Raw genomic sequence first — 108,190 nt, 5'->3', positions numbered from 1 at the left:
CATCTCCCATAATAAATACTGAATTTTCAAAATGGAATAAAGATTTAACCCCCATTGCTTTTGTTCAGAAAAAAATTACAGAACTTAATTCAATTACCTATAAAAATCACTTCCAAATGTTTGTTGATGGGTCAAAAATGAATGAGAAGGTTGCAAGTGGTGTTTTCCTTCCTCACCTGAAAATTGCAATGGGCGAGATATTATTTAATAATTTATCTATAATGTCTGCTGAGTTAAATGCCATAATCATGGCATTAGAACACCTTAAGCAAAACCAATCTTTGATTGAAAAATTGAATAATATTATCATCTATTCCGACTCTTTATCAAGCCTTGAGTTGCTGGCCTCAGCTCCTCAATATAAGTTGGACATTGACACTTATCATTGTCTCAGTATTATTGATAATCTTGCTTCAAGTGGCATAAACACTTACTTTCAGTACATTCCTAGCCACTATGGCATAAGTGGTAATCATCAGGTTGATGAAATAGCAAAAAATGCTATAAATATTGACTAGCCAAGTGGGACACCAATCCCGATTAGAGATATTTACCGATGGAGGCTATCAGATATTAATTTTAATAAGATTAATCCTATCCTTTCCCCCTTTCCCAATAAGTATCTTTCTAAAATTTATCATAGAATTCGTTCTGGAACAAATGGACTAAATTTCCTTGCATTCTCATATAAGATTTCTAATTCAAGTGGTTCAATTCCCCTGTCCCCTCTTTGCAGGCATTGTAATATGAATAATGAAACAATTGACCATTGCCTATTTGAATGTAATATGCTGACGTCTGCACAACATACCTTGCTTTCTAAACTGTTAAAATACTTCAAACACCACAAAATCCCACTATCAGTCAAGAGCCTAGCCAACTATACCTGCACACAGAGCATAGAAATCGACATCTATCATCTTATATTTGAACTCCTAGAGTCGAAAGATCTGCTGAAAGATATCTGGATATATCTAATAAATATGAGGCAATCAAGCTAGTAGCTCTGTAGCCCACAGAGTGAAGCAGAAGGAAAAGGGCTAAATAGTTTTACTGAAAAGCCCGCCTGCTGTTAAATAGAGGAAGAAGAAGCTTTCCGGAACCGTGGGTCGAGATACGTAGCCACTGCTATAGGCGTCACTTGCTCAAGTCCCTGAAACCGATCTTTCATGTGGCAGATCAAACGTAAACGTAGCTGTTCGGCTGCGGGAGTATCGCAAGTTTCACTCGAAATGGAGTTTAGATGGCGGATCAAGATCTTCGTCAGCGGCAGGACCTTCGAAATCGATGGGTACTTTTCTGCCGAGACTTCAACTGTGACTTCATCGAAAGGACGAAGCAAGACTATGATAATCCTGAGACTTTCCCAGTCGTCTTCTATAAAAAGAAGCTCAAGCTTTCCAGGCAAGGCAAGCGAACTAGAAACTGCATCCTTCACATCAAGGAAACTTTTGACCATCAGAAGAAGTGAGTTCCACCTAGTGGCAACATCAGCTTTGAGTTTCTTTGAGACGACTTTTCCATTACACAGCTGGTTGCTTCTGAGTTTGTCCGCTGCTATGACACTTCGATGAAAGTAGTTAACGACATCTCGGCATTTCGAAAGTAGCGGATTGAAGCCTGGAGCCTCGTCTATTGCAGCACGCACGACAAGGTTTAGCGTGTGCGCGAAGCACGATACATGCCTCCAGCCGGAAGCAAAAAAATGCTTGTCTTGGTGGACCATTCTCGGTTATAACCAGCCTTTGAAACAGCATTGGGATATGACGGTAAAGGTGCTCCCCATACAGTAAAAATGCAGTGGTGCAGCTCAATACAAGCAGGATGTAAGACAACTTATGCATTAATTAGTCCATTGCACAGCAACTCTTCACCTTTACTGCATGGGTAGCAGTTCTGCATGTTTACTCAACATGATAGACTGAATAATATACAGTTGTTTTGATAATGGTGCAGATTAGCAAAATTAGCTAACCCTATAGTATAGGGTGCCTGATAGAACCAGAATAGACAGTAAAAAATGAGTTGTTTATATCCTGCATCTACTGGGCAGCATCTCTGCAACCTTACAGTACAATTTACTGAATAACATAGATTGAGCAATGAATTGTTTTTTGTTAATTTTGGATATAGGATGATAATGAGATATTTAGAAAATAAACATACCATTTGAGTCAGTGTTTACCATAATGCTGTATTGAAATGTAGCAATCATTTCCAGTGGAAACTCATCCTCTAGATTTTATAAATCAAGCTTTTTGAGGATAAAAAGGGATTCAAGGGTGGGCTGCAGGCTTGTAGGTGAGGTGGCCTTGACCCTGAACTCCAATTAAGCAAAAAAAAAACAAACTGAAAATAGGGTTTTCCTATCCGAGAATCTGGAAATTCCAGACTTTTTTCGATTTCTGGAATTAATTTCCACCATAAATGATTGTTATATTTGGATAGAGGATTGAATTCTAAATTGAATGGTATCTTTGTTTCCTAGCTATTTAATTATGGTCCTACATTACATATTTACAATTTTTATCAGGGGTATCTAACCTGTACCTATATCCAACAGTGTTAGGAGTGGCAAAGACTCATAGGTGTAAGCTCTAGGCTAAATGAGATGCAGCAATAGTCAGTATTACAAGGAAACACAATTAGAGGAGACTTAAGAGAAGGATAAGCACAAAGGTGTCACTCCAAAAACATACAGCTTACCTTTGTACTTTCGTAACACTATCTCGGCAATCAAATTCGTAACAAAACCTACTGATCTTTGCTCCTCGCAACCAACTGACCAACTGAATGAATGAAATTGCAAATGGGAATGGTGTAACTCACCAACTTCCTGTTGGCACATTGCTTTTGATTTGACGCTTGTCTTTCAGTGCCGCGAAAAGTAAAATATCGAAATATCGATAGTTGGTTTCCGATATTCGATAACGATATTTCGGTCGATATATCGATAAATATCGTATCGTATCGAATATCGCCGAACACTACAAATTAGTAACAGTCAGCTGTAAGAATAATTTAAAACATCGAATTTTACGTTGTACATTATCGAATTTTACGTTGTACGTTGTAATTTTACGAGTACGTTGATTGAACGAAGCAATTGTTTTTGACGCCTAGTTTCCGGAGAGAAAGTGACAGCTGATCTTTTCCTTATTCTTTACTTTTGATCTTTGGAGGAGGCCCTCACTGAAGCTATATCTTTCGTATTATTTATTTGTTTATATTTAGTATTACGACAGAGATATAAAAACATATTAACATTTAGATAAAAAGTATCTAATATATACCTTTGTCCATACCTGTTTTACACGTTTTGGCTACCATTACGACATTTGAGGTATTACCAAATCGAGGCTTGGCACCGCAGCTATTCGTTTAATGCTAAAATTTAAAATCATATCAATACTGGAAATGAACCTGGTATTCTCCCTATTAAATTATTTTTGCTATAATTTTAGATTAAAATTATTTTCTTTCTGTAATAGAATAAGCTCATTTGGGTATCAAAGCACAGTTGAGGAGGAAACATGTTAAGAAAACAATTTTTACTTCATAATATGCCAAAAATTTTGTGAAGTTCTACCAAATCATATTATTGAGTTACAAATAAAGTGAATACACCATTTGATGCATTTTTTTATGCTAATTATGAATATAATATTAATTTCTATTGGAAATGAATTTCAGCCCCCCTATATAGGCTACCAATTCAGGGTGAGGTTGTTGAAATATAGCCTATACCCTGAATTGGCATATATAGGGGGGGGCTGAAATTCATTTGTGATAGAAATGATTACTATATTTGTATTCAGCATAAAAAAAGGCATTGAGTGGTGTATTCACTTTATTTGTAACTCAATAATATGATTTGGTAGAACTTTACAAAATTTTATTGTATGGCTGTATTTTAAATTAAAAAAAAATACATTTTAAAATTGAAAATGACAATTTTCAAAATAGCCTATATAGCCAAAGATAATTTTTAATTAAATACATATTGTACTTTGTCTGTATTGAGGATTTAAAAGAGAGAGAGCACAAGGAGCACTACTTTTATTAGTAATAGGGTGTTTAGTCCAAGCATATCTCATTCCTTCCAAGGAGGCTAGCCTGTATTTCTGCAGAACACAAAAAAGCATATGTTATAGTTGTAGTTAGCCATGTGTCTAATACATCTTCTCTTCTGAGCTAAATGCTATAATAATACCCCAAAATTTCTCTTTATCAGATTATTAGTGTTTATTCTAGGCAACGGTGTTCCTATAATTGGTGGTAACAAGGGAAAAATTAATTTCAGCATCCCCTCCTGACTCAAATATAAGCAAACGGCTGAATCCATCTATGCAACCCCCCTCAGCCATGGCAACTGCATCAGCTGCTATAGTTGCCCCCATCTGAATGGCTCTGATATTTTTCTAAATTGTAAATTTTTAAATTATAATTTATAAATTTTTCTAAATTATTTTATTTGAAATTTTCTTTACTATCTTTCTGACATCTGCCAGATTTCTAGCTCTCCTCAAAGATATGGCTTCTGTGTGGTTTTCAATAGTAAACTATGCAAGACCAGTCAGGTTCTGCATGTATTCATTAATGAGAACTAAATTAATGAGCATTAATGAGTATTTTAATTCTCTGACTACTGATGGAATTGTGTATGTTTAGATAAAATTACACAATCAAGCAATCTCTATTGTAGTGGGTGTTGTTTATAGAAGCCCCAGGGCTCCCTGTGTTTTTGACTCTGAATCAAATTTGGCTGCCATGTTGTCAAATGTGATGTCCAATTTTGCCAGCTATGATCTTGTTCTTCTGGGGGACTTTAACCTTCCTGAAATCCAATAGATTGATGGATCTGGTTTTTGTAATAGAGATTATCCTTTTTTATCTGCTGTCTCTGATAGTTCCTTCTGTCAAACACTATCACAACCAAAACTCACAAACTTGTCAACTTGTTTCAGGACAAAACATCCCAACTTGTTTCAGGGACAGTTAAGTCTCCAACACTCTTGATCTGGTTATTCTCAGTAATCCTGACCTTTTTAAGAATGTAATAACCACACCTGTTGGTAATAGTGAACATATAGTAATTATTTTGGAGTTATGTCTGCCTACCAAACCACCTTCTTTTAAGCAACAAAATATGTAAACTACAAACTGTTCTCTGAAAGACTTGCCAATGTCAACTGGAAACAGCTTATAACTGACAATAGCTGGTGAAATGTAAAAACAGAAGCTCTGCATCTTCAAAAGTTGTACACCAGAATTTTTCAGGCAAAACAGGCAAAGAGTTTACCTTGTTTAACCACTAAAGTAAGCAAGCTAATCAACAGAAAACACCAAGCATGCAATTGATATAGAAAAAAAGAAGACCACAGAAAATTATCAAGTCTTCAAATCTTTTTGTAATCAGACAACCAACCAAATAAAAGAGTTGAAGAGAAGATTTGAGGAAAAATTGGCCAAGGATGTTAAGAATAACCCTAAATCTTTCTGGCATTATGTCACTCACAAATGTAACAGCAGATGCACAGTCACTGAAATTTTCAACCAGATGAGAAATTTGAAATTTCTCATCTGTTTTTTCCTCCAATTCCAGTACTGTTTATCCCTCACCTCCTTTATATGATGTATCATAAAAGTTGGAAACAATTCTGATTACTGATACATTGGTTCTAAAGGAACTTAAATCCCTCAAACTGAATAAATCTGCTGGTCCAGACAGCATTCACCCTAATAACCTACATGAATGTTGTACAATTTTGTATCAACCTCTTTCTATGCTGTGCAAGTTATCATTAAATCTTTCCAGACTACCTCTGGACTGGAAAACTGCACATATCATTCCTATATTTGAAGAAGGTAGAAAGGACCCTGCTGAAAATTATTGACCCATTAGCTTGACATCACCAGTTGTTAAGGTTCTTGGAAGAATAATCAATTTTGCAGTTGTTAAACACCATGAAGCAAATAGTGTTTTACACAGTTCAAAACATGGCTTTTGTTCAGGAAGATCTGTTGACTATAATCTGCTTGAATTGTATGATCACATCACCAAGTTGCTTGGTAGGGGGGTGCCTGCTGACATGATTCTGATTGACTTTTCTAAAACATCTGACAAAGTTTGTCACAAGCAACTTACAATTAAATTATGTGTAGTCAAGCTTGAAGAGAAACCCCTGCTCTGGATCCTTGATCTGCAATCTTAATGTGTTCAGTTATTTAATGACACTGGTAACCATAATCTTTCTTCCTCAGCACATATTCTGAGTGCAGTTCCTCAGGGAAGTGTTTGGGATCCTACACTTTTTAATATCTTCATTGATGATGCTCCTTTCATTATCAGCAAGTAAATCAACTCTTTATCCAGAAAACCTGAAGCTTCTTGGACCAACCTTGTCCTGTGAAGATCATGCTCTTCTACAAAATAATCTTCAATTGCTGGGTAAATGGGCTGAGGCTTGGCTTCTTGAACTTAATGTTGCCAAGTGCCATATTATTCAGTTTGGCAAACTGAATCCTTGTTGCTGTTATTTTTTCTTAGGCCACCCACTCTCCTCTGTAAATAATGAGCAGAATCAAGGTGTCACTATTAACAATGAACTAAAATTCAACACTCTTGCTAAAAGGTCTGCTGCTGGGGCTAGTTCAACTATGGGACTGATTAAGCATACTATTTCCACTCATTTCCCTAAATTCATTAGTCTTCTATATAAGGGACTTGTACATCCTAAGCTTGAAGTTGGAATTTCTCTTGCTGCTCTATCATAGACAGCACAATTGCGCTGCCTAAGTAAAGAACAATGTTGGAACACTGTATTATTATTTTTTTTATCTTCCATACCAGGGCACTTTATATTGAAGGAATTGTTGTAGAAACATGGAAAAGGGCTCATTCAATTGGAAATTAGAATGGCTAGTGCCCCTTTTAAGAGTTGAAAGTGATTGGAAGGCAACTAACACCCCTTCCACACCCACCATTTCCCCAAACACATCCAATCAAAATTTTGAGATATCAATTTTGTTCAGCATAGTTGATTTCCTGATAGAAATTATGTTTTTGAGGAGGACACTCCCCTACAGCTCACAGGGTAAGGGTTTTAAGTTATGCCCTGGGGGCATATAAGGTTTTTATAGAAAATGTTCTTGTAGAAACTTTAAAAAAGGCTCATTCGATTGGAAATTTAAAGGGCTAGTGCCCTTTTTAAGAGTCAAAAATGATTGGAGGGCAACTAACCCCCTTCTGACGCTCACCTATACCCCAACCACCTCCAATTTAAATTTTGAGATAGCCATTTTTTTCAACGTTGTTGACAGTTCTGGAAATTATATCTTTGAGGATGACAACCCCCCCCCCCCCCCATATTCCTCAGGGCAAGGTTTGTAAGTTATGCCCTGGGGATATATAGGGTTTTTATAGAAAACGTTGTTGTAGAAATTTCAAAAAGGGCTCATTTGTTTGGGAGTTGGAATGGCCAGTTGCCTATTTAATAGTTAAAAGTGATTGGAAGGTAACTAACCCCCCGTCCACACCCACTATTTCCCCAAACGCATCCAATCAAAATTTTGAGATAGTCATTTTGTTCAATGTAGTTGAAAGCTCTGGAAATTATACCTTTGAGCAGGACACAGTCTTAAGGGCAAGGGTTATAAGTTTTGCCCTGGGGGCATATAATGTTTTCATTGAAAGCTTTGTCATGGAAACTTGAAAAAGGGCTCATTCAATTGGAAATTCAAAGGGCCAGGGCCATTTTTAAAAGTCAAAAGTGATTGGAGGGCAACTAACCCCCCTCTCACACAACTAACTCCCCACAATTTATCCAAATACATCCAATCAAAATTTTGAGATAACCATTTTGTTCAATGTATTTGTAAGTTCTGGAAATTAGGTCTTTGAGGATAACAACCCCTCCCCCTCAGATCCCTCACTGCTAGGGTTACAAGTTATGCCCTCAGGGCATATAAGGTTTTTATTGAAAGCTTTGTCATAGAAACTTGAAAAAGGGTGCATTTGATTGAAAAATCAAAGGGCTAGTGCCCTTTTTAATAGTCGAAAGTGATTGGAGGACAACTAACCCCCCTCTCACACCCACCTTTTCACCAAACACATCCAATCAAATTTTTTTAATAGCCATTTTGTTCAATGTAGTTGAAAGTTTTGGAAATTAGGTCTTTAAGGATGACGACCCACCAACAGCCCTCGGCCCAAGGGTTGCAAGTTATGCCCTGGGGGCATATAAGTATTTTATAGAAATTATTGTTGTAGAAACTTCAAAAAGGGCTTATTCGATTCGAAACTGAAATGGCTAGTGTCCTTTTTAATAGGCAAAAGTAATTGGGGGGCAACTAATCCATCTCTCATGCCCACCATTTCCCCATACACATCCAATCAAAATTATGCATATGATAAGCATATGAGGTGATAAGCATTCAATTTGAAATTGAAACGGGTAAAGGCCCTTTTAATAGTTGAAAGTGATTGAAGAGCAACTAATGCCCCTCTCAGGCCCACCGTTTTCTCAAACATATCCAATCAAAATTTTGAGATATTCATTTTGTTGAACATAGTTAAAAGTTCCTGAAATTAGGTCTTTGAGGAAGACAACCCCCCCCCCCACAACCCTCAGTGCAAAGGTTGTAAGTTATGCCCTGAGGGCATATAAGGTGTTTATAGAAAGTATTGTTGTAAAAACTCAAAAAGTACTCAGTCAATTGGAATTTGAAAGGCCTTGTGCCCTTTTAATTGTAGAAAGTGATTGGAAGGCTTGACAGTTTTATAGTAAAGATTGATCTGGGTGCAATGTATTATTTTTTTTTTTTTTTTTTTTTAGATCAGGGCACTCCGTATTGACCACAAATCAGCATCAATAAAAAAATGGTACCCAAAACGAACAGAAATTATAAAAAATAACCAAGTCAAACTCAAAACGAGCAAAAATTGCAGGTTTAAGCCTGCATAAATAATGTGTAGTTAAAATATTAACTCATGACTCAAAATCACAAAGAGGTTCTTAAATTAGGCAAGATTATTTGTTCTTTAACAGGTGTGTGAAAGCTCAGAGACTTATTGATTTTTGTGCAAGACATTAAGGGATCATTTTTGACAATTCATACAAATATTTTACGCAAATTTCTTGTTGATATAAATTCATACAATTTCTATTTTATAGTTATGGATTTAGAAATAAAAATTGATGAAATTTCCAGGAATCATTATCACTATGCATTATACAACTAGTCCACTATCATTAAATCCTTCCAGGAATTTTGATTATTGTGCTGATTTTCTTTTTTTGTGTGTCAATGTTTTGACAAGTAAAACCCAAACTGTTCAAAATACATATTGTTATCTTGATTAGCCTTGTAATATGATTCTTTTTGTTGTTTTGTTGCTGATATAAGGACAACTAAATATTGCACTGCATGAAAAACAGGTAGTTTTCATTCTATAGCATTTTACCACTATTCATCTACAACAGTATCTGTTATATTTGTGCTTGAAATTGTTGCTCATTTTAATTCCTGTTTGCTCTTGATTTTATTTATCCTCTAACAGTAATTTGTATTTGTTTTATTATATAACTTTATTTGTACTTCTCTTAATTTTCAAAAGGAATCTTCACTTTTCTTTGAAAACTTCATTTGGAAAGCTTAAAAAAAATAACGTTTTGATGGATGAATCTATTCTTTCATTCACCCCCTTTATCACTTTTGTGTAAAGTTTATTTTACTAATTTTGGAAGTTCTATTTGTACATATTTTTAACTGAATTCCCTAAAACAATTTGCCACCTACATCACCCCAAATACACACACACACACACATATATATATATATATATATATATATATATATATATATATATATATATATATATATATATATATATATATATATATATATATATGTTCTGGATATTAACCTTTTAATAAAGTAAGGTTTCAACCTGTGCGATTTCCTACAGAGATTTATAATTGGCTTATTTTAATTACTTGCTATTGACAGAATTACTTGCTATTTGCTGCTTGAATTTAAATTCCCTTGGGATTTAGTGACTTAGTAAGCACTGAGATTCAGAAAAAAAACGATTTAATTACCTTAGAGGATTGTATTATTTGTGCATAGCAGTGATACTGATAACATATATTAGGCAATAAGCAGAAGAGAGGAGGGTTTCTGCCGCAAGCGCCGTATGTACCTGCCGGTATTTAGTTACCCTTAAATTGCGGGGAATTGGTGAGTGGGTCCTGACGCTTCACTTGTTCCTAGTATTGTGTGATTCAGTGGACTTTGACTGTTTTTGTGTGAAAGTAATGATTGAAAAGCTCGTATTCAACCCAGTTCTGAACTTTTTGAGCAGATCACTCACTGAAGGGACGAAATCCGATCAGATTGTGAAAAGCGCAATAAACTATTCCGAACGTGGTACAATCAAACAAGCTATGCAGACCCTTCAAAGCGAGTTGGGACATTCGAAGGCGGATGGTTTCGTATGCCAAAGATGAGGACAACATTACTGATATGTGCAAGTCGCTAGTCTCTGTGGCAAAGCAAAATGTCCCGATCCCAAAATTTGTGATATTTAGTCCGTGTGAAGGAGCTGCCATCGGTGAGGCAGTTCACGCTACAGTGGTGTCCAAAGTAAATGAACTTTCCAAAAAAATGGATGGATTTATGCTAAGTAATAGCCGCTCTACAGTCACCCTGCCAGATAAATCTCAATCGTCTCGAACCGCACCCCCGAGGCAACTTTACTCTGTGATACTCAAAGACACTCCAACAGACTTAAAATGCCCAAGCAAACGCAAAGCATTTATCGACAAACTGTGCCTATGTCCAGACGGCGATATAACCGAGCTGCGGCGCTCTAATACCGAGTGGAAACTCGTGGTTCGTTCTAAGCAAACCGCGAACAAGATAGTGGATGCAGCTAAACGTGCGAAACAATCGCTCAACATCTCTCTCAAGGAACCTGCTTTTTTAGCCGCGATCATGCGAGTGCCGGAGGATCTAGACGAACAGTCTCTTAAACATCTAATCCCCAAGTGCAATGAAACCCTACAGTGTGGCAAGTCTCGAACATTTGAAGTCTACTTTCCGACACGAAATGGCCTCGATACCTTTCTCAAAGTCTCAGTGAAAATCGGATATGAATGCCTCCCAGTCGAAGAGTTCGTGTTCTTGCCTCAGCGCTGCTTTAATTGCCACGCAATCGGTCACCTAGCAGCAGATTGTAAGAATGACTCATTATGTTCCAAATGCGGCTCCGCCGATCACAAATCCACGTCCGATACCCCGTGTCAGAAGGCAGCCTTTTGCATTGGTTGCAAGAAGCAGGGTCATACTTGCTATAGTGTTAAGGGCCCTAAAAACCTTAAACCCTCGAACTAATGACCTTGTCACTAACTCTTTTATTGTGGAATATAAACGGCTCTTTTATTAATAAACTTCCGGTTCTGGAAAGCCTCTGTTCTGAGTTTAGTGATTTTTCTCCAGGAACATTTTGTTACTAAACATGGTCTGAACATACTTGAGCTTGAGGATATGACAACTTATTGTGTACCCGCTAGACAGCCGAACAATAGAGACCGACCCTCGGGTGGACTTATTACGTTTGTGAAATCAGCTCTCCGTTCTAGTATCTTCGAAGCAAATGATTATTATCTAGCTGTGACAGTGGATTGTTCTGTGTGTATTAGTGTGTATCTTCCCACAGACTACAATAATGACCAATCTGAGCGTAAATTTGCGCTGTCTTGTGAAAAACTAGGTTCATGTATAGACAAAATTCGACACTTAGGTTTACCTTGCATTATAGCTGGTGACTTTAATTGTAATCTGTCCGAGCCGAATTCTCAAGCTTCACCACGTACAACATTAGTTAAGGGCTTATTTAGTGATTTCTTGTGTGTTTTAGATAAATCGTCCGATTTTACGTATGTTCACACGTCCTCGCGAACTTCCAACCTGGACCACGTTGTAGTATCGTCAGATTGGCGAGCGGATATAGTAAAGGTTGTGTTTGATTATCAGTTGTCTGATCATCTTCCCATAACTTGCTCTGTCGATATGCCATCTTCTGGCCGCCAAACCGCACCTCTTGCTCCTTCAGCACCTCGACACCGTCGTAACTGTTCGAAAATCGAAAAAGCCCTATTTAACGAGTCGGTAGATTCAGTCCTGAATAAAACCAGCATCCCATTTCATCTCCTTAAAAATTCACTCTAGTTACCTCAAAAAGAGGTTTTGATTTGTCTAGATATATATTGCGCAGAAATCTGCCATGCTCTCAGCTTCGCCGAAAAACAAGCCGTTCCTTTACAGCAAATTTGGAAAGGAATCTTTTCCGGGTGGTCTTCAAATCCAGATCTCGTTATTTCGTGTAGTCAAGCTAAATTTTGGTTTTCAGTTTGGAAAGAGTGTGGACGTCCGAATATGGGTATTGTGAACAGCATGCTGATTTTCACGAAGCGAAAGTTTTCTAAGGCCCTGGCTCGGCATCGGAAAAGCCTAGTCAATCATTATTCTGCCCCTGACAAACAAGACAGAAATATGAACTTAAATTTATTCTCTCGTTCTACAACCACTTCTTCGTCACTATTCCCAACCGGTATTCATGAAGATGAATGATGTATGCCCATTACGAATCGGAGTTCTCAGACCCTGACCCCTCCATCGAACAATCTTACGAGGCTGCCTTAGATCAGTTTCTATCTTCTCATCCCGAAGCCTTTCTTTGGCAGAAAGCCTTTCTTTGGCAGGACACGACATTAGACGTGCATTCGACTCTCTAATCCATGCTGCGATGCTTTTGAAGGCCGGTAAACGTGGTTTGAATCTAGCTGTCATTCGTTCTCTCAGGAATCTGTATTCTAGATTACGAATCCGACTGAAGCTACCTCCTGACAAAGGCTTGGCCCCAATTCCACGCACCCTACTAGTTCCAGTCTAGGAAGGAGTGCGTCAAGGAGCAATCACCTCTCCTGACCTTCTCGTTAACTATGTCCTTGATGCACAAGGTCAATGTCCATTTTCGCTGATTCTGTCATCTGCTAACTTGTCTTGGGCATGTTACGCGGACGACATCCTGAATCTTAGCCGAACCCTTCAGCGTGCAATTGATATCTTCAAAATCCTTGAAGCCGAATATCTTAAATTTGGACTTCAGTTCAACTCTTCAAAATCGGAAATCGTCCTATTCAATTGGAAAACTGATTTTTGTGTTCCTACCATTGCCCTTGGTTCTACCTCAGTCCAGCCAGTGGGTCACATCATTCATCTAGGTTTACTGCTAGGCTCGTCTATCCGTCACACCCTAAAACTTCTCCTCGAACAGCTTAAACTATGAATTTCAGCGTCTTTCGCTTCAATTGTATCGTGCAAACTCCGATTCAACCGGCTGCTTCTAGAAAGCTTGTATAAAGCCATTGCTCTTCCTCACATTTTAAATGCCACGCTCTTCTGGAAACTTCTCACTAAAACTGACCAGAATATAATCAGAGCGATGTTTTTTCGTTTTGCGAAGTATTTGCTTCGTCTACCTCCGTGGTATAGGAATTCGCATGTTGAAAATTTTAAAGTCGCAGACCGTGACGTCGCCGTCGCTAGACGAATAGCGAAGCATAATAGAAAAATGCACCGAAATCTACACGAATGGTCCAATCTGCTCATTCAGTGAATCAGTGATTCGTTTTCTTTATTGGTTCAGTTTGTTATAGTTTGTGTCTTTTTTTTATTTGCTTTTTTCTTTTAAGCGCTCCGTCTTGTTGTATGTTAATTTGACGGGTTTTTCAATAAATAAATAATAAATATATATATATATATATATAAATATATATATATATATATATATATATATATATATATATATATATATATATATATATATATATATATATATATATATATATATATATATATATATATACATATATATATATATATATATATATATATATATATATATATATATATATATATATATATATATATATATATATATATATATATATATATATATATATATATATATATATATATATATATATATATATATATATATATATATATATATATATATATATATATATATATATATATATATATATATATATATATATATATATATATATATATATATATATATATATATATATATATATATATATATATATATATATATATATATATATATATATATATATATATATATATATATATGAATAGTTTCATAAATATGCACAATAGATTTACCTTTTTATTGCTATTTATACTGTTTTTCCTTGTTTACCTCCTTGTTTTGCTGTTGTTAACCAGTTTAATTTTTCTTCAGATTCTATTAATTTTAATTTTTTTTAATCTCTTGACATATTGACTTAGACACCTGTCTTTTTTTTATCGACTGATCTTATCATATTTGTTTTATTGCTGTGTTTGTTTTTAAGTTTGAATCTGAAATGCAAATTCGGTCCATGTGCACTTGTGATAGTCATTTTTGGAAAGAATAATCATCTTACGTTTACAGGGCTTCTCAAATTACCGTTATTTCAATTCTGATAAGCAGAGTTCTAAGATCCAATATTATGTATTGTTTTTTTTGCTTTTGTACAGTACCATATTTAGTAATTAAATGGTGAATAAGTAATATAAAACCAAATTATTATATACAATTGAGAAATAACTTGTCTGCATGTTTAGGCAAGTCAATTATTTATTTGTTTCTTTTTTAATTATATTTGCCAGTGTTTCAGGTGTTCATACTTCTTTTCTTTTTTTTTTTACTTGCTTTCTGCCATGCTTAGAGTATTTTTTATAAGGCACAGCTGTTGTTTAGTGGTCTTTGTTTAAGCATTACAAGGTTTTTCATTCGCTTCTATTCAACACATAAAATAAAAAAAACAACAAGTTGTTCAACTGAAAGTAAGGAGCAACAATAGAACTCAAAACGAACAGAAATTACTCCATACTATGAAGGAGTTGCCCCCTCCTCAATACCTTTCTCTTCACGCTATAGTTTTAGGCACTTTAAAAAGAAAAGCTTGCTATCCTAATTAAACGGCCCTTGTGTTTAAGGAGTCGTTCTTAAAAAATTGGGGCAAACAGTGAAACTTTCCATAAAGAGCAAGGTATTGAGCAGGGCATCTCCTTCTTATACGTAAAGATTTCTGTTCGGTTTGAAATTCAGTTTTGTTCCTTAATTTCAGTTGAAAAAACTTGCTTTCTTATTTAATTTCTGATCGTTTTTCAAATAATGCCCGGTAAATCTGGCTAAACCTCCAAGAAAAATTCCCTCTGCTCACGGGAAACTACTCCCTGAAAAGTTTCTCCGCCGAAAATACACCGCCCACCGTAAAATACAACCCCGTAAAATTCCCACAGGACAATTTCATTCTTGCTGAAAATTTCCCCCCTCCCCGCCCGCGGTAAAATATCTTGCGGACGCTTCAGCCTGACCAATTCTCCTTAGCGTACTTTCATTTGAAAAGAACTTTAATTTCTAATCGTTTTTCAAATTACCCCAGAAACCCCCCCCCCCTTCAGTTGAAATTTTCCCCTGAAATCTAAATCCGCTGAAAAATTTTCCCAGAAAATTCCCCCATAACGCCTGCAGATGCAAAACTGAGTTGGCAAAGAGAAAGCAAGACAAATAAAAAGAATTTCTTATAGGAATTCTGTCAAATCCCCTGGAAAGTTCAACGCCAGAAATTTCCCCTGGACTGTTCACCCCCGGAACTTTCCCTGGAAAGTTCAACTTAGAAATCAACCCACGGAAAATTCTCTCCATGGAAACCCACCCCAAAACATCAAATCCTCCCCCGAAAAAGATCTGTATGTTTCCCTGTAACAAATACCAACGAGCTATGGGGAGGGGGTCATGTTACCCATAAAGGCATAGTTATTAGATTTTTTAACTATGCTGAAAAAGTGGCTATCTGAAAGTCTTGATCGTACAACATTGGGGAAAAAGGGGCGTTGGGGGGGGGTCTAATTGCCTTCCAATCTTTTTGGTCACTTAAAAAGGGCACTAGAACTTTTAATTTCCTTCTGATTGCACCATCTCCCGATCTTTTAGGGCCATTAGTTTCGATACGATCACCCTTTGGAAAAAACAACAACAAGTAAATGCCCATCTATGATCATTCTTCAGGCAAAAAAAGAAAACCAACAAAATTCCGCGTTTTTGTATATAAGAGATTGAAACTTCTACAGTAGGGTTTCTCTGATACTTTGAATCTGATAGGGTGATTTTTATTAAGATTAATTAAAAAAAGACTTTTTCCACAAAATAAGTTTTTCAAAGAAAAGTAAAGAACTAAATTAAACAAAAAATGATCAAAAATAAAATCAAATAATCTACCAATCTCGAAACTAACACAAATCAGCATTGATAAATAAAGGAAACCAAAAATGAATACAAATTACAATAATTACCCGAGTCAAACTCAAAACGGGCAGAAATTAACAGAGGTAGGGCTCGAAACCCCTATGCCTTCCCAAGGCAAAAACATAATTTATACTTTACTGAAAAAAATATAAATGTTTTTACTTTTACAACTTTAATAAATCAAATAATATTAACATTTTGATTTACAAATATCAGTATATGTATATTAAACTGAAGGCATAGGGGTTTTGAGCCCAAATTATGTTAATTTCTGGTCGTTTATGTTCAAACTTTCGGGGCTACTTCTGCTCATAAATTTCAACCGAATCAAAATAGCGTAAGTGTATCCAAGCTATCAAAGAAAGTAAAAAGATTTTTTTTTGCGAATGGTATTAAGTTTTCTATTTCAGGTCAACTAGAGGAGGTATGTAACTTAATTAAACACTACTATTTGTGTCCAGACTTTTAAAAGGGTGTATCTTTTAAAAGGGTGTATTTTAAAAAGCTGAATCTTCGAGTTCCATTGTGAACTGGAGATTCGAATCAAAAAAGTTCAAATGTGCCAAAAAATCTCTTAAAGAGTCTTGTCCACGTTCCCAAACAGAAAGGATATCATCAACGAAACGAAACCAGATAGAGTGTTTTAAGTGGAAACTATTCAAATCAGACTGTTCTATGAAATCCATGTAAAAATTTGCCAAATGAGGAGAGAAGACAGTGCCCAGAGGGCATTTTTCCTCTTCGGATTCTGGGTTTTCACGTTGTCATTGTGCTAAGTTCAACCGATATTTGATATTTTGAGATAGCCTTTTTATTTTCAATTGAAAGAGCCCTCTTCGAAGTTCCTACGACAACTTCGATACGAAGTGCCCTGGTAAAAAAAAAAAACAAAAAAAAAAAAAAAAAAAAAAACAACATTGTACCTATTTCGATCTTTCATAGGCAGCGCGCTAGCGTTGCCTAAGTATAGAACGATGTGGGCACAATGTGTTTTTTTTTTCTTTTCTCCACCCGGGCACTTGGTATCGAAGGAGTTGTTGTAGAAACTTCGAAAAGGGCTCATTCGATTGGAAATTGGAGTGGCTAGTGCCCTTTTTAATAGTCGAAAGTAATTAGAGGGCAACTAGCCCCCCCCCACGCCCATCATTCCCCCAAACCCAACCACTCAAACTTATGAGATAGCCATTTTGTTAAGCGGAGGTGATTTCCAGATAGAAAATAAGTTTTTGAGGAGGACACTCCCTCACAACCCTCGGGGCAAGGGTTCTAAGTTATGCCCTGGAGACATATAAGAACAATGTTGGAACAATGTACTATTTATTTTTTTTTTCTTTAGAGCAGGGCACTTCATATGGAAGGGGTCGTCATAGAAACTTCAAGAGGGGCTTATTCGATTGGAAATTGAGAGTTCTAGTGCCAATTTTAATAGTCGAAAGTGAGTGGAGGGCAACTAACCCCCCCCCCACGCCCATCTTTCCCCCAAATACCTACCCTCAAAATTTTGAGATAGCCATTTTGTTCAGTATAGTTGATTTTAAGATAGAAAATATCTTTTTAAGGAGGACACTCCCCCAAAACCTTCGGGGGAAGGGTGTTAAGTCATGGCCTGAGGGTATGTAAGGTTTATATAGAAGGCGTTGTCGTAGAAACTTCAAAACAGGCTCATTCGATTGGAAATTCTAAGGGCTAGTACCATTTTTAACAGTTGAAAGTGATTGGAGGGCTACTAGCCCCCCCCCCCTCCCCCACGCCCATCATTCCCCCAAACACATCCAATAAAAATTTTGAGATAGTCATTTTGTTAAGCGTAGTTGATTTACAGATATAAAATATGTTTTTGAGTATGAAATTCCCCCAAAACCCTTAGGGCAAGGGCTTTAAGTTATGCCATGGGGGTATATAAGGTTTATATAAAAGGCGTTGTCGTAGAAACTTCAAAATAGGCTCATTTGAATGGAAACTCAAAGGGATAGTATTGAAACAGGCTAATTCGATAGGAAATTCGAAGGGCTAGTACCCTTTTTAATAGTCGAAAGGGATTGGAGGGCAACTAGACCCCCCCCCCCCGATGCCCATCATTCCCCCAAACATCCAATCAAAATTTTGAGATAGCTATTCTGTTCAACGTAGTTTATTTCCAGATAGAGAATATGTTTTTGAGGAGGACACTCCCCCACAACCCTCAGGGCAAGGGTTTTAAGTTATGCCCTGGGGGCATATAAGGTTTTTATAGAAGGTGTTGCGTAGAGACTTCTAAAAAGGCTCATTCGATTAGAAATTCAAAGGGCTAGTGCGTTTTTTGTAGTCAAAAGTTATTGAAGGGCAACTGGCCCCCCGCCCCCACGCCCATCATTTCCCCAAACACATCCAATAAATTTTGAGATAGCCATTCAGCGTAGTTGATTTCCAGATAGAAAATATGTTTTTGAGGAGGACACTCCCCCAAAACCCTTGTGGCAAGGGTTTTAAGTTATGCCCTGAGGGCATATAATAACGATGTTGGCTTAATGTACTATTTATTATTTTTTTCCTTTAGAGCAGGGCACTTCATATGGAAGGGTAGTCTTAGAAACTTCGAAAGGGGCTTATTCGATTGGAAATTGAGAGTTCTAGTGCCCTTTTTAATAGTCGAAAGTGATTGGAGGGCCACTAGCCCCCCCCCCCACCCCCCTCCTTCCCCCAAACACATCCAATCAAAATTTTGAGATAGCCATTTTGTTCAGCTTAGTTGATTTCCAAATAGAAAATATGTTTTTGAGGAGGACAATCCCCCACAACCCTCAGGGCAAGGGTTTTAAGTTATGCCCTGGGGCCATAAAATGTTTTTAAAGAAGGCATTGTCGTAGAAACTTCAAAAAAGGCTCATTCGATTGGAAATTCAAAGGGCTAGTGACCCTTTTAATAGTTGAAAGTGATTGGAGTGCAACTATCCCCCCCCCCCCCACGCCCATCATTCCCCAAACACATCCAATCAAAATTTTGAGATAGCCATTTTGTTCAGCTTAGTTGATTTCCAGATAGAAAATATGTTTTTGAAGAGGGCACTCCTCCACAACCCTCAGGGCAAGGGTGTTAAGTTATGCCCTGGGGGCATAGGCCTAAATGGTTTTTATAGAAGGTGTTGTCGAAGAAACTTCAAAAAGGGCTCATTCGATTGGACCTTAGATTGGCTCGTGCCCTTGTTAATAGTCAAATGTGATTGTAGGGCAACTTGCCCCCCCCCCACGCCCATCAGTCTCCCAAACACATCCAATCAAAATTTTTAGATAGCCATTTTGTTCAGCATAGTTGATTTCCAGATAGAAAATATCTTTTTGAGGAGGACGCTCCCCTAAAACCCTCAGGGCAAGGGTTTTAAGTTATGCCCGGGGGTATATAAGGTTTTTATAGAAGGCATTGTCGTAGAAACTTCAAAACAGGCTCATTCGATTGGAAATTCTAAGGGCTAGTACCCTTTTTAACAGTCGAAAGTAATTGGAGGGCTACTAGCCCCCCCTCCCCCCCCGCCCATCATTCCCCCAAACACATCCCATCAAAATTTTGAGATACCCATTTTGTTCAGCGTAGTTGATTTCCAGATATAAAATATGTTTTTGAGGAGGACACTCCCTCAAAACCCTTAGGGCAAGTGTTTTAAGTTATGCCCTGGGGGCATATAAGGTTTTTATAGAAGGCGTTGTTGTAGAAACTTTAAAAAAGGCTCATTCGATTGGAAATTCAAAGGGCTAGTATTGAAACAGGCTCATTCGATAGGAAATTCGAAGGGCTAGTCCCCTTTTTAATAGTCGAAAGTGATTGGAGGGCAACTAGACCCCCCCCCACGCCCATCATTCCCCCAAACACATCCAATCAAAATGTTGAGATAGCTATTCTGTTCAACGTAGTTTATTTCCAGATAGAAAATATGTTTTTGAGGAGGACACTCCCCCACAACCCTCAGGACAGGGGTTTTAAGTTATGCCCTGGGGGCATATAAGGTTTTTATAGAAGGTGTTGTCGTAGAAACTTCTAAAAAGGCTCGTTCGATTGGAAATTCAAAGGGCTAGTGCGTTTTTTTGTCGTCAAAAGTGATTGGAGGGCAACTGGCCCCCCTTCCCCACGCCCATCATTTCCCCAGACACATCCAATCAAATTTTGAGATAGCCATTCAGCGTAGTTGATTTCCAGATAGAAAATATGTTTTGAGGAGGACACTCCCCCAAAACGTTTGGGGCAAGGGTTTTAAGTTATGCCCTGAGGGCATATAATAACGATGTTGGCTTAATGTACTATTTCTTATTTTTTTCCTTTAGAGCAGGGCACTTCATATGGAAGGGTGGTCTTAGAAACTTCGAAAGCTTATTCGATTGGAAATTGAGAGTTCTAGTGCCCTTTTTAATAGTCGAAAGTGATTGGAGGGCCACTAGCCCCCCCCCCACACGCCCCTCAGTCCCCCAAACACATCCAATCAAAATTTTGAGATAGTCAATTTGTTCAGCGTAGTTGATTTCCAAATAGAAAATATGTTTTGAGGAGGACAATCCCCCACAACCCTCAGGGCAAGGGTTTTAAGTTATGCCCTGGGGCCATATAATGTTTTTAAAGAAGGCGTTGTCGTAGAAACTTCAAAAAAGGCTCATTCGTTTGGAAATTCAAAGGGCTCGTGAACCTTTTAATAGTCGAAAGTGATTGTAGGGCAATTAGACCCCCCCCCACGGCCATCATTTCCCCAAACACATCCAATCAAAATTTTGATATAGCCATTTTGTTCAGTGTAGTTGATTTCCTAATAGAAAATATGTTTTTGAGGAGGACACTCCCCCGCAGCCCTTAGGGCAAGGGTTTTAAGTTATGCCCTGGGGGCATATAAGGTTTTCAAAGAAGGCGTTGTCGTAGAAACTTCAAAAAAAGCTCATTCGATTGGAAATTCAAAGGGCTTGTGCCCTTTTAAATTTTCGAAAGTGATTGGAGGGCAACTGCCCCCCCCCCCTCACGCCCATCATTCCCCGAAACACATCCCATAAAAATTTTGAGATAGCCTTTTTGTTCATGGTAGTTGATTTCCAGATAAAAAATATATTTTTGAGGAGGACATTCCCCCACAACCCTCAGAGCAAGGATTATAAGTTAAGCCCTGGAGGCATATAAGTTTTTATTGAAATCTTTATCGTAGAAACTTGAAAATGGGCTCATTCGATTTGAAATTTAAAGGGATAGTACCCTTTTTAATAGTCGGAAGTGATTTGAGGGCAACTTACCCCCCCCCTCTTACACCCACCTTTTCCCCAAACACATCCAATCAAAATTTTTAGATAGCCATTTTATTCAACGTTGTTGAAAGTTTTGGAAATCAGGTCTTTAAGGATGACAGTCCCTCCCCCCACAGCCTTCAGGGCAAGGGTTGTAAGGCCAGAACATTTTTGTAGGCCAGAACATAATTTGCACTTTACTGAAAAAAATACAAGTGAATATGCATTATCAGTTTAATATACATATACTGATATATAGTAATCAAAATGTTAATATTATTTGATTTATTAAAGTTATAAAAGTAAAAACATTTGTACTTTTTCATTAAAGTTCAAATTTGTTCTGGCCTTGGGAAGGCATATGGTTTTTTTGCCCAACTTATGTTAATTTCTGCTCGTTTTGAGTTTGATTCGGTTAATTATTGTAATTTCTCTCCGTTTTGGGTTTCATTTATTTGTCGATGCTGATTTGTGGTAGTTTCACGCTTGGTAGATTATTTGATTTAATTTTTGCTCATTTTTTGTTTAATGGAGTTTTTTACTTTTCTTTGAAAAACTTATTTTGTGGAAAAAGTTTTTTAAATTAATACTATAAAATGTCAAGCCTTCTAATCACTTTTGACTATTAAAAAGGGCACTAGCCCTTTCAATTTCCAATCGAATGAGCCCTTTTTGAAATTTCTACGACAACGCTTTGTGTAAAAACCTTATATGCCCCAGGATATAACTTACAACCCTTGCCCTGAGTGCTGTAGGGGGAGGGTTTGTCATCCTCAAAGACATAACTTCCGGGCCTTTAAACTACGTTGAACAAAATGGTTATCTCAAAATTTTGATTGAATGTGTATGGGGGGGGAAATGGTGGGCATGAGAGGGGGGGTTACTTGCCCTCCAATCACTTTCAACTATTAAAATAGGCACTAGCCGTTTCAATTTCCAATCAAAAGATTCCTTTTTGAAGTTTCTCAGACAACGCTTTCTATAAAAAAAAGAAACCTTATATGCCCCAGGGCATAATTACAACCATTGCCCTGAAATCCGTGGGGGCAGTGTCATCCTCAAAAACACAATTTCCGGACTTTTTAACAACTTTGAACAAAATGGCTATGTCAAAATTTTGATTGGATGTGTTAGGGGAAATTGTGGATGTGAGAGGGGTGTTAGTTATCCTCCAATCAATTTTGACTATTAAAAAGGGCACAAGCGCTTCTAATTTCCAATTGATCGAACCCTTTTTGAAGCTTCTACAACATCACTATATATAAAAAACCTTATATGCCCCCAGGACATAACTTACAACCCTAGCCCCAAGGGATCTGAGCGGGTTATCATCCTCAAAGACCTGATTTCCAAAACTTTTAACTACGTTGAACAAAATGGATATCTCAAAATTTTGATTGGATTTGTTTTCGGGGAAATGGTGGGCTTGAGAGGGGGGTTACTTGCCCTCCAATCACTTTCGACTATCAAAAAGGACACTAGCCTTTCCAATTACCAATCGAATGAGCCCTTTTTGAATCTTCTATGACAAAGCTTTCTATAAAAAAACCCTTACATGCCCCCAGGGCATAACTTACAACTCTTGCCCTGAGGGCTTTGGGGGGAGTGTCATCCTCAAAAACATAATTTCCGGACTTTTTAACTACGTCGAACACATTGTCTATCTAAAAAATTTTGCTTGGATGTGTTTGGGAAAATGGTGGGCGCGAGAGGGGGATTAGTTGCCCTCCGATCACTTTCGACTATTAAAAAGGGCGTTAGCCCTTTTAATTTCTAATCGAATGAACCCTTTTTGAAGTTTCTACGGCAACGCTTTCTATAAAAACCTTATATGCCCCCAAGGCATAACTTACAACCCTCGCCCTGGGGGCTGTGAGTGGGTTATCATCCTCAAAGACCTAATTTTCAAAGCTTTCAACTACATTGAACAAACTGGCTTTCTCAAATTTCGATTGGATGTTTTTGGGAAAATGATGGGTGTGAGAGGGGGTTTAGTTGCCCTCCAGTCACTTTGGACTATTAAAAAGGTCACTAGCCCTTTCAATTTCCAATTGAATGGGCTCTTTTTGAAGTTTTTATCCCTTTCTATAAAAACCTTGTATGTCCCCAGGGCATAACTTATAACCCTGGCCCTGAGGGCTGTGGGGGACTGTCATCCTCAAAGACATAATTTCTGGACCTTTCAACTACGTTGAACAAAATGGCTATCTCAAAATTTTGATTGGATGTGTTTGGGGAAATGGTGGGTTTGAGAGGGTGTTAGTTATCCTCCAATCACTTTCGACTATTAAAAAGGCCACAAGCCCTTCTAATTTTCAATCAAATGAACCCTTTTTGAAGTTTCTACAACATCGCTATTTATAAAAACCTTCCCAGGGCATAACTTACAACCCTTGCCTTGAGGGCTCTGAGGGGGTTATCATACTCAAAAACCTAATTTCTAAAACTTTTAACTACGTTGAACAAATTGGCTATTTAAAAATTTTGATTAGATATGTTTGGGGAAAAGGTCGGCGTGTGAGCTGGGTTAGTTGCCCTCCTATCTGTTTCGACTATTAAAAAGGGTACTATCCCTTTGAATTCCCAATCGAATGAGCCCCTTTTCAAGTTTCTACGACAAACTTTTCAATAAAACCCATATATGCCCCCAGGGCATAACTTACAACCCTTACCCTGAGGGCTATGGGGGAGTGTCATCCTCAAAGATATAATTTCCGGACCTTTCAACTACTTTGAACAAAATGGCTATCTAAAAAAATTGATTGTATGTGTTTGGATAAATGGCGGGCGTGGAAGGAGTGTTAGTTGCCCTCAAATCACTTTCGACTATTATAAAGGGTACTAGCCATTTCAATTTTCAATCTAATGAGCCCTTTTTGAAGTTTCTTCGACAAAAATTTCTATAAGAACCATATGTGTCCCCAGCGCATAACTTATACCCCTTGTCCTGAGGACTGTGGGGTTTTGTCAACCTAAAAGACCCAATTTCCAGAATTCTCAACTACGTTGAGCAAAATGGCTACCACAAAGTTTTGATTTGATGAGTTAGGGAAAATGATGGGCTTAAAAGGGGGGCTAGTTGACCTCATATTAAAATTGCACTGGCCCTTTGAATTTCCAGTCGAATCAGCCCTTTTTGAAGTTTCTACGACGACTCCTTCGATACGAAGTACCCTGATATGGAAAAAAAATAATATATTGTGCCAAGATCGTTCTTTACTTGACAGCGCTATTGCGCTGCCTATGATCCATTGACTTTTAGGAGGTGTTTCTCCCCTTTTTCGAAAATCTGGCAAAATTTCTCAGAACATAATTTGCACTTTACTGAAAAAAAATGAATGTTTTTACTTTTAAACTTTAATAAATCAAATAATATTAACGTTTCGATTACAAAATATCAGTGTATGTATATTAAACTGATAATGCACATTCATTTGTATTTTTTTTCAGTAAAGTGCAAATTATGTTCTGGCCTTGGGAAGGCATAGAGGTTTCGAGCCCATCTTATGTTTATTTCTTCTCGTTTTGAGTTTGACTTGGTTATTTATTGTGATTTCTGTTCTTTTTGGGTTTCATATATTTATTGATGCTGATTTGTTGTAGTTTCACGCTTGGTAGATTATTATTTTATTTTTGCTCATTTTTTGTTTAACGGAGTTCTTCTCTTTTCTTTGAAAAACTTATTTTGTGGAAACAGTTTTTTAATTAATTTCGGTTCATTTTATATTGACATAGTCTTTTCAGGAAAAAAGAAAATAATACTTTAAATTTTTTCGTTTTTTTAAGAATTATATAGTTTGGCCTGCTATTTGTATGCTGGAGAAATATTTTCAGCAATTTTTCACAACATACACCCTTTTAAAAATCTGGACACAAATAGTAGTTTTTAATTTAGTTTCATACCTCCTCTAGTCGACCTGAAATGGAAAAGTTGATACCATTCGCAAATAATCTGTGTACTTTCTTTGATAGCTTGCTGCCGTCCTAATATGGCCGTCCTAATAGCGGTAATGAAGATGATCGCGTCAAATCTAATATCGTACTTTAAAACTGCGAACTTACACCTTATAAGTTCTCCGATAGCGCCGCTTATAGCGCCATAGATTGTGCCATCGAACCCTGCGCTACAACAATGGGGAGTGAAGTAAATTTATAACAGCGCCACGCTCAATTATTGAGAGAAAATAACATGTGTAGCCATATAATATGACCTCTTCTCTTCGAGCTATCTGAAGATCAATTTCCCTGGGAACGTCCTTGGAGATTTTGCGAACTAATTACCTGCTACTAGGCTAGATGCAGACATGTAAAGTGGAATAAACACGAGTAAAAACAGGCATTTATATTGGTACTTGAATAATTAGGTGCACATCTGTGAGTCACTTCAACTGAAGATAATGGTGACAGAGGTACAGCAATCAAAGAATTGTTACGGTCATACGCAAAGTAATTCTGTCAAAGTGCTTCTGAGCCTCAAATACGAATTCCTTCAAAAAGCACTTTTACCCCACTACCAAACGCAGTTCTTTCGTCCTGCGCTGTAAGGACTGGCTCGCAATTGGTTCACGTGGCTCAAGGATGCGAACCCTCGTCCAATAATATGTCTTAAATATTTTTGATGATTCAAACGTTCACGCGGCTCTTATAGTTTAAACTTCCTCAGAAATATTGTGCGTAGCATTTTTTTGTTACTAATTATCTTAGCGAAATTGGAACCGACTAGCGTCGTTGTTTGACTGAAGCTAGAATGCAATTTCTCTTTTTGCTGATTAAGAATTTAGACTCTTGGAAGCGGTATTTGAACTCAATTAGGGGGCGTTTAATTTCTCTCCTATTCATCTTTAAAAGGAAAAAACATTTGTATTTTAAATATATTGCATTTTTCTCACGGTACATATCACCCGTCACATTATTTAACGAAGTCCCGTCAATATTACTTGCTTGGCTGTGGACTTTTGAAGTGTTTGTAATTTATGAACTATTTCTGTTCCGAAGTCATTGTATATTTATGTAATGGTTTAATCCGTAGTGATAAAAATTTTATCTATTATTTTTATTATTTTATTTTACGTCCCTATCTAAAATTCGTGTACCGGACTAAGATTATTCATGGTTCTAGGCTAACTACTATACTAAAGATTTTTTTTTTTTTTGAATTGACTTTTTAAGATGCTTGTTTTTGCTGTCTATATGGCACACTAATTTATATATACGTTACATTAATTGAATATATATACAACGCTACACATAACTTTATCTGGACATCTAACACTACATATAAAAACAATTTAAGATACACAATATTGTGTTTACCATATTCACTGGTAAAATTAAAACACTTTCACTGGGGATGTTTTGCTACGCAACGTTAATGATGGGATATTGGGATATTTGAGTTGTCAAAGTTATGAAGAAGTAACATATGTAAATTCACATCTATTTCAGTACCTTCGAGTCTTTATAGCGTACTCAATCCTTCGGTTGTAAATTATTTTCCTTTACTGTTTTCGTCTTGGCGAAATTTTTGAAGTGCTTACGTTATGGTTTTTTCATGGGACACTTCAAGCACTACTGCGTTCACACGTCAGGATTTCTCTAATTGCAAGCTGGGAAATAATGAGTCCACCTATAAGTGTTGGAATATGCGATCAGAGTTCATTTTCACATGTTTTTCGATAGTTCATAGGGTGCTATATCTTTTGGGATATTTTGAGGCACATAGAGAATGTATTCTCGTATAAAATTGTTCTTTTGTGTCTCTTATAAACTTGTTAGCTCATGGCTTGCGTATATTAACCTTTGCGGTGATTCCTAGGTTAATCACGGGGGAATTGAAGTTTGGATTTGGACGGGTTGACATCAAACTATAGTGACTCCTTCAACATATTGTCTTTAACTTGTGGGAGGGGCATATTGTCACTGGCTTGATCACTGGGGTTAATTTTGGTTTCTAGGTCCTTTTTTCAGAAGTTATCTCGTACATTTATGGCATTATAGAGATATGAACTTTCCACCCAGAGGGGATAGGATGGATTCTGAGGGATGGTCGAAAGGGATTCGACGCGTGAATCTGCGTTGTCTAAATAATTTTCGGGATCATCAAATATTATCACTATACAGTCAAATGGTTCTGGGGTCCATAATGATTGTCAAAGACGAAATCTATGTATTTATATCTTGTACTGATCGATGGGGTTCTCAGCATTTATGTGATTATATAGTTCGATAAAGCACTGGATACTAAGATTCAAATAAAATGTTACCTGATACGTTATATGATTCGTGGTAGAGGAAACGATCAAAGGTAACTGTTGTTTTTGTAGACAAAGTTGGGATGAAAATTGCCTGGAGTGTATGGTGAGTACTCTTCGTTGGTTGAGGTATGATGAAAATAGATGCTACTAGGTTGTATCTGCACTGGGCAACTCATTGTAATGCTGGATATCCAATGTGTCAATCCACTTCCTGTAATAAAACATCGAGGCAGAATCACACGTTTTTTAAAGTAAATACTTATAGTACAAATAAGTCACGAATTGATCGGGTACATGAATTTTACGCTATAAGACTGAGTTAAATAAATATACTAATATTAGTGCCAAAAACTAAATTTTTATCGTGTTCAACACTTTTTCAAAACTCAGTTAATTTTACATTAGATTTAAGATAATCATTTAAACAGAGTTTATGCTACATAGTTAATTTTTGAGGTCTAATTTTACAACATGTTTCGTGCCAGCATTGTTCACGCACGTCTGTGCTTTTTAAGAAACGCATGTTGCAGCGTCATAACCACACGGTTTTACGTAAACGATACTACAATGAGGGAACAAGACATAGCAAGGACGAGTGGAGACCTCTAGACCCACTCGTTTTCTAATGTCTTCCCTATTTCTTTGCTTAGACGTTCTCATGGGGCTCCGGGTTTAACCTCTACATTTCAGCTGTTTCCCCGTGTTCTTCTCTTGGTCTTCGCTTTCAGAATCTTAGGATTTTTCCGTAATTAAAAGTCAATAGGGTTCTTATGGTCAGGGACGTCGTGAATGCGTAACATAAAGCCAATAGCATTTTCCAACAGAAATTTGTCGATTCTTTGAGTTCATTCGTGTTTCTTTCTATTCTTGTTACTTGTTGAAACAAGGCCTCGAAGGGTTTGGGGTCCAATTTCATAAAGATCTTCCATGCGTCATGGCTCACTAGCAATGAATTTTCATGCTTGAATATTACTCCATGTTTTACAATATCTTGGGCCACTGCGTGAACAACGAGGATTATGATGATATTCTTAAGCCTCATCTTATTTTTTGTTTCTAGAATTAATTTATCATTAATTTTACCGAAAGAGGAGTGTTAGATATTTGGGGATTATTATTGATGAAACTTTAAGTTTTGTAGATCATATTGATTGTGTGTCTATGAAACTTGCACGTAATGTTGGAATTATGCGTAAACTGAAAAATTTTCTCCCAACTAGTATATTAAGATTATTGTATTTTTCAATTGTACATCAATATCTATTATATTGTTCTTCAGTATGGTCGTCTACTTTTGTAACGCATCTTATGCCCCTGCGTGTACTACAAAATTCGGCAATAAGGCTTTTGATTGGTAAGGATAATAGAGGATCATCTGTTCGTAATGAGTTTATGACGCTGAAGATTCTACCGGGATCGGGTCTTTTTAAATTTTATAAAACACAGTTCATGTTTAAGTATCTTTATGGTAGTGTTCCTGTTTGTTTTAAGGGACTGTTTGTGAGTGGGGGTGATGTTCATGAGCATGGAACTAGAAATTTGGAAGAATTTCGAAGACCGATTCCGCAAGCGACAAGATCATTTTTTTCTATCCGTCATGCCGGTCCGAGTGCTTGGAATAGTTTACCAGTGGAACTTAAATGTGTGGATGACCTGCTGCTGTTCCGTAGTTTATTGAGATCGTATTGTTTAGTAATTTATTATTTTTAATTAATTTGCTAAAAAGGGGGGGGGGGTACGTGATTATTGTAAAGTGGCTATGTATAGTATGTTAGTACTTGTTTTTGAGTTGGTGGGCAGAACTTTTATTTGTATTCATATTAACTGAAAAGAGTTATTATTTTGGATCTTATTTTGTTATTATGATTTTTTATGCGTCTAGAAGGGATTACCCCCGCACAAGCTTGCTTCTGGGGGTATTTTGTTTGTTTGTTTTTTATGTTTTTATGTATATTGTAAAATAAATCCCAGTTATAAATTGAAATTGACCCATTTTTTGCAAAATTCGTTTGTTTATTACTTTGTTATTATTATATTTTTTTTTCAAAGGCACTTTAATTTTTACTTAGGTTATTTCTTATTATGTAATCATTTTGTGGCATTGGCCAAAGAATACTGATTTGTGGGCGTAAAACATAATATATATATTATGATTAGATAGGTTGGGAAAGTAAAGTTAGGACTTCCGAGCTTAATTCTGGTCGTGATATACCTCTTTGACTGGTTGAGATATAACTTTAAAGCGTAGCTAATAATCGCTATACAATTTAATTTTGCATTGTATTTCGAGTAAGAAACACATGAATAAGCAAGCGTGCAGCACATAATTACACTGGTATCCTATTTTATGTGTAGGCCTAAAATAATTATAATCTGCACTAAGACGAAATATTTCATATAATTAGACGCTTCTATACTGGTAATTTCTTGTTTTGGATAATATCCATCTTGGTTAGGACATGGGTCGATTTTTTCATAGAAAATCCGAGGGCGATCACGTCAACAACAAATTAAAAGCTGCATGGGCTTTGAGTTCCTCCCCAGGCTTCCCACAAAACGTTGTCCAACACCACTTGTCGTTTTAAGTCGACCACGAGCTTCCTACCGTTGGTTATTTTCTGTTCCCACCATTCTCTCTGATAACCAATGTTTTGACATCACTCGTATTATTATTATTATTTTTTTTTCATTAATATTGACTTGGTTAACTTTACTTGCACACTGTTAAATTTATTATGGTAGATCCGAAGTTGATTTTTCATAAGGGATTTGAAATTTGTCTTTACATTAATTAGGGATATTTCCATCTGTCAGGTTTTTTAACCGTTCTGCCTGACTGTGTCGTTATTTTCTCCTCTGTTTCTTGCGGTTTTTTCTTTTTCGGTTTTTCTAGCGAAATAAGGTCAAACTTTTTGTATTGTTTTTTCAAAAATTCTTGCCCTTTTAATTTTGTTTGTTTCCCGTGTGCGGCTGCTGAGGTCGGTCTTGATTTTCCTATTTCTTTAGCTACTATATGGTCTGATTCGCCGTCAGACTTCGGAACTGGTTTCCGACGAATCCGGATTAGAACTTTTAGAGGAGGCACTTTTTCAGGTATCACCTGCCCTTCCTTCGTAAATTTCTACTCCTCTAGAAGTAGAAGGTTTATTCTCTAAGTCCTCGCTATGAGTTTTCAACTCGGGAGATTTGAAAGATTCTTGAGAGCTCTGGGAGGAATAAATAGTTTTTACGGGGTTCCTCTACTGTTTCAACGCCATGTCCTCAGGGGGGTGGGGCATTTTTTGCACTAGGGTTTCCCTCCATGAAGTCCACTGTTTAGATTTGACCTTGGACACAGTTATATCATAATACTGTCCTTGCTGGTCATCATTGGGAGTTTCATTCTCAGGCAATGTACTTTGAATCATTCCTATCGGGAAATTTCTTAAATCCATAGCTTCTCGGAGGTTGTTCTTAATCAACTCCTTGGGATGAGTTTTCCTTACAATAATACCATGGGTTTCTACAGCTCTATTCAATTCTTCCTATAAAGACAAGGGCCTTTCTATCGGTGTTGCAGGGGAAACCATATCGTCTGGAAATCTTTTGGGGGGACATGGGGTCGAAATTCTATCGGGGAAAAATTGGGTTTTTGGGGATATTGTATAATCTAATTCTCCCGTGCTCTCTGGTGATGAACTTTTTGGTGTTTTTATTCTTACTGGTATTAGGGATTTTTTCTTTGGAATAACTAGATTTTTCATAGCTAAAAATTCTTCAAAATTTTCCTCATCACTGTCATTCTCAAAATAGTCTTCCTTGAGATTCACGTGTTTTAGCTCTGCCAATCTTGACCTAGGGGGCTCATTTTCTGCATCTGACGAATCAGTAGAGGAGGGATGTGATACCCATCTCTCTGGAAACGTGGCTCTTTTTATTCGGCTAACATGCGCCTTGTAAGTTCTTCCACCATCGGGGTTTTCAATTTTAAAGTATATTTGTTATTGCAGTTTTTGATTATTATGTGCGGTCCAGCATACTTGTTTAAAAGTTTTTGCCTTCCATTCTTTTCTCTTTCTTAAGGTAGACACAGTATTCTACTTTGAAATCTATGCTCCCCTTGACTTTGGCTTGGTTTCCTAGCTGTTGTTTTTTTTTACATTTTTCCAACTCTTGCCTAACTATTTATAAGTTTTCCTCATCCTATTTATAAATTCTTGTTTGTAATCTTCCGAGCTATTATAATACTGCCGAGATTCAATAATCTCATTATACGGGATTCTAAAATTCCGACCAAAAAGTATATAAAATGGTTTGTTTTTGGTTCTTTCTGAATAAGGAGTGTTGATTACGTTAGTTAAATAAGGTAAGAATTGATCCCAGTCGTTCCTATTGTCTTTTATATAAATACTTAATACATTCAAGAATATTCTATGCCTGTTTTGTATTTTACCATTAGCTTACGGTTGGCACAGGGCTGTCATTATCTTCTATCTATTAAGAAAACTTACTAAGCCCCTAATTACCTTCGCAATAAAATCGATAACTCTTTCACTCAAATTTTTGTTCGGAACACCAAATTGTAAATATTATTTTTCTAAAGCCATACTAGTAGCGTAAGCACTTTAGTTTTTTAGTGCTTTTGCAAAAGTAAATCCGGAAAAATGGTCTATAACTGAAATAATACAAGTATGGCCTCTGCTAGAAACAGGTAAACCTCCGCTCATTCTGTATAATTCAAATGATATAATTTTGAAGAGGTACGTTGCTACCAGGACCCTTCCCAGTGGAGGATTAGAATGAGTAGTGGGGCTTTTTCTTAAGTTACATTCTTCGAATGTACTTACAAATTCTTTAAGTTTTGTCATTGCCAACGGCAGGTAGAAATATTGTTTCAATTTATGGAACATTTTCATTACTCCTAAATGTCCACCTATATCTGAATGAAAATATTCAAATGCAGGCAATATTAAGCTTTGTGGTAATACAGGTATTATCGAGGCTTGGTTTCTATTTGTCTCAGCAGTCACGATTCTACACAGTATTTCTTCATCAAGATCATAGTAAAAATTATCTATCTCTTTTCTAAGAGTTTTGAATTTATCCGGTAACGCATCGTCATTCACAAAATAATTAACAAACGCCAAACATATTTCGTCCTTTTTTTGCTCTCTTTTTATATTTTCTAACGATAAAGGGACAATAGTTAACCTTATTTTCCTTTACTGTGTCTTTGACTTTGTTTTTCTTACATTTATGTTTGCTCTTAGCATTGATAGCGTTAACTTCATTTTCCTCAGCTTTTGACAGAATATTTTCTAGGTATGTACTTAAAAGGTCGCAAGCTGCGTTTTGTGTTCCCTTTAAATGTTCAAATTCATAATCTAGGTCTTGGATTTTCATAATCCATCTAGCTAGAATGCCTGTGGGGTTTTTAAATGTGCGCAGGTACTGCAAGATTTTATGGTCTGATCGTAGTATAAATTTTCTACCAATTAAATAGTGTCTAAATTTGTCCAAGTGGTGGATTATAGATAATAATTCTAAGTTTGTGGCTGAATAACTACTTTCGCCTTTTGATAAGGTTCTACTCGAATAGTATATAACTTTTGCTAATTTTTTTTATTAGAAGGTCCTTGTAAAGGATCAGGGTTTCCTATGGGAATTATTTTTGAAAGAATAGCCCCAATGCCTTTTGAACTAGCATCGGTTGTAACCACAAATTCTCCGTTTTCGAAATCAGGAAGTGATAAAATTGGTTCAGAAGTGAGCGCTTTTTTTAGATGGTCTAGGGAAGTTTGAGCTTCCTGGGACCAGGTAAAATTCTCGGAGTTCCCTTTAGTTAATTCCGTGAGGGGTTTTTTAATTTGGACGTAATTGCGCACGAACTTTCTAAAGTAGCCAGTAAGACCTAAAATTCCCCTTAATTCTTTCATAGTTCTGGGGGGTTTGAGGTTTTCAACACATTTTATTTTATCAGGGTCTGGGGATATCTCTCCTTGTGTTACTACTACTCCTAAAAATTTAATTTTAGGTTGAAATAAATTTACTTTCTCGGGCCGACATTTTAAATTGCCTTGTCTGAACTTGTCGAACACCTTAACTAGTGTTACTAAGTGTTGTTTAGTGTTTTGTCCCACGCATATAACATCATCAACAAAATGAATTATATTCTTTAATCCTCTTAAGAGGTGCAATAGGGGTCTACATAGCGCGCTTGAACTTGTTTTCAGTCAAATGGTACCCTTAAGTATTCATATGAACCACATTCAGATGCTGAAAATTCAGTTTTATGGACATCCTTTTCGGCTATTTTCACTTGGTGGTAGCCTTGGGTAAGGTCCAAAGAAGTTAAAATTTTGTTTTTGCTTGAAATTGAGTCAAGAATTTCATCTATTCTTGGTAGAGGAAATTTATCGCTAACTACTTGTTTGTTGAGTGCTCTATAATCTACTACGAGTCTAAGATCTCCATTCTTTTTTGTTTCTAAGATCACTGGTGCACTATAAGGACTTATACTTGGGCGTATAATTTCATTTTTTTCTAATTCCTGGAGTTTATTTTTTAAACATTCTTTGTACTTATATGGCACACGATATGGCTGTTTCGCTACAGGATTACCAGTCGTTAAACATGATTGTTCAAAAAACCGTATAAGTCCGATTTAATCTTAATATTCAGAAAAAACAACTTTAAAATTCAAAAAAAATTCGCATAAATTTTTCTTAAGTTACAAGTCCGTAATATTATACATATTAAATTTGTTTAAAAATTGCGATTTAGTTAAAGGATATTTGTTATTTAAAGTTTTAATACCGTTAACTAGGTTTCTTTTAGAATTTTCCCATGTATTTAAATCATTCTCCGTTAAAACCTGGATTTGAACTAAACAAATCCCCTTTTTAACTGTATTTTTATAATTTTCGTGTTTATTGGTTACCCAAATAAAAACTTTTCATTTGTCATAAGATATAGTTTGTTCCTCGCACAGCAGATTTTCGGGAATTTCAGATGGGGTCGCAAACCATATTTCGGATTTGCTAACCACTGGCTCAATCATCTGTGATATTTGATTTTTTTGCATCGTTTTGGGAGGGACTTTTGTTTTCCTTATCGCGAATTCGTAATATTTCTCTTTATTTTCATTGTTTATTAGATTCATACTGGTACTTTGCTGCGTCATTGCGGCATCTTGTGGCGTCACCTTGGGTTTAACTATGTTTTTCCATAATTCAACTATTTTCTTGATTTCGTTTGACCTGTACTGTCGCATATCTCCTATTTTTATTTTTGCAGATTCAATACCCTTATTTTTTAAATTTACTTCATCTCTGCAAGGTCCTTCAGAAAAATTGGACAAGTTTCTGATTATTTCTTTTCCACCTTGCGAGACATGAGTTTCAAAAGATTGCGACATTATACCGTCAGAAATTTTGGTTCTGTTCCGTTGTCTTCGTATCCTCTGTTGCAATTTTTCAAGGCAGAAATTTTTTATCTCATTTTAGCCGGGTAGACAAGTCTTTCATTTGCTACGTCTAATAGTATTCTATTGTACCTTAAGAAATTTGCACCTATTATTGCTTCAAATGGAAAGTTATCGCATATTATAAAATTTGTCTGGAATATCCTATTGTCCCTTTTTACGTTTAGGCAAATTGAACCTTTTGCATCCAATTTATGGCCTGTCACACTAGTTAAATTGGGATTATTGGGGTTCCTCTGTCGCCTAATATGCAGAGGCAACATATTAAATACTCATAAGATTTTGATAATAATCTTTGCACCGGAGTCAATAAAAGCCTTAAAATAAATATATTCTAAAAAAAAATCATTAAATATAGGTAAGTTGTTATTAATATTGCTACAAGACGGCACTATCCTTGTTTTGGACCTATTATATATTACGGGCACCCTCTGGGTCCAATTTATATTTCTGAGGGGCCTGAAACGTTTCCCTGAGGATTTATTTCATGTGTCGGTGCCTGTAATAGATATTCGGGCATATGAGGTTCCGTAGGCATATCTAATTGATTTATATCTGTCTGCGTCGCCATATATTATTATGGTAACTTGGATGTTTTGTGTCAGTGCCGCTTACTAGCGCTGACTGCTAATGCCGTTCGCTTGCAAAATTTTCATTTCCCTTCGGCAAGTTTTCGTGATTTCTATACAGCATTCTCGCATTATATAGGCTTTGTCGATTATTTGGGGCTTCGACTCGGTAATTAATTTGTCTAGTGGGGGGGAGGGTTATACAAATTCGGTTGGTACGTGTTGTAGGGTACTGCTTGGCGCAATCTTCCCTGGTTATAGCCTAGCGCACCAGCGGCGCTAAAATTTGTTCTTCCGAACAAATGGTTGCCATAAGTTTGCATACTACCGTCAACAATTCTTGGGATGCGATTGGGGACATAACGGCACTCTCTCGCGATATGTCCAACACGATTACAAATATAGCATCTTATTATTGCAGGGTTATTTCCGTAATTAGATTGTTTGACAGGCTGAAAACGTACTGGTTTCTGCCTAGCGGGGTCTTGCGTTTTATTTGTTTGTGGTACTGGGGAGTTATTCCTTGAAAAGAAATTGGGGGATGCCTGATCACCCTTGAAGTTTATGTTCGCATTTGAATCGCCTAGGCTATTTATTTTTGCTTTACTATGATTTGCAACCATCGTATCGACTTCGATCAATCGCTCTACCTCCTGAACTGCGAGATCCAACGTCTGAATATTTTGGGATATTACCACTCTATATAGTTTTGGGGGTAGCCCTTGCAAAAAGGTATTTAGTATGACTTTGCATACAGTTGCCCCGAACCACTTCCGTATTTTGCCTCTACAGAAATGCGTATATTATCAAGGTATTCTCTTATATTTTGTGAAAAGTCAAAGCTCACTGTTCCGTGTTTTAATTTATTTATGGAACTGGTTTCTATAAATCTATCTTTAAATGCTTTTAACAATTTATAAACCGTATTTGTTGGCAAGTTGGCGTTATTGTCTATGGTATGTTCAATCTGTTTCAGAAAGGTTAAGGCCTGGCCTTTTAATCGTAGTAGGAGCATGTCTTTTAGTGCTTCTAGCTCTGTTTTTGTTAGTTGCACACACTGGGCCAATTGAATATTAAGGTCGTCGTCGTCTGATAGACCACTTTACTCTGGGAGATGTTTTAGTATTTCCCTATGTTTCGAAACGAACTTCTACAGCATTGGAAAGTTATTACCCTCGTCGACCATTTTTTTGGAATCAATTCAAGATAAAATATTTTTTCACTTTACCTATCTTCGGAGAGGCTATTATCTCCTATGAGATGTCCAAAGGGTTTCCCTGTAGTAGCTTAGCGGCAATAGGCCTAATCACTTTACTTATATGTCTGTATCTCTCCAACAATTAAATTCAAATTATAAAGTTTTATAGCGTAATTAGTTCAAAAATTTTCCTCCAATTTACAACCGTGCCATTTGTACCAATAAATGTTTTTGTGTCGTCCAAATAGCGGTAACGAAGATGATCACGTCAAATGTAATATCGTACCTTAAAGCTGCGAACTTATACTTTATAGGTTCTCCCATAGCGCCGCTTATAGCGCCAAAGATTGTGCCATCGAACCCTGCGCTACAACAATGGGGAGTGAAGTAAATTTATAACAGCGCCACGCTCAATTATTGAGAGAAAATAACATGTGTAGCCATATAATATGACCTCTTCTCTTCGAGCTATCTGAAGATCAATTTCCCTGGGAACGTCCTTGGAGATTTTGCGAACTAATTACCTGCTACTAGGCTAGATGCAGACATGTAAAGTGGAATAAAAACAGGTAAAAAAAACAATAGATTTATTGGGACTTGAATAATTAGGTGAACATCAATGAGTCACTTCAACTGACGACAATGGTGACGGAGGTACAGCAGTAAAAGACTGATTGTGGTCGTACGACAAGTAATTCTGGCAAAGCGCTCCTGATCCTCAAATACGAATCCCCTCAAAAAGCACTTTTACCCCACTACCAAACGCAGTTCTTTCGTCCTGCGCTGTAAGGACTGGCTCGCAATTGGCTCACGTGGCCCAAGGATGCGAACCCTCGCTCAATAATACGTCTTAAATATTTTTGATGATTCAAACGTTCACACGACTCTTATAGTTTAAACTTCCTCAGAAATATTGTGCGTAGCATTTTTTGTTACTAATTATCTTAATTAACTAATTATCTATAATGTTACTAATTGTTACTAATAATATTTCTCTTTTTGCTGATTAAGAATTTAGACTCTTGGAAGCGGTATTTGAACTCAATTAGGGGACGTTTAATTTCTGCCCGAATCATCTTTAGAAGGAAAGAATCTTGTATTTTAAATATATCGCATTTTGCTCACGGTACAGATACACTTACGCTATTTTGATTTGATTAAATTTTAAGAGCAGAAGTAGCCCCGAAAGTTTGAACATAATACCCTCAGTCATTCTTGGGATACTGCTGAGATGCCTTATTGGGAATTAGCATTAACACAGTGCATTTTGATTTAATCTTCAGGCAACATTTAGTTTTTAAACATAAAGGCGATGGGGAGGGGGGGCGGGGTAGGGGGATCAGTTTCCCTTTAATCACTTTCGACTATTAAAAAGGGCATCAGCCCTTTCTTCAATCGAATGAGCTCTTTTCGTAGTTCTCACGACAACTCCATCGATACGAAGTGCCCTGGTCTAAACAACAACAACAAAAATAATACATTATACCCACATCGATGTTTACTATAAAAATGTCAAGCTTTCCAATCACTCTTGACTATTAAAAAGGGCACTAGGCCTTTCGATTTCCAATGGAATGAGCCTTTTTTGAGTTTCGACGACAACGCTTTTTAAAGAGAGGGGCGTCAGTCGCTCTCCAATCACTTTCACCTATTAAAAAAGGCACTAGCCCTTTCATTTTCCAATCAAATGAGCCCTTTGGAAGTTTATACGACAACGTTTTCAATAAAAAAACCTTATATGTGCCCAGGGCATAACTTACAACCCTTAACCTGAGGGCTGGGGGGTTGTCATCCTCAAAGACCTAATTTCCGGAAGTTTCTGCTACGTTGAACAAAATGGCTATCTGAAAATGTTGATTGGATGTTTTTGCGGGAATGGTGGGCATGAGAGGGGGGTTAAATACCCTCAAATCACTTTCGACTAATAAAAAGGGCCAGAGCCCTCTCAATTTCCAATTGAATGAGCCCCTTTTGAAGTTTTTACGACAATTCTATCTATAAAAACCTTACATGCCCCCAGGGCATAACTTACAACCCTTGCCCTGAGGGCTCTGAGGGGTGTGTTATCCTTAAATACATAATTTCCAGAACTTTCGACTACGTTGAACAAAATGGCTATCTCTAAACTTTGATTGAATGTGTTTGGGGAAATGGTGGGTGTGAAAGGGGGGTTAATTACTCTATATATTCAGTTATAATGACATCTAGAGAGGTATTTCCCCTATTTATTGGTATTTTAACTATTTGCTTGACTTTTAGAAAGGAGCAATTTGAGCATCTTCTATCTATCTATAAAAGCCTTACATACCCCCAGGGCATAACTTACAACCCTTGCACTGAGGGCTCTGAGGGGGTTATCATCCTAAAAGACCTAATTTCCAGAATTTTCAACTACATTGAACAAAATGGATATCTCAAAATTTTGATTGGATGTGTTTGGGAAAATAGTGGGCGTGAGAGGGGCTTAAGTTGCTAACCAATAACTTTCAATTATTAAAAAAAGCACTATCCCTTTCAATTTCCTATTGAATGAGCCCTTTTGAAGTTTCTACGACAACTCTTTCAATTAAAACCTTATTTACCCCCAGGGCATAACTTACAACCCTCCTTGAAGACCTAATTTCTAAAACTTTCACCTACGTCGAATAAAATGTATATCTAAAAAATTTGATTGGATGTCTTTGGGGAAAAGGTGGGCTTGAGAGGGGGTTAGTTGCCCTCAAATCACTTTCGACTATTAAAAAGGGCACTAGCCCTTTGAATTTCGAATCGAACGAGCCCTTTTCAAGTTTCTACGACAAAGATTTCGATAAAAACTTATATGCCCCCAGGGCTTAACTTATAACCCTTGTCCTGAACTTTCAACTACTTTGAACAAAATGGCTATCTCAAAATTTTGATTGGATGTTTTTGGATAAATGGTGGGCGTGGAAGGGGTTTTAGTTGCCTTCCAATCACTTTCGACTATTAAAAAGGGCATAAGCCATTTCAATTTCCAATCAAATGAGCCCTTTTTGAAGTTTCTATGACAACGCTATCTATAAAAAACTTTATAGCTTTTAAAACTTAAACGCTATCTATATAAACTTTAGTAATACCCCCCGGGTATTACTTACAACCCCTGTCCTGAGGGCTGTGGGGCGGGGGGGGGGTTGACATCCTCAAAGACCTAATTTCCAGTAATTTGAACTACGTTGAACAAAATGGCTATTTTAAAATTTTTATTGGATGTGTTTGGGGAAAAGGTGGGCGTGAGAGGGGCGTTAGTTGCCGACAAATTACTTTCGACTATTAAAAAGGGCACTAGCCCTTTGAATTTCCAATCGAATGAGCCTTTTTTGAAGTTTCTACGATAACGCTTTCTATAAAAAAAAAACCTTATATGCTCCCAGGGCATCACTTACAGCCCTTGCTCTGACGGCTGTGGGGGATTGTCCTCCGCAAAAACATAATTTCTATCTGGAAACCAACTATCCTGAACAAAATGGCTATCTCAAAATTTTTATTGGATGTGTCTGTGGAAATGGTTGGCGTGGAAGGGGTGTTAGTTGCCTTCCAATTACTTTTGACTTTTAAAAAGGGCACAAGCCACTCCAATTTCCAATCGAATCAGCCCTTTTCGAAGTTTTTACGACAACTCCTTCGATACGAAGTGCCTTGGTCTAAAGGAAACAAAAAAGTAATAAATAATACATTGTGCCAACATCGTTCTTTACTTATGCAGCGCGATTGCGCTGCCTATGATATTCAATAGTCATCTAAAAACCTTGATAAAAGACTAGCAGCAAATCAGGTTCGTACTTGGCGCCGCGAATTTAGGAAAAAATGGCTTTTTATGTTGATTCCAAATATAAAAAACTCATTAGGTTTAATGTTACCCATCAAAAGCTGCGAGCCTCAGAAAATTTGTCTGATTCTCAAGGGAGGGGAGCACCCCGAAAAAAATAAAATCGCACCATCAGATTCAGCGTATAAGGGAACCCCCTTGTAGAGGTTTCAAGCTCCTATCTGCAAAAATGTTTTTTTTTTTTTGCCAGAAGAAAGATCATGGATATGTGTTTATTTATTTTTTTTTGTTCTTTCTTCCCAGGGGCGATCGTACTTAATCAATGGTCCTAGAAGATCAGAATAGGGCTCATTTTATTGGGAGAGGTCTCATTTAAATGACCGAAAATTGGGGGGGGGGCAATTAGCGGCCTCCTGCGCCCTTTCTGCTCCAAAGTCGTCCAATCAAAATTTCGAGATACCCATCTTGTTCAGTATAGTTCAAAGGTTGCAATAACTATTATTTTGGGGATGATATGACCCTCTACAGTCCCAGGAGGAAGGCCTGCCAGTTATGAAACTTGCCCAATGTGTAAATATAATATTTGTTATTGGGAGGTATAAAGACATTTTTCAAAGGAGGGCGGGGATTTTCTGGTAATGGGTCTTCTATGGGGAGAATTCCCATTGGGAGGGAAGTTTCTGGGGATAAACTTTCTTGAAGAAATTGTACAGGGAGAATTTTCCAGACATAAGAAATCCGTTTTATCGTCTTACTTTCTCGTTGACAACTCCATTTTAAATATGGAGAGGCTCTGAGAGAATTTTCTGGGGGAAATTCTCAAAGGGTTTGGGAATTCTTGGAGGATTTTCGCGTTAGGGGTATTTTTCAGGGGACAAATTCTTCATGGGGAATTATCACCAGGAGAAATTCTCCATAGGGAAATTTTCTGCATGAAAAACTTTCCATGAGGGGGGGGGGGTGGATTGCCGGGGACAATTTTTACCATAGGGGGAGGGATTCCGCCCTGACCATGAAAAACGATCAGAATTGAAATAAAAAAAAAAACAAGTGATATGTCTTTTTTCAAACGAAAGTATAGGGTAAGGAATATTTTTTAAGCCGAATTGTCCGCAATAAATTTTCTTGAGGGAATTTGCAGCGAAGATGGAATTGTCCGGGGTAATTTCCCGGGATGAATGATTTTAAATGGGAGGAACTTCACATGGAATAATTTTTTTTCGGGGGGATTATCCATAGAGGGGGAGTAGATTTCCTGAGACTTTGAAAAACGATCAGAATTTAAATAACAAAACAAGTTTTTTGTACTGAAAGTAAGGAGCAACATTAAAACTTGAAACGAACAGAAAATATTCCGTATATGAGGGGTTTCCCTCTCCTCAATGCCCTGCTCTTTAAGCTAATGTGCGACTTTTTTTTTAGAGAGTGCTTTTTTTTTAAGTGCTAAACAACTTTAGCATGAAGAGAGGGGTATTGAGGAGAGGGCAGCCCCCCTCGTATACGGAAAAATTTCTATTCGTTTCAAGTTTGTGTTTCTCCTTACCATCAGTAGAAAAAAACATTTCTTTTAATTCAAGAGGAGAGAGCATTTCATTTTCAAAAACTTCTTGGGAACTCTCATCAAGAAGTTTCGCAAAACTGCCTTGTCTAGATAATTTTATCTATAGAAAACATGTAGGAATAGACAGAAATTGGGGATAATTTACCAAAAATTACGCTTTTTCTAGGTTTAGGTCGACTAAAAAAAAAAAAAAAAAAAAAAAAAAAAAAAAAAAAAAAAAATAAAATCTATGAACACATCTAGAAAAGAAAAGAGGGTTTTGTTCACGATATTTACTTTTTAACCACAAACATAAACTTAAATGATCTTTGTTTTCTTTTAATGAATACCCATAAATTGAAAATATGGCCTATATCTCAGAATTTTCTTTCAGTTACAATACACTGTTTGATGCTTCATAGTCATAATGGATGAGCTGTTTCATTACGAGGCAAAACAAACTAAACACTTAGTCAGAGTTGATGTCACTGACGAGAAAATCACGTTTTTGGCTGTGAATGCCGCCGCCTGGGTTTTTGAAGCTGATATTAAAGACGTTGTAGGGTGTCACCTGATGAAAAATGCTTCTTTAAATGATCCCTATTTGCGAATATTTTACTACCCTTTTGATGACGGAAGAACAAGACGAAGAAAGATTACTATTGATTTGAAACCAGCTGGTGATGACGCATATGACGACTGTCTAAAGACTAAATTAATTATTCTTCGCGCTTCTTGCTGCTTTCCCAGGGATTTGAGTGGTAAGCTGACCTATTTATAGGCCTGGATAGACATAATATTGTCTCCCACCATGTCAAGAGCGTATATGTATAAATGATAAGCTCTTTCATTCTCTGAAAATATAAAATTCTCTCGAAAAATACTTTTTTTTGTAAACTACGGATGATTAAAGAAGAGAATTTATTTGGTGAGGGTAGCAATGAGTATTTTAAGTGATATCGAATAAGCTTAAATCTCTATTGCAGGCATTTCTGCATATCTTGAATAAAATATTCAATTTGGAGTACTTGTGTAATATACCGACCACACTCAAGAAATGAAATTAGGTTGATCATAATGAAATATACCAAAATATGATGAAATACAATACTTTAGTAACAAAATTATGGAATTTACAACAGAGAATTATGGGAATCAGGCTGCCCAGGACGTATTGTATTAAATACCTAACCTAAGCAACTATATATTAAATATTTAACTAAAATATCCCTGCATAGTCGTTTATCTTACTCAGGCTAAGCTGATTATCCCCAATTGCACACAGAGAAACCGGTTTTAAACAGATCAAGAACAACAGTATGGTCGGTATAATACACAAGTATTCAATTTGGTTTCTGTTCGGAACTCTCATGCTCAAGTAAGACATCTTTAAAGTAAAATTTCTAGGTCAAAAACTGGCATAGAATGTGTCTAGTTGATAAATATGGTGTTTTTGCTATGATGCGCAGCGTGCGTTTAATATGGTGCAAATACGTGCATTTCATAGTTCGTTACTAATTTGTTTTACAATGTGTATTTAATAAGGTGTAGAGCGTCTGCCCTCAGTTGCATTTTTTAAATAAAAAATTATTGAAAGATTTAAGAATAAGCATCATTTTCACCATCATAGCACTTCTTACCACCTATTACCACCCTCTCCTTTTTCGTCTGCCTCTGCTCTTAATAAGTACCAGAAAGAGGATAAATGGGTGGGGCTAAAGAAACTTTATTGCCCAAAGTCAAAGAACCTCAAACAAGCAGATAAAGTAACTTTTAGGTGTATATGCACATAGGGTCAATTTCGGCAGAGGTGCCAATTTACAAAAATATAGGGGTCAACAAACTGTATTTTTCAAAATCTAGATGGAGATCAATTTTGTTGTGTCATTTAATTTTGTGACCTTAATCGTCATATTTTCTAAGCCAATTGCATTGTTTCTTAAGCGTATACAAGAGAAAGTTGGCCAGACCATCCTGCGTTTTTTCCCTGTTGCTGTATTTACCTGTCGTTGCCATGTTCAATTTTGAGCGAGTAGAGAGAACACAAAACCTGATTGGCTCTTTTGTAAGAAATTTAGGCCAGTACGAAGAACGAACAGTTTTAGAGTTATAACAATTTTTTCTAAGTTATCTTGGTTTCTCTGTGCTTTAATTATGCCGATTATACTCTCAACAGTTTTTCTCTTGAAGAAGATTATGGTCTTAAGAGCACCGATATCAGAACTCGGTTAAACAGCATTTTTTTCAATAATCTGGATAGTTACTGAATAAGATTAGTATATCCTTTGCGCTGCAATTAAACTTAATTGAGCTGAACACCAATCAACCGCCGCAACATCAACCCGTAAAATTGGACATTGCAAAACTCTACCTGCCGCTGCAAAATTCAACCATAATAATAATAATAATAATAATATAATGCAAAAACGTAGGCCAGAGCCTCTTACAAAACAGGTAAAAGGCAATACAAAAATTTAGATAAATCTTCTAAAGTTACTGAAGTCGTACATACGACTCTCGTATATCCTGTCAAACGAGTTCTTGAAAGAGCTGATGGAAGGTGCCAGAACGGTTTCTTCGGGTAGGGAGTTCCAGGTGTCGACGACTCGGTTTCGAAAGGCCCATTTGCCTACATCTTCGTAGAACCTCTCAATTTTAAGCTCTAAGGGATGGCCACGTAGATGATTTTCGTTAAAGACCAGCAGTGTCTCTCCGGGGATGTTGCCATAGAAGCCATGGCATAGCTTGTACAGCTCGATCATATCAACCCTTAGAAATCTGTATAAGAGTGCTGGTAGGTGAAGCAGACGAAGACGTTGTTCGTATGGGAAGGTCTTTCAGACTTGGGGAGAACTTCGTCATCCGCCTTTGAACTGCTTCCAGTGCATCTATATCCTTGTTCAGGGATGGACGAACTGTGCAATGACCATATTCGAGAATTGGGCAGACTAGCGTCCTGATGAGGGTCGGAAGCATTTCTACATCGAGACACTTGAACGTTCTCCTGATCAGCGCTGATACCCGCGTAGCCTGTGAGTTGGACCTAGTGTAGTTGGACCCTGTGTAGTTGGACCTAGGTCCATAATTGGGCCTAGCAAGACTCAACCCATCCCTGGTAAATTTAATATTCAAAATTAGGTGATATTCCACCCACGCAGGACTCAGCATGAAGGAAATTTGACCTACCAGAATCATACGCATAAGAAATTTAATTTTTACACCCCATGTAGAGAGCTGGGCCTTTACCACAATTGTAATGTAATTCTGCACATTTTTTGCATATAACTATGAAGATGGCTATTGTTATTTTTCTGTTAAATAAACATTGTCCTTGTTGCTGAACATCTTTTTTTCTCCAAATATTGGCCGAGTACTCAGTTTTACAAAACATGGCCATAACAACTTCTGAATCATCTCCAGTTATTTTTTTATTATTGTAGATGATGACGCATTGAAAACAATTGAAAATTTGCAGAAACTGTTATTTCTAATTAACCCAAAAAGTGGAAAAGGTAATGCCAGGAAGACCTTTACGAGCAAGTTAACTAAAATCTTTTTTTTTTGTTCTCTCTCCCTCTTTATCTCTCTCTCTCTCTCCCTCTCTCTCTCTCTCTCTTTCTCTCTCTCTCTCTTTCTCTCTCTCTCTCTTTCTCTCTCTCTCTCTCTCTCTCTCTCTCTCTCTCTCTATCTCTCTCTCTCTCTCTCTCTCTCTCTCTCTCTCTCTCTCTCTCTCTCTCTCTCTCTCTCTCTCTCTCTCTCTCTCTCTCTCTCTCTCTCTCTCTCTCTCTCTCAATTGTCGCTACTGTGACTGAGGAGCGCCAGAGAAGCTAAACAGAGTTGCTTCAATGAGAACACCTAAGCGAGTCGTTTGTTTTCTTCATCATGAGATTTCTCTCTCTCTGTTTTTTTCATGGCTGACCAGTTCCGCTTTAGATTTTTTTTTTCATTAACCTGTATAATTTGAGGCACAAAGTGACCCTTTCACCGGGGGGGGCATGGCCCCTTAAATAACTCCCCTGTCTTTGTTTTAGAAATCAAACAACTCGTGGTAACGAACTGTAAGTAAAGCCACCTGGCTCAATAGTAACCGAAACTCTAAAAAACGGAATTTTGATACAAATAGATCAAAACAAGAAGATTTTTATGCTAATTTTAAATGTATAAGTTTCATCAAGTTTAGTCCAACTCATCAAAAGTTACGAGCCTGAGAAAATTTGCCCTATTTTCGGAAAAAGCGGAAAATACCCCCTAAAAGTCATAGAATCCTAATGAAAATCCCACCATCAGGTTCAGCATATCAGAGAACCCCACTGCAAAGGTTTCAAGCTCCTATCTGCACAAATGTGGAATTTTGTATTTTTGCCAGAAGAAAGATCACGGATGCGTGTTTATTTTCTTATTTTATTTTATCTTTTTTTTTTTTTTTCAGGGGTCATCCTATGGATCCAGTGGTCCTAGAATTCCGTGAGAGGGCTCATTCGAACGGAAATTGAAAGTTCTAAGTGCCCTTTTTAAGTGACCAAAAAATTGGATTGCAACTAGGCCCCCTCCCACGCTCATTTTTTCCCCAAAGGCTCCGGATCAAAATTTTGAGATAGCTATTTTCTTCAGCATAGTTGAAACATCTAATAACTATATCTTTGAGGACGAATTAACCCCCACAGTCCCCAGGGAATGGCTGCAAGTTGTGAACTTTTATGCCCATTGTTTATATATAGTATTGGCTATTGGTAAGTATACAGATGTTTTCAGGGGAGGATTTTTTCTGGGGAGGGGGGGGGTCCAGCATTATTTAAAAAACAATCAGAAATTAAATAAAAAACAAGTTTTTTCAAGTGAAAGTAAGGAGTAACATTAAAACTTAAAACGAATAGAAATTATTACGTATATAAGGGGGTCCGTCACCTCCTCAATGCCTCGCTCTTTACGCTAAAGTATTTTAATAATTTCAAATGAGCTATTTATTCTAATGTAACGGCCTTTGTGATTCAGGGGTCATTCATAAAGAATTGGAACAAAATTTCAACTTTAGCGTAAAGAGCCAGATATTGACGAGGGGTTGAACTCGCATATTACCTATATGAGGAATTTTGCCCCCTCGTCCAATACCTCGCTATTGACGCTAAAGTTTGAATTTTGTTAAATAATGGCCGATGTAAGTTATAATTTGTTTGTGTTATTTTTCGGCTAATCTTAGCATTTAATTTTATTTTAAGAAGCCTCATAACTATGATTTTTATGTGGTAATAAACCAAAGATATTGTATGTCTTTGGCTTCTGGCTTTTATTAAATAAAAAATAAAAAAAAGTTTTTGCAACTGAAAGTAAGGAATAACATTAAAATTTAAAACGAACATAAATTATTACGTATATCTTTTACAGATTTTTTCTTTCATTCATTTCAGTGATTTGAGAAGTGCTCAACTTGTGGCCGTTTCTCAACCTCTTTGGCCGTTTTGTTAATATGCCTTATTAGTTCCGCAAAAAATTAGTTCAGTATTTGCGGAACTTGCAAAATTAGTTCCGCAAATATCGCTAATTTAAGTTACGCGGGAGAATCTTTCCATGGAGATAATTTCTCGTGGGGGAAAGGAATTTTCCATGGAGGGGGATTTGGATTTGCGTACATTATTTAAAAAACGATCAATAATTAAATAAAAAATAAGTTTTTTCACCTGAAAGAGAGAAGCAACATTAAAACTTAACAAGAACAGAAACTATTAGGTATATGAGATGGGTTGCCTCTCCTCAATAGCTCCTCTCCTCAATAGCCCTTACGCTGAAGTTTCTTTTTTACCTTTTATAAAACATAAAATCGCGAAGAAAGGAAGAAAACGAGGACAATTAACAGGCAGTGAAAAAATTGAAAAATTATGCAAATATTTCGATCAAGACCTCCGCTTGAGTAGCTTACGAGTAGCTTACGGGGAGCTTTTGACCAAGTCTGTTCTTAATTATTTTGATTTCTATTTTTATCAGTTTTATTCTGCACTGAGGACGGTCAAGCGGAGGTCTTGACCGAAATATTGGCATAATTTTTAATTTTTTTCACTGGCTGTTAATTGTCTTGGTTTTCTTCCCTTCTTCGCCATTTCATTTTTTATCATGATTAGCCAGTGTGGTCTCAGAAATTATTTTTTACTTTTTAAAAGAGGTTATTATTCTAATTAAACAGCCTTTGCGATTCAGGAGTTATTCTTAAACAACTGGAACAAAAATCAAACTTAGGTTGTTATAAGGTTATTATTAGTTAAAAAAAAAGTAAAATTAATATGCAAATTTCGTATTAATTATTCATGTACCGTGAGCCAAATTCAAAACCTGCATTAATTCAAAAACTGTCAGAAATTAAATAAAAAAACAAGGTTTTTTTAACTGAAAGTAAGGAGCGACGTTAAAACTTAAAACGAACAGAAATTATTCCGTATATGAAAGCGGCTGTTCCCTGCTCAACGCCCCGCCCTTTACGTTAAAGTTTTTTATTGTTTTATAAAGCAGAGCTGTGAGAAAGCGTGAAACTCTGCGTAAAGAGCGGGGCGTTTAACAGGGAACAACCCCTTTCATATACGAAATAATTTCTGTTCGTTTTAAGTTTTAATGTCGCTCCTTGCTTTCAGTTAAAAAAAAACTTTTTCTTTTTTTTTTTTAAATAACAAGATAGATCGAGTTTGTTTGTGTATTCTGGGGAAAAGTAATAAAGCACTAGCTTACAGGCGTGTTGCATTTTTAACGTTAACGACATCAATTAAGTGTCAGGAAATAAAAGAATTAAGTTGGTTTTAAGATTACAAGATATTTTGTGACTGTCCATAATGAAACTGTCATCCGTTTTTGTTTTTTTTTTTAATAAAAAATTTTTTCATACCACATTACAGTTTTGAGGGGTTGACAATTGAAGCTCTCAAAGGAAATATGTCAATTTTCAGGTTGTTCCATTGCTCAGTGAAGCAAATATTGGATGCGACGCAGTTTTTACAACTGGTCCAAACCATGCCAGAAGATTGGTGAAAACTGTGAACCTAACGGTCTATAGAGGCATTGTTGTCGTATCTGGAGATGGATTACTCTTTGAGGTATTTACTGCTTGTATAAGCGTAAAAGGCGTATCTCAATTCCGTTCCTGATTTTTAACAAAACTTTTAGTGATATATATGATTTTCCTTATTTCAAAATTATGAATGATATATATATATATATATATATATATATATATATATATATATATATATATATATATATATATATATATATATATATATATATATATATATATATATATATATATATATATATATATATATATATATATATATATATATATATATATATATATTATCCTGTTTGTTGTAATTTTATTCGTTCTAAGTACTTGAGTATTCATTTGGATTTTTAATCGTTTTAATATTTATTTATTCATCTATATCAGTATTTTATCTTTATGCTTTATGTTGTTATTAATTTTATTTTCTGTTTTTCTTGGGTTTATTTTTTTTTTGTTTAGTAATTCCTGATCTTTTTACTCTGATCGTAATTCCTGATCGTTTTAATGCTGCTGATACGCCTTTTTGACAACCAGCATGAACAGTGTGTGTTTTGGTTTTGTTCATCGCCCTCCGATCACTTTGACTTTTAAAAAGAACACTAAAGCCTCCTCTGAAGTTTATATGACCACGCTTTCTATAAAAACCTTGATGAAACCTTTGAGTAAACTTGACGAAACTTATATATTTGAAATCAGCATAAAGATCCGATTCTTTTGATGTATCTACTGGTATCAAAATTCCATTTTTTAGACTTTAATAATAATAATTTATTTATGACCCACTTTTATACAAAATAAGCGGAGTAAAGTACACTAAAAAGGAAAAAAAATAAAATAAAATACACAGAAACAAAGATAACTTAAACCTTAATCAGTAACAAAAACACACGGATAATATTATGGTTTGGGCCTAGGGACACAATGAGATGTCTAGTTAAATTATTAGCAAGTAACTGAAGCGATTGGACGATATCAATAGTATGATACTTTCTAACATTATGCCTATTGGGATATCAAGTGGGGAGTTACAGCAAATATTTATAATATCTAAAATAAATGATACGGAGCTGGCGCAAATCATTCTTATTCGATAAGGAATACATTCCACTTAAAAACAAGACAGAATGCTCACAATATGTGGAATACATTTTAGCTAAAGCTCGGCGTGAATATTTTCCACGGTCAGGTACAATTTTCGCATATCCGATCTTCAACTTTTCTTTCACATCTCTCAGAACTTGAAGTCGCAAACAAGTCCATTCCTAATGGATCAACAAATGCTAATTCCTAACCACCGTAATTTCGTAACATTGCGAATTACTGAGGATCCACAGGACAAATTATGAGCTGATGATTTGGGGTTGAAAACTAAATATTCATCAACATTCAAAAACAGACCAATATCCCGAAACATAGAAATACGTTGCACCGATAATGCCAAACTAGATTTAGTTTGGCTTAAAACTAGCAGGTCGTCCATATACGCAATATAAGACACATCTGATAAATTATAAAAATACGAAGGCTTGATTCCTAATAACACATTTTGAATGCAAGCATTAAATAGATAAGGTGATAGCACCTCACCCTCTCCTGCTCCAGATTGAACTGGTATACTACCGCAGTACCCTGACCAGATTTTAAACGAAGAAACGAATTACTATACCAAAATTTAAGTACATGTATGACAGAACGGTTCACTCCAAACTCAGACAAAAGTGCCACATTTGTGCATGGCAAATACTATCGAAGGCTTTAGATAAATCCAAAGCGCAAATATGTAATTCATAACCTTTAGACTGGGCATCATAAAGAGTTGAAGCTAAAACCTTATGCGCATGTTGACATCCAATACGAGGTTGAAATCCAAATTGGTTTGAGTCTTTCGCAGTTCGTTCAATAATATATGGGAGCAGAACATATTCAAAAACCTTACTAATATTGCAAGCAACAGTGATGGGCCTATATGAACTGTAATCAAAAGGGTCTCTTGCGCGTTTAAGAATCGAAGTTACTGTTCCGCAAAGGAAGGAATCAGGCACCATTGACGAACATAAACAGAACTGGAAAAGTAACAGGAACTGAGTGACTAGTGCCGGCCAATCACAACGTAAATGATGAGCGGTATCCCATCAAGATCACTCGATTTAGACTTAATTTTAAGCATACAATCAACAATACTTTTAGTTGAGACGGTAATAACATGACGTTGCAAAACTTTGGGTGGCAAAAATTTAGAAACTAAGCACTGAAAATGATAATGAACACTATACTCAATCTTAAAAAAAAGTATTTTTATAATGCCCAAGCCTGGGATAACATCACTGGTCCCTAATGAATCAAATTTAGACGTATTAATGACTTCTTTTCGTTGCACTGCACTCTTAGGGAACTCAGCACCATTATATCGAACCAAACGAAGATACCGTTTAAACTCCGCTTTAGTCTTACTCTTTATATCAAACACTTGGCCTCGCAAGGGCCGCCCACACGCAATCCAGATGCGAAGCTAGAGTTTAGCACGATTTTTGATGGCTTTAAGACCCGGGTCTTCTTTCCAAATTGGACTTCGAGTTTTGAGTTTAAACCTGACAAGGGGGACAGCCACATTCTCAGCTTGTTTCATGCACTTAACTAAGTGAAGGTAATAAACATTCAGTTGCACTCTGGCTTGTGGCGAAAAAACACTGGTGCACAATAGATTAAAAGGGATCTTGACGCAGGACAACAGAGCTGTTAGGGTAGAAATATATAAAGGCCAAATGGCTTTGCTCCACTCTCGTTTTATGCACCATTTTTTATTTGCAGCACAAGGATGATTAGATGGATCAGTGGTTAATGTCACAGTAAAAGAAAGGGGAAGGTGGTCAAAATCACGTTCGTCTTCGTCAACATTAACGACAGAGCAGGGAACATCGGCAGAGCAAATACAATAATCAATATTGGTCACAGTACCACTATTATGAATATAACTGTAATTAAGAGCTGTGGGTACTATGCGGTAACCAATTGGCAACGAACCTAAGACAAAGTTGGCACGAGTAGAGGAGCTATGAACATCACAATTGAAGTTACCTATCATTAGCAAATAATACCCACGTTTTTCAACATTACATAACAGAGTATTAAGGAATAAACAGGCATTAGAAAACTTAGTAAGTGAAGCTAGACGTTTCTAATCGCAGGGAAGATACACATTTATAAATACAAGGTGACCAAGTCGTATTGCCATGATATTATCAGAGGAATGAAATAAGACAGGTGACAAAGCAGTAACAAAGCTAATCGTTTGATAACACATGCAAGGCCCCCGGACGGTCGGCCTTTTGTTTTGCGGGCATTGGTGGTAAAGACAATATGGTGGCTACTTCTTCGTGGAGAGTTAACGGAGATGGCGGGAAGTAAATGTTCTTGCAAGAACAGAATGTCAAAACCATTCATTTTTGATTTAATGAGCCATCTTTATCTTTCGTGCCATTGATATTAAAAGAGCAGATTGAGACGGACAATTCGACAGTCATTTCCGAATCACACGTTTGCTCAGGACATCATGCAGAATACGACATTTTAGGCTATACGATGCGTGATTACCCTCACAATTAGCGCATTTTGGATCAAAAACACAGGGGGAATCACGGGATGATACATGAGAGCCGGCACATCGGCTGCATTTTGTTGGCTTATCGCATTTGGTTTTCATGTGGTTGGGAGATTGACAATTATGACAGCAATGGGGCGGGCGCAGGAATTCAGAAACCCGGAATGATTCATAACCCACCTTCAGCCTGAGTCGTAGGCTATTACTCTGGGCTGCAGCATTAGCAAAGGTAATTTTCACAGCCAGGGATTTTCCCAAACGTTCAGCGTCGATGACACCTTCAGATTCCTTAAAAATCCCTTAAAATCCTCGGTTACTATTGAGCCGGGTTGCTCCTTACTTACAGTTCGTTACCACGAACTGTTTGATGACTCCCAGTATTTCCACTTCAGACACAACAGGAAATGGGACTTCAGGGAGGGGGGTAAATCTCTTTTTAGAGGGTTCAGTCGGAGTATTTTTGACTTTACCTCATTCGTTTATCGCACCTTTTCAAAATATTTTTGTTCTTTTTCTGAGCACGTATGTTTTTTTTTTATTCTTGCCTTTTTACTCCTTTTTTCTACCATTGTAAAAACCTCTTTCTCTTTTAATCAGTATACGTCCTTTTTTTTACTCCCTTTTTTATGCTACTTTGAAAACTCCTTTACGTCTTTTTACTCCTTTTTCCAATCATCGTAAAAATCTCTTTCTCTGTAATTTATTTCACCTGCTTTTCTTCTTTCTCTTTAACTCACTCGTTTAATAACTTATTTCTCTATTGCTCAGTACGTTCACTGTTTTTCTCCTTATTCCTACCATTCTGAAAACTGCTTTCTCTGATAATCCTTTCGTCTGCTATTTTTACCCCCTTTGTTATGCCTTTTCAAAATAGTTTTGTTTTTGGGTACGCGTGTTTTTTTTTATTCCTGCCATTTTTACCCCTTTCTCCTACCGTTGTGAAACCCTCTTTCTCTATTAATAAGTATTCGTTCTTTTTTCTGCTCCCTTTTTATATTCCTTTGAAAATCTCCTTTTCCTCCCTTTTAGTGCTTTTTCCTACCATTTATAAACATCTTTCTCTGCTAATTAGTACACGTTCTTTTTTTACTCCATTTTTTATACTCCTTTGAAAATCTCTTTTCTCGCCATTTTGCTCAATTTTCCTATCACTTTAAAATCCTATTTCCCTTTTAATAATTACTCTTTCTTTTTTTTGCTCCGTTTTTTTATTGATTTGAAAACCTCCTTTTCCTCCCTTTTAGTACTATTGTGAAAACCTCTTTCTCTGCTAATTATTACACGTTCTTTTTAACTCCATTTTTTATACTCCTTTGAAAATATCTTTTTCCGCCCTTTTGCTCCTTTTTCCTATCACTGTAAAAACCTATTTCTCTGTTAATAAGTACTTGTTTTTTTTTATTCCCTTTTTATATTCCTTTGAAAACCCCCTGTTCCCTGTTTTTAATAATTAATTAAAAAAAACTTTTTCCACAAAATAAGTTTTTCAAAGAAAACTAAAGAACTCCATTAAACAAAAAATTAGCAAAAATAAAATCAAATAATCTACCAATCCTGAAACTATCACAAATTAGCATCGATAAATAAATGAAACCCAGAACAAAAAGAAATTACAATAAATAACCAAGTCAAACTCAAAACAAGCAGATATTAACATAAGTTGGGCTCAAAACCCCTATGCCTTCCCAAGACCAGAACAAAATTTCCACTTTACTGAAAAAAAAAATACAAATGAATGTGTATTGTCAGTTTACAATACATTTACTCATATTTAGTAATCAAAATGTTAATATTATTTGATTTATTAAAGTTATAAAAGTAAAAACATTTATTATTTTGGGTACTTGTATGACATACTCCCTACCTAATATTCTTCTTATATGTTTCTCTGACGCTCAATCCTAATTAAATATACCAAAGTAAGATAAAAATATAATACTTTAGAAACAAATTTGGGCTATATATTTGCACATTAGGGGGGTGGGCGAAAGTATAGCGGGTCTTCAGGCCTAATGTGTTATGTATAATTATCTTGCATATTATGTAGTAATAATTGTGTTCTAACTTCACACTGTCCAAATACTTTACAACAACAACCCTCCCCACCCCTAATGTGCAAATATATTGCCCAAATTATATATTTTCCATTTTTCCTGTCACTTCTCTTTGTCTTGTCTCACGCTAAGCTGAAAGAAACTACGGAAAAAAACAATTCTATAGTGCGTCAATGAATGAAATACTTGAGCGGTAGGGTGTTTATCATACAAGTACCGATTTTTGTTTCTTTAATTTTAGATGTTTTCTTTTTTTAAAAGTTGCTATGGTTTGGAGTCTCTTTTTCAATGCTGAGGACGCCTTGTTGCATATAGACGGAATATTTGTTAAATTATTCTTCTGCGTCTTCCTACTGGCGTTAGGCGACTGGCCACTGGCGAAGAAGGGATTTCTTCCCGTTGTTTCAGGTAATCTTGTATAGCTATTCAGTAAGAAATTCTTTTAGATTTATAATGGTGTTTATTTTCTTGAAGGTCATCAACGGACTATTGGAGCGAGAAGACTGGGAGACTGCAATTCAGGTACCATTGGGTATTATACCACAAGGAAGTGGGAATGGAATAGCCAGGACACTTGCAGATGCCCAAAAGTAATTCCTACTAATCTCGCATTAGAGGTAACCGCTTTTGTGTTGAAATGAGGGAACGCCAATACTGTAGCCTCCTCTTTCCTTAGTGAGGGAGAAACTTAGAAAAAGGGTCATGGAAACTGAAGTGTTATAGATTTTGAAATGAAAACAGGGATTTAAAGACTAGTGGTGCTGTGAAATCACAACAATATAGGGGGTGGGGGTAAAATGTATTTTTCAAAATCTGGACTTGTTGTTTTTTTCAATTTTATCATGAGAATTACCAAAAAGGGCATTATTCCATGAAGACCCCCTCCCCAAAAAAGGAAAACTTAAGGGGAAAATTTCCCCCTCCCAATTAGTGGCATCGCAGTTCAATAATGTAAGGTATTTTAAGTACTCAATACTACTGCTTCTTTGATTTCTTTTCTTTTTCCTTTAAAGATTTCTATATCAATAAAATAAAATAGTGGATAATTTCCAACAAGACTTCTCGTCCAAGTGGTATTACGAACATCTTTTTTAATGAATTGCCAGGCTTTCAAAAGTCCTTTTTGGGTTCTTTGTCAATGAATCAAATGTCAAATGGGTCTTTTGTCACATTTACAAAGCCATATTTAACTAATCATTTAGCGGAAATGAAAATACCCAGTGCCCTTTTTGTGTAATGTAATAGATCACCCCACAGCAAGTTGCCGTTTTAGGCCATTTTCTGAAGCAAAACATGGACATTGGCTGGAATAGGGCCTGCTACCACGAATGTTCCTACAACGACTACTTCTTCCATGGATACCTTCTCTACGAATGCTACAATCTGCCGCAATAATTAATTAACATTTATTGCTTATTAATGATAATTTTTACCAACATTACTTCTCTTAATACAAATATAAGCTAATTCAATTGAAAAATAAATTGAAACTAAGTTTATAAAACCAAGTTTTCTACAAAAGCTGAAGAAATATCAAAACTTTAAAAGAAAAAAAATAAGTTAATCAAGAAATCAATGGGCAGAAATTATATCAACAAAGGAAGCTAAACTAAATGAACAGAAATGATTGTAAATAAGGTTCGACGTTACCGCTTCCTCGAGCCCCCTAGAGGCTAGAGCGTCGTTTGCACTTTGCTGAAAACAAAATGTATTTAAAATTATTTTTTTCTGTCTTCACTGTAGTATGTAACCAAACGCAACTCAAACTTTCAGGGGAAAATTTGTTGCTAACTACTGTATATTTTTGAAAATCTATTCTATTAAAAACCAGTGTTTTTATTCCTTTTAAATCTGTTCCCATCTATAGTCTTGACCCCCCCCCCACACACACGCAAAGGCTAGGGAATGTTTTTTTTTTCAATTTACACAATTACTTGCAAAGGGGGAAAACATCTCAAACTTCCAGGGTTTGTCTGCATCTGTGCGTTTTGTGAAAACTATTTTAAATTATTTACTTAATATATTTTAAATTATTTTAATATATTTGCTACTTTAACCTGACAACTATGTTAAATTTTGTCATTAAGGCAAAAGTTTAATTTAACTGTCAGGTTTGTCTAATGTGGCAATATTTTTTTCAATATTTTATTTCTTTGAAATTCATTCCTTTCCAGTGAAAGTCAATTTTTTCATGAAGCGCAATTTACAATATATATCTTTGGGGGATTCGAGTGGGGTAGCAATGCCAAACTGTTCTGTTCATTTTAAGTTTGAAATCAATCGTTTGGTGGAATTTTTGTTGGATTTGAGTTTCATTTCTTCATTGATAGGAGTTTTGGTTTGCTTCTTGTGTTTTAACAATGCTCTTTACTCTTTGTTGAACAGAACTCCCTTCTTCATTCTTTATTAAAAAGTCCTTTTTCGACTCCCATGCTCATGCGGAAATGCTTCTTCTTGCTATTGAAGCTCAATAGATCCACATATTCTTCTGGTACAAGAACATCAATAAGAAGGATCATACCAGCATCTGATGCTCGAAAAGAGAAGCCTTCAGTTTTGGGCGTTTCCAGACCTTCCTTGCTTCTTTCCATAATAATCTGCTTCTTCTCCTGTTCTGTTTCAACTTTGCCCGTCTTCATCTATTTTAAATGACATTAACATCTCTTATGTTTCATATGCTAATATCATAGGCAGCGCAATAGCGCTGCCTAAGTAAAGAACGATATTGGCACAATTTATTATTTTTTTTTCTTTGTCTTAGGTCAGGGCACTTCGTATCAAAGGAGTTGTCGTAGAAACTTCGAAAAGGGCTCATTCGATTGGAAATTGGAGTTGCTAGTGCCCTTTTTAACAGTCGAAAGTGATTGGAGGGAAACTCGCCCCCCCCCACGCCTTATCATTCCCCCAAACACATCTAATCAAAATTTTGAGATAACCATTTTGTTCAGCGTAGTTGATTTCGAGATAGAAAATATGTTTTTGAGGAGGTCACTCCCCCACAACCCTCAGGGCAAGGGTTCATTCTTATATGCCCTGGGGGCATATAAGAATGATATTGGCACAATGTATTATTTATTATTATTTTTTCCTTTAGACCAGGGCACTCCGTATCGAAGAAGTTGTCTTAGAAACTTCGAAAGTGGCTTATTCATTTAGAAATCGGAATGGCGTGTGCGCTTTTTAGTAGTCGAAAGTGATTGGAAGGCAACTAACACCCCTTCCACGCCCCCCCCCCCATTTCCTGAAACATATCCAATCAAAATTTTGAGATAGCCATTTTGTTCAGCGTAGTTGATTTCCGGATAAAAATTATGTTTTTGGGGAGGAAAATCCCCCACAGCCCTCAGGGCAAGGGTTGTAAGTTATGCCCTGGGGGCATATAAAGTTTACTAGAAAGCGTTGTCGTAGAAACTTCAAAAAAGGCTCATTCGATTGGAAATTCAAAGGGCTAGTGCCCTTTTTAATAGTCGAAAGTGATTGGAGGGCAACTAACCCCCCTCTCACGCCCACCTTTTCCCCAAACTCATCCAATCACTATTTTGAGATAGCCATTTTGTTCAGCGTAGTTGATTTCCCGATAAAAGTTATGTTTTTGGGGAGGACACTCCCCCACAGCCCTCAGGGCAGTGGTTGTAAGTTATGCCCTGGGGGCATATAAAGTTTAATAGAAAGCGTTGTCGTAGAAACTTCAAAAAAGGCTCATTCGATTGGAAATTCAAAGCGCTAGTGCCCTTTTTAATAGTCGGATAGTGATTGGAGGGCAACTAACCCCCCTCTATGCCCACCTTTTCCCCAAACAAATCCAATCCAAATTTTAAGATAGACATTTGTTCAACGTAGTTGAAAGTTCTGGAAATTAGGTCTTTGAGGATGACAACCCCCACAGCTCTCAGGGCAAGGGTTCATTCTTATATGCCCTGGGGGCATATAAGAATGATGTTGGCACAATGTATTATTTATTATTATTTTTCCTTTCGACCAGGGCACTCTGTATCGAAGAAGTTGTCTTAGAAACTTCGAAAGGGGCTTATTCATTTGGAAATCGGAATGGCGTGTGCCCTTTTTAATAGTCGAAAGTGATTGGAGGGCAACTAACCCCCCTCTCACGCCCACCTTTTCCCCAAACACATCCAATCAGAATTTTAAGATAGCCATTTGGTTCAACGTAGTTGAAAGTTAGGGAAATTAGGTCCCTGAGGATGACACCCTCCCCCTCCCCACCCTCACAGCTCTCAGGGCAAGGGTTGTAAGTTATGCCCTGGGGGCATATAAGGTTTTTATAGAACGCGTTGTCGTAGAAACTTCAAAAAGGGCTCATTAAATTGGAAATTAAAATGATTAGAGCCCTTTTTAACAGTCGAAAGTGATTGGAAGGCAACTAACACCCTTCCACGCCCACCATTTCCCCAAACTCATCCAATCAAAATTTTGAGATAGCCTTTTTGTTCCACGCAGTTTAAAGTTCAGGAAATTATACCTTTGAGCAGGACAGTCTCCCCACAGTCTTCAAGGCAAGGGTTATAAGTTATGCCCTGGGGGCATATAAGTTTTTATTGAAATCTTTGTCATAGAAACTTCAAAAAGGGCTCATTCGATTGGAAATTGAAAGGTCTAGTGCCCTTTTTATTAGTCGAAAGTGATTTGAGGGCAACTAACCCCATGACAATCTGGCTGTGGGAGGATGACAATCCTCTCACGGCCCTCAAAGCAAGGGTTGTAAGTTGTGTCCTTGGGGCATATAAGGTTTCTATAGAACGCGTTGTCGTAGAAACTTCAAAAAGGCTTCATTCGATTGGAAATTGAAATGGTTATTGCCCTTTTTAATAGTCGAAAGTGAGTGGAAGGCAACTAACACCTCTTTCACGCCCAACATTTCCCCAAAAACATCAAATCGAAATTTTGAGATACCCATTTTTTCCACGTAGTTTAAAGTTCATGAAATTATACCATTGATTAGAACACCCCCCCCCCCACAGTCTTCAGGGCAAGGGTAATAAGTTATGCCCTGAGGGCATATAAGTTTTTATCAAAATCTTTGTCGTAGAAACTTGAAGAAGGGCTCATTCGATTGGAAATTCAAAGGGATAGTGCCCTTTTTAATAGTCTCGAAAGTGATTTGAGGGCAACTAACACTCCTCTCATGCCCACCTTTTCCCCAAACACATCCAATCAAAATTTTAAGATAGCCTTTTGTTCAATAGTTGAAAGTTCTGGAAATTAGGTCTTTGAGTATGACAATCCCCCCACAGCCCTCAAAGCAAAGGTTGTAAGTTATGCCCTTGGGGCATATAAGGTTTCTGTAGAACGCGTTGTCGTAGAGACTTCAAAAAGGGCTCTTTTGATTGGAAATTGAAATGGCTATTGCCCTTTTCATTAGTCGATAGTGATTGGAAGGCAACATACAGCCCTTCCACGCCCACCATTTCCCCAAAAACTTCCAATCGAAATTTTGAGATAACCATTTTTTCCACGTAGTTTAAAGTTCAGGAAATTCTACTTTTGATTAGAACACTCCCCCCAAAGCCTTCAGGGCAAGGGTTATATGCTATGGCTTGGGGGTATATAAGTTATTATTGAAATCTGTGTTGTACAAACTGGGAGAAGGGCTCACTTAATTGGAAATCCAAAGGGCTAGTGCCCTTTTTAATAATCTCGTAAGTGATTTGAGGGTAACTACCCCCCCCCCTCTCTCACCCACCTTTTCCCCAAACACATCCAATTAAAATTTTTAGATAGCCATTTTATTCAACGTATTTGAAATTTTCGGAAATTAGGTCTTTAAGGATGAATACACCTCCACGCCCAAAGCACTCAGGGCAAGTGTTGTAAGTTATGCCCCGGTGGCATATAAGGTTTTTATAGAAAGCGATGTTGTAGAAACTTCAAAAAGGGCTCATTCAATTGGAAATTGAAAGGGCTAGTGCCCTTTTAATAGCCAAAAGTGATCGAAGGACAACTAGCCCCCCTCTCACGCCCACTATTTCTCCAAACACATCCAATCAAAATTTTAAGATATCAATTTTGTTCAACGTAGTCGAAAGTTCTGGAAAGTCCTCAGTGTAATGGTTGTAAGTTATGCCTTGGGGACATATAAGGTTTATATAGAAAGTGTAGAAATTTCAAAAAGGGCTCATTTGATTGGAAATTGAAATTGCCCTTTTTAATAGTCGAAAATGAGTGGAGAGTAATTAACCCCCCTCTCACGCCCACCATTTCCCAAACACATTTAATCAAAGTTTAGAGATTTTGTTCAACGTAGTTGAAATTTCTGGAAATTATTTATTTAAGGATGACAAATCCCCCAGAGCTGCCACGGCAAAGGTTGTAAGTTATTCCCTTGGGGCATATAAGGTTTTTCTAGATAGAGCTGCCGTAAAAATTTCAAAAGGATCTCATTCAATTGTAAATTGAGAGGGCCAGTGCTCTCTTTAATAGTTGAAAGTGATTGGAGGGTAACTAACCCCCTCTCACGCCCACCATTCCCCGAAACAAATCCGATCAAAATTTTCAGATAGCCACTTTGTTCAACATTGCATAAATTTCCGGAAATTAGGTCTTTGAGAACGACAACCCCCCCCCCAGTCCCCAGAGCAAGAGGTTTAATATATGCCACAAGGGCATATAAGGTGTTTATATAAAGTGTAGTTCTACAAACTTCAAAAGGGTTCATTTGATTGGAAATTGAAAGGGCTAGTGCATTTTTCAGTAGTTGAAAGTGATGGAAGAGTGAATAGCGCCCTGCTCACTACCACCATTATCCCATACACATCCACTCAATCTTTTGAGATGGCAATATTGTTTAACACAGTTGAAAGTTCGTGTCATTGGGTCATAGAGGATGACAACCACCCTCAGCGCCCTTAGGGTAATTGGATGGCTTGACATTTTTGTTGTAAAGATCGATGTGGGTATAATGTATTATTTTTTGTTGTTGTTGTTGTTTAGACCAGGGCACTTCGTATCGAAGGAGTTGTCGAAGGACCTTCGAAAAGGGCTCATTCGATTGAAAATAGAAAGGGCTGATGCCCTTTTTAATAGTCGAAAGTGATTGGAGGGAAACTAATCCCCCTCCCACGCCCACCCTCCCATTTGCCTTCATATTTAAAAACTAAATGTTGCCTTAAGATTAAATCAAAAGGCACTGTGTTAATGCTAATTCTCAATAAGGCATCTCAGCAGTATCCCAAGAACGATTGAGGGTACTATGTTCAAACTTTTGGGGATGCTTCTGCTCTTAAAATTTAACCAAATCAAAATAGCGCAAGTGTATTCAAGCTATCAAAGAAAGTAAACAGATTTTTTTGTGAATGGTATCAAGTTTTCTTTTTTAGGTCAACTAGAGGAGGTATGAAACTAAATCAAACACCAGAGTTTGTGTCCAGAGTTTTAAAAGGGTTTATGTTGTTAAAAAATTGCTGAAAATTTTTCTCCAGCATACAAATAGCAGGCCAAACTATAAGTTCTTAAAAAACGAAAAGATTTAAAGTATTATTTTCTTTTTCTCTGAAAAGACCATGTCAATATAAAACGAACAGAAATTAATTAAAAAAAACTTTCACAAAATATGTTTTTCTAAGAAAATTAAAGAATTCCATTAAACAAAAATGAGCAAAAATAAAATCAAATAATCTACCAAGCATGAAACTACCACAAATCAGCATCGATAAATAAATGAAACCCAAAACAAACAGAAATTACAATAAATAACCGAGTCAAACCCAAAACGAGCAGAAATTAACATAAGTTAGGCTCAAAACCCCTATGCCTTCCCAAGGCCATTACATAATTTGCACTTTACTGAAAAAAATACAAATGAATGTGCATTGTCAGCTCAATATACATATACTGATATTTAGTAATAAAAATGTTAACATTATTTTATTTATTAAAGTTATAAAAGCAAAAACATTTATATTTTTTTTCAGTAAAGTGCAAATTATGTTATGGCCTTGGGAAGGCATAGGGGTTTTGAGCCCAGCTTATGTTAATTTCTGCTCGTTTTGGGTTTGACTCAGAAGGTTTTTATGCCTTCTGAGACAAGCTGACGACTGGACTTTGTACAGGAAACTGATCCAGGAACGTGTGAAGGAGATGACCCCAACGCGACCCTTGAGGACGTTCAGGACATAAGTCAAGTCAAGTAAGTCAAAGTCAGTTTGGGTTTGACTCGGTTATTTATTGTAATTTCTGTTTGTTTTGGGTTTCATTTATTTATCGATGCTGATTTGTGGTAGTTTCAAGCTTGGTAGATTATTTGATTTGATTTTTGCTCATTTTTGTTTAATGGAGCTCTTTACTTTTCTTTGAAAAACTTATTTTAAGAAAAAGTTTTTTTTAATTAATTGAACTATTGAACGACGTTCTAAAATCTTCAAAAGTCTCCGCCCAAAGATCATCTACACCTTCCTCGCACATGATCACCGGGCTCAAACAAAACCGATGTCAGCAATTCGTGAGTTCGTAATACTAGAAAAGTGACAATTAGAAAATCTTAGAATTGTTTATTTTTACACTCTAAATATACACGTCAGGAGTCTTTAAGCCATTAGACTCCTTAGACTAAAAAATCTAATGAGCTAGTACCCCGAGATCTCTATCTGAAAAAAGCCCGCCAAGGCATTGTTTCTTCTCGTGTATTCTGTTTGAACTTTTGAACGACATTCTGAACTCTTGAAAGACGTTCTTTAATCTTCATGAAGCTACAAGGCGCTGTTACTTCTCCCGTTCTGTTTGATCTTTGCCCGTCTTCTTCAGTTTAAATTCCATATCTTCAATTTTTTAATTTTTTATCTAAACATCAGTCAAACTATTGAACGACGTTCTGAAATCTTCAAAAGTCTGCAAGATAAATTTTCATCCTGATCTTTGGTCTTATATTTTACACTGGGAAGAGCAGGTTCCTTGTTTTCAGCTGGCGTGAAAGCTTCCCCGTCCTATGTGTGAATATTGATTCCTCTCTGGTTAAGTTGTTGGAAATGAGGTTTGCTTTGTAAGGCCAGAACGCCACTTGCGTTATACTGGAAACGATTCGCACTTCGAGCAGTGTGTTTTTATCTCCTTTAATATCAACAATAACACACGAGAAAATTGTCTCAGGGCTTATCAAGGTTTGTAAGTAAAAGTGGCGCTACCTATCCCCTTCTCATTTTCCCCAAACTTCTAAACGCCTTTAATATCGTATGCAACGAGACTCAGGTTGAGCCTGCAAGATGAATCTTTATCCTGATCCTTGCTTTAAATTTTACAAGTTCCTGTTTTAGGAAAGAAGAAACTTGTATAATAGGAATCCGAATTTACACCCTGATTCCTTGTTTTCAGTTGTAGTTTCAGCAGTCCCGTCCTACCTGAAACCATTGGCTCTTGCATATCTAGGCCTTCCAATCGGTTCAACTCTTGCTCACATGACAACTTCTGGTAAGCCAGATCTTTTATAGAAATACTACTGTATATGCATCTCTAGTCACTATGGAATTGCGCTTCAACTGGCATATTCGTCCATTTCTTCAATTTATTTGCGTTCTCCATATTTTACATATTGCCCACTTTTGGATAATGTTAACAAGTCAGATGAAAAGTTCATTTGACCGAGAACTTTTCACAAATGAAAAGTTCATTTGTGTTCCTTCTGGTTTGCTTTATAAATTTCCTCTCTCCATGAAGAGAAATTCGAGGAAGCTGTAACTTCGTTAAATGAAAAAAAAAACAAAATACAATGATGGTGGACCATCCTAGATACTCGCCTGTGCCTCGTCCATAGTAACGTTTGTATATAGTATAAATATAAAGCAGTTAATATATTTTTATTATATATTTTCTTTATTACATTATATTATCTTTTTATTATATTATATTATATACTATATTTATTATATATATTATTTCTTCTTTTATGAACTCAGTTTTTTTTTTCTGCTAGTACCTCGTGTATAGTTCAAAGTGGAGAGTTTGTATGTAATGTAAATATAAGCTTGCTATTATTTATCTTTTTCACTCTAGCTTCTGTTTGTTTGGTATGAAGTCTGTTTGTTTTCTTGTTCGGTTTCAGATCTTTTCCTTCTTCCTGTTATGTGCAGTATTTATAGTATAATAAATCTTGTAATGAAGAAATTAGTAAAACTAAAATTAAAAAATCTTGAAATTTGTAAATTTAGTAAAATTAGTAAATCTAGTAAAGAAATTAGTAAAATTAAAAATCTTGGTTTTGCTCTCCTGTCAAATTACGAAGTGTTCAGATATGACCTTTGGTTCTGAACACGTAAAGTTGGGATTAAAGTGGATCATTAGCTCCAGGGGAATTGTGATTTTGAGTTGTATGCGCAAAAATGGATATAGATTATCATTTTTTTACGTATTTTCACTTTTTTCTTTATCATGGTTGCATCAGTAGCTGCGACCTAGTAAAGAGCGAATCACGGCCAGAAGCAGTCAAAAATTTCTGGTTTTGAAAAATTTGTTTTTAAAATGTTTCTTTTTAAACTATTTTTAAAATGATAATGTTTATTCAGATTCAAATGAACAGTTTTTAGTAATTAGGAAAAGAAACTTTGGGGAGTTTTGATGAAGATCCTAATATGCTTAAAAAAAAAATACCGCCAAATGAAAATAAAAAGCACACCATTGAAATTGCCATTGTTGAAAGCTCTTAAATGGAGGGTTACCCCCCCCCCACCTTGAACAAAAATGAAAGTTACATTTTTGCCTTGGCAGTTCCTGAATAGCACCTTTTATCCATGGTCGATCACGACGAACCACTGGTCTTAAAATATCGGGAAAGGGCTCGTTGGAACACAAATGAAAACATGTAGATTTTTATTATAATTAAATTTGTATCAACAAGAAATTACTATAAATGAATCAATAAAGCCCGAAAAAGCTTTCCGTAGCGTCAAAATGGGTCTGAAGATTTGTATATGCTCGCCTGACTTTTGTAAGGATTTTTGTGATATTTTGTGATTTTTGTGATATTTTGATATTTTTGTGATATTTTGTGACTTTTGTAAGGATATTCTTGATCTCTGGAGATTTTTGGCACCAATTATGAGCTTGAATGATGAAATTCGTGCATGTCAGCTATATTTGGTCATGAAAATCGAAAATAATTATAAATTTATAGTTGATAAATTTATATAGTATGGTAGAATTTATAGTCGATATACTTGAAATTAAGCACGTAGGTATGAAGTTTTTCCGGCGTGGTTTGGATAATGTAAATGTTTTTGGGAGACCAATAATAATCCTAAAAAACTATTTGTAGCGTTTAATAAGAAGTGGAGGTTCTTAAGAAGGGGAGGTTCGGGGCCAGGACCCTGAACCTCCCCTCCTTGCGAAAGTCCCTGCTTGGAATATAGGCTTAAAATGTAAAATTTTTCATTTTTTCTGAGTAAGATTGATTTTGCTTGAACTTTCGACGAAGTTGCTGAGTAACTTGATCAAAACAGTAAAAATTCAAATGGAGCTCGAATTTCTCTGCCAAAACCTCACAGAAGCGATAATGGAATACATATTTCATTTTGACCAGTCTCGTCGTCGGTCTAACAAAATCTGCAGGGGGGCTGTTGACATGACATGTTGGCCGGAATAGTAGAGTTAAGAAAACTTATTGATTCACTTATAGTGCCTTTGTACGTATTATTACGACTTTCTGAAATCTTAAACGACGTTCTATAATCTTCAAAAATCTAGGCTTCTCCTCTTCTGTTACTTCTCCTGTTTTGTTTGAACTTTGCCCGTCTTCTTCAAATTGCATCAACACCTCTCTCGTTTCATATCCCAACGATATCTAAACATCAGTCAAACTATTGAACGGCGTTCTGAAATCGAACGTATTATTCTGTAGGAAAACTTATTTTTTAATTTAGCCTGAAAAGGAGGAGGGTCTAGCTGTGGGGCAATTCCTGTTAATCAGTGTCGAAGAATGTCTGTTAGAGGAGGGGTATGGTAGCTAAAATATGCAAGATGCATTGCATCCTTTGCAGCTTAATGTGCCCTGTGATTGTCGCTGACTTCCACGTGGCTGTATATGTGTTGCACATAAATTTGTGTACCTTTCTTTCAGTTTATTACTTGGGCGTGGTGGTCTCCATGACCAAAGGCCTTAAGGATAGCAGTTTCTAGAACTTAAATTTTTTAGACATAAAATCAAAGAAAACTTCATTAAATGTAATTAGAAATATAAAATGCAGTTACCAGCATCACAAACGTGGTTTGGACTCTAAATAAAGCTAATTTGACGTATTGTCTGCTAAATTCAAGAAATGTTTTCCCTAGTAAAGTGACCACTAAAAATCCCAAAGAAACAAAAGTACTCCATGGGGTCAATTCATGAAAATATAGGTGGGAGGTGATTTTTTAGATTAGAAAAATGTAGATTAAAAAAAGTTCAAAATCTTGTAGATAAAAAGGGTGGGGGAATTTATGTTTTTTTCTGAAAATACAAAGTCTTAGGGGTCATGTTTTCGATTAAGAAAAAAGAAAATATAAAAAAAACATATTCTTCATAATCTAGGCGGGGCGATTCCCCCCTCCCATGCTCCTTCCAATTGGCGCCTCTGTAACTAATGATAAAAGAAGCCAATGAAGATAGCAAAGGTGAAATGATAACCTGCCGGTGACATTTACATTACCTTACTGCTAAGCTTTTTTTTTAGTGAGCCGTATCACTTAGACCCGGTACTGACGTCGACCTTGAATATAATACGAGCCAGGTCAAAAGAAGTGGATTTGATGAGAGTTCTTCAGAGGTTTCCTGATGAATCTGAAAAGGTAAAATTCCATATTTTAGTTTTTTCTTTTTAGTTTCCATCGTTTGTGTCTTTATTCGTCGTTTTTATATTTCATGATTTAGCCAAACTTACTTACTTTACTTTTGACGGGAACTTACTTTACTTAGACCGCTTCTTCCAGCACATAATTTCACCAATAAAAGTCTTCCATCAGGCACGGTCATGTGCAACGGCTTCGAGACGGCAGAGCCAATTTTGTCCCACAGCTGACCGAAGATATGGAAGCCTCCAACCGGCTCTACGTCTTTTTCTATTGACCACTAATCTTTCTTCTGCCCTCCAGGGCAATGTTTTCAGTTTTCGAGCAGCTGTGCCTTAAAAGTGGACTTCAATATAGTGATTTAGCCAAACTTCTAAGCTGTGTATTAATTGGGTTTAATAGCTATGATTTTTATATTTTTCAATTACTTAATTATTTTGTTTTGCTGTTTTTTATTACTATTTATTAGTTTTGTTGGTGTTTGGTTTTCGATTTTGTTTGTTAGTTCAGTGGGTATATTGCATGTTCAATCATTTATTTATTATCTAACATAATCCCTTGGATAAACTCTTCTTCTTGGTTGAATTTTTAGATTTTGTGTTTCTATTTCGGTTTATAAAGTTTTCCCTCTGTAACCAAAAGAAAAGAACACTTTTAAGGCTATTATTTTCATTTTTATTCTATTTGTTATTTTTCTGTATTAATTGTATTTATATCTTACTTTTATTATATTTAATATATTTATTTATATATTATGTTATGTTTTTCTATTTATTATATTTCAACTTTATTTGGTACTTTTGTAGAAAGCGGTAAGCGCGCGAAAAGTTTCGTTAACGCTAATGAAATAAAACAAACTAGGATGAAAATTTAATAGTTCAGAAACAAATTTGGGCTATATATTTGCACATTAAGGGGGGGGGGTAGCGAATAGCATATATTAAATACGTAACCTAACCTAATCAACCCACCCTAGGTACCTTTTAGCCCCCCTAAACCCCCAAAAACGAAAGTTTAAATATAGTTCCCGGAGTGAGACACCCCTTTTAATGCCTATCTTTATACAGCGTCTCGTATACGTACCGTGTTTTATCCTATCTGATCTTCAATACGATTGTCGCGCGCTTACCGCTTTCTACAAAAGTACCTTTTATTTTTGTTTTTTTTTCAGTTTCTTTCTTCATTAGTTGAAACTATGAATTTTAATAGAATATTTGAAACTGAAATTTAATTTTAAACTGAATATGAATTTGACTTCAGACTAATCTCAACTTTTTATCTTAATATCCCAAAATTTATTATAGTAACAAGGACAGTAACAAGGCCATTTAATTGTTAGAATTGGTTAAGTGGAATTTTACACAATCATATTTATTGTAAAAATGAGAATCGTGTAGAATTCAGTTTTTAATGAAAATAACCTCCAAGTGTAGCTTTGGGTGGTAGATGGCACCACGTTAAGAAATCATTGAGATGTGGGTAAAATCAGCAAAAAAAAAATACAAGACACCGTACAGCTTCAGAAGGTGTAGCTGTTTTTGAAAGTCAGCGGATTGTTAATGTCTGAATTTTTACGAAAGAAAAGCATTTTATAACTTTAATAAATCAAATAATATTATCGTTTTGATTAATAAATATCAGTATATGTGTAGTAAACTGACAATGAACATTAATTTGTATTTTTTTCAGTTAATTACACATTAGGTTCTAGCCTTGGGAAGGAACAGGGGTTTTGAGCCCTACTCATGTTAATTTCTGCTCGTTTTGAGTTTCACTCGGTTATTTATTGTAATTACTCTTCGTTTTGGGTTTCATTTATTTATCGACGCTGATTTGTGGTAGTTTCACGCTTGATAGAGTATTTGATTTTATTTTTGCTCATTTTCTGTTTAATTGAGTTCTTTACTTTTCTTTGAAAAACTTATATCGTGGAAGAAGTTTTTTTCGTTAATTTCTGTTCGTTTTATATTGACATAAAGAAAATAGTACTTTAAACGTTTTCATTTTTTTAAACTTTATAGTTTGGCCTGCTATTTGTATGGTGGAGAAAAATTTTCAGCAATTTTTAACAACATACACCTTTTTAAAAATCGCGACACAAATAGCAGTGTTGAATTTAGTTTCATACCTCCTCTAGTTGACCTGAAATAGAAAACTTGATACCATTCGCAAAAAAATCTGTTAACTTTCTTTGATAGCTTGGATACAATTACGCTATTTTGATTTAGTTAAATTTTAAGAGCAGAAGTAGGCCCGAAAGTTTGAATATAATACCCTCATTCGTTCTTAGGATACTGCTGAAATGCTTTATTGTGAATTATTATTAACACAGTGCATTTTGATTTAATATTAAGCAAACATTTAGTTTTTAAAATTAATGGGCAAATGGAAGGGTGGGAGTGGGGGGACTAGTTGCCCTCCAATCACTTTTGAATATTAAAAAGGGTATTAGCCCTTTCCATTTTCAATCGAATGAGCCCTTTTCGAAGTTCCTAAGACAACTCCTTCGATTCGAAGGGCCCTGGTCTAAACAAAAAAAAAGAAAAAAATAATAATACATCGTACCCACATCCATCTTTGCTATAAAAAGTCCAAGCCTTTCGATCGCTTTCGACTATTAACATGCTCACAAAGCCTTTCGTTTACTAACCGAATGATCCCTTTTTGAGCTTCCACAAAAACATTTTTTATAAAAACCTTATAGGTCCTCTGGGCATAAATTACAACCCTTGCCCTGAGGCCAGTGAGGGGGTTGTCATCCTCAAAGACCTAATTTCCAGAATTTTCAACTACGTTAAACAAAACGGTTATCTAAGAATTTTGATTGGATGTGTTTGGCCAAATTGTGGCCGTGAGAGGGGCGTTATTTGCTCTCCAATCACTTTCAGCTATTAAAGAAGGCACTAGCCCTCTCAATTTCTAATCGAATGAGCCCTTTTGAAGTTTCTACGATAACCCTTTAAAAAAAACATTATATGCCACCTGGGAATAACTTACAACCTTTGCACTTAAGGCTGGGGGGGGTTGTCATCCTCAAAGATCTAATTTGCAGAACTTCCAACTAATTTGAAGAAAATTGCTATCTCAAATTTTGATTGGATGTGTTTGGAGAAATGGTGGGCGGGAGAGGGGGGTTAGTTACCCTCCAATCACTTTCGACTATAAAAAAGGGCACTAGCCCTTTCAATTTCCAATCAAATGAACACTTTTTGAATTTTCCACGACAACGCGTTCTATAAAAACCTTATATGCCCCAGTGCATAACTTACAACCTTTGACCTGAGGGCTGTGAAAGGGCTGTCATCCTCAAAGACATAATTTCCGGACCTTTCAACTACGTTGAAAAAAAAGGCTATCTCAAAATTAGGATTGGATGTGTTTGGGGAAATGGTGGGTGTGAGAAGGGGGTTACTTTCCATCCAATCACTTTCGACTATTAAAAAGGGTACTAGCCGATTCAATTTTTAATCGAATGATTCCTTTGAGAAATGTTGGGTGTGAGAGGGGTGTTAGTATCCAATCATTCCAATCACTTTTGACTATTAAAAAGGGCACAAGCCCTTCTAATTTCCAATCGAATAAGCCCTTTTTGAAGTTTCTACAACATCACTATCTATAAAAAACCTTGTATGTCCCCAGGGCATAACTTACGACCCTTGACCCAAGGGCTCTGAGGGGGTTATCATCCTCAAAGACCTAATTTCTAAAACTTGTAACTAGGCTGAACAAAATGGCTATCTAAAAATTTTGATTGGATGTGTTCGGGGAACTGGTGGGGGTGAGAGGGGGGTTAGTTGCCCTCAAATCACTCAACTTTTAAAAAGGGCACTAGCCCTATGAATTTCCAATCGAATGAGCCCTTTTTCAAGTTTCTACGAAAACACTTTCTATAAAAAACCTTATATGTCCCCTTTGCATAACTTATAAACCTTGCCCTGAGGGCTGTGGGGGGGGGTCATCCTCAAAGACCTAATTTCTAGAACTTTCAACTACGTTGAACAAAATGGCTATCTCAAAATTTGGATTGGATGTATTTGGGGAAAAGGTGGGCGTGAGAGGGGGTTAGTTGCCCTCCAATCACTTTCGACTATTAAAAAGGGCGGTAGCCCTTTGAATTTCCAATCGAACGAGCCTTTTCTGAAGTTTTTACGACAACGCTTTCTATAAAAACTTTATATGCCCCTAGGGTATAGCTTACAACCCTTGCCCTGAAGGCTGTGGGGCAGTGTCCTCCTCAAAAACATAATCTCTACCTGGAACTCAACTACGCTGAACAAAATGGCTATCTAAAAATTTTGATTGGTTGTGTTTGGGGAAATGGTGGGCGTGGAAGGGGTGTTAGTGGCTTTCCAATCACTTACGACCATTAAAAAGGGCACAAGCCACTCCAATTTCCAATCGAATGAGCCCTTTTCGAAGTTTCTACGACAACTCCTTCGGTATGGAGTGTCCTAGTATGGAACCCCCCCCCCAAAAAAAAAAATAAAATAGATCGTTCCAACATCGTTCTTTACTTAGGCAGCGCTATTGCGCTGCCAGAAAAAATAGTCTTTAGACTTACAGAGAAAATAGTCTTTAGACTTTAGGAGACTTCCAAGTGACAAGTGAAGCGTATCTTTTTAGGTTTTGTACGGATATTAACATGTGCGCAATTCAGGCCAAGAGAGGTGTTATCAACCAACAATTTACTCAATTCTCCTCCTTATCAATGGGGGATGAGCCAAATTAGAGAGGTCTACAAAATAGTGTATCCATCTCACGCAATGACGGAATGAAATAGCGCCAGTTTAAATAGTATGTTAGAAATGAGGCTCTGATTATGTCTAAATTAAGAAATAAAAAAATGCCGTCGAAAAGTTTCAATTTCAACGATCACAGCTCGTAGTGTTTTTTTTTTTTTTTTTTATTACTATTATTATTATTATTAAATGAGAAGGATCATAACAAAGTTTAAATTTCATTGTCAATTGGTATTTTCATAGCAAAGGATCATTGTCAAAAACAAAGTTTAAAATTTTAGGTAAAACAAAATTCAAGCGATATACTTAACCGTTTTTCATCAGAATCATCACTTCAGTTTACCTTAAAAGCTTAAGGTAAAAGATTATTTCGAAAACCTTTTATTGTTAGCCAAATGTTATTGCTTCTTGTCTCCTTTAATTGAACTCTAAGGTTTTGAATGAATGTCATTTAAATTTGTTGAAATATCACCTGGAAGAAAACGAAAGCTAATATTTTTAATAACATTTATGAACTTTAGAAATATTAATTACCTTTAAAGGGTTTAATTTATCGTTAATGATTAATAATCCTTAACGATAAATCCAGCCATTTAATAATGATTGATTATTAAATTTGTTTTATTAGTATCAATATTTTGGCTATTCGTTTGAGGCTAAACGAAAAGCATGTCTTCATCGAGTGATGCGAAAAGAGGTCATAAGAAAGAATTGAAATAAAATTTGAAATGCGTGGGAGGGGGGCAAAGAATGAAGCTTTGGATACACTAGGGTGTGAAGGAGCTTGCGCAGCTATGTTGGTTTCGGACAGCTTGCGCTGCAGTGAGTTATTGGTAGAACTGGTGTTGCAAACGTGTATTATTTTCATGTTTATGCTATATAATCTAATATATGTTCTTTATGGCCTGAGATACTATTGCATAGGTTACTACCATATCCTTTTTGATACTAAGTTCATCTGAGAATAGAATTTCTAAGATGTCCTTAATCGTTCCTGCAAACAGAGGGGAGAGCATCGCCGTGGTATTGATCTGAAGGGCGTATCGGTCAGTTTCCTCTTCAACTGAATTTACTCTGATGCAACTGCTCTGGTGCCGTGGCGTTAACACTTCAATCCTGAATGACTAATTGGTCAGTTTCTTTTTCAACTGAATTTCACAAAGAGCTTAAAACAGTTAAAAGATCTCCTGATTTTCAAACAGTTCTACTCTGATGCCATTAACACTGTGATCCTGAAGGATTGATTGCAGTTCCCTCTTCTGCATAATTCCTCTGATGCAACTGCTCTGATATAGTTAACATTTCAATCCTGAAGGACTGGTTCGTCAGTTTCCTCTTCTACTGAATTTGCTCTGATGCAAATTCTCTGACGCCGTTAGCATTTCAATCCTGAAAGACTGATTGAGCAGCTTTCTCTTTAACTGAATTTACTTTGATGTCACTAACATTTCAATCCTGAAGTACCGCTTAGTCAGTTTTCTCTTCTACTGAATTTATTCTGATGCAAATTCTCTTATACCGTTAGCATTTCAATCCTGAAAGACTGATTGAGCAGCTTTCTCTTTAGCTGAATTCACTTTGATGTCACTAACATTTCAATCCTGAAGGACCGCTTAGTCAGTTTCCTCTTCTACTGAATTTGCTCTGATGCAAATTCTCTGACAACGTTAGTATTTCAATCCTGAAAGACTGATTGAGCAGCTTTCTCTTTAACTGAATTTACTTTGATGTCACTAACATTCCAATCCTGAAGGACCGCTTAGTCAGTTTCCTCTTCTACTGAATTTACTCTGATGCAAATTATCTTATACCGTTAGCGTTTCAATCCTGAAAGACTGATAGAGCAGCTTTCTCTTTCTCGGATTGAACGGTAGTCATTTGACAGTATACTCTTGGTCCCAGTAATTATCTTTTTTATTTTATTTTTAAATAAATACGAACTAAAAGAAGCTTCATTCGGAATAACCTCCGCTGGGATGTCAGTCAAAATGGTGACAGTACGTCGATCAGAACTCTCTTTTAGTTAAGGAATTTCCTGCAATTGATTTCCTCTTTCAAGTAATTTCCTGTTGTGTGTAGTCCTGAGGAGGGAAAAGAACGCAAGTGTACCTGATCAACTTACCTCTGCCTAGTATGGAGCTCGATCCAGGGGTGTCTTAAGGACTGGCTGCACGGTGTCAATAAGGTTGATAGAGTAGTTCATGATGAACACAAAGCACAACTTCAGGCACTAATTTAAACTATAGATTGAGTACCAAGAGTTTCTTTAATACTATCAAAACAAGTTTTCGAGTTAGTGAAAAATTAAATCAGATTTTGTAAAAATAAACAAAATTTTGCGGCATGTAACATGGTTTTGTAAGCATATGTTATGTTTATTCTACTGGGTAACCTTAGAGTTTACTCGAGATTTTTGAATTTTAAGAACAAATTCCGCTCGTGCGAGTTTCAAGTTTTTAAATTAGATTTTAAATTTCAGTCTTAGAGTGCTCGTCGAATTTTCCATAACGCCATCTGCTTTCTGCCATTCGGTTTCTGTCAAATTTGAATAAAAACTGTACCCCTTTAAAATTGACAACTTTATCTAGACCTTTTCTAAGAAAATCTAAAAGTGTAATAATTGGGAGGTTATACTACTTGGAATTTTTTACAAAATGTTTTCTCTTTCGTTTTTCTATGTTGCAGAGATATGCTATAATTATTTTTTAGTCTATAACTTTAAATTTGGACGACCTGTCAGTTTTTTTCTTAAGATGGAAAGCTTCCCCCTACTTCCCTCTCCCTTGTGTGAATTTATGGCGAATGAAGCAACAAAGGATGTATTAAAAATATATTAGACCAAGGAGTTGAAATACGTTTTAGGGATTTCAGCTTTTTGTTCAGAAAATTTTTTTCCTTAATATGGAAAGCTTCTCTCTACTTCGCTCTCCCTTGTGTGAATTTATGGCGAATGAAGCAACAAAGGATGTATTAACAATATATTAGACCAAGGAGCTGAAATCCGTTTTAGGGATTTCAGCTTTTTGTTCAGAAAATTCAGTTTTTTTTTAAGATGGAAAGCTTCCCTCTATTTCCCTCTCCCTTGTGTGAATTTATGGCGAATGAAGCAACAAAGGATGTATTAACAATATATTAGACCAAGGAGTTGAAATCCGTTTTAGGGATTTCAGCTTTTTGTTCAGAAAAATTCAGTTTTTTTCTAAAGATGGAAAGCTTCCCTCTACTTCCCTCTCCCTTGTGTGAATTTATGGCGAATGAAGCAACAAAGGATGTATTAACAATATATTAGACCAAGGAGCTGAAATCCGTTTTAGGGATTTCAGCTTTTTGTTCAGAAAATTCAGTTTTTTTCTAAATATGGAAAGCTTCTCTCTATTTCGCTCTCCCTTGTGTGTATTTATGGTGAATGAAGCAACAAAGGATGTATTAACAAAATATTAGACCAAGGAGTTGAAATCCGTTTTAGGGATTTCAGCTTTTTGTTCAGAAAAATAAAGTTTTTTTTTTAAGATGGATAGCTTCCCTCTACTTCCCTCTCCCTTGTGTGAATTTATGGCGAATGGAGCTACAAAGGATGTATTAACAATATATTAGACCAAGGAGCTGAAATCCATTTTAGGGATTTCAGCTTTGTGTTCAGAAAAATAAAGTTTTTTTCTTAAGATGGAAAGCTTTCCTCTACTTCCCTCGCCCTTGTGTGAATTTATGGTGAATGGAGCTACAAAGGATGTATTAACAATATATTAGACCAAGGAGCTGAAATCCATTTTAGGGATTTGTCGAAACTCGAGAAAGGTGAATAGAATCAGTTTTGTTTCAGTATTGCTGTGCCTGTTTTATTACCATTTTTTCTATTATATTTTTAAAAGGAAAAAATGCTAGAAAGCTATTTAGTTACTTTTCTGTTTTGCTAATTTATGCAAAATATTTACTGGAATAAAATTTTATTTTCTTTTTAGACATATTATGCTGTTTTATCAGTTGGCTATGGACTGTTGGCCGATATTGACATTGAAAGTGAGCGTCTTCGAAGTCTTGGTGAAAGTCGGTTCACGATCTGGGCAGTCCTGAGACTTATTGGTAAGCTGGACATCTAGCTACTCTCTCTCTCTCTCTCTCTCTCTCTCTCTCTCTCTCTCTCTCTCTCTCTCTCTCTCTCTCTCTCTCTCTCTCTCTCTCTCTCTCTCTCTCTCTCTCTCTCTCTCTCTCTCTCTCTCTCTCTCTCTCTCAATAGTGGAAGCACTGAACAGAACGCAACTGATGAGCCAAAAGTAAGGAAAGAGAGAGCTTATACCGAGCTCTCAACTGTCATTCTTGGGGCACAGTTGACAGTTTATAAGTCGCCCCGGAATTCCTTTGTTGTTTTAAAATCACTTTTCTATGAATAGGGAGTGCAGCAGCGGAGTGCCCCTGACACTTAGCCGATAAATCACATCAGTCCAGTTTTTATTAAGAAAAAAATTACTCAATGATACTTTATTGTGCTCCTTGGCATTTTGCGCCCCTAGGCTCGGGCCTAGTGGGTCATTGGTAAGTCCTGGCCTGGGTATCCACTTTATTAGAGACAATTTTATGGAAGGGTGAGATTGAAGGTGAGCTCTTGTTTTTACCCTATGTGTGGAGATGCGAGGAATGCTTTGATTTATTTTTCATGTTAATCTTTATTTTGTGTTTGTTTATTTTATGTTAAATTTATTATGGTTTAATTTAATCTTTATTTTATTTTTACAATTATCTATTGTTTATTTTTATTATGTAAGGAATTAAAAGGATTGAGGGTTAAAATTTTTCTGGGGTGGTTTGAAAGGTAGAAATAGGTGGCTATTATATTGACTGATAGAAGTTTTGTGGGGGTAAAGATGTTGGGAACGTTGATATGTGTATGGCACATAGCGCCCATATTCTTTAATCTATTTGTCCAATTTGGATTTAAGGGTGTATTTGTGTTTGTAAGTTTAACGCTGTTGTAAATTTTTGAATTAACCGTGACGTATTAACGCTTTTAGTGTTAATAAATATGATATAATATTATAAAATAAACAATTAGTAAAATGCGTTTTAGGTTTAAAGTCGTACCGGCTGAAAGTATCCTATCTACAAGTAGAACCCGGTGATAAAGGGGAAACACAACCACAGAGACTCTCTCCCAGGCTCTTTCGGAGTACAACAGAAGTGGAGAAGCCCCGCAATGATGAGCTGATGAGAAGAACCATCAGTGCAGATACAAATGCCATTCCCGATCCCTTAGAGCCCTTTGCTGATAACCAAATTGAATATGGAGACTTAGCAGAAGAAGATTTTGTCCCAGCTGATACCTTTGGGCCTTCTTCAAAATATTCACCGTTGACAGGAGAAATCCCATCGGATTGGGTAACCATTGAAGGTAATAATAGAGGTGGTTTAGGGGGGAGAGAGCCCCGGGTGCAAAAATTTTAGGGGCGCAAAATTTCAAATAAATAATCTAATATTTATAATCTTTTTGTAATTTTTAAGTTGGCAGCAAGTACAAGGAAATTGAACTCGAAGTTTCCATTGTCCCGAATCTTGTCCCATATAAAGTAAGAAAGTTCAGATTTAAACAAATGAAAAATTTTGTTTATAAATAAAATTTTTGTATAAATTTCGCCGGAACATTTTTGGGAGATAGGGGGTGGGGCGCTAATCAAGATTTTGCCCCGGGCGCAAGAGATGCCAGAACCACCACTGGGTAATAATTAGTGATATATTATAACAGGATGATCAATCCGTATAATATTTATACAATTTTGAGGAACAGTAAAAATCTACTCTCTAATGAATATCAATGCTTACATGGACGGTGTATTCATTATTTTCAGTAATCTCACTTTTTCTCTCAATCTGTCACTTGCTCCCATTTTCTCTCTATCTCTTTCCCTCTTTATCCCCCTCTATCTCTCCTTCCCCCCCTCTCTCTCTCTCTCTCTCTCTCTCATTTTCTTTTTTTACCTACAGCCAATAAAAAAAAGTAAAACTACTAGTAGCAGAAACTATATTTATTGTTAAGCTTCGCATAAGGTGTTTAAGATGGTTTAGGGTGTTACACACATTGTTTAAGATTTTTAAGATACATATACACTAGCATAAATATTTAAATAGCAACATTCTAAATAGCATGATTGAAAATCCTGAATTTCCTGAACCTTGGTAAAGATAAAGCCCCAGTTACTCGCCAAAAAGGGGTCTATCAAATATCATGTAACTGTGGCAAATACTATGTAGGTAGAACCCACCAGAATTTAGAGAAATCTTTATGCCTACAATAGCATAAAGATGATATCCCCAAAGCTTTAAATTTTAATAGTGCTAATGCTTCTTTTGATTCTGCTTTAAGCAGCCTTGTTTTTGATAGCCCCAGTCACTAAATACTTTTTGAAGAATTTGGCCTTACTAGCAATGACCTAGGCTTAAAACAGATTGTTCAAGAAGCAATTGAAATCACACTTAAGATAAATGATAATATTTCCTTAAATGGGGATTTAGGGGAATGCTCACTAAATGCTCTATACACAAATTTAATTAAAACATTTTTGTAAAATATATTAAAAACCAGCAGAAACTAACACAGAACCAGCTACAAAAAGACCATCGAGGTGAGCTGCCAAAAGGCAAGATTAGCAGTGAAAGCGTGTTTTTAATTATTTTTCTTTCACTTCAATGAATTGCCTTGTTTCACCTCACTTTATTTATCATTCCTGGTTGAACTTCGCTGAAGTAAGGATGCTGGGACTGTTTTAAAATTCTCATTTAATGGTTGTATGTTGTTGTAAGTCTCATTTAATTCATATATTTGTATTTTATTGAGGACAGCCATTGAACACAGGGCCGAAATATTCATTCAAAAATAGAATTTAACTATCTTAAAAACAGAATTTCTTATTATTCTTCTTGTTGTTGGCATTTATGATGGAAAGGGAGCGTGGTCTTCGTCGCTATTTGACCACCTCTTCCATATAAAGTGACCGGAAAAAATACATTGTATATATTTTGCTCTTTGCTAAGCCAACGCTAATGTTTTGGGTTAGTAAAGGCTAGAAAATGCATTCCTATCTTTTTGGGCTAGGAAGACAATTAAGTCCGGGGCAAACTTACCCATGAAACCTTTGGCAAATTCATTTAGACCCCTCCCAAAACACTTTATAGAGGCGATGGTACATATAGATATTCAAAAGTTTAACCTCATAATATCAGCGAAAATTCTTTCCTGGGAGGTGGGGGGGGAATTCGACGATAGATTGGTCCAAGATGGTCTCTAAGTGTCCCCAACGCGGTTGCATCCAAAAATCTATGAATTATCTTTGCGCAATAATTTTGAGTTTGCATAAAAGACTGTTAGGAACTTTCCCTTTTGAAGTAAAGAGTAGCTTCGAATGGATTGTTATCTTTTTTCTTTTTCCCAGGCCATTTTGGATGAAAGGAGTGATCGCGAAAACTTCCTTGGGGCTCATTCGATTGGAGATCGAAAGTTCTATTGCCCTTTTTAAGGGTCAAAAGTGATTGGAAAGGAACCAGTCCCTCTCCCACGCCATTTTTAGCTAAACGTGCCCATCCCCTCTAACCCACAAAGACATCTGATTAAAATTTTGAGGTAACCATTTTACTCGCAATAGTAGAAAGGTCCAGTAACTATGTCTCCAATTCGTATCTGCAATATCTCAGGAACGGCTAAGGTTATAGTTGGAACTTTCAATGCATGTTAAATTCTGTCAAAAGACTCTGTATGTATCCAGATTGTCAAAAGGGTGTATCTTCAATATCTCATACAAGGCTAAGATTACCATGTTGAAACTTTCAGGGAATGTTGCTTTTGGCTTTTGATTCTTTTCTTTGGCTTTTTCTGGTGTTAATTTTTCGGTTATTTACCTTTTACAGGTTCGGTATTCTAAGTCTTACCTCCACCTTAAGTATTCTCCAGAAATAACTATTAATGTGCTTCGTGGTGTTAGGCAGGGAGGTGTTTTATCACCAACCCTTTTCAAAGTTTGTATTTCTTCTGTTCTGAAAAAGATCTCAGGCACTTATTTTTCTGTTTCTACTGATATTTCTTACATTGCCTATGCTGATGACATTCTGTTGATTAGTCGTACTAAGTCTGCTCTTTCTACGATGGTTTCCTTAGTTTCTCAGTCTTTCCTAAATATTGGTTTATCCCTGAATCTTGACAAGTGTGAATTCTTATCTTATAATCTGTCTTCGTCTACTCCTCTGGTAAATGATGAATTTTCTGTACTTTCTGTCTCTTCCTTTCGGTGGCTTGGTATTACTGTTTCTAATTCTCTAGCTCTCTTTCGTAAAGAGATTGTTGCTGATTCAGTAAGAAAAATTCAGTTCAGTTATTCCAACATTGTAGCAAACCGTGGAAAATATAACAGAAGAGCTCTTGGGCGCTTATTCTCGACTTTTTCTGATCATTCTGTCCTTTATTTTTCGGGTGTTCATTCTGTTCTTAAGCTAAAGGATTTAAAAAAGATTAAAGTTACTTATTTCAAATTTTGCAAATTTCTTCTTTCTCTGCCTCCATGGACTTGAAATCGGTATCTAGTTAAACGTTTCTATGTTACGGATGTAACTCAAAAGCTCTGTGACCTACACAAAAAGCTTTCTGCTGATGTTTTTTGTAATATTGTCCCTGACCAAGGTCTCTTACAGTTCTTTTCTTAGTTTAATTTAATTGCTAGTGTTTGTTGATGTTCTTTTTTGTTTTTCTTTTTTATTATTATGTTTATACTCCACTTGTACTACTTGTTGTCTTGTAGTTGTGGGCAATAAATGATTGATTGATTGTTGCTAGGGGTATTGAAGTGTATCAAAAGTATGGCATCTACGTTGTCAAAAGGACGTACCTGCAATATCTCAGAAACGGCTAAGGGTGTTCAGCTGAAACCTCCAGGAAACATTGGGGATATATTGAACTAAATAAAAAGATACTAAGTGATTTCATGTTGTCAAAATGTCACGCCCGCAATATCTTGGAACGGGTAAGTGTATTAAGTTGAAACTCAGGGAAAGTTGAGGGGATGTTGACTAAATCAAAGGACACCCTGTGCATCTGGGCTGTCAAAAGGGTGTATCTGTATTATCTGAGGAACGGCTAACGGTATAAACTTGAAACTATTGGGTGGGCGTTGAACTAAGTCAAAAGACACTATGTCGATCCAGGTTGTCAAAATGGTGTATCTGTAATATCTCTGGAACAGCCAAGGCTATTTAGTTGAAACTTTTAGGGGATGCTGAACTAAGTCTTAAGACATTATCTTCACCCAGGTTGTCAAAATGGCGTATCTGCAATATATCAGGAACGGTTAAGGGTATTAAGTTGAAAGTTTCATTGAATGTTGAAGGGGATGTGGAACTAAATAAAAAGAAACTGTGTATCCAGGTTGTCAAAATGTGTATCTGGAATATCTAAGGGTTTAAGTTAGCGGCTTAAGAAACCTATCTGAAACTTTGACGGAATACTGGAGGGAGAGGGAATCAAGTGAATTTTAGATTTTGACGTGGAGGACTAAGGGGATATCATCAAGGACAGTAAATCTGGGAAGAAAAGTGAGGTTGCTTTGATTCTTAATACAAAATGTTACTGTTTTCGTGTTGATCCGCTAAAAATTTCAGGCCATGAAGGCACCTCAATTAGAGTTTGAGACGCAAGGAAGCCTCGACCTGGAATAAGTCTGGTTGCATTGATCCTTGACATCCTATTTTATTTTTGTTTTTTACACAACAAATCAGGACTGTTCTTAATAAATAAGATCAAAATAAATTTATTAAAACAAACAAGTAGTTATAACAAAATATAACTCACTAAGATTTTTATAATAAAACAGTCGATCAATATTCCTCTATATTCAAGGTTATACCATGATGGCTTCAGCCCTATTGATGGCCAAAAATTATGCTGATTTTCCATACATTTATTTGTACGTTATTCAGCCTATCGATCCATCCAAAGCTCTATAGTAAAACTATTTTTGGAATTGTTTTCCAAAATGCGAATAGCGAGCCAAATTCTGAATTCTTAAGCAGAAAACCCGAATAAAAAATTACGAATAATCCATTTATTAGCCCGTAAAAAAAACTGTTGCAATTAAAAACGAACCGAAACTAAATTTTAAAAGTCTTTCCAAGAAAAGAAGTTTCTGGGTGAAAATAGAAGAGCTACATTAGACCAAAGACAAGTAGAAAGAAAGTCAAATTGTAATTCAAACTCGAAACGAATGGAAATTACTATCAAGGAGTAAACAAGACCAAAAGCGAACAGAAAATGCAATAAATATTACAATAAGTCAAACTTACTGCAATAAATAATACTTAAAACGAACATAAATTATCACAAATTGGATTAGGGTTAATGCTCCTTATGCTTTCTAAAGGCCAAAGCGTCATTTGCGTGTGTGCAATTAAGTCTCCTCAGAAGGTGAGTGGATGTACTCATAATCGAAGACAGTAATTGTGTATTCGTACAGTAAAGTACTTGAAGACAGGAATTGACGCCCACACCAATCTTCGGTTTTAAAAGTGGCAGGTAGGGCTACGGTATCCCCAATTAGTCGGATCTTGGATGGTCTCAAGTCGTTCCAGATGAGTTTTGGGACTGTCTTGATGCCTTGACAAATGGTATTATAAGGAGTAAAAGCTACATTCAAGACCTATAGCAGTTGTTCTCACAGAAGATCGTCACTGATATCAAACGGAACCTTTTCATTAAAAATAGCAATCTGTTGGTATTTGGCCAATTGCCAGATTTTAGGTTGTATACTCAGGTGTTTCCAAAGACACGATTTTAGATATTTTGGTTGATTTTCTGTGGTTCCCCAGCTTCCATTGTCTTGGATAAAGTCCATTGCAGGCCGTGATTGAGTATCCAATGCCACATTAGTCAAAAATCATGTCGAAGCTTGTATTCTTGCGCCGAAGCAAGACGATGGATTTGCCTGTCCTTGGAGGATGGCTTGACTAATCTTTCCGTGTGAAAGAGCTGTTCAAAGGGTGGGGGAGATCGGAGCAGCTGCCTTGAGCGCTGTGACTCGGGGGAGCCGCTGCTAGGAGGTTACCCACTTTGATCAAATTGTTTTTCACTTTGATTCAACTTTTTTTGCTTGTATTTGAGTCGAGAGGGAGGCTCTGTGATTAATTTTTCCCCGGGCACCACCAACCATATGAGCGGCTCTGCATGGAAAACAGTATTCCTCAATAGTTTACGGAAAAAATTAGTTAAGTCTCTTGTACAGTCCTTGACACGTGTTTGTAACTCTAGGTTTTTATTGAAAAACACAAGGGGATGAACCCTCCTAGGTTGAGTGTAGTTTAATTTTATACAGTTTTCACCAAAGTTTACCTGATTCTATCAAACCAAAAAAATTATTGACATTGATTTTTAGCTACAGATATATCGCACAATTTATTTTTCGTAAAATAATTGGGGTTTCTCTCTTATAATCATTTTAATTCTTCTATTTCATTTAAGGTGAATTTGTTCTTGTGTATGCTGTGTTGCAGAGGTTCATTGGTACGGATAACATGTTTGCTCCAAAATCAAAGATGGATGACGGGCTTATCTATTTACTTCTGATACGGGGTGGTGCTTCGAGGGGACAGCTATTTCAGGTTTGGATTTTGGCTTTTTAGCTTTTGCTGTGTTGCGACACAATAATTTGTCTGAGGAAAATTGTAGAGAAAAATTCGAAGACTAGTAATTTGAAAATTGGAATTAGTGCTAGACATAACCTGATTTGGGCCTGAAATTTAACCGTTTTAATTTACATTAATTGTGTTGCCACGCAACAATTTATCCAAGAGAAATGGCAGTAAAATAGTTGAAGATAAGAAACCTGAATGTTGGTACTGACCCTAGACGGGAGCTGCTCTGTTTTTAAATTCAACCCTTTTTTAACTTGCATTGCGTTGCAGCGCAACCATTTGTACAAAAAAATATTGTGGAGACTCTGTGTTAACTCCCTATTCATTCCCTGTTTTCAATTAAGTATATAAATATAATATACCCGTGAAAAATCTGTGTTTTTAGATGCCCGGTGAGGTACGCCTGTATTATATGAATATAATATTTCTTTCCATACTCTTACAGTTTCCGCAAAATGGAGGGAGCTGCATCCTCAGTAACCGTTCTTTCTTAACGCTTAATTAATGTGCCATCAAGTAAAGTCCGATAAGATGGCAATAGATGGCAACCACTATGAGTGGTTTGAAGATGACTACCTTTTTTGGTACTTGTGCATTATACCCACTCTTTTATATACCCACTCTTTTATGTCAAATGAGACGCGGCAGTTACGGGGACAGATGCGGGAGCGATATACGGGAGAGATACCCGATCATAAAACAGTTGTTAGAGTCGAGTTGTGTGAAACGGGTGATCTAAAATGAATGATATAATTATAATTTGGAATTTGCCAAACACAGAAAAAGAGACAGTTGAATTTTTTAAGGATAAGGGGTTATTGCCGAAGACAAAAGAGTGTGAAAATGGACATACCATGACTTTTTACTTGAATGAGAAGAAATTTAATCCATTTTGGAGGTGTTGTAAATTGCAATGTAAGATAATGGTCGATTTGCGTGTCAATACGGGGTTTGCTAATAGTAGAATACCTTGTGCCATTATAATCGGGTATCTGTCTTTCTTTATCTTTTTTTTTTACCCCGCCCCCCCCCCCCCCTAATCTACAAATATATAGCCCAAATTTGTTTCTAAGCTATTCTATATTCATCTTATTTTATTTTATTTCATTAGCATTAACCAAACTAGCAGTATATAAAAGGATGGGTATAATGTACAAGTACCCATTTTTTTTCTTATGAACCAATTTAATGGAATTTTATTCTAAGATATTCTCCAAAACGTATTCATGTCAATAAGTTAACAAAAAAACAAACAAGTACACATAAAAGATAAAACAAAGAGAATATTGCTGACTCACAACAGTGTATCCCTATCTTTGGGGCTTATCCCCCTTTTTCCATATTTTCTTAGGTACATAACCTTTGATAAGTAATCTTAAACTTAATGAGCCTCATGTATTTGAAATTAATACAAAAAGTCAATTATTTAAATGTATATATTTTCAGTACTTGTTAAAAATCCGGTAAACACGCGAGAAATCTTTAAGGTGCTTTATGAAAAACAGGTTTTCGCTGCCTTGTGAGGTATTGCTCACCCCGTGACAAAGATTTAAACTTTAGCTTTTTGGGGTTGAAGGGGCTAAAAAAGGTAACTAGGTTAGGTTAGGTTACGTATTTAATATATGCTATGCTTTACCCCCCCCCCCCCTAATGTGCAAATATACGGCCCAAATTTGTTCATAAACTATTATATTTCGATCTTATTTTGTATTATTTCATCAGCATTAACGAAACTTCACTTCTCGTGTATTTACCGGATTCTAAATAAGTACCATATTTTCTTCAAAATTTCATTCATAGAGTTTTGTTTATTATTAGTGCAAGATTGTGTTTATTTACAGTTCGTAACTATATAAGCTGGTTAATTAGCCGTTTTATATTTGTTTTAATTAAAAATAACTTTTTCTACAAAATAAGTTTTTCAAAGAAAAGTAAAGAACTCCATTAAACAAAAAATGAGCAAAAATAAAATCAAATAATCTACCAAGCGTGAAACTACCACAAATCAGCATCGATAAGTAAATGAAACCCAAAACGAACAATAATTACAATAAATAACCGAGTCAAACTCAAAACGAGCAGAAATTAACACAAGTTGGGCTCAAAACCCCTATGCCTCCCCAAGGCCAAAACATAATTTGTACTTTACCGAAAAAAATACAAATGAATGTGCATTGTTAAAGTTATAAAAGTAAAAACATGTATATTTTTTTCAGTAAAGTGCAAATTATGTTCTGGTCTTGGGAAGGCATAGGGGTTTTGAGCCCAACTTATGTTAATTTCTGCTAGTTTTGAGTTTGACTCGGTTATTTATTGTAATTTCTGTTCGTTTTGGGTTTCATTTATTTATCGGTGCTGATTTGTGGTAGTTTCACGCTTGGTAGATTATTTGATTTTAGTTTTGCTCATTTTTTGTTTAACGGAGTTCTTCACTTTTCTTTGAAAAACTTATTTTGTGGAAAAAGTTTTTTTTAATTAATTTCTCTTTGTTTTATATTGACATAGTCTTTTCAGGGAAAAAGAAAATAATATTTTAAATTTTTTCGTTTTTTAAAACTTTATAGTTTGGCCTGCCATTTGTATGCCGGAGAAAAATTTTCAGCAATTTTCAACAACATGAATCCTTTTAAAAATCTGGAGGCAAATAGTAGTGTTTAATTTAGTTTCATACCTCCTCTAGTTGACCTGAAATGGAAAACTTGATACCATTCGCAAAAAAATATGTTTACTTTCTTTGATAGCTTGGATACACTTACGCTATTTTGATTTGGTTGAATTTTAAGAGAAGAAGTAGCCCCGAAAGTTTGAACATAATACCCTCAGTCGTTCTTATACCCTCAGGATATACCCTCAGGATAATACCCTCAGGATACTGCTGAGATGCCTTATTGGGAATTAGCATTAACAAAGTGCATTTTGATTTAATCTTAAGGCAACATTTAGTTTTTAAACATAACGGGCAAATGGGAGGGTGGGCTTGGGAGGTTGAGTAGTTGCCCTCCAATCATTTTCGACTATTAAAAAAGGCATCAGCCCTTTCTATTTTCAATCGAATGAGTCCTTCTCGAAATTCCTACGACAACTCCTTCGATACGAAGTGCCCTGGTCTAAACAACAACAAAAAAAGATAAAACATTGTACCAACATCGATCTTTGCCATAAAAATTTCAAGCCTTCAAATCACTTTCGACTATTAAAAAGGGCCCAAGGCCTTTCTATTTCCAATCGAATGAGCCCTTTTTAAGTTTCTACGACAACGCTTTCTATAAACACCTTTTATTCCCCAGGGTATAAATAACCTTATGTGCCCCCAGGCCATAAATGACAACCCTTACCCTAAGGGCTAGTAGGGTAGTTGTCATCCTCTAAGACCTAATTTCCAGAACTTTCAACTACGTTAAACAAAATGACTATCTCAAAATTTTATTGAATATGTTTGGGGAATGGTGGGCGTGAGAGGGGCGTTAGTCGCTCTCCAATCACTTTCAACTATAAAAATAAGCACTAGCCCTTTCAACTTTCAATCAAATGAGCCCTTTTGAAGTTTCTATGACAACGCTTTCAATAAAAACCTTATAGGCCCCCAGGGCGTAACTTACAACCCTTGACCTGATGGCTGGGGGGGGGGAGGTTGTCATCCTCAAAGACCTAATTTCTAGAACTACGTTGCTACTACGTTAAACAAAATGGATATCTGAAAATTTTGATTGGATGTGTTTGGGGGAATGGTGGGTGTGGGGGGGGGGGTTAGTTACCCTCCAATCACTTTCGACTATTAAAAAGGGCACTAGACCTTTCAATCTACTACTGAATTAGCCCCTTTTCATGTTCCTACGAGGACACTATCTATACGAACCTTATATGCCCCAAGGGTATAGCTTACAGCTTGTTTCCTTGGGACTCTGGGGGGTAAGTCATCCTTAAATACATAATTTCCAGAACTCTCAACTACGTTGAACTAAATGGCTATCTCTAACCTTTGATTGAATCTTTTTGGGGAAATGGTGGGCGTGAGAGGGGGGTTAATTACTCTCTACTCACTTTCGACTATTAAAAAGGGCAATTTCAATTTCCAATCAAATGAGCCCTTTTTGAACTTTCTACGACAACTTTCTATATAAACCTTATATGCCCCCAGGGAACGACTTACAACCCTTGCACTGAGGGCTCTTAGGGGATTATCATCCTTACAGACCTAATTTCAAGAACTTTCAACTATGTTGAACAAAATGGATATCTCAAAATTTTGATTGGATGTGTTTGGTAAAATGGTAGGCGTGAGAGGGGGGGTTAGTTGCCCTTCAGTCACTTTTGACTATTAAAAAGGGCACAAGCCTTTTCAATTGCCAATTGATTGTGCTCTTTTTGAAGTTTCTACTACATCGCTTTCTGTAAAAACCTTATATGCCCCCAGGACATAACTTGCAACCCTTGCACTGAGGGCTGTGGGGGTAAGGGTTGTCATCCTTAAAGACCTAATTTCCAAAACTTTCAACTACGTTAAATAAAATGGATATCTAAAAACTTCGATTGTATGTGTTTAGGGAAAAAGTTGATATTTAAAGGGGGTTATTTGCATTAAAATCCCTTTTGACTATTAAAAAGTGCACTAGCCCTTTGAATTTTCAATCGAATGAGCTTCTTTTCAAGTTTCTACGACAAAGATTTCAATAAAATCCTTATATGCTCCCAACGCATAACTTATAAATCTTGCCCTGAAGACTGTGGAGGGGAGTGTCCTGCTCAAAGTTATAATTTCCTGAACTTTAAACTGCGCGGAACAAATTTGCTATCTCAAAATTTTGATTGGATGTGTTTGGGGAAATGGTGGGCGTGGAAGGGGGGTTAGTTGCCTTTCAATCACTTTCGACTATAACAAAGGGCACTAGCCATTTCAATTTCCAATCGAACGAGCCCTTTTTGAAATTTCTACGACAACGCGTTCTATAAAAACCTTATATGCCTCCAGGGCATAACTTACAACCCTTGCCCTGGGCCGTGGGGGGCTGTCATCCTCAAAGACCCAATTTCTAAAACCTTCAACTATGCTGAACAAATTTGTTATCTCAAAATTTTAATTGGATATGTTTGGGGAAAAGGTGGGCGTGAGAGGGGGGTTAGTTGCCCTCCAATCCCCTTCGACTATTAAAACGGGCACTAGCCCTTTGAATTTTCAATCGAATGAGCCTTTTTTGAAGTTTCTACGACAGCGCTTTCTATAAAAACCTTATATGCCCCCAGGGCATAACTTACAACTCTTGCCATGAGGGCTGTGTCCTCCTCAAAAACATAATTTCTGTCTGAAAATCAACTACGATGAACAAAATGGCTATCTAAAAATTTTGATTGGATGTGTTTCGGGAAATGGCGGCGTGGAAGGGGTGTTAGCTGCCTTCCAATCACTTTCGACTATTAAAAAGGGCACAAGCCACTCCAATTTCCAATTGAATGAGTCCTTTTCGAAGTTCTTACGACAACTTCTTCGATACGAAGTGCCCTGGTCTAAAGGAAAAAAAAACAATAAATAATACATAGTGCCAACATCATTCTTATTTGCCCCCAGGGCATAATTTAAAACTCTTGCCCTGAGGGTTGTGGGGGAGTTTCCTCCTCAAAAACATATTTTCTATCTGGAAATCAACTACGCTGAACAATATGGCTATCTCAAAATGTTTGATTGGATGTGTTTAGGGAAATGGTGGGCGTGGAAGTGGTGTTAGTTGCCTTCCAATCACTTTCGACTATTGAAAAGGGCACAAGCCACTCCAATTTCCAATCGAATGAGCCCTTTTCGAAGTTTCTACGACAACTCCTTCGATACGAAGTGTCCTGGTATGAAAAAAGAAATACATTGTCCCAACATTGTTCTTTACTTAGGCAGCGCGATTGCGCTGCCTATGACTATTTATGGAATCATAAACAACTCTCTTGTTTTTGTCAAAACTAAAGTTGAAAGTATGATATTATCCATAATTATTCTCGTAGGCAATGCTGTTTTTATAAATTTGTTAACAATATGAAATCCAATTTTTGAAAAAAATCCTCCCCGGCGGGGAATCGAACCCCGGTCTCCCGCGTGACAGGCGGGGATACTGACCACTATACTACCGAGGACACGTTAAAGATATTATATGTATGATGAAGCGACGAAATATAATGAATGTTAATTGTTAATAAGAACAGAATGTTTACTTAAGGGAAAAATTCCAGAAATTTGCAAATGTTTTGACACGGACCTTGGTATAGCCTAGTTTTATATATAATCTTGGTGTAGTCTTTTAGCCAAATTAGAAAATTGGTGAGGTAGGTGACTAAAAATTTCAGGAATAGATCCTTTGGCCTGATTTTCAAGCTCCTGTCTCGACCTCCTCCCTCTTTGTATGCAGTGGCGTCAATCTAAAAGTTCAGGGGGGGTTCATTTTTCAATATCTAAGGTGTCAAATTTGTCACTTATCAATGAAAATACCAAAATAAAAGGTATTTTTCGATGAAAATGCACCAAAAAAGAGATTTTTCAAAATATAGCGAGGGAGCACTGACCCCTCTGCTCACCATTGATACCACTGATTGTAAGGAGGGGTGTCATTTCATGAAAATGTAGAGATGGGCAAAAATTATTGTTTAAAATTTGGAGGGGGGGGGGGGTATTTGTTGGTTTTTCGATTTTTTTAGTGGAAGCCCCAAAATGTATCTTTTTTAAATGGAAATATCGAAAGAAGTAGTTTTAATAAATCTAAAGGGGACAAATCTAGGGAAGACGTTGGGCAAGGGGAGTTAGGAGTTAGACACGTTCAAACCAGAGTTAGACAGGTGTTGCGTATATTTTTTGTTTTTAGGATTTAAAATCTAACGCAAAACTGAAAACGAAAACTTGCATATTACTATAGCAAAAAATATATGGTTTGGATTCCCAACGTTGTATTTTTCAATATCTAAGGACGCAAATTTGACCGTGTTGTCAATGAAAGTACTCGAGAAAGGGATTTTCCAAAACATAGAGGGGGCAGCACTGCCCCCCCTGCTCATCAATTGATGCCACTGATTGTAAGGAGGGGTGTCGTTTCATGAAAATTTAGGGATGGGGCAAAAACTATTGGTACTTTTGTAGAAAGCTGTAAGTGCGTGAAAATTGAAGTTTCGCTAATGCTAATGAAATAAAACAAAATAGGATGAAAATATAATAGTTTATGAACAAAAGTAGGCTATATATTTGCAAATTAGGGGTGTGGGGTAGACCATAGAATATATTAAATACGAAACCCAACCCAACCTAGGTACCTTTTATTCCCCCTAAACCCCAAAAAACTAAAATTTAAACATAGTCCCCGGAGTGAGAAACCTTTTGTAAGCCCTATCTTTATACAGCGTCTCATATAAGTACAAGGTAATCCGTGTCTGTTTTCGGAATAGACTTAGCGCTTTCTAAAAAAGTACCAAACTATTTTATAAAATCTGACGGGATGTTGTTGTTTTTTTGTTGAAGCCCAAAAAATTTTTTTTTTAAAGGTAATATCGAAAGAAGTGGTTTTACTAAATCTAGAGGGGGGAATCTAGGGAAGAAGTTGGGTAAGAGGGTTGAGAGTTGGACAAATTCAAACTAGTGTTGTAAACGTGTTGTGCATATTTTTTGTTTTTAGGATAGAGTCCAACATAGTGTTGTAAACGTGTTGCGGATATTTTTTGTTTTTAGGATAGAGTCCAACATAATGTTGGACATGTATATAAAATCTAACGCAAAGTTGATTATGAAAACTTGTTTATTACTCTAGCAAAAATATGTGGTTTGGATTCCCAATGGTGTATGCTTATTTCATTTTTTTACTTATTAAATCAAAAGTACAGCAAGCCGCGGGTGAAAAAAAGAAGTATGATATAGATAAGATAAGGGTTTATTCCAAAAACAACACAACACAAAAAAAACAAATGACCTACCATAAGCTAACGATTGTTCGGAAGTATTTACCCTCTTAAAATTAACACTTATAATAACATACTAAAGAGAAAGAAGAGAGAAAAAGAGAAAAAGAAGAAAGAAAAAAAAAGAAGAAAAAATGAAAATCTTACACTCACTCGGCTCCTGGTCGCAATAACCAAAAATCAATACTTCACATACTCCAAAACTTCCCGCCGCCATCCCATAAATAATAAATAAACAAAACAAAAAAAATAAAAATATATAGGAAAAAACGGGAAAAACGGGTTATAGTAAAAGAAATTTTGTTAAGTCATTATAAAAGAATCCACTTACCAAAGCGAATATCACAGCAACCTATCAATCCAGTTTTCCAGTGGAAAGAGATAAAGTTTGAAAAAAAACATGCTATGAAAGTGCTTCCGAGGTTTTTACACTTTTTGTATATATTCTTCCAGCGGGGGATTGTTAAATTTTGAGCCATTAAATGTGGGTTAACACCCTCTTTGTCTTCCCTTATGGGCATCCTTGGAAAGACCCTTGACTGAACTAAAGAAAATTTTCTGTGCCTCTAACAGGCTGGAGAAAAACAAGTGATATCCCATTAGCATTTTACTGATACTGCGATTTAGCTAGCCCTAATTTAAGTCAATCAGAATTTTTTTACAGAATTTTCAGGCGATCAGAAAATTCTAGGAAATATTTTATTGCCCCAAATTTGTTCTAGTCAACTGTCAGTATTCGTTAAATCTCATTGTGAATGGGCCCTAATTCCATCTTTTCTAAAGTTAGACCACTGTCATTTTTTTTCATTTATAGAAAATACCGATGAATTTCACGTCAGTTCATGGACGTTGGATAGGGGAAAAGTAACTCAAAATATGGGTGATATTAAATTGGAAAAGCCGATCTAATTTGGATTTCCCATGAACAGTAAGACAATATCGAATGAATAACAGTTCAATAGGAAAAAACTATTTTATTTGACAGTGAAACACACACAAAAAAAACCTCTGGATATTTCGGTCACGCACGCAGTGGCCGTCTTCAGCAGTTCCAGCTTATCTGCTGAAGATGGCCACTGTGTATATGACCGAAATATACAGAGATTTTTGTATGTCTGTCTGTGTTTCACTGTCAAATAAGTGGATTCCTCCTATTGAGATGTTATTTATACGTCATGGAAAGGCAATGTGGTCTTCGAAAATACCTACGAAAACATCGAACATGTCACATGAAAAAACGACGCATGTAGGCCACTTAGAATGCCATGATTTGTTGTCTACAAATATAAAGTCTTTGGAGGAGAGTCAGAGGGACCACACCCCTGTTATAAAATACGTGGCAAAAAAGTTAAAAATAGTCTGCAAAGGGGAAGAGGAGAATAGGTTTTTGTCCCTGTGTCCATATGTGCGAAGAAACTCACTTATCTGATCACCGATGCGCTGCATCCTTACTGTAAGCAAATGCTTGTGAAGGACATTCAGTCATATTTTGTACTAGGATATGACGAGACAACCAACAACGCTGGTATGAAAGAGTTACAGATACATGTTCGATATTGGTCCTCATACGGAAACGAAATCCAGAGCAGACATTTATGCACAAGTTTTATGGCCCACGCGACAAGTGATGACCTGTATAGGAAGATTATGTCAGCCATTGAGCACAATCTGCTGCCACTTGAAAAACTGATCACGGTTGGAAGTGACGGACCAAACGTCATCAAAAGCGTTTGGAACAAGTTCAATGCCGAAAAAAAGAAAGTGACGGGAAAGGGAATGTTGAACATTGGTACTTGCAACATCCATATAATTCGGAGGTGTTCGGAGAAGAAAGTTCCGACTTTGTTATTCTTGTGCATTCATTTTTTGACGGCTGGCATGTACGTTGTGAAGACTATCGAAAGTGCCAAAAGAAAGTGGGAGTGCCAGAGAATGCTTTCATGAAGCATGTCCCAAGCCGCTGGGTGACGATCGGACGTGCCCTCGCTAGAATCATGCAGGAGTGGCCAATCTTAGAGTACTTCCTGAACTTCGTGCCGAGAGAGAAAAAACTGAATAATCTTCTGTCCACTCCATAATTTCTGAAGATTGTGGCTTATATCAAAAGTGCGACGATGAAGGCCCAACTCGAGTTTGTTCTAGCCTCAGCAGAACTGTTCATGAGTTTCACCCAACTGTTCCAGAAAGAAGAGCCTCTCATTCATGTTCTGCACTCAGAGATCAATAGTTGAGAAGCTTTGCGGCCGGGTCTTTACTCCAGATTTCGTCACCGAGACTGAAAATTTCTCACCAGAAATGTGGAACCTTGCTGAAAAATTTGCAGAAAAGCCAATAGTTTCAGAAAATGTGGAACGAACTTTCGGTGAGAAAGCAACACTGAAAGACAAGACCATTTTCTATGTCAATGTGCGAAAACATTTTATTGCGGGTATTCGCCATATTTTGAACAAGTGTCCTCTGGAAAAGGATGGCTTTCTAGAGGCTTTACGCTGTTTGAGTCCGATCAACATGAAGGATTCAAGAAGCATTTCAGAAAAAGCCGTTGTGGCTCGCGACATTACGATTTGAGTAAGCTCAGACGTCGACTAGGCTGAGAGGCTGCTTGTGCGAACGGAAACTGAACCCAATGAGGACACTCCTCTCATCAATCAGGTTTGGAGCCGTTATTTTGGACTGATGAATGAGTGCAGGGACAGCAAGTACCCGGAACTGACCAAGCTTATCAAAGCGGTGCTGACGTTGTCGCATAGCAGCACAGATCCTTAGCATGGGTTTTCGCGTTCTGGTAGGATTCTCGGTGAAGACCAGGCCTTGATCTCTGAACGCCTTCTGGATACGAGACTCATAGTATATGACACGTTAAGTCTTTATGGAGGAAAACCAGAACGGTTTGTTATTACAAAAGAGCTGTTGAATCTTGCTCGTTCCGCACGGTCTCGGTATCAACAATATCTGGATGATAAGAAAAAAGAAGAGCTATCCGAGAAGGAAAAAGCAGCTTTCGAAAAGGACAGCAAGCGGAAGTTGCAGGAGGTCCACGAAAAAAAGAAAGAAATAGAAGACCTGGAAAGCAAAAAGAAAAAACTTAGAGCATCAGAGCAAGAAAAGAGAACAGTAGCAGATACTCTACTTCAGGAAGCGAACGACAGAATGAAGAAGGCTGACGAGTCCAAGAGTTCCATAGACATTGCCCTAGCTGTTTCTTTGCTCGAAGGAGCTGTAAAGTTCAGAACAAGTGAAAGAGAGCAGATGGTGGAATCTGCGAGAATGGAGCAGTCTCTTGCAAAGAGAAAAACTGACCTCGTATCGAAATTTATGCCCAAGAAGTAGCAAGAGTGATTCCAAATATATTACCTGTATCAGTCAATCGTTGGCACAATATGTGTATCTGATTTTTTACTGTTTTTTCCTATTTGTACAGTTTGTATTTGAAATAAAAAAAAATAAATAAATAAATGCAAAAACACAGGAAATGAAGAATATATGTCACCAGGCATCCCACGCCATCTATCAAAGATCTGATCCCTAGGACTTCCGAATCCTATATTTGGCCTATATTTGGGCCCGGGAAATCCTATAAAAAAAAAGGGCAGAGCCTATAATTTGAAACGAACCGACCTGTCCTAACCCTGATATATATATATATATATATATATATATATATATATATATATATATATATATATATATATATATATATATATATATATATATATAAAAGTTCAAATAGGGATAAAATCCTTTTAATAGACAGTGATGATAGAAATTCACAAAAATACCAGATATTTCGGTCACATATACAGTGACCGTCATCAGTAGTAAAACTAAAATAAAACAATATAAAACAAAAGTTATTATACTAAATCAACTAACACTACATATTGTTTGAATCTCTAATTCTTTTCAATGCAAAGGCGGAAGCTATTCTCTTTGACCTTCTTGGATTCGGTTCATTAGCGTTCAATGATATAACATTTGGACAAAGGTCAACTACATTGGGTGAATTGAACTTTACTCTCTCAGATTTTAATAAATTATCATAGATAGAGTCCAGCCCATATTCACCTGTATCACGATTCAAAGCAATATTCTTGAATAAGATTTTCTTTATTTCAAGAATTTCACGAAAATTTTGCTTTAAACCCCGATCCCTAGAAATCAAAGAGACATTCTCGAACAAAATAAAATGGTCTGGAAAATTGAAAATATGTTCAGAAAGGGCTGAAGTGAAATCTTCAGACTTAGAAACTTGCTTTAAAGCCGAAGAAATAGAATCTTTGTGTTGTAATAATCTCATTTCCAAACTCTGGTTAGTACGTCCCACATATGAGCTTCCGCAAGTACATGGGATCTGATAGACCCCACTTTGTTGCCCCAATGAAGTTAGATCCTTCCCAGAATTTAGAAAACTACCCAAAGTATTGTTACTCTTTAAAGCTACCTTTAGACCATTACTCTGTAAAATTCTTTCAAGTTTTTCACTTAGTCCGGGTTCATATGGTAAGGAACAAAAAACATCCTTCTCCCGAGTTGTGTCCAAGACTTCCTTAGAAATCTCTAGAAACCTTTTTCTTCTTTTTGAAAAAGTCTGGTTAATTAACCACTCTGGATACATGTTGCTTATTAGTATTTTCCTTAGAAAAGACAACTCCTCCTCAAAAAATTTTGGAGAGCAAATACTAAAGATCCGATCAGTTAAAGAAATAATCAAACCAATTTTTACTTGGTAAGCATGACCGGAACTATAAGACAAAAATCTATTGTTATTTGTCGGTTTTCTGTAAGTTTTAAAATCCAGACTATTTTGATTTTTCAAAAGAAGAACATCAAGGAAAGGAAGTTTCCCATCCTCTTCCAATTCAACGGTAAACTTTAAATCCCCTCCTAAACAATTAAGATGTTCCAAAAATACTTTTAATTCCTCCTCCCCATAATCCCATACTGAAATTATGACATCCATATACCAGCCCCAGAAAACATTTTTTAAAAAATATGAATCTAACGCAATTTTTACAATATTCTCCACAAAAATATTAGCTAATAAAGGGGATAAAGGGGCCCCCATAGGTAAACCATTTATTTGTTCGAAATACTCCCTTCTAAATTGAAAAAAATAAGAGAACTTATTGCACAACCTTACTAAATTCATAATTACAGAAACTTCCAAATCTGTTTTGTCACTAATCAAATCCAAATTTCTTAACAGCTTTCCTTCTAGAAGAGTTTCGGCTGCTTCTACATCAATATTTGTGTACATTGATACAATGTCAAAGCTTGAAAGCAAAGAACTCGAAGAAATGTATACTTTTTTCAGTTTTTCAACTAAATTCGAAGAATTCTTAATATACAAAATTTGTCTACACAAGTGGTTTACAGATTGACACGAACCATTAGCTCAAAACACGTGTTGGCGACCTTGTATTTTACACAACTCGTCACACTGGTAGGTTAGGCTCATGAATCTTGAAAAGACCAGATAATTTAGGGCACAAAGAACTGCGTGGCAGGCATTTGTAATATAGTTGAGGTGTAATTTTTCCTTCATAATTTAAGCACTTCAATTTGTTCTTAAACTTATTTGTAAAAGAGCCTGTCGGATTATAAGATAGCTTCTTGTATATTTTTTCATCCTCTAGTAAACTTCTTAATTTTGATTCGTAGTCCTCAGTATTCATCACAACTAAAGTGTTACTCTTATCTGCTTTTGTAATGGTAATTGAACTATCCTTTTTCAAGTTTTTAAGAATTCTCATGTCTTTGATGGTCGTACTCGGACAATTCGGTTTCAATACAAAATTAGACAGGGTTTTTACGGTAGAAGCTCTTACTAAGCTAACATCTTTTATTATATTTGCGTTTTTATGCAAAGACGTTTCTATTGAAGAGATAATGTCTTCCACGGGGACTTTATCCGGTTTAAAACAAAATTTCGGACCTTTTTCAAGCACTGATTGTTCTTGTATCGTTAAAGTTCTTGATGAAAAATTAACCACACCTGGTCCTAGAATTGACGAAGGTTTTACCGAATTATTTGTTGATAATTTCGAAAACTTTTTTAGCAATCTTTCTCTGGAGAGGTGAAAGTCATGATTGAAGTGATTTTTTCCTGTTTGTTGAATAAAACAAAAGTCACTTACACTAACCTATTTTTATATAAGATTTTTCAGGGAAAGTTTATCTCTTACTAATAAAGCTCTTGTTCGAATCTTATCCTTGATATTATGACTTAAAGTCTCAAAAGAGTAGTTTATTAAAACTTATTGTCCTTGAAAGAGTTCGGCTATCCATTGAAGTTCATCAAAGGTCGCGATATTTTAACCTTCACAAATCGTAGAAGAAAATCACGCTGGTTATCAACATTTGCGGGTTTTTTATGAGTTCTTATATATTTATCCACATTTTTGGTCAAATCATCCCCATAAATATGACGTAGATAATTTCAGAGACCACACTGCCTTTCCATGACGATAAATAAAAGTTCAAACAGGGATAAAATCCTTTTAATAGACAGTGATGATAGAAATTCACAAAAATACCAGATATTTCTGTCACATATACAGTGACCGTCATCAGAAGTAAAACTAAAATAAAACAATTTAAAACAAAAGATTATATACTAAATCAAATAAAACTACATATAATTTAAATCTCTAAATCTTTTCAAAGCAAAGGCGGAAGCTATTCTCTTTGACCTTCTTGGATTCGGTTCATTAGCGTTCAATGATATAACATTTGGACAAAGGTCAACTACATTGGGTGAATTGAACTTTACTCTCTCAGATTTTAATAAATTATCATAGATAGAGTCCAGCCCATATTCACCTGTATCACGATTCAAAGCAATATTCTTGAATAAGATTTTCTTTATTTCAAGAATTTCACGAAAATTTTGCTTTAAACCCCGATCCCTAGAAATCAAAGAGACATTCTCGAACAAAATAAAATGGTCTGGAAAATTAAAAATATGTTCAGAAAGGGCTGAAGTGAAATCTTCAGACTTAGAAACTTGCTTTAAAGCCGAAGAAATAGAATCTTTGTGTTGTAATAATCTCATTTCCAAACTCTGGTTAGTACGTCCCACATATGAGCTTCCGCAAGTACATGGGATCTGATAAACCCCACTTTGTTGCCCCAATGAAGTTAGATCCTTCCCAGAATTTAAAAAACTACCCAAAGTATTATTACTCTTTAAAGCTACCTTTAGACCATTGCTTTGTAAAATTCTTTTAAGTTTTTCACTTAGCCTGGGTACCTATGGCAAGAATCAAAAAACATCGTTCTTCTAAGTCGTTTCAATCACTTACTTAAACACCTCCAGAGACCCTTTTCTTCTCTTTGAAACATTCTAGTTAATTAGTCACTTTGCATGACTGCTGCGTACTAGTATTTTCCTTAGAAAAAATAAACCCTCCTCTAAAAATTTTGGAGGGCAAAAACTGATTATCCGGTCAGTTAAAGAAATAATCAAACCAATTTTTACTTGGCAAGCATGACCGGAACTATAAGACAAAAATCTATTGTTATTTGTCGGTTTTCTGTAAGTTTTAAAATCCAGACTATTTTGATTTTTCAAAAGAAGAGCATCAAGGAAAGGAAGTTTCCCATCCTCTTCCAATTCAACGGTAAACTTTAAATCCCCTCCCAAACAATTAAGATGTATATATATATATATATATATATATATATATATATATATATATATATATATATATATATATATATATATATATATATATATATATATATATAGTAAAGGCCAAGGCCATATTAAACTTAAGATCAGTAGAAATAGAAGCCTACAGTAACTCAAACTCAAAACGACCAAAAATTATTATTAAAGAATAAAAAAGGAAAGGAGAATAATTGATATGGCTGTAACACTGCATATAAAAGTATATACAGTAGGCTGTAATAATGCAAAAGGTAAACATAACATTGGTTAGGAATGCAAAGAAAAACAAAGAATGAATTTACAACGATAATCAAGTTAAAAATAAGTTTTGTTTGAACAATGCCATAACGTGATGACATTTGATTGTGAAATTTGGCGCTTCAATTCATCAATTCAATTCAATTTATTGAAATAAAAAACAAGATGAAACATTACACCAATAATAATATGGATCCTGGAAGCGAACTTGTTGAGGACCATAACAACAAAAAATTGAAAATGAACAAGAGAGAAAAAAAAGAAAAGCTTCACATTGATATTTCAGTTCCAAAGTTTTATGAATTTTCTCTCAAAGGAAAATTTCGTGGTGGGCATGAATGCAGACTTGCATCTAAATTAAATATAGTCACTTCCTTTTTTCACATATGTTTATTGATATTGGTTTGATTTTTATTGTCTGTAGTACTGAGGAGCTCATTAAGGTTCGGTATCAGTAAAATATTCAAACACAGGTTTTAGAAATTTTGCCCCTTTGTTCAAAAAAAGAGATAATTAAATATTTAAACTACTAAAACTAAAATAATTACTTGCTAGTTTATTTATCTTGATAGGTATGTCTCTCGATTTCCCGATTCTTAAATTTTACTTCGTAGTATGCAAGTGTTCGCAAAAGAAAAGCCGGCTCACCAAGTTTCTTTCTGCTTTCGCAATTATGAATAATACAAATTTGCACCATTTTCCCGTGACTGACAAATACATACTGACCCGCTAATGTCAGAGTAGATGGGAGGAACTGTTTGTACGCGCCTAGAATGAAATGCAAAAATCATCAGCCGGGATCTTACTGTTATATTATCTAGTGCTTTTCACCGACTAACTGTTTCCCTCCCATCTTTTGATTTTTATAACTCTACCTATTTTTCTGCATTACTTTGTTGTTCTTTTTGCTGTTTTGACGAATTTTCTCCCTCCTTCGCCTCTCCTTCCCCAAATGAATGCTCCTTGACTTTTCTGGACGAACCTGACTTCTTCTTTTATTATTAGTAGCGCTTTAATAGGCTACTGCAAAAAAAGTATATACTTTCGAGAAAGTAAAAGCAAAAAGTAAAGTAAAAGTAAAAATAAATTAAAAAGTAAAGTAAAAGTGAAAAAGTAAAGAAGTACATAGTTGGCACCGTTAGAACTACTATAGCCTCCAAATTGGTTTCTTGGAAAAAACAGAATATATATGTTTGAAAATTAACCGTGTAATTAAAATTTATTTTAATTTTTATTTCTTTTTTCAGTTTTTGACTAGCTTCGAAAGTGGAACTCATGTGGACGTACCTTGCTGTGAGATGATACCAGTTAAAGCCTTTCGTTTAGAGCCACAAACGTGTGAAGGCAATCTTACAATTGACGGTGAAAAAGTCCCCACTGCCTCAGTCCAAGTTGAGGTTCTGCCTTCATTTTATAGAGTGTTTATGCGATAACGCTCTTCGACCCCCCTAAGCTCTTGATTTCCAGCTTCAATTAATTCTTGCCTATTCTTTTTAGCAATGGAAACCCATTCTAATGCAGCAACTGAACTTTTCACAAACGACTCTGATCAAGTCTAGGTTTTATAGTTTTTAACGTTAAATCACTAATAAGTAGTCATGAGGTAACTTTTTTCATAGAATCCAGTTCCCAAGTTTGTTTTTTTTGAGTCGTGAATTTTCTAGTATCAGTTAATGCTCAGGTCACACTTTAGTCACACCTGCATATAAAAAAAGCCATAATTTATGATTAACATAAAGCTTTCTTAGGTTGCATGTCTTTATTTGAGACTACTTATAGTAAAATTTCAGCAACTCAGAGTTATCATAAACCGTTAAGTGCATTCATAAGACATATTTTGCTCTCATTAGTAATTTGCTAACTTAATATTCTGGAATAACAATTTCTTTGGTTGTATTTCCTTGTTTGAGACTACTATAGTAAAATTCTACATAGTAAAATTTCAGTAGCTCGGAGTTTTCATAAACCGTTAAATGTATTTATAAGATACATTTTGCTCTGACTAGTAATTTATTAACTTAATATTCTGGTATAACTTGGTTATAACTTGGTCTGGTATAACTTGGTTATATTCTGGTATAACTCTGGTATTTCTTTGGTTATATTTTCTTGTTTGAGACTACTTAAAGTCAACACTATAGCAAGTGTGAGTTGTTCGTAGCAGTTTTAGACGTTTGGGATTTTTTATACGTCATGTTAGAGTGAATCTTTTCCACTTCAGTCATTTTTTCCCACTAACCCAGTCAACAACAATAATAAGAGTTCTAGCTCCAAGCTATAACTAAGGCCTGAATCGTACCGTGGCCATACCTGTTGATGAAAAAGCAAAAATTTATTAATGATCTCCATTCTTTCTTAATCTTAAAATCAGGCTTGTGCAAGGCCGTATCCAAGGGGGTAAGGGTTTTCGACCCCCCCCCCCTCGAAATGTTTGTCCAAGTTGTAAAAACGTAAAAACTGAATATAAACCAATTTTTGATGTGTTTTTGAAAAGTTTTTTTTGGTAACCCCCCTTTCCGGAAGAAATCTTGGATACCACCCTGGGCTTGAGCATCAGAAGCAGAATGTTGATAAGATAAGATAAGATAAGGGTTTATTCCAAAAACAACACAACACAAAAAAAAACAAATGACCTTCCATAAGCTAACGCTTGTTCGGAAGTATTTACCATCTTAAAATTAACACTTATAATAACATACTAAAGAGAAAGAAGAGAAAAAAAGAGAAAAAGAAGAAAGAAAAAAAGAAGAAAAAATGAAAATCCTACACTCACTCGGCTCCTGGTCGCAATAAGCAAAAATCAATACTTCACATACTCCAAAACTCCAAAACTTCCCGCCGCCATCCCATAAATAATAAATAAACAAAACAAAAAAATAAAAATATATAGGAAAAACGGGTTCCGGGAAAACCTGAGAGTGACTCAACTATACCACCCTTTAAACAAATTCATACAAATTCATACCTATGGAGAAAAAGGGTTTTGAGGGCCCGACGGAATTCACATAGATTCGCTGAACTTTTTAAAGAAACAGGCAAATTATTCCAGACAACTGGCCCCACATGACGTATTGAAAATAGCGATCTAGTACTAGTAACTTGAGGTGCCCGTATATCTCTAGCAAGACGAGTAGGATAATTATGTACATCATCACCAGAAATAAATAAATTTAAAAAAATTAAAAAACACTTGGGAACCAAATTAGAAAAATATTGAAGCATAAATAACCCATGGTAAAATTTTCCAAGACCTGACACAGGGATAATATTTAACTGTACATATTGGGATCTCACCGAGGTTCTCCGATTATCTCCGGACAACACTCGCGGTGCCATATTTTGTATCACACGTAACTGCTGCAAATGCACAGAAAATGTGCTAGACCATATACTCACGCAATATACTAAATACGGGTGAACTAACGAAAAATAAATCAATCTCAAAACAGAATCATGGAAAATATTTTTTAACTTTCTCATCATTCCAACATTTCTTGCAATCTTACTACTAATAAAAGAAACATGATTTTTAATACTAAGGCATTCATCCACAATAACACCAAGGTATCATATAGTATTTGTACGCTTAATTACATAATTCTTCATTTGCAAATCCGCAACCCAAGGGTAAAAATTTGATGATCTACCATATATAATAAAACCTGATTTACTATGGTTTAACAAAATCTTATTCACTCTCATCCACTTATCTATACCTAACATACCTCTTCTCATTATCTCTATTAAATCAGATTCAGTCTTTACTGTAGCAGTAAAATGAGTATCATCTGCAAAACTAGGAATAATCACCCTACAATTAGAATGTGCACTATCTAACAAATCCAAAACAGAAAATCGTAAGTCGTTAATATAAACCAAGAATAAAAGCGGACCTAAAACAGAACCCCGCGGAACACCATAATCAACCATTCTTTCACAAGACCTCACATTAGAAATTTCAACGCACTGGGTCCTACCTCGCAAAAAAGTTTCAAATAACTTCAACGCATTTCCTCTAATTCCACACTTTTCTAGCTTCATAATTAAAATTTCATGGTCAACTGAATCGAACGCTTTAACAATATCTAAAAAAATAGACGCCACCTTAAAACCTTGGTCCAAAGCATCATGCACAAACGTCGTCAAAAATAAAACTGCCTGTTCGGTAGACATCTCCTTACGAAAACCAAACTGATTAGAATGGAAAAAGGAAATATTCTCCAAAAACTCAGATACTCTAGAATTAAAAAGTTTTTCTATTAGCCTAGATATAACAGAAAGGAGGGATATCGGTCGATAATGATTCACATTTTTCCTATCACCCCCTTTAAATAAAGGTATTACTCTGACACTTTTAAGACACTCTGGATATATACCACATTTAAAACTAGCATTAATCAGGTACAAAATTTGTTGCGAAATAACAGGAAAAATTGACTTGAAAACGTTTGTTGAAATAAAGTCTGACCCGGATGCACTGTTTCGCATACCTTTTACCACATCACACAATTCTTTTTCAGTAACCGGTCGCAAGTACATAGAAACGTCACTACTTTCAGGCAAAAACTGAGTAAAATCACCATCACTTGCATGCTGCTCAACAGACGACGCTAACTGGCCCCCTACACTAGAAAAGTGCTCACACATACGTTCAGTAGTTTGGCGAATATTTTCACCATCAACAAGACTACAAACAATTTTAGGCTTATTCGGTTTAATAACAGAATTTATAACAGTCCAAGTCTTTCTCGGGTTACCCTCAGCATTTTTAAAACTATCACTCAGGTAATCTAACTTAGCTTTACGAAGTATACTATTCAACTTATTACTATACGCTTTATAAATATTTATATCGCTAAAACTATTACTTAATGCGGACTTTTTATACAATTCCTGTCGCCTAGCTAGAGAAACTAGAATACTCTTCGTAACCCAAGGCTTCTTCGGCGACTCAAAATACTTACGTTTCTTCCTAACTTGACTACAAGCAACTACCATATCCTTAATCATCGAATACAAAAGTGTAAATTTATCATTCACATCCATATCATTACTATATAAAAAATCACAATTTTTTCCTCCAAGCTCATTTTTTAACTTCGGTACATTAATAACAGGAAAACAATTTTCCGGTACTTCAGAACGCTCTGATCTTGGCCGGTTCAAAAGAGAAGGAATAGATACCAACAGACCGAAATGATCCGAAACGTCATTTACAATAACACTCGCACTAGTATATCCAGTATTTAAGTAAACCTTATCAATCAACGTAGCAGAATCATGGCTCACTCTTGTACATATATTAATAGAAGGCTGTAGTCCATAACCTAGCATAGTGTTTAGAAACTCCCTAGCTCTAAGGGTACTATTCACAGTTCTTAAATCCAAGTTGAAATCACCACAAATAAAACAAGGTATAGTTGAAATTGGTAACTTATCCAATTGCTCTTCTAAAAGTGAGCTAAACTCACCTATATTATACGAAGGGGGTCTATAAACGACAATCATAAAACACTTAAAATTAAGACACTGCAATTCTAACACCATACTTTCAAACACCATTTCTCGATTAACTCTTATATCATCTCTCACCTCAACCTCAAAATCATTACGCACGTAAATTGCTAAACCGTCATGTTGATGCATCTCTCTATTTTTAATATACAGCTTATAATTACCAATCTCTAACAGAAAAGAACTATGGTTCTTCAACCAAGTTTCCGTTAAAGCTAAAAAATGAGGGGTTGATTTCAGACATAACTCATTCAAAAACTGGTATGAACTTCCAATCTCTTGACAATTTAAATGAAAAATATTAAACTCATTTTGACAACTAATAGAACTCAAATCACACAGAAACTTATTACGGGAATCAGGATTAACCAAATGAGAAGAAATATGAGAAGAAATTTGCTAAAAAAGATTATATCAATAGTAATTTGTTCCAAAGTACCATGTATTAATACCGTGTAATTTTTTTGTCAGATTAATCCTATAAATAGAAACTTTGGTTTTATTATTCTCCAATCATTTCCAATTTAAATGAAAGCGTATCTTAAATATTTGCTTTGATTGGTCAATCCCAAAAATCAGGCGGGAAAGATGAACACAGCTTAACTCACATAGTTATGTAGTGGAAACATAATTCACGCTGATGTTCACGTCCGCGGTGATGTTCACGTCCACGCTGGCTTTCACGTCCATAACTTTTTTGTATTATTATTTCTTTAAGTTTTAGTGTCTGATCACTTTCTTAGCCGTTAAATTTAAACAGTCAGGGTGATTATATTTATAAAATTAGGATTAATACTAAACATTAAAAAGATTACCGTTTAAAGGAAGGTAGGTTCTTGAAGCCGACCCAACTAATTTAAAATTCCATTTCGCAACAAAAAAAAAGATTCTGTCATCGACTTTTTATTTTCAATTCTTTCCATTTTGACCTAATTATCCATATTTTTTCCACCAGATAATGGCTTTGAAAGGTCAGAACTGGGTTCTAGTCTTTCGTTTGAATTATTTCCCCTTTTGTTTTATTGACCCGGTCAAATTTTGGACAGTCCAATTCCAAGGGATTTAAGTTGTAAGCCCTACATTTTAGATGAGTTGCTCTCGCCACTGCCAATAGCTCTCAGCTGAACTTTCAACCAACGGTCTAAGCTGTTCAAAACGTTGAACCAACGCTCAGTATGCTCCAGCTGACGTGTGGTAGAAATGTAATTCGTGACCTAGGAATCTTAAATACTTATCTAGAAGACAAAATAGATAATGATTTTGGTACTGGATTTTGTCGTTTTTTTTGGCGATCGACACTAACTTTGTTTTATTAGTATAGTTTTGTCGCTCCCTGAAGATCCTTTGATGTCGTAAAAAACAAAATTCGAGTCCCAAAGTCTGCTAGGGAAAAAAGTTGCTCAAGCATATACCGTGAGGAAGATTGCTTTTCAGAAACTTGCCCCTTCTCACCATATCTTAACGTCTACCATTTTTCATATTTATTTCTGTTAATAACGTGATTTTGACGTTTTTAATTCTACCTGCCCGCCTATCCCCACTCTGTATGAATTTCATCCACTGCCCTGTAGATTCTGTATATTTTAATATATAGATGTCTGATGCTCCCATGAAAGTAAGGCAGAGGTATCCGGGAGTTTATAAAAGTTAAAATAGTATTCCAGCGTAAAACCTTGGGTATTAACACTAGCAGGATATTTGTCACGGTTTTTTTAGGGCTCTATGTCCCAACCAACGTTCCTGCACGTAATTGAGAATTTTGAGACATTCTTGTGGAAAACTCAAGAAATTGTCTAACAATTAAATTTTTTTCAACTTTTTTGCACATACTCTCGTTGTCCATAGAATGACAGAGCTTACATGATATTTTTATAGTTTTCCAGAAAATCAAAAATCAAAACTTTAAGGCGGTGCGGGTACCTCTAAGGATCATCCTATCTCGTCCTAATTGTTTAGTTAAATTGTTTAGTTATTAGTTAATAAAGTTTCATCCTAATTGTTTAGTTTGTGTGGCAAAATTATTTAGAATTTATTGGGGGGGGGGAGGGGATTGTCATATCTTGTAGACTTGGATAAGAGATCCGAATAAATGCCGAAAAACTAAAAATGAGTACCTAGTTTCCAAGAAATGGTGGGAAAGCCATTTAACTTCTCCTGTTTTGTGACGGAGATAGAGATATTCAGTTACAATACAACTTACATTATAAAAAATTATGAATTTTGTTTTTCGATGAAACGGAGCTGAACTTTGTTTTTAAAGTTCAAGAATAGTTCTTTAAAATATTCTAGCATACCTATTAGGAAAACACTAAAAAATCAATTTCAGTAACTTGGAAGCTTTGGAAGTTCCCTGTGGTGCTACATTCTTTGACTGACAAGCTCGCTGACAAAAGGGATTTAAAATGTCACTGTCTTTTCAATCAAATTTCAGAGTCAAACCAAAAGATTCTCAGTCGCTTTTGATGATGGCTAGTCCCCTTAAAGAATTTGCTAATGGGATCTTTGTCTTTGTCACGGTCAGCCGGTGCTGAGGCTTACAAAATTATTTTAA

At 36.1% G+C, this 108,190-nt stretch overlaps 1 protein-coding gene and 1 non-coding gene across 5 annotated transcripts; one reads left to right on the top strand and one right to left on the bottom strand.

The window, feature by feature from the left end:
• Window positions 1-3,363: 3,363 nt before the first annotated feature.
• Window positions 3,364-102,944, top strand: LOC148953718 (sphingosine kinase 1-like). Of its 4 annotated transcripts, none has more exons than XM_089086791.1 (10): window positions 3,364-3,426; window positions 42,823-43,189; window positions 45,869-45,969; window positions 49,355-49,501; window positions 55,597-55,712; window positions 67,770-67,884; window positions 76,583-76,703; window positions 77,686-78,006; window positions 84,106-84,245; window positions 101,373-102,944. In XM_089086791.1, exons 2-10 carry the CDS (start codon window positions 42,856-42,858, stop codon window positions 101,556-101,558), a joined length of 1,581 nt encoding a protein of 526 aa, XP_088942917.1. In that variant the 5' UTR covers window positions 3,364-3,426; window positions 42,823-42,855; the 3' UTR covers window positions 101,559-102,944. The 4 variants fall into 4 exon arrangements, with proteins under 4 accessions (XP_088942917.1, XP_088942919.1, XP_088942918.1 ...); XM_089086793.1 differs by lacking the exon at window positions 3,364-3,426 and adding an exon at window positions 9,370-9,440; XM_089086792.1 differs by lacking the exon at window positions 3,364-3,426 and adding an exon at window positions 14,606-14,703.
• On the bottom strand, window positions 90,321-90,392 carry TRNAD-GUC (transfer RNA aspartic acid (anticodon GUC)). Its single transcript has one exon. It is a non-coding gene; the product is annotated as a tRNA-Asp (tRNA).
• Window positions 102,945-108,190: the final 5,246 nt, after the last annotated feature.

This window comes from Artemia sp. Qi Xiang Cuo, chromosome 3 (genome assembly GCF_049724085.1).
Source record: "Artemia sp. Qi Xiang Cuo chromosome 3, ASM4972408v1, whole genome shotgun sequence".
NCBI classification, from domain to species: domain Eukaryota; kingdom Metazoa; phylum Arthropoda; class Branchiopoda; order Anostraca; family Artemiidae; genus Artemia; species Artemia sp. Qi Xiang Cuo.
Note: the sequence above shows the minus strand (reverse complement) of the source record. Positions and strands in the feature narration are given on the sequence as shown.

Excerpts from the sequence above, each read along its gene's own strand:
- LOC148953718 (XM_089086791.1), top strand. The coding sequence starts at position 42,856 with ATGGATGAGCTGTTTCATTACGAGGCAAAACAAACTAAACACTTAGTC. Across the intron at positions 45,970-49,354 it reads GGAAGACCTTTACGAGCAAG|GTTGTTCCATTGCTCAGTGA; the intron begins TTAACTAAAATC and ends GTCAATTTTCAG. Across the intron at positions 49,502-55,596 it reads GAGATGGATTACTCTTTGAG|GTCATCAACGGACTATTGGA; the intron begins GTATTTACTGCT and ends ATTTTCTTGAAG.